We start from the raw sequence: 144,179 nt of genomic DNA, 5'->3' as shown, positions 1-144,179 counted from the left end.
GTCTTCGGACGGTAAGTTGGTGGTTGTAGATATCCCTCTAGTGGTGTGGGGGGCTGTGCTTTGGCAAAGTGGGTGGGGTTATATCCTGCCTGTTTGGCCCTGTCCGGGGGTATCATCGGATGGGGCCACAGTGTCTTCTGATCCCTCCTGTCTCAGCCTCCAGTATTTATGCTGCAGTAGTTTATGTGTCGGGGGGCTAGGGTCAGTCTGTTACATCTGGAGTATTCTCTTGTCTTATCCGGTGTCCTGTGTGAATGTAAATATGCTCTCTCTAATTCTCTCTTTCTTTCTTTCTTTCTTTCTTTCTTTCTCTCGGAGGACCTGAGCCCTAGGACTACCTGGCATGATGACTCCTTGCTGTCCCCAGTCCACCTGGCCATGCTGCTGCTCCAGTTTCAACTGTTCTGCCTGCGGCTACGGAACCCTGACCTGTTCACCGGACGTGCTTGTTGCACCCTCGACAATTACTATGATTATTATTATTTGACCATGCTGGTCATTTACGAACATTTTAACATCTTGACTATGTTCTGTTATAATATCCACCCGGCACAGCCAGAAGAGGACTGGCCACCCCTCATAGCCTGGTTCCTCTCTAGGTTTCTTCCTAGGTTTTTGGCCTTTCTCAGGAGTTTTTCCTAGGGAGTTTTTCCCAGCCACCGTGCTTCTTTCACATGCATTGCTTGCTGTTTGGGGTTTTAGGCTGGGTTTCTGTACAGCACTTTGAGATTTCAGCTGATGTACGAAGGGCTATATAAATAAATTTGATTTGATTTGATTTGATTTGATAACATGGTTAAAACTTCTTAGGGCTAGGGGGCAGTATTGAGAATTTAGAAAAAAATATGTGCCCATTTTTAACTGCCTCCTACACCAACTCAGAAGCTAGAATATGCATATTATTGTTCAGGTTTGGATAGAAAACACTCTGAATTTTCTAAAACTGTTTGAATGGTGTCTGTAAGTATAACAGAACTCATATGGCAGTCAGAACCCTGAGACAAATTCTGACAGGAAGTGGATACCTGATGTGTTGAATTACCTTTAAGCCTATGCCATTGAAACACACAGGGGCTTATTGAGCACTTCCTATTGCTTCCACTAGATGTCACCAGTCTTTACAAAGTGTTTTGAGTCTTCTACTGTGAGATCTGACCGAACAAGAGCCATGGAACGGTGGTGGCCGATTAGACTCTGGCGCGCGAGTTCATGTTGGGTACTCTCATTCCAATACGTTTTAAAAGAGAATGCAATCGTCCGCCTTGAATATTATTCATGTTCTGGTTAAAAAAGGCACTAATGATTTATGCTATACAACGTTTGACATGTTTGAACGAACGTAAATATTTTTTCCCCCCTCGTTCATGAAGTGAAGTCCGGCGGGCATAGATCATGTGCTAACAACACGGAGCTTTTTGGACATAAATGATGAGCTTTTTCGAACAAAACTACATTCGTTATGGACCTGGGATTTCTGGAAGTGACATCTGATGAAGAGAATCAAAGGTAATGGATTATTTACATAGTATTTTTTATTTTAGATCTCTCCAACATGGCGGTTAGTCTGTATCGCAAAGCGTATTTTTCTGGGCGCAGTGCTCAGATTATTGCAAAGTGTGATTTCCCAGTAAGGTTATTTTTAAATCTGGCAAGCCGGTTGCGTTCAAGAGATGTAAATCTATAATTCTTTGAATGACAATATAATATTTTACCAATGTTTTCGAATAGTAATTATTTAATTTGTTGTGCTGATTTGACTGGCGGTTATTGGAGGGAAACGATTTCCTGAACATCAACGCTATAGTAAAACGTTGTTTTTGGATATAAATATGAACTTGATAGAACTAAAAATGCATGTATTGTCTAACATAATGTCCTAGGAGTGTCATCTGATGGAGATTGACAAAGGTTAGTGCATAATTTTAGCTGGTTTTCTGCTTTTGGTGACGCCTGTCTTTGAATTGACAAAACATTACACACAGCTATTGTCAATGTACTCTCCTAACATAATCTAACTTTATGCTTTCGCCGTAAAGCCTTTTTGAAATCGGACAACGTGGTTAGATTAAGGAGATGTTTATCTTTCAAAGGGTGGAAGATAGTTGTATGTTTGAGAAATTTGAATTATGACATTTAATTGTTTTCAAATTTGGCGCTCTTGATATTTCACCTGTTGTTGATAGGGTGTCACAGGGGTGGCACGCTTGCGTCCCACATAGCCCCTAGACAATACTTTTGATATCATGGATGGTCAGTCCTTGCATCCATAGCTCTGTGTATTAATCTGAGAGTAGTTACATTTCTCCAGGCCCATCCCACAGCTTTTTACCCAAAACAGAGGCGGTGCGGCCGTTTTGTCATTGTTTCATCTGTGAACAACAGAGTAGGGCTGGCTAATAAGTCCTTAGTTTTGGGGTTATGCTCAGTCTATCCCCAAGCCATAAGACTCCTGAACATCCAGTCAAATGGCTACCCAGACTATTTGCATTGCCCCCCCCCCCTCGCATCTCCACACCACTGCCACTCTGTTGTCATCTATGCACAGTCACTTTCATTAACTCTACCTACATGTACATACTACCTCAACTAACCGGTACCCCTGCACATTGACTCTGTACCAGCACCCCCCCTATATATTGTAGTTTTTACTGCTGCTCTTTAATTACTTATTTATTTTCTCTTGTTCTTATCTGTATTTTTTTGAAACTGCATTGTTGGTTAGGGGCTCGTAAGTAAGCATTTCACTGTAAGGTCTACACCTGTTGTATTCGGCGCATGTGACTAATAAAATTTGATTTGATTTTATGCATATACACACACATGATAAGATATGCACTATACACACACATACACATTGATTTAGTACTGTAGATATGTGGTAGTGGTGGAGTAGGGGCCTGAGGGCACACAGAGTGTTGTGAAATCTGTGAATGTATTGTAATGGTTTTAAAATTGTATAAACTGCCTTAATTCTGCTGGACCCCAGGAAGAGTAACTGCTGCCTTGGCAGCAGCTAATGGGGATCCATAATACATACAAATACAAACTCAGTAACTCAGCTTTTTTAATGAAATCTTTGGAAATGTGTGGTGTTTCAAATCTACTATCCGAGGAAACAAATCTGATCTTAGTCTCGGTGTCATCTGTCTGGTGTAATTTCAGAAGCCAACTACTCAAAGTCCTAGGAGGATCTTAGCTTTGGCCCAATGAAAATGGATTACGCTGAGACAAACGAGTGGTGAGCTGACAGTAAACACCAATGCCAATAGAGGGAGTTGACATCAAGGAGGACATGGCTTATCCTTTCAGCCTGACTTCAAGGAGTGCATCTGAATAAATTGTATTTCCTTGATTCCTCTCGTCCTCTCTCCTTGCCTCCTTCTCAAGACGCAATGGAGAAGAAGAGATAGGGGAGGAACCTCAGATCTTCTGCACCAATGTGCTTTAAGGAGGAGACTAGGAGGGAGGATGGGAGGAATCAAGAAATTACAATTGACATTCAACCCCGGGGCTTTCTATCTCCTCAGTACTATGTGTATACTGACTAGCCTAGTACAAGTCACAGCTAGAAGAGTTTTCTCTCTCTGACTGTCATATCATCATTAGTGTGAGAATAAATGTACTGGAGTAGAACATGTGACTAGGAGGGCGATGTGGTAATCAATTAACAGGCCTAACAACCAAAATAAGCTTGGTTGTATTTATTAGTGCATAATGTAGCAAACATGTATTGCACCAGAGCAAAAGGTTTTACACCGTAGCAAAACGTTTTGCATCAGTCAGGCGCAAAATTTACTGAGAGTCATGTTGATGGAATGTGTTTACCAGACTAGGAGAGTATGTCCTCAGGTGCAGACAGAAAATAACTGGCTGGGAACCATTTCCAAGAACTGCTCTCATGTATAGAAATGTAGAACCGAAAGTCATGTTAATAGTTTCAGTTTCACAGTTCTGGATGTTCTGTGAATCACCTGGCCCTAAATCTCTCTTTGTTTCTTTATGTTCTTGCAGAACACTGGATAAGGACAGGATAACGCTGATCCCCTCCTCAGACACAACTAAAGACTCTGAACAAGTGAACTGCTACTGTATTCCTACAGTATTAATACTGTATTACAGTACATATCCCCCACTCCCCTGTATAACACCTCCCACCATGCCGTTGATAGCACTGCTCATCTCCCAGCTGCTGTGGGTATGTGTGGCTGCCCTGTTGTTCTCCTGCGTCATCTTCAGTGTGGCGGCCCATGGGGCCTCCCTCTCTGGGGTGGGAGACTGGTGTGTGTTCTGCTGGGCTTTCAGGTTTACTGGGACCCTGCTGGTGCTGCTGGTGGAGTACCTTGGCCTCCAAGCCCAGCACCCCGTCTCCTGGAATAACTTCCACATCACCATGGCCTGCTACGCCACCCTGCTCTGGCTCTCCGCCTCCATCATCTTCCCGTCTACTTCCTCGAGGGCCAGCAGAACCACAGGGAGACCCGGACAAATGCGTCTCCACCAAAGTCTTCTCCTGCCTGGCCACGTGGCCTACCTGTTGGAGGTGACCCTGACACGGGCGCAGCCGGGTGAGGTGGCGGGCTGCATGGCCACGGCTCCAGGCCTGCTCAAGGTGTAAAATACCTTCATGGCCTGCATCATCTTCATGCTGGTCAGTGACCTGGTGTCGTACGATCAACACGCAGCTCTCAAGTGGTGCATTGCAGTCTACTGTATCTGGTTCATCCTGTCGGAGGCTGTGGTGGTGCTGTGTGTTGGGGAGTGTTTCGGCTGCTTCCTACCAGAGAACCTGAGGCGGCCGAAACTGTGGACATATTTCAAAGGGATTTTAAAACACACCTTTTAAGCTTTGCTATTCCTTAGGGTGTTTCTAGTTTTTCAGTTTTAATAGTTATTTATTTTTATGTTTGTTGTGTATTAAATATTCCAGTTTATTTTGTCTTAATTTTTTCTGTGAATCGCATTGTGTTGCACTCATGTCTGAAATGTGCTATGTGTATATATATATATAGCTTGATTTGATTTGATTGTTGATCATGATATTTTATTGAACAAGTTGTCCTCAATCGGCCTGGGCTCTGACGCCTGCTCTTGGTTTCATAAGAAGGGGTCCGTGGGTAAAATCACTGGATAAGGCAAACCTGAAAAAAGCGATAGTTGCGTTGCTTTCTTTATAACCTGTTAGTTCATATGCCTTGCCACTGTGAAATACAGTGCATTCGGAAAGTATTCAGACTTTTTCCACTTTTTGTTACGTTACAGCCTTATTCTAAAATTGATTACATAATTTTTTTACCCTCATCAATCTACACACAATACTCCATAATGACAAAGCAAAAACAGATTTTTAGAAATGTGTGTAAATTTATACAAAAAAAACTGGATATATCAAATTGACGTAAGTATTCAGACTCTTTACTCAGTACTTTGTTGAAGCACAATTGGCAGCAATTACAACCTCGAGTCTTCTTGGGTATGATGCTACAAGCTCAACACACCTGTATTTGAGGAGTTTCTCCCATTCTTCTCTGCAGATCCTCTCAAGCTCTGTCAGGTTGGATGGGGAATGTCACTGCAAAGCTATTTCAGGTCTCTCCAGAGATATTAGATTGGGTTCAAGTCCAGGCTCTGGCTGGACCACTAAAGGACATTCAGAGACTTGACCCGAAGCCAGTTTTGCGTTGTCTTGGCTGTGTCCTTAGGGTCGTTGTCCTGTTGGAAGGTGAACCTTCACCCCAGTCGGAGTTCCGGAGTGCTCTTGAGCAGGTTTTCAAGGATCTCTCTGTAATTTGTTCCGTTCATCGTTTCCTTGATCCTGACTAGTCTCCCAGTCCCTGAAAAATATCCCCACAGCATAATGCTGCCATCACCATGCTTCACCGTAGGGATGGCGCCAGGTTTCCTCCATTGTTTCTCAGGGTCTGAGAGTCCTTTAGGTACCTTTTGGCAAACTCCAAGCAGGCTGTCATGTGCCTTTTACTGGGGAGTGGCTTCTGCCTGACCACTCTACCATAAAGGCCTCATTGGTGGAGTGCTGCAGAGATGGTTGTCTTTCTGGAAGGTTCTCCTATCTCTACAGAGGAACTCTGGAGCTCTGTCAGAGTGACCATCAGGTTCTTGGTCACCTCCCTGACCAAGACCCTTCTCCCCCGATTGCTCAGTTTTGCCCATTGATGTGCTTGTTTTTGTATTGTGCAGGGCTCATTTGTAAAAGAGACTTTAGTCTCAATATGACTTCCCTGTTGAAATAAAGGTAAATAAATATCCCACTGGTCTTGGAAAGTATCAGTGTTAAAAGGGCAACACTTTGAAAAGTGTAAATGTACTGATTTTCATATGTAAAAACCAAGTCCCTTTTTAATATTGACATCCTGAGGGGTAGTGAGGAGGACTTTATAGGTTTGGTTGAGGTCAGGGTCAGAGTTACTACTTTGAGGCTCCACTGTTGAGATTGAGGAACTGTATCTCTGTCATATACTTTTCCTGTTGAAAGAGAAAGTAAAATATAGAGTTTGTTAGTGTTTACTCTTTATAAACATTCAACTCAATAGGTTAATCTTCAGTACTTCATGAATGTAGATGTTTTTTTTCATACAACATCTTGCAGCATTTCAAATCAAGGGTATTTAATCTCAACACCTATAAACAATATTTCATCACACAACTCTAACCTTTCTGTTTGGTTTTATGGCTGTCATATAACCAAGTTCAGTATGACAAGCCTTTCTAATCTTGAAATCATGAGGGGTAGGGAGGGGTGCATTATAGGTTTGGGTGAGTTCAGGATCAGAGATAGGCTCCACTGTTGAGATTGAGGAACCTTTTAAAGAGATTGATAATTGGTTATTTAGAATGCCCTGGCTCTTTTCCAAGGTCCCTGGCCAACCAGGTGAGTGCAGAGAAGACTAGCATCTCCTGGATGTTTCTTAGGTGTCTGGATGCAGAAGGCTGGAGTGGGAGTTGGGCCTGCTGCTCTGTTGACGGCCTGTGTATAGCTTCTCTCTCTAACCCTTTACCCCTAACCCTAGCTCCATGTCCACGTCCTAGCTCAACCCCAACCTAACCTTTCTCCTAGCCCTTAACCATAACCCTAACACAACCCTAACCCTAACCCAACCCTTCTCCTAGCCCTTAACCATAACCCTAACCAAACCTAACCCAACTCTAACCCTAACTCTAACCAAACCCTTCTCGTAACTCTTAACCATAGCCCTATCCTTAACCATAACCATGACCTTAACTCCCCAGGACTTCCAGTTGTGGTGTGACCTGAGGGAGTTTGAGCAGAAGATGGGCTGCCAGTACCTGACCCATGAGGGAGATGAGGACCGCTGGAGACTCCACGCCCAGGAGAGGGGTCTGCTCTTCCCTTCTCACCTCCCCTGGACCCCCGGGCACGACAACAGCCTGTGACCCTAGGCCCAAAGGTCAAAGGTTCAAAGCTTAACTGTTGGACAAGATGGCTACTGGACTAGAAAACTGGTGTATTTCAGTGGTTATCAGCAAAAGCTAAATAAAACTACCGATGAACTGCTAAAGAAGCACACAGCAACCTATGCTTTCTTATGGACAAAAGTCTTTAACAAATATATATTTATTATGATTTTCTCTTCAAAGGATTCCTCAATTTTCAGACTGTGGATTGAGTATCCATATTCTGTTGATTTATCTATTTATAAAACAATAAGAGTGTATCACATTTGTCAGCAATGACTATGAATCTACACCACACAACAGCAGTAGAGACTCTTTCTCTTTCTGTCTGTATCTGGAAGAACACCTCCCACACTCTTCTGAGAAATCAAAACTGATCGGAATCTCATCTCTCTCTCTGATGCTACTGTTTGCTGGGTTAATACAATAGTTTAAAACGTTTCTATTTGTTCTTGTGTCTCTCTCTCTTACTCTCTCAATTGATTGTTATGAGGGTGTGTGTGTGTACATCTCACTGTGATTGGCTATAACATTGATTTAAGTACGTCTAGAATGTTTGTCAGTTTTATAAAGTTCACATTTCCCCTTTTCATCACACCTATTCATTTCCCTCTCTCTTTCCCAAATTCCCCCCGTCTCTCTCTCTCTCTTTCTTCTCTCTCTCTCTCTCTCTCTCTACTCCCTCTCTCTCTCTTTCTCTCTCTCTACTCTCTCTAAAGATTGTGAAACAGCCAGGCATGGGCTGGGCAAGTGTCTGACTCACCTGTTTTCACTCTGTGCGTGTGTGTGTGCGTGTGTGTGTGTGTGTGTGTGTGTGTGTGTGTGTGTGTGTGTGTGTGCATGGGTGGATGCGTCACCCTTATCTTTACGGCAAGGAGGGATCATTACACATGAATACTACATTATACATTATCTGAGGAATGCTGTGCTCCTAACATTCATATGTAGAAACCAAGTGTCTTTCTAATCTTGAAATCATGAGGGGTAGAGAGGAGGACTTTATTGGTTTGGTTGAGGTCAGGATGAGAGTTATTACTTTCAGGCTCCACTGTTGCGATTGAGGAACTGTATCTCTGTCATATTCTCCACCCTTTTCCTGTTGAAAGATAAAGTGAAATATAGAGTTTGCTAGTGTTTACTCTTTAAAACACTGAACTCAATGAGTTAATCTTCAGTAGTTCAAGAATGTAGATATTTTGAAATTTTCCATATAACATCTTGCGGCATTTCATCTCAACAGCTATAAAAAAAAAATGCATCACACAACTCAAAACAATGTGTCGGAAACTAGATGGAGCTACTGTTACACCTTACCAGTTGTCACAGATCTGTGAAGCGGAGTGAACAAAGGGAAGGGAGCATCTTCCTGTACCGAAACGTCCAGCCGAAAGTGGGGTGGGTAGAGAGAGAGATTTATATTTTTATTCAGGCACATTCGACATAACACGTGCAGGTTTCAACACTCCATCCCTTCCTCATAGCAGAAAACCTTTAGACACAGCTAATCAGATTGTTTAAGTTCACATTCTGTAATTTGAGAAGAGGATACTTGTCTTTATGAGAAGATGTCTTCATTGTCTGGTGAGTGTCTGTTAAATAGAACATATTTTATATTTTAGATGACATTATGGGGCGGTTTCCCGGTCAGAGCTTTAATTAAATCAGGACTAGGCTAATTCTGCTACTATTGTTTATCTTCAGACTACTGACTTCTGGACTATGGAGTCCTTGACAAGAGGAACTAGGTGCAGGTGGTTATGATGTGAGGTTGTTTAGAAGCCTGGGACGGACTACAAATATTTAAGTGTCAAAGGGCGGAAAAGTGTCAGGTTCTAGGTCTGGGTTGGACAGCCAGAGTGAAGCAGAAGCAAACAACTAAATACTTTCATTTAAACATTTATATGGTTTTTAATTATTACGTTTCAACACATTCCGGTTTCTTAATTCTGTTCAGTTGCTTTGTTTCCAGAAATATAACTGTCTTACTTTTTACTATAAAAACCACACTAGTTAAAATCAGACAAACATCCAAACCAATCCAAGAAAACAAAAAGGTGTACAAGGAAGTGATGCGTCCGTTTTCTTAAAAGTCTCACTTCAGCTCAAACAAACTCCATTAGCCATGTGCTCTCATCAATGAAGCCATTACATGCGCAGACAAAAACTGGGATCCACCATGAATGTAAACCTGGAAATGTTTACTCTTATAAACATTCAGTTCAGATGGTTAATCTTCAGTACTTAATGAATGTAGATTTCTTTTTTATATATTCCAATCTCATTAGTATTTCATCTAAACAATACATGCAGAAGTGTCACGTCCTGACCAGTGAAAGAGGTCATTTGCCATGGTAGTATGGTCAGGGCGTGGCAGGGGTGTTTTGTATGTATTTTGGGTTTTCTGTTTCTATGTGGGTTTGTTCTAGTTATCTATTTCTATGTGTTGGTGTTCATGTTCGGCCGGGTATGGTTTCCAATCAGAGGCAGGTGCCTTTCGTTGTCTCTGATTGGAAGCCATACTTAGGCAGCTTGTTTTTCCTTTGGGGTTGTGAGTAGTTGTTTTCCGTTTTAGTCTTAGTACCTGACGGGACTGTTGTTGGTCGTTTTCTTGTTTTGCTGTTGTAGTATTTTCATTAAAGAATTAAGAATGAGCACTATCCACGCTGTGCTCAGTACAAAAAAAAATAAAAAAATGTATGAAATGAAATGTATGTATGAAATGTATGCATTCACTACTGTAAGTCGCTCTGGATAAGAGCGTCTGCTAAATGACTAAAATGTAAATGTAAATGTGTCTTGGTCTCCATTCCACGACCCCTATGACAAGAAGGCAATTTAATCTCAACAGCTATAAAGATCATTTCATGTAAATTGTGCACCAATAATTTATTTTAAAGCCTGTTATGTTAAATTAAGTACCCTTTAACATAGACCACATAGAGAATTCCATAAATCTGAATTGTTTTATCACTAAAGAAATCCTGCATTTTGACATGTCCCTCCGTGCACCCTCTGTGACTTCTAGGAAGATTTTAATGCATTTAACCCCAACATTTCTCCAGGTTTTCACCATCATTAAAGCCTTAGTTATTTTCTTTCTTCGGCAAAGTAAACTCTGAAGATTATTTATTTTATGTGATTACTGATTCATATACGTCTGTCCCTCATTTTTAAAGAATAGATTGTGATTTTGGCAATAAGGCCCTTAAAACCTCTTGAGGACCCCTTCGAGATAGAATCCCGTTAACGGGATTGATTTGACAACAACCAGTGAAATAGCATGGCGTGAAATACAAAACAGCAAAAATCTCATAATTAAAATTCCTTAAACATACAAGTATAATACGCCATTTTAAAGATAAGATTCTCATTAATCCAACCACATTATCCCATTTCAAAAAGTCTTTACGGTGAAAGCAAAACATTAGATTATGTTAGGATAGCACCCCCAAAAAAAAATAAACAGCCATTTTCCAAGCAAGGATAGGCGTCACAAAACCAGATATACAGCTAAAATTAAGCACTAACCTTTGACAATCTTCATCAGATGACACTCATAGGACATCATGTTACACAATACATCTATGTTTTGTTCGATGAAGTTCATATTTATATCCAAAAAAACCATTTTACATTGGCGTGTGATGTTCAGAAAATGTTTTCCTCCCAAAAGTCTCGGTGAATGACCACATCAATTTACAGAAATACTCATCATAAACGTTGACAAAATAAACAACAGTTATTCAAATAATTATAGATAAACTACTCCTTAATGCAACCGCTGTGTCAAATTTCAAAATAACTTTACGGAGAAAGCATATTGTTCAATATTCTGAGTACAGAGCTCGGCCATCAATTCAAGCTATACAGTTACCCGCCAAGTCACGGCATCGTCAAAACTCTAAAATACTGTTATAAATATTTTCTTACCTTTGCTGATCTTCAGTGGAATGCACTCGGAAGGACTCCCACTTCCACAAGAAATGTTCATTTGTTCGATAAAGTCCATCATTTATGTCCAAATAAATCAGTTTTGTTCCCGTGTCCAGATCACTATTCCAAAAGGCATGATGCGCGAGCATCCAGCATAGACAAGTTTCCTTAGCGTTTGTAGAAACATGTCAAACCATGTTTAAAATCAATCCTTAGGGTGTTTTTAACATAAAACTTCAATAATATTCCAACCAGACAATAGCGTATTCATTACAGAAGAACAATAAGAAAGGCTAGCCCTCTGTGCGCGCGCATGAGGTAACTGAATGACCTCAGCCAGACCACTTCTTGTTCCAGGTGGTATTCCCTCAAAATTCTCCATAGAAGCCTCAAACAACATTCTAAAGACTGTTGACATCTAGTGGAAGCCTTAGGAAATGCAACATGACCCCTAAGTCACTGTAGTTTGGATAGGAAGAGACTTGAAAACTACAAGCCTCAAAATCTCCCACTTCCTGGTTGGATTTTCCTCAAGTTTTTGCCTGCCATATGAGTTCTGTTATACTCACAGTTAACAGTTTTGGAAACTTTAGAGTGTTTCCCATCTCAATCTACCAATTACATGCATATCCTAGTTTCTGGGGCTGAGGAACAGGCTATTAAGTTTGGGCAAGCTTTTCATCCGGACGTGCAAATAGTGCCCCCTATCCTAAAGAGGTTTTAATCTACTTCCCCAGAGTCAGATGAACTTGTTTTGCTAAGTAGCGTTAGTGCAATGACTGGAATTCTATGGGAACAACTAGCATGCTAGCTGGTCCTGTAGACTTCCAGTCATTTCACTAACACTTGTTAGCATTGGGTTGCAAAACTACCTATTAACTTCCTTCATATTTGACGCAGATACATAAAAAAGGTGTCCACGAGTTCATGACTCTGGGGAAGTCGATCAAATAATATGATGATGCCAGAAAGTCACATTAAAGTTTGATCCTGAGATTAACACTTATATTTATTCTGCTACAAATGAGAGGTGAACAGGAGGAGTCTCACCATAGAGATACTCTATAGAGAATCTAGGAGGATCCATTTAGTTAACAAAGTGGGACATTTTCTCTGAACTTAAACTTTAGATACAATGTAACAGAAAGACAGACAAGTTGCTTACAGATCTCCTATGTTCCTTCACTTTTGGATCAAACCAATAATCACGTTTCCTCATACAGAAAAACACTTGACGACAAGCATGGAGAGTATCTTATTCATTGCTTGTAGTTCTTCTAGCAATTGTGTCATGTAGTTTATTTGATTTACATAGTTAATCAACTTTTTACCCCACATTTTCATTTAAAGGGCAATCAGCAGTTAATACATACATTTTGGACTTTTAAGTTAATTATATGTACCCATTGATTCTTGAAGTATATATCTTATGTCTCATAAGCTTAATTCTCCTGTCATACCATACTCAATATATATAGTTATGCTTGTTTTACTCTGTTTGTAAACGATGTAATCATGAATAAATACTGTTTAGCCTCAAAACATTGTTAAAACTATCATTTTGGTCAGATAGTATCTCTGTCTATGAATTTGAAAGTGGTTACATTTCTCCAGGCTCATCCCTCAGCTGTTTACCAAAGTAGAGGTGGGGTGCCCACTTTGTTATTGTTTCAATAAAGGACTCTATCTTTAATGTATTACTGAAGAAACAATTATTTACAAGAAAGGAGTTACCAATTCAATGATTAATCAATGACACAGGGATCCTTTAGAGATCTTTGTGATTATACATGTATATTGCTATAAATAATATGTCCAGTGTGTCCATAAAAATACATTTAAGTCATAATGACACCCCCTCCTCCCTACAGGGTCAAACCCAATGAGGATTGTGCTGCTGGGAAAAACAGGAAGTGGCAAAATCAGTGCAGGAAACACCATCATTGGAGGAGGAGATGAGTTCAAGATAGACAGTTCAGCCAACTCCGGAACGCACAAGTGTGAAGCAAAGACCAAGATCATCAATGGAAGAAAACTCACTGTAGTAGACACACCGGGATTTTTTGACACAGTCGTCTCTGAAGAGGATCTGAAACCTGAACTAGTGAAATGTATTGTAGAGTGTGCTCCGGGGCCACATGCCTTTCTCATTGTGCTTAGAGTGGACAGGTCCACAGTCCACGAGGAACAAGTCATTACTTAAATTGAGGAATGTTTTTCACCAGAGGCCTTCAAATATGCCACAGTTCTCTTCACTTACGGTGACCAGCTTCCTAAAGGAAAAACTATTCAGGATTTTGTGAAAACAACTAAGAAACTGAACATGCTTGTGGAGAAATGTGGTGGCTGCTGTCACGTCATCGACAACAAATACTGGAACAACAGTCAGCAGGATGAGTACAGGAACAACCAGTACCAAGTAACAGAGCTACTCAACACCATAGAGGAGATGGTGAGAAAGGATGGAGGAGGATGCTACACCAACGAGTTGCTCCAAGAGGCAGAGAGATTAATACAAGTAGAGATAATGAGTCTTAGAGAGACAAACAGCCAGACGTCAGAGGAAGAGATCGAAAAACTAGCCAAGGAAAGAGCGAGAGAGAAACTCCTGATCAAATTGTCGGGGGTAACAACAGGTATAGTGGTAGGAGCTCTACTTGTAACAACAGGTATACAACAGGTATAGTGTTAGGAGCTCTACTTGTAACAACAGGTATACAACAGGTATAATGTTAGGAGCTCTACTTGTAACAACAGGTATAGTGTTAGGAGCTCTACTTGTAACAACAGGTATAGTGTTAGGAGCTCTACTTGTAACAACAGGTATACAACAGGTATAGTGTTAGGAGCTCTACTTGTAACAACAGGTATACAACAGGTATAGTGGTAGGAGCTCTACTTGTAACAACAGGTATACAACATGTATAGTGTTAGGAGCTCTACTTGTAACAACAGGTATACAGCAGGTATAGTGGTAGGAGCTCTACTTGTAACAACAGGTATAGTGTTAGGAGCTCTACTTGTAACAACAGGTATACAGCAGGTATAGTGTTAGGAGCTCTACTTGTAACAACAGGTATAGTGTTAGGAGCTCTACTTGTAACAACAGGTATACAACAGGTATAGTGTTAGGAGCTCTACTTGTAACAACTGGTATACAACAGGTATAGTGTTAGGAGCTCTACTTGTAACAACAGGTATACAGCAGGTATAGTGTTAGGAGCTCTACTTGTAACAACAGGTATAGTGTTAGGAGCTCTACTTGTAACAACAGGTATACAACAGGTATAGTGGTAGGAGCTCTACTTGTAACAACAGGTATACAACAGGTATAGTGGTAGGAGCTCTACTTGTAACAACAGGTATACAACAGGTATAGTGTTAGGAGCTCTACTTGTAACAACAGGTATACAACAGGTATAGTGTTAGGAGCTCTACTTGTAACAACAGGTATACAGCAGGTATAGTGTTAGGAGCTCTACTTGTAACAACAGGTATAGTGTTAGGAGCTCTACTTGTAACAACAGGTATACAACAGGTATAGTGGTAGGAGCTCTACTTGTAACAAGAGGTATACAACAGGTATAGTGGTAGGAGCTCTACTTGTAACAACAGGTATAGTGTTAGGAGCTCTACTTGTAACAACAGGTATACAGCAGGTATAGTGTTAGGAGCTCTACTTGTAACAACAGGTATAGTGTTAGGAGCTCTACTTGTAACAACAGGTATACAACAGGTATAGTGTTAGGAGCTCTACTTGTAACAACAGGTATACAACAGGTATAGTGTTAGGAGCTCTACTTGTAACAACAGGTATACAGCAGGTATAGTGTTAGGAGCTCTACTTGTAACAACAGGTATACAACAGGTATAGTGTTAGGAGCTCTACTTGTAACAACAGGTATACAACAGGTATAGTGTTAGGAGCTCTACTTGTAACAACAGGTATACAGCAGGTATAGTGTTAGGAGCTCTACTTGTAACAACAGGTATAGTGTTAGGAGCTCTACTTGTAACAACAGGTATACAACAGGTATAGTGGTAGGAGCTCTACTTGTAACAAGAGGTATACAACAGGTATAGTGGTAGGAGCTCTACTTGTAACAACAGGTATACAACAGGTATAGTGGTAGGAGCTCTACTTGTAACAACAGGTATACAACAGGTATAGTGGTAGGAGCTCTACTTGTAACAAGAGGTATACAACAGGTATAGTGGTAGGAGCTCTACTTGTAACAACAGGTATACAACAGGTATAGTGTTAGGAGCTCTACTTGTAACAACAGGTATACAACAGGTATAGTGTTAGGAGCTCTACTTGTAACAACAGGTATACAACAGGTATAGTGGTAGGAGCTCTACATGGGGTTGTAGGGTCATTAGCAGCAGTACTCTTACTTCTTGCAAAGCAACTGGGACAATTAAGTACAAAAGTAGCAGCAGGTGTAGTAGCAGGAGGAGTAGCAGGAGCAGGAGTAGCAGCAGGAGGAGCTGTAATTGCGGTGGAGACCGGAGCAACCATTGGAGTGGGTGCAGGGTTTGGCATAGCTGCAGTTGTTGCTGGGACAGCAGCATTAGTAGGAGCAATAGGAGGGGGGGTAGTTGGCGCTGCGGCAGCAGAAGATGCAGAGACACCAGGAGAGGCGGCAGAGAAAGCAGCTAAGGCAGTCCTTAAGAAGGGTAAGGGAATCTTGGTGGAGTGTAAAGCAGTCTTGGAGGAGAATCAAGGTAGTATGGTCGATGTAATATATATGTCAAAGGGGTACAGGAAACTGAGCTTAAGTAATGAAAAGATGTATCAGTAGCACTCTAGGTATACAAATATATAATTAAGGGTGATCACAACCTGTGTTTCAATAGTTTACTCCACACACCAGTCAGTACTGTACAGACCAGTCAGTACTATACACACCAGTCAGTACTATAAACACCAGTCAGTACTATAAACACCAGTCAGTCCTATACACACCAGTCAGTACTATACACACCAGTCAGTACTATACACACCAGTCAGTACTATACACACCAGTCAGTACTATACACACCAGTCAGTACTATAAACACCAGTCAGTACTGTACACACCAGTCAGTACTATACACACCAGTCAGTACTATAAACACCAGTCAGTACTGTACAGACCAGTCAGTACTATACACACCAGTCAGTACTATACACACCAGTCAGTACTATAAACACCAGTCAGTACTGTACACACCAGTCAGTACTATACACACCAGTCAGTACTATACACACCAGTCAGTACTGTACACACCAGTCAGTACTATACACACCAGTCAGTACTATACACACCAGTCAGTACTATACACACCAGTCAGTACTGTACACACCAGTCAGTACTATACACACCAGTCAGTACTATAAACACCAGTCAGTACTGTACACACCAGTCAGTACTATACACACCAGTCAGTACTATACACACCAGTCAGTTCTATAAACACCAGTCAGTACTGTACACACCAGTCAGTACTATACACACCAGTCAGTAGTGTACACACCAGTCAGTACTATACACACCAGTCAGTACTATAAACACCAGTCAGTACTGTACGCACCAGTCAGTACTATACACACCAGTCAGTACTATACACACCAGTCAGTACTGTACACACCAGTCAGTCCTATACACACCAGTCAGTACTATACACATCAGTCAGTACTCTACAGACCAGTCAGTACTATACACACCAGTCAGTACTGTACAGACCAGTCAGTACTATACACACCAGTCAGTACTATACACACCAGTCAGTACTATAAACACCAGTCAGTACTGTACACACCAGTCAGTACTATACAGACCAGTCAGTACTATACACACCAGTCAGTACTGTACACACCAGTCAGTACTATACAGACCAGTCAGTACTGTACACACCAGTCAGTACTATACACACCAGTCAGTAATATATACACCAGTCAGTACTATACAGACCAGTCAGTACTATACACACCAGTCAGTACTATAAACACCAGTCAGTACTGTACACACCAGTCAGTACTATACAGACCAGTCAGTACTATACACACCAGTCAGTACTATACACACCAGTCAGTACTATACAGACCAGTCAGTACTGTACACACCAGTCAGTACTATATAGACCAGTCAGTACTATACACACCAGTCAGTACTATACACACCAGTCAGTACTATACACACCAGTCAGTACTATACACACCAGTCAGTACTGTACAGACCAGTCAGTACTATACACACCAGTCAGTACTATACAGACCAGTCAGTACTATACACACCAGTCAGTACTATATACACCAGTCAGTACTATAAACACCAGTCAGTACTGTACACACCAGTCAGTACTATATACACCAGTCAGTACTATACCACAAAATAAGAAAAAAATAAAAACAATAAAAGTTATTGTGAAAATTAAGTGACCATTCAAACAAATCCAAAAAATGTCAGACAACTCAATTATAACATGTTATTGTTTAAACAGAATTACAGTAGAAAACATTTGATTTCAATGTTTTAACAGAATTAAAGGAGCAAATGTTTGATTGCTATTTTGAAATTATAAAAATATTTCCTTTCAATGTAAATGATGTAATGAATAAAATTAAAAATACCACACAAAAATACCACATTTTATGTAACATGCATGATTACATCATTGTCATTATAACGCTGTATGTTTTGAAAAAATTGGAGACAGAGAAGTGACTCATAAAATTGTATTTACCACAATGTAGATAGTTTATGTAAGTGTAGTCAGTGACGTCAGCTATTACCAGCATTGTGGTAATATTGCTTTTCACTTTTTATGATCACTGTGGTATTGTCTGTATTTACTATTTTTAATGATTAAGACTTTAGGACTGTGGACTGGCATGTTTTCTACACTCTGTTGATTGAATTACTTGCAAAAAAAATTAAATGGTTAATTGTTCACAATCTGTTGGATATTCTTGTGTACATTAAAACAATTTATCAAAAGCATAAGAGCTATTGAGGGCATTTTAGAGTTTTCCTTATTCAGTATCTTGATCAGGGCAGCTCTATCTCGAAGGCAGAAACTAATGTGAAAGTTTAAGTTTAGTGTCACGTCTGTTGGAAGGATCGGACCAAGGCGCACATTTTATTTAATCCATGAAACATAGCAATACACCAAAATACTTGAATAAACAAACAACAAAACCCATGACACAGAGAGAAACACACTTCTCAAAAATGAACAACCCACAAACACCCAGGAAGAAAACCCCTACTTAAATATGATCTCCAATTATAGACAACGAGGACCAGCTGCCTATAATTGGAGATCAACCTAAACAACCCCAACATAGCAATAGAAAAACTAGAACTAAAACATAGAAGAAGAAAACATAGAAAAACACAAAACACCCCCTGTCATGCTCTGACCTACTCTACTATAGAAAATAACATCTTACTAGGGTCAGGATGTGACATTTAGGCAAGAAATTTGATTGGTTAAGTTTAAGCAAGCAATTCCAATCATCCTGTTATAAGAGCAGATCTGCCTCAAGGGCAGAAAATGAATGTGATTGTTTAAGTTTAGGCACAAGGAACTTGCGTAGCCCATGTGTTACCCCCCTCACCCACCACCAACCTAGCCTGGTGCAGTTGTGTAAGGTACTTAAGTAAAAATACTTTAAAGTACTACTTAAGTTGTTTTTTGGGGGTATCTGTACTTTATTTTACAATATATATTTTGAACACCTTTTACTTTTACTTCACTACATTCCTAAGGAAAATCATGTACTTTTTACTCCATACATTTTCCCTGATACCCAAAAAGTACTCGTTACATTTTGAATGCTTAGCAGGCAGGATCCAATTCACTTATAAAGAGAACATCCCTGGTCATTCCTACTTTCTCTGGGGGACTCGTTAAACACACATGCTTCATTTGTAAATGATGTCTGAGTGTTGGAGTGTGCCCCTGGCTATCCATAAATAAATAAAAAACAAGAAAATGGTGCCGTCTGTTTTGCTTAAAGTAAGGAATTTGAAATTATTTATTCTTTTACTTTTCATACTTAAGTATCAAAAGTAAATGTAATTGCTAAAATATACTTAAGCATATTTAAAACCCAATACTTATAAACTTTTACTCAAGTATTATTTTACTGGGTGACTTTCACTTATACTTGAATAATTTTCTATTATGACAATTTGGTACTTTTTCCACCACTGGCCTGGTGGAATCAGCCTGATCGCTACGTTCACCATTCTATTTCACTTTACATACTGTATGAGTCTGGCATTACTCCTCATTGAAACAGTTTGAGCCTATTATTGTAATGAGGGGTATTATTCAAAACTAACTTGTCAGTGATTAGATCATCTTCAACCAATCAGAGGACAGCCCATTTCAAAGCACATTGTTTGATAACGTAGGATTTTGCCCACCCATTGTTTTTGAGAGGATTCTGATTGGACCGGCAATTTTCTAACTTATTCCCAACACCCGTCTATTGGAGAAAGGCCAAACTGATGTGTGAAGTGAAACATTTACATTTGCATTTATGTAATTTAGCTGACGCTCTTATCCAGAGCAACTTACAAATTGGTGCATTCACCTTATGATATCCAGTGGAACAACCACTTTACAATAGTACATCTATATATTTTTTGGGGGGGGTTAGAAGGATTACTTTATCCTATCTCAGGTATTCCTTAAAGAGGTGGGGTTTCAGGTGTCTCCGGAAGGTGGTGATTGACTCCTCTGTCCTGGCGTCGTGAGGGAGCTTGTTCCACCATTGGGGTGCCAGAGCAGCGAACAGTTTTGACTGGGCTGAGCGGGAACTGTGCTTCCGTAGAGGTAGGGGGGCCAGCAGGCCAGAGGTGGATGAACGCAGTGCCCTTGTTTGGGTGTAGGGACTGATCAGAGCCTGAAGGTACGGAGGTGCCGTTCCCCTCACAGCTCCGTAGGCAAGCACCATGGTCTTGTAGCAGATGCGAGCTTCAACTGGAAGCCAGTGGAGTGTGCGGAGGAGCGGGGTGATGTGAGAGAACTTGGGAAGGTTGAACACCAGACGGGCTGCGGCGTTCTGGATGAGTTGCAGGGGTTTAATGGCACAGGCAGGGAGCCCAGCCAACAGCGAGTTGCAGTAATCCAGACGGGAGACGACAAGTGCCTGGATTAGGACCTGCGCCGCTGTCACGTCCTGACCAGCAGAGGGAGGTATTGTATCAGTTGTGGTCAGGATATGGCAGGTTGTTTGTATGTTAAGGGTTTGTGTTGGGGATGGGACTCCCAATTGAAGGCAGGTGTGTTGAGTTGCCTTTGATTGGGAGTCCTATATAGAAGGGTGTGTTTTTCTTTGGGATTGTGGGTAGTTGTTTGTGTGCACTGCGTTTGTTTTAGCCTGCCACACTGTTGCCGTTGTGAGTATTGTTTTTTGGTTTTCCAGTGGATACTTTACTTGTTTTTTATCAATAAACATGAGTATCCACATTCCCGCTGCGCCTTGGTCCATTCCTAACGACGGTTGTTACAGAACTACCCACCACCAAAGGACCAAGCAGCGGACGAATGAGGAGGAAGGATGGACCTGGGAGGACAAGTTAAGGGAGCTAAGGGAACCCGAGAGGCAGCCCCAATAATTTTTTTGGGGGGGGGCACAAGGGCTGTTTGACGGGGCGAGAAGGGAGCCCCAGGCCAGCTCCCCTCACTAGCCCTGAGGTGCGTGTCTCCAGGCTGGCACGTCCAGTACCAGCCCCACGCATCAGGCGTCTAGTGCGTCAGCCCAGCCTCGCCAGTCAGGAGTCGCCAGAGCTGCCCGCCAGTCAAGAATCGCCAGAGCTGTCCGCCAGTCAAGAGTCAACAGAGCTGTCCGCCAGTCAAGAGTCGCCAGAGCTGTCCGCCAGTCAAGAGTCGCCAGAGCTGTCCGCCAGTCAAGAGTCGCCAGAGCTGTCCGCCAGTCAAGAGTCGCCAGAGCTGTCCGCCAGTCAAGAGTCGCCAGAGCTGTCCGCCAGTCATGAGCTGCCAGAGCCGCCCGCCAGTCAGGAACTGCCAGAGCCGCCCGCTAGTCAGGAGCTGCCAGAGTGGCCCGACTGTCCGGAGCTGCCAGAGTGGCCCGACTGCCCGGAGCTGCCAGAGTGGCCCGACTGCCCGGAGCTGCCAGAGTGGCCCGACTGCCCGGAGCTGCCAGAGTGGCCTGACTGACGGAGCTGCCAGAGTGGCCCGACTGCCCGGAGCTGCCAGAGTGGCCCGACTGCCCGGAGCTGCCAGGGTGGCCCGACTACCCGGAGCTGCCAGGGTGGCCCGACTACCCGGAGCTGCCAGGGTGGCCCGACTGCCCGGGTCTGCCAGGGTGGCCCGACTGCCCGGGTCTGCCAGAGTGGCCCGACTGCCCGGGTCTGCCAGAGTGGCCCGACTGCCCGGGTCTGCCAGAGTGGCCCGACTGCCCGGATCTGCCAGGGTGCCCTGCATGTCCTCCGGCCCAGCCCGACTGGCCCGCCTGTCCTCCGGCCCAGCCCGAGTGGCCCGCCTGTCCTCCGGCCCAGCCCGAGTGGCCAGCCTGTCCTCTGGCCCAGCCCGAGTGGCCCGCCTGTCCTCCGGCCCAGCCCGAGTGGCCCGCCTGTCCTCCGGCCCAGCCCGAGTGGCCCGCCTGTCCTCCGGCCCAGCCCGAGTGGCCCGCCTGTCCTCCGGCCCAGCCCGAGTGGCCCGCCTGTCCGCCGGCCCATCCCGAGTGGCCCGCCTGTCCTTCGGCCCAGCCCGAGTGGCCCGCCTGTCCTCCGGCCCAGCCCGAGTGGCCCGCATGTCTTCCGACCCAGCCAGAGTGGCCCGCATGTCTTCCGACCCAGCCAGAGTGGTCCGTCTGCCAGGGTCAGCCCGAGTGGCCCGTCTGCCCAGCGCAGCTATCGGCACCACCGAAGTGGGCGACGCCGAAGGTGGAGCGAGGTCCACGTCCTGCACCTGAGCCACCTCCAGGATAGGTGGGTTGGGGAGGGAGGGTGTAGCACAGTGCCGTCGGTGACGGCAGCCACCCTCCCTTCCCTCCCTTATTGTTTAGGGGTTAATGTTTATTAGTTTTGTTGGGGATTGTTTTTTTGTGTTTTCTTTTTTTTAGGTGCATTCCGGGGTCTGCACCTTGGGGGGGGGGGGTACCGTCACGTCCTGACCAGCAGAGGGAGGTATTGTATCAGTTGTGGTCAGGATGTGGCAGGTTGTTTGTATGTTAAGGGTTTGTGTTGGGATGGGACTCCCAATTGAAGGCAGGTGTGTTGAGTTGCCTTTGATTGGGAGTCCTATATAGAAGGGTGTGTTTTTCTTTGGGATTGTGGGTAGTTGTTTGTGTGCACTGCGTTTGTTTTAGCCTGCCACACTTTTGCTGTTGTGAGTATTGTTTTTTGGTTTTCCAGTGGATACTTTACTTGTTTTTTATCAATAAACATGAGTATCCACATTCCCGCTGCACCTTGGTCCATTCCTAACGACGGTTGTTACAGCCGCTTCCTGTGTAAGGCAGGGTCGTACTCTGCGAATGTTGTAGAGCATGAACCTACAGGATCGGGTCACCGCCTTGATGTTAGCAGAGAACGACAGGGTGTTGTCCAGGGTCAGGCCAAGGCTCTTAGCACTCTGGAACAGAATGGTGAACACAGCTACCTCCAACCTGTCTCCTAGCAGGGCCTTTTTTATTTATTTTTTTTACTCTGAGGTCGCTGTAAGGTCCACCCACTGACTGTTGAGTTTTCATCCAACCAATCACATTAATTCAGACCTTCCCTCAGAACAACATTGAATAAGGAAAACTGCACTGAGCTATTTAGAAGTCTAGAGTGTTGGTTTCCATGTCTGTCATGGCTATACAGTGCCACCTACTGTCATCATTGATATAATGTGATATCTACTGTCATTATTGATATATAGCGACATCTACTGTCATCATTGATATATATTGACATCTACTGTCATCATTGATATATAGTGATATCTACTGTCATCATTGATATATAGTGATATCTACTGTCATCATTGATCTACAGTGATATCTACTGTCATCATTGATCTACAGTGTTATCTACTGTCATCATTGATCTACAGTGATATCTACTGTCATCATTGATCTACAGTGTTATCTACTGTCATCATTGATATATAGCGACATCTACTGTCATCATTGATATATAGTGACATCAGGAGCTAGTCAGGAGCCGCCAGAGCCACCCGCTAGTCAGAAGCTGCCAGAGTGGCCCGACTGCCCGGAACTGCCAGAGTGGCCCGACTGCCCGGAACTGCCAGAGTGGCCCGACTGCCCGGTTCTGCCAGAGTGTCCCGACTGCCCGGTTCTGCCAGAGTGGCCAGACTGCCCGGTTCTGCCAGGGGTGCCCGCCTGCCCTGATCTGCCAGGGTGCCCTGCCTGTCAAGATCTGCCAGAGTGGTCCTCCTGTCCTCCGGCCCAGCCCGAGTGGCCCTCCTGCCCAGCCCGAGTGGCCCTCCTGCCCTCCGGTCCAGCCCGAGTGGCCCTCCTGCCCTCCGGTCCAGCCCGAGTGGCCCTCCTGCCCTCCGGTCCAGCCCGAGTGGCCCTCCTGCCCTCCGGTCCAGCCAGAGTGGCCCTCCTTCTCTCCGGTCCAGCCCGAGTGGCCCTCCTTCTCTCCGGTCCACCCTCCCTTCCCTCCCTTATTGTTTAGGGGTTATTGTTTATGGGTTTTTTGTTGGTGTTTTTCTGTTGGTAGGTGCATTCCGGGGTCTGCACCTTGAGGGGGGGTACTGTCACGTCCTGACCAGCAGATGGAGCTAGTGTTTTAGTTTTGGGGTCAGGATGTGGCATGTTTGTGTTGGGAATGTTTGTGTTGTTGATTGGGACTTCCAATTGAAGGCAGGTGTGTTGAGTTGCCTTTGATTGGAAGTCCTATATAGGTGTGTGTGTTTTTCTTTGGGGTTGTGGGTGGTTGTTTTTGCACTGCGTTTCTAGCCTGCAGAACTGTAGCTGTTGTCACCTTTATTGTATTGTTAAGTGGATGCTTTACTCCTTATTTGTAATTAAAGATGAGTATTCACATACCTGCTGCGCCTTGGTCCATTTATGAAGACAGCCGTACCAAATATAGTAAAATAGTTAGCCTACAATGCATTTAACACAATGGTTATGATGCAATTTATAATTTGGTCATGGTCATCTCATCCAAATAAATTCACCTTAAAGTTTGATCCTGTGATTAACACTTGTGTTTACAAATGAGAAGAGCCTCACAACAGAGATAAAGATCCATTCAGTTAACAAAGTCAGACATTTTTTTCAAACCACTTTCTCTGAACAATCATAAAGAAAGGCAGAAAAGTGACTTAGAAAGCTTTTAAGTTTCTCCACTTTTTTGGATCAAACGAATATTCACGTTTTCACACCTGTGCAGAAAAACATTGCACTTGACTTGTCGTCAAGCATGGAGAGTGAGTATTATTCATTGCTTGTAGTTCTTTTAGAAATTGTGTAATACAGTTTAGATGATTTATATAGCTTTTGTTAATCAACTTTTAAGCTCTAATTGTGATGAGTGTATTAATTAAAATAATGAAGTAATGACGCAGGGATCTTTTAGGCCACTCACATTTTATTAACATTTAATGGATTTCATTTTATGAAAAGTGAGTAGAGCAGCGAAGAAAAATATAACATGAAATGAAAGTTGAACCCCTTGGTAAAAAATACAAAACAAACTTAATAAAACACCTAGCAACCTTACCAAGAGATTTGAGCCTTTTGGTACTGTATAATGGTTCTGGAATGACTGTTACAAGGACCCGGGTTTGAGTCCAAGTCAGGATATCCCCATAATTAACTACACTGGTGTCAGGAGTTGGATAGCACCGTTGAAAGCATGTCCCGGCCAAGTCTTAGACAGTTCATTTTTCAGAGGCATACTTCTGCCATTTTTTATAATTTATGTGCTACCTGAAATACAGTGCATTCAGAAAGTATTCATACCCATTTACTTTTCCCACATTTTGTTGTGTTACAGTCTGATTTTTAAATTGAATAAATTCAGATTGTTGGTCACTGGCCTATACACAATATGCCATAATTTCAAAGTGGAATTATGCTTTTACATATTAATACAAAATGAAAAGCTGAAATGTATTGAATCAATAAGTATTCAACCCCTTTGTTATGGCAAGCCTATATAAGTTCAGGAGTAGAAATTTGCTTAACAAGTCAATGAATAAGTTGCATGGACTCACTCTGTGTTCAATAATAGTGTTTAACATGATTTTTTAATTACTTCTTCATCTTTGTACACCACACATACAATTATATGTAAGGTCTGTCAGTTGAGCAGTGAATTTCAAACACAGATTCAATCACCATGACCAGGGAGGTTTTCCAATGCCTCGACAAGAAGGGTACCTATTGGTAGATGGGTAAAAAAAAAGACATTGAATATCCCTTTGAGCATGGTGAAGTTATTACACTTTGGATGGTGCATCAATACATCCAGTCACTACAAAGATACAGGCCGGAGAGAGGGAGGAAACCGTTCAGTGATTTCACCATGAGGCCAATGGTGACTTTAAAACAGTTAAAGAGTTTAACGTCTGTGATAGGAGAAAACTGAGGATGGATCAACAATTACTCCACAATACTAACCTAATTGACAGAGTGAAAAGAAGGAAGCCTGTACAGAATAAAGAATATTCCAAAACATGCATCCTGTTTGCAACAAGGCACTAAAGTAATACTGCGAAAAATGTGGAAAGCAATTCACTTTTGTCCTGAATACGAAGTGTTATGTTTGGGGCAAATCGAGTACAACATATTACTGAGTACCACTGTCCACATTTTCAAGCATAGTGTGATGGCTGCATCATGTTGTGGTTATGCTTGTAATCATTAAAGACTGGGGAGTTTTTCAGGATAAAAGAAACAGAGTAGAGCTAAGCACAGGCAAAATCCTAGAGGAAAACCGGGAGACAAATTCAGCTTTTAGCAGGACAATAACCTAAATCACAAGGGGAAATATATACTGGAGTTGCTTACCAAGGTGACATTGAATGTCCCTGTTTCTAAGTTTTGACTTAAATCGGCTTGAAAATCTTTGGCAAGACCTGGAAATGGCTGTCTAGCAATGATCAACAACCAATTTGACAGCTTGAAGAATTTTAAAAAGAATCATGTGCAAATAGGGTATGTGCAAATCTCTTAGACTTACCCAGAAAGACACACAGCTGTAATTGCTACCAAAAGTGATTCTAACATTTATTGACTCAGGGGGTTGAATACTTATCTAATCAAGATATATTTATTTGTTTTTACAAATGTTCAAATTTTCTTCCACTTTGACATTAGAGTATTTTGAGTAGATCGTTGACAAAAAAAACGATGACGCTGTGAGTCGAGAAGCAGGTGCAGGTGAAACGTTTAATAAAACAACAAACAAGAAACAAGACAGCGTAACAGTGGCGAGATTGCATGAAAACAGGAACAATACCGACTGAGGAATGAACATAAGGGACATGTAAAGGGGAGGTAATGTGGAAGGCAATGGAGTCCAGGTGTGAATCATGATGATGCTCTGCAGGTGTGCGTAAGGAAGGATGCCAGGTGTTCGTAATGATGAACCCCAGGACAGGTATTAGTACTCCGGCAAAATCGTGCGTCGGAGAGGAGGAGCAGGAGTAGACGTGACACATTACAATGTTCTAGGTCACCTTGTCTGAGGCCAGGATCTTGAAGGAGGCCATGACCTGATAGGCTGTGTCTGTCTCGGCTGTCTAGCGGGTCATGAAATTGATAAAGGCCTTGAAGGTGACCACGCCCGTGTTTTTGGAATCCACCAGCGTCATGATGCGGGCAAACTGCACCTCACCCTATTGGACAACACGTTAAGAGTAGATTAGAACACCTCACCCTATTGGACAACACGTTAGAGTAGATTAGAACACCTCACCCTATTGGTCAGGACAACACGTTAGAGTAGATTAGAACGTCTCACCCTATTGGCCAGGACAACATGTTAGATTAAATTAGAACACCTCACCCTATTGGACAGGACAAGATGTTAGAGTAAATTAGAACACCTCACCGTATTAGACAACATGTTAGAGTAGATTAGAACACCTCACCCTATTGGACAACACGTTAGTGTAGATAAGAATGCCTCACCCTATTGGACAGGGCAACATGTTAAAGTAAATTAGAACACCTCACCCTATTGGACAACACGTTAGAGTAAAGTAGAAAACGTTATTATCATTAAAGCTGCAATATGTAACTTTTCGGGAGACCTAACCAAATTCACATAGAAATGTGAGTTATAGATCTGTCATTCTCATTGAATGCAAGTTTAAGAAGTGGTATATTTATTCTATGAGCAATATTTCTATGCTTCCGTTCTTTAGTTTTGTTTTTGCATCTTTTACTTTCGGATTTGAACACCAGTTTCAAACAGCTGCCAATACAATATTGTAGGTTATTGAAAATAGATGTCACAGCAGTTTATATGGTACAATGATTCTCTACACTTGCTTGTTTTGTCACAAACTGGAATTAGGCGCAGTATTAGAATTTTAGCAACCAGGAAATGGTGGAGCGATATCTGCATATTGCACCTTTAAATGATTTGTTATTAATTGAAGCATTACAAATATACAAAGGTCAATATACAGCAAACACCACCTCACCCTACTGGTCAACGAGCTAGAATACATTACACCTTCATATCATTGTTGAGGAGAACATGTTTTGAAACATGTCTTATATAGAAACTAATGCCATTTTATACTATAGCTGTATATAACCAGATAGACAAAAGTAATTTCATATAAAGTGACCAAAGGTGGCTAGTGGCACCTTAATTGGGGAGGACAGGTTCATAATAATATCTGGAGCAGAATAAATGGAATGGTATCAAATACATTAAACAAACCATTCCATTCACTCCATTCCAGCCATTATTAATAGCTGTCCTCCCCTCACCAGCCTCCTGTGAAAGGGACTGTTGTATGTGAGACTACTTCCTGTTGGTAGCTAGGCTACTCACCAGATCGCAACCCATGGAGATGAGACAGGCACGGAAGTCGTCTGGGTCCATCATGCCGTTTCTCTTCTGAGAGAGACAGAACACAACCATCAGTGTTTATGATTGGACGTTATGTCCAATCATTTATGATTGGACGTTGAGCTGCTCCTGACTGATGCCCTTGGCGTCGCGGGTCAAGATCTGGTTCTCCACCTCGTTGATGGTGCGGGCGATGGTGGTCAGGAGCTGCTCCCAGCCCACACGGATATGCTGCTGAGGTGAGAGTGGGACGAGGGAGGAGGAGAGGGAGAGAAGTAAATACAAAGAGAGAGAAGAAGAGGAAGGGAGATGAAGGGTTTGGATAGTTGGTAAGCATCATTGTTCCACTAAGTTAGTATGTGAGTGGCTGGGATGGTTGTAATGTCTAGACTAAAGTAGCAGCGTTATGTTTATTCATATGCATAGGTATCTTCTCTAGAGTAGTTTATATGGTGTCAAATAGTTATGTTACTTGGGTTGGGTACATTTACAGCAGGGCTCTCCAACCCTGTTTTTGGAAAGCTGCTGTCCAAACCCAATCTAGTGCACCTGATTCGAATTTTGTTTGTTGCAATTGTGTAATATAGTTTAGTTGATTTATATAGTTATTGTTAATCAACTTTTAAGCACACATTTTCATTAAAGGGGCAATCAGCAGTTAATACATACATTTTTTGGACATTAATGATAGGTATCCATTGATTATTGACGACTATAACGTATATATGCTTAATTAAACTGTCGTACCCCATCAAAACCAAAATATGTATAAAAATACACAGGTGAAATGAGTGATAACAACCTGTGTTTCAAAAGTGTTCTATACACACCAGTCAGTACTTGTGTACTATACACACCAGTCAGTACTTGTGTACTATACACACCAGTCAGTACTTATCTCCTATACACACCAGTCAGTACTTGTGTCCTATACACACCAGTCAGTACTTGTGTCCTATACACACCAGTCAGTACTTGTGTCCTATACACACCAGTCAGTACTTGTGTCCTATACACACCAGTCAGTCAGTCCTATACACACCAGTCAGTCAGTCCTATACACACCAGTCAGTCCTATACACACCAGTCAGTCCTATACACACCAGTCAGTCAGTCCTATACACACCAGTCAGTCCTATACACACCAGTCAGTCCTATACACACCAGTCAGTCCTATACACACCAGTCAGTACTTGTGTCCTATACACACCAGTCAGTACTTGTGTCCTATACACACCAGTCAGTCAGTCCTATACACACCAGTCAGTCAGTCCTATACACACCAGTCAGGCAGTCCTATACACACCAGTCAGTCAGTCCTATACACACCAGTCAGTCAGTCCAATACACACCAGTCAGTCCTATACACACCAGTCAGTACTATACACACCAGTCAGTCCTATACACACCAGTCAGTCCTATACACACCAGTCAGTCAGTCCTATACACACCAGTCAGTCCTATACACACCAGTCAGTCAGTCCTATACACACCAGTCAGTCAGTCCTATACACACCAGTCAGTCAGTCCTATACACACCAGTCAGTCCTATACACACCAGTCAGTCAGTCCTATACACACCAGTCAGTCAGTCCTATACACACCAGTCAGTCCTATACACACCAGTCAGTCCTATACACACCAGTCAGTCCTATACACACCAGTCAGTACTATACACACCAGTCAGTCCTATACACACCAGTCAGTCCTATACACACCAGTCAGTCCTATACACACCAGTCAGTCAGTCCTATACACACCAGTCAGTCAGTCCTATACACACCAGTCAGTCAGTCCTATACACACCAGTCAGTCAGTACTATACACACCAGTCAGTCCTATACACATCAGTCAGTCCTATACACACCAGTCAATCCTATACACACCAGTCAGTCAGTCCTATACACACCAGTCAGTCCTATACACACCAGTCAGTCAGTCCTATACACACCAGTCAGTCAGTCCGATACACACCAGTCAGTCCTATACACACCAGTCAGTCCTATACACACCAGTCAGTACTATACACACTAGTCAGTCCTATACACACCAGTCAGTCCTATACACACCAGTCAGTCCTATACACACCAGTCAGTCAGTCCTATACACACCAGTCAGTCAGTCCTATACACACCAGTCAGTCAGTACTATACACACCAGTCAGTCCTATACACACCAGTCAGTCCTATACACACCAGTCAATCCTATACACACCAGTCAGTCCTATACACACCAGTCAGTCCTATACACACCAGTCAGTCAGTCCTATACACACCAGTCAGTCAGTCCGATACACACCAGTCAGTCCTATACACACCAGTCAGTCCTATACCACAGAAGAAGAAAAACTGTTCAAACAAATATTAAACATTTCAGACAAATCAAACCTTATAACATGTCATTGTTTTCACAGAATTACAGTAGCAAATGTTTGATTTCAATGTTTTAACAGAATTACATTAGTAAATGCATGATTGCTAATTTCAAAAGATTAAAATAAACATTATTTCCTTTCAATGTAAATGATTTAATGAGTAAAATGAAAAAAAAGCACATACAAAAAGAACAGTGTATATAACATGAATGAATGATAATAACATGTCATTATATCACTGTATGAGTTGAAAGAACTGGAGACAGAGAAGTGGCTCATAAAACCATATTTCCCAAGGCATAGATTTGATATCATCGTTTCCCTTTTTACAGCCTAATAGCTTATAGTTCATGGAAATGTAGTCAGTGACATCACCTCAATTGTAGAACTATTGACTTTGTTTACTAAAACATCTTAATTACTTTTTATATGATTACTATGATAAATGTTGTATTTACTATTTTAAATGATGACAGAAGGATTGTGTTCTGGCTTGTATTCCACACTTGAATTGCTTGCAAAAACAAACAAAAAAAGCTACTTGTTCACAATCTGATGGATATTTCTGTGTACATTACAACACGCAATTATCGAAAGCATAAGAGATGAGAGAGCAGATTAGAGCTGATTTTAAATCTGCATATTTCAAGACATGGCATATGAGGGATACCCAATGGGGTGGACCATACTTTTCTCGCCAAAGATTTAGAAAAAACATCTACTTAAAAACTGGAAATCAAATGATCCTCCATCACTACAACAGTGAATGAATCAAATGTATTATTTAAACATTGAAAAGGTGTGGACGACAGAGAAAAATTGAGAAAGTGCTATTTGAGGGCATATGGCATAGAGTGCTACTGTACAAGAACTGAACAATTCCAGGGGATGAAGGATGGGGGGGGGTTGAGACATACGTGATGTATATGGTCACGGTGGGAACATGTGGGTCTGACCAGGTGTGATGTCATTGATGTTTGTTGAAATTTGTGTCTTTTTAGTGTCTTTTTGTTAATGAGATTGCGCCGACGAACATGGCTGATGTTTTACATTCTCCAACCACTTGTGCTATTCTGTTATTTTTTTTGCACTTTGTAAAACTTGTTTTTTAACTTATTGTGTACATAATGTTGCTGCTACCGTCTCTAATGACTGAAAATAACTTCTGGACATCAGAAAAGTGATTACTCAACGAGGACTGGAAGAAACGTTTTCCTTTAACGAGTCCGATGAGAAGGATATCCTGCTTTCACTGGAACAGGCCCAGATCCACGCCTTTTGCGTGAAGAAAAGACACCTGAAAAGGGGACGCAGTCAGATCTCTACAAGTACATAGGGTGTAGGGGTATTCAACTCTTACACTACAAGGTCCGGAGCCTGATGATTTTCTGTTCTACCGGATAATTCATTGAAGACACCTGGTGTCCCAGGTCTAAATCAGTCCCTGATTAGAGAGGAACAATGAAAAACTGCAGTGTAACTGGCGTCGAGATCCAGAGTTGAGATTGATGGACGTAGGGTTTAGGGGTCAATTTGGGATTAGTCCCTTATGTGTGGAGACCTATGTGTTATGCTCCTCACCCACCATCAACCTAGCCTAGTGATAAGTCTGGTTCCACCAGGCCACCACCAACATGTCTCCTAGCTAGGCCTTTTTTCCTTTTCACTCTCAGAGGTTGCTGTAAGCTCCACCCACTGACTGTTGAGCTTTCATTCAACCAATCACATTAATTCTGCCCTGGAGGCAGACCTGCCCTGAGAACAAGATTGAGTAAGGAAAACTGCACTGAGCTATTTAGAAGTCTGGAGTTTTGGTTGCCTTGTCTATCATGGCTATAGGGTGCCACCTACTGTCATCATTGATATATAGTGATATCTACTGTCATCATTGATATATAGTGATTTCTACTGTCTTCATTGATATACAGTGCATTCAGAAAGTATTCAGACCCCTTGACTTTTTCCACATTTTGTAATGCGACCCTTGTTGCGCCCGGCTGGCGGACGACCCTGGCTGCGCCCGGCTGGCGGGCGGCGATGGCTGCGCCCGGCTGGCGGGTGTCCTTTGCTGCGCCCGGCTGGCGGGTGGTGATGGCTGCGCCCGGCTGGCGGGCGACCCTTGCTGCGCCCGACTGGCGGATGATCCTGGCTGCGCCCGGCTGGCAGGCGGCGATGGCAGATCCGGACAGGCGGGCGACTCTGGCAGATCCGAACAGGCGGGCCGCTCTGGCAGCTCCGGACAGGCGGGCCGCTCTGGCAGCTCCGGACAGGCGGGCCGCTCTGGCAGCTCCGGACAGGCGGGCTCCGGACAGGCGGGCCGCTCTGGCAGCTCCGGACAGGCGGGCCGCTCTGGCAGCTCCGGACACGCGGGCCGCTCTGGCAGCTCCTGACTGGCGGCCGGCTCTGGCAGCTCCTGACTGGCGGGCGGCTCTGGCAGCTCCTGACTGGCGGGCGGCTCTGGCAGCTCCTGACAGGCGGGCCGCTCTGGCAGCTCCTGACAAGCGAGCCGCTCTGGCAGGTCCTGACAAGCGGGCCGCTCTGGCAGCTCCTGACAAGCGGGCCGCTCTGGCAGCTCCTGACAAGCGGTCCGCTCTGGCAGCTCCTGACAAGCGGGCAGCTCCGGGCAGACGAGACCCACTGGAGGCCTAGTCCTGGGAGGTGGCACAGGACGGACCAGGATGGGAAGACCCACTGGTGGCCTGGTCCTAGGAGGAGGCACAGGACGGACCAGGATGGGGAGACCCACTTGTGGCCTGGACCTAGGAGGAGGCACAGGACGGACCAGGATGGGGAGACCCACTTGTGGCCTGGACCTAGGAGGAGGCACAGGACGGACCAGGATGGGGAGACCCACTGGAGGCCTGGACCGAGGATAAACTGGGCTGTGGGGGAGCACTGGAGTTCTGGTATGTACGCTCGACATGCTTACTCCAGGCTGAATGCCCACTTTGGCCCGGCACGGGCAGAGAGCAGGCATTGGGTGAACTGGACCCTCCCAGCGCCCTGGAGACACAGTGTGCAGAGCCGGTGCAGGATACCCTGGCCCGAAAAGGCGCACTGGAAACCAGACACGCTGAGCTGGCACAATACGTCCTGGCTCGATGCCTGCACTCACATGGCACTTGCGGGGGGCTGGCCTATAGCGCACCAGGCTATGAACGCATACTGGGGACACCGTGCGCTTTACCGCATAACACGGTGCCTGACCAGTACTGCGCTGCCTGCCGTAAGCACTGGGAGTTGGCTCAGAATTCCTTCCTGGTTCCGCCACACTCCCCGTGTGCCCCACCCAATTTTTGGGGGGGGCTGCCTCTCGTGCCTGTTGCGCTCCCTCTCTTCACACCAGCGCCTCTCAGCTATCGCCGCCTTGATCTCCCACTGCGGGCGGCGATACTCCCCAGCCTGAGCCCATGGTCCACCTTCGTCCAGTAATTCCTCCCATCTCCAGGAATCCTGAACGATCCTCTCCATTTTCTCAAAAGTCCATGAGTCCTTCTCCTGGTGCCTCTCCTTCCTCCGCTGCTTGGTCCGTTTTTGGGGGGTAATTCTGTAAGGGCTGTCTGAAGAGAGAGTGGACCAAAACGCAGCAGAGTTAGTGTTCATCATTCAATATTTAATTGAACAACGTGAACACTATACAAAAACAAGAAAAGAGAAAACCGACAGCCAACAGTCCTGTCAGGTGCAAACACTAACAGAAACAATTACCCACAAACCCCCAACGGAAAACATGCACTTATGTGTGACTCCCAATCAACAACAACGAACTTCAGCTGTGCCTGATTGGGAGCCACACACGGCCCAAAACAAAGAAATACAAAAACATAGAAAAGAACATAGAACGCCCACCCAATGTAACACCCTGGCCTAACCAAAATAAAGAACAAAAAAACCCTCTCTATGGCCAGGGCGTTACAATTTTAGAATAAGGCTGTAATGTAACAGAATGTGGAAGTCAAGAATATTTTCAGAATGCACTGTATATTAATATAGTTTTACTATATTGTAATGTAATAATGTAGCAACATAGTAATATAGTAATGTAGTAAAATATACTGAAGAAAATATAAATGCAACATGCAACAATTTAAACTATTTTACTGAGTTAGAGTTCATATAAGGAAATCAGTCAATTTAAATAAATAAATGTGGCCCTAATCTATGGAATTCATATGACTGGGCAGGGTCGCAGCCATGGGTGGACCTGGGAGGTTATAGGCCCACCCACTTGGGAGCCAGGCCCAGCCAATCAGAATGAGTTTTTCCCCACAAAAGTGCTTTAATACAGATAGAAATACTCCTCAGTTTCATCAGTTGTCTTGGTGGCTGGTCTCAGACGATGAAGAAGCCTGATGTGGAAGGCCTGGGTAGGAGTGGTTACATGTGATCTTCTCTAAAATGAAGTTGGAGGTGGCTTATGGTAGAGAAATTAACATAACATTATCTGGCAAGAGCACTGGTGGACTTTCCTGCAGTCAGCATGCCAATTGCATGCTACCTCAAAATGTGAGACATCTGTGGCATTGTGTTGTGTGGCAAAACTGCACATTTAGAGTGACCTTTTATTGTCCCCAGCACAAGGTAAACCTGTGTAGTGATCATTCTGTTTAATCAGCTTCTTGATATGTCACATCTGTCAGGTGGATGGATTTTCTTGGAAAATAATAAATGCTCACTAACAGGGATGTAAACAAATGTGTGCACAACATTTAAGAGAAATAAGCTTTTTGTGCATGTGGAACATTTCTGGGATCTTTATTTCAGCTCATGACACATGGGACCAACACTTTACATGTTGTGTTTATATTGTTGTTCAGTATAATAATGTAGTAATGTAGAAATGTGGTATTATAGTTTTCCCTTTCCGAATGTGCCACGTTTACAACCGCTCGCTGGACATGTGGGTGGTGGTGGGTGTGGTCCTGTATGTCAGCCTGAGTGGAACATTCTCTCTCAACGAAGGCGAGGACATCGGACAGCAGATCACCAACGCTGCCTTCATGTACCCCCGTCTGCTCTGGTCTAACATCTCACTAGAAGGTAAGTATGTACCCTGCCTGCCCTGGGCTAAAATCTCACCAGAGGGTAAGTCTGTAACCATCCTGCCCTGGTCTAACATCTCACTAGAGGGTACGTCTGTAACCATCCTGCCCTGGTCTAACATCTCACTAGAGGGTAAGTCTGTAACCCTCCTGCCCTGGTCTAACATCTCATTAGAGGGTAAGTCTGTAACCCTCCTGCCCTGGTCTAACATCTCATTAGAGGGTACGTCTGTAACCATCCTGCCCTGGTCTAACATCTCATTAGAGGGTAAGTCTGTAACCCTCCTGCCCTGGTCTAACATCTCACTAGAGGATAAGTCTGTAACCATCCTGCCCTGGTCTAACATCTCACTAGAGGGTAAGTCTGTAACCATCCTGCCCTGGTCTAACATCTCATTAGAGGGTAAGTCTGTAACCCTCCTGCCCTGGTCTAACATCTCACTAGAGGGTACGTCTGTAAGCATCCTGCCCTGGTCTAACATCTCATTAGAGGCTACGTCTGTAACCCTACTGCCCTGGTCTAACATCTCACTAGAGGGTAAGTCTGTAACCATCTTACCCTGGTCTAACATCCCATTAGAGGGTAAGTCTGTAACCCTCCTGCCCTGGTCTAACATCTCACTAGAGGGTAAGTCTGTAACCATCCTGCCCTGGTCTAACATCTCATTAGAGGGTAAGTCTGTAACCCTCCTGCCCTGGTCTAATATCTCACTAGAGGGTAAGTCTGTAACCATCTTGCCCTGGTCTAACATCTCATTAGAGGGTAAGTCTGTATCCCTCCTGCCCTGGTCTAACATCTCACTAGAGGGTAAGTCTGTAAGCATCCTGCCCTGGTCTAACATCTCATTAGAGGGTAAGTCTGTAACCCTCCTGCCCTGGTCTAACATCTCACTAGAGGGTACGTCTGTAACCATCCTGCCCTGGTCTAACATCTCATTAGAGGCTACGTCTGTAACCCTACTGCCCTGGTCTAACATCTCACTAGAGGGTAAGTCTGTAACCATCTTACCCTGGTCTAACATCCCATTAGAGGGTAAGTCTGTAACCCTCCTGCCCTGGTCTAACATCTCACTAGAGGGTAAGTCTGTAACCCTCCTGCCCTGGTCTAACATCTCACTAGAGAGTGAGCAAAGTTTCCCCCTAGTGTTATGTCTAAGGAAGCCAATGAATCAGCATTCAGGGCTGACAAAAACAACAATTTATTTCCATAGTCCTGAGCTACTGATACCTTCAAACTAAAGTCCTTGCAGCCAAGATTATACTAAATAATTTCAAGTAGATGTTTGCGGTGCTAATTCCAAACAGAGTCAATGAAAAAATATATCCACAGGAAAAAGCACACACAGGATGTCAAAGTTAAAACCCTGGTCTAACATCATATCTGTCAGGGGGTAGGATCAACCTGCTCTAGGTGTCAGTGAGATGTAGGTTCAGTGTGGGGAAGGCCCTGGGACACCCCTGGTTACAGGTAAGAGACCTCAACCCCTCCTTGCAGAAATACTTCTCCAAGGCTTTTTTCAGGAGAGTTGAATCCTCTCTACTTACGTATTCCCACGCTTGTTTAGACAGTTAAGTACTGATACAGAAGTAGAGAGAAGAGAAAGTTGGAAGGGACGACACAGTGACTGGACCCCCCTCCCCATTATGAAAAATATTGCAGTTAGAGGGCAGTATAACTGCAGTATGTGGCAAATACTGAGTCCAAAATAGCCGTTTTTTTTACAGCAGTAATTTTGCAGTGTAACTGCAGTTAGAGTGCAGTATAACTGCAGTTAAACTGCAGCACACTGCAGTTATTCTGGAATTACTGCGTCCAAAATACCACAGTTGACTGCAGTTACTGCACTTTTACTGCAGTTTCAAAACAGGCAATCTTTTTTTGTAAAGGCCATCTTTCAGGAAGTTACATGGTAGAGAGCAGGGAGTGTTACCAATACACCATGGCTCTGGCACGGAAACACTTCTCTCTCTAACCCTAGCTCCATGTCCACATCCTAGCTCAACCCTAACCCTAACCCTTCACCCCTAACCCTAGCTCAATGTCCACGTCCTAGCTCAACCCTAACCTTTCACCCCTAACCCTAGCTCCATGTCCACATCCTAGCTCAACCCTAACCCTACCCTTCTTCTAGCTCTTAACCATAACCCTAACACAACCCTAACCCTAACACAACCCTAACCCTAACCCAACCCTTCTCTTAACTCTTAACCATAGCCCTAACCATAACCATGACCTTAACACCCCAGGACTTCCAGTTGTGGTGTGACCTGAGGGAGTTTGAGCAGAAGATGGGCTGCCAGTACCTGACCCATGAGGGAGACGAGGACCGCTGGAGACTCCACGCCCAGGAGAGGGGCCTGCTCTTCCCTTCTCACCTCCCCTGGACCCCCGGGCATGACGACAGCCTGTGACCCTAGGCCCAAACGTTCAAAGCTTAATGGTTGGCCAAGATGGCTACTGTATTTGTATTTGTATTTATTATGAATCCCCATTAGCTGCTGCCAAGGCAGCAACTACTCTTCCTGGGGTCCAGAAAAATTAAGGCAGTTTATTCCATTTTAAAAACATTACAGTACATTCACAGACCGTGTGCCCTCAGGCCCCTACTCCACCACTACCACATATATACAGTAGAAAATCCATGTGTACGTGTGTGTATAGTGTGTGTGTGTGTGTGTGTGTGTGTGTGTGTGTGTGTGTGTGTGTGTGTGTGTGTGTGTGTGTGTGTGTGTGTGTGTGTGTGTGTGTGTGCATGTGTCTGTGCCTATGTTTGTGTTGCTTCACAGTCCCTGAATCTGTTTTTTAAATCTAATTTTACTGCTTGCATGAGTTACTTGATGTGGAATAAAGTTCCATGTAGTCATGGCTCTATTTAGTACTGTGCACCTTCCATAGTCTGTTCTGGACTTGGGGACTGTGAAGAGACCTCTTGTGGCATGTCTTGTGGGGTATGCATGGGTGTCTGAGCTGTGTGCCAGTAGTTCAAACAGACAGCTCGGTGTATTCAACATGTCAATACCTCTCATAAATACAAGTAGTGATGAAGTCAATCTCTCCTCCACTGAGGCAGGAGAGATTGACATGCATATTATTAACATTAGCTCTCTGTGTACATCCAAGGGCCAGCTGTGCTGCCCTGTTCTGAACTAATTGCAATTTTCCTAAGTTCTTTTTTTGTGGCACCTGACCACAAGACTGGACAGTAGTCCAGGTGCGACAAAACTTGGGCCTGTAGGACCTGCCTTGTTGACAGTGCATGTCAGGAAGGTAGAGCAGCACCTTTGACCATGACAGTTTACAATCCAGGGTAACTCCAAGCAGTTTAGTCACCTCAACTTGCTCAATTTCCTCATAATTCTTTACAAGATTGAGTTGTGGTTTAGGGTTTAGTGAATTATTTGTCCCAAATATAATGCTTTTAGTTTTAGAAATATTAAGTACGAACTTATTCCTTGTCACCCACTCTGAAACTAACTGCAACTCTTTGTTAAGTGTTGCAGTCATTTCAGTCGCTGTAGTAGCTTACATGTATAGTGTTGAGTCATCCGCACACATAGACAATCTGGCTTTCCTCAAAGCCAGTGGCAATTCATTAGTAAAGATTGAAAAAAGTAAAGGGCCTAGACAGCTGCCTTGGGGAATTCCGGATTCTACCTGGATTATGTTGGAGAGGCTTCCATTAAAGAACACCCTCTGTGTTCTGTTAGACAGGTAACTCTTTATCCACAATATAGCAGAGGGTGTAAAGCCATGACACATAAGTTTTGCCAGCTGCAGACTATGATTGATAATGTCAAAGGCCGCACTGAAGTCTAACAAAACAGCCCCCACAATATGTATATTATCAATTTCTCTCAGCCAATCATCAGTCATTTGTGTAAGTGCTGTGCTTGTTGAATGTCCTTCTCTATAAGCATGCTGAAAGTTTGTTGTCAATTTCTTTTACTGTAAATAGCATTGTATCTGGTCAAAAACAATTATATCCAAAAGATTACTAAGGATTGGTAACAGGCTGATTGGTCGGCTATTTGAGCCAGTAAAGGGGGCTTTACTATTATTAGGTAGCGGAATTCCTTTTCCTTCCCTCCAAGCCTGAGGGCACATGCTTTCTAATAGGCTTAGATTGAAGATGTGGCAAATAGGAGCGACAATATTGTCTGCTGTTATCCTCAGTAATTTTCCATACAAGTTGTCATACCCCGGTGGCTGGACTAGAATACTGGTGTATTTCAGTGGTCATCAGCAAAAGCTAAATAAATTAAACTACTGTTGAACTGCTAAAGAAGCACACAGCAACCTATGTTTTTTTATGGACAAAGGTCTTCAGTCTTTAAAAAGTCTATGATTATTATGATTTTCTCCTCTAAAGGATTCCTCAATTTTCGGACTGTGGATTGAGTATTCCGTATTCTGTTGATTTATCTATTTATAAAACAATAAGAGTGTATCACATTTGTCAGCACTTATTATGAATCTACACCACACAACAGCAGTAGAGACTCTTTCTCTTTCTGTCTGTATCTGGAAGAACACCTCCCACACTCTTCTGAGAAATCAAAACTGATCCGGATCTCATCTCTCTCTCTGATTCTACTGTTTGCTGGGTTAATACAATATTTTAAAATGTTTATATTTGTTCTTGTGTCTCTCACTCATACTCTATCAATTGATTGTTATGAAGGTGTGTGTACATCTCACTGTGATTGGCTATACCATTCATTTAATTACTTCTAGAATGTTTGTCAGTTTTGTAAAGTTCCCATTTCCCCTTTTCATCATGCCTATTCATGTCCCTCTCTCTTTCCCTAATCCCCCCATGTCTCTCTCTCTCTCTTCATCTGTCTCTCTCTCTATCTCTGACTCTTTCTCTGTCTCTCCTCCTCTCTCTCTCTCTCTCTAGTCTCTCTCTCCACCCTCCTCCTCTCTCTCTCTCTACTCACTGTGTGTGTGTGTGTGTGTGTGTGTGTGTGTGTGTGTGTGTGTGTGTGTGTGTGTGTGTGTGTGTGTGTGTGTGTGTGTGTGTGTGTGTGTGTGTGTGTGTGTGTGTGTGTGTGTGCATGGGTGGATGCGTCACCCTTATCTTTACGGCAAGGAGGGATCATTACACATGAATACTACATTATACAAAGATACATTATCTCAGGAATGCTGTGCTCCTAGCATTCATATGTAGAAACCAAGTGTCTTTCAAATCTTGAAATCCTGAGGGGTAGTGAGGAGGACTTTATAGGTTTGGTTGAGGTCAGGATCAGAGTAACTACTTTCAGGCTCCACTGTTGAGATTGAGGAACTGTATCTCTGTCATATTCTCAACCCTTCTCCTGTTGAAAGAGAAAGTAAAATATAGAGTTTGCTAGTGTTTACTCTTTATAAACATTTAACTCAATAGGTTAATACTTTATGAATGTAGATATTTTTTAAATGTTCCATACATCATCTTGGAGCATTTCATCTCATTTCATCTCATTTCATCTCAAGGGTATTTAACAGCTATAAACAAAATGTAATCCCAAAACTCTAACCAATCTGTTTGGTTTTATGGCTGTCATATTATCAAGGTCAGCGGTACTGTATGACATGTCATCTAGTTATGGGGAACTACAGAGATAACAAGAGAGACAATGGCTGTGTGTCATTCCAGGAAGATGTTCACTCCCCTCTCCTCTCGTCTACTCCCCTTCACAGATCTGATAGGACTGGATATGTGAAAGCAATGTGGCGCAAACTAGATGGAGCTATTGCTTACACCTTACCAGTTGTCACAGATCGGCGAAGCGGAGTGAACGAAGGCAGAGGGAAGAAAACATCTTCCTGGAAAGACATAACACATGCAGGTTTCAACACTCCATTCCTTCCTCATAGAAGAAAACCTTCAGACACAGCTAATCAGATTGTTTAAGTTCACATTCTGTAATTTGAGAAGAGGATACTTGTCTTTATGAGAAGATGTCTTCATTGTCTGGTGAGTGTCTGTTAAATAGAACATATTTTATATTTTAGATGACATTATGGGGCGGTTTCCCGGTCAGAGCTTTAATTAAATCAGGACTAGGCTAATTCTGCTACTATTGCTTATCTTTAGATTACTGACTTCTAGACTATAGCGGCAAAAAACTCAATACTTTAATTTAAAGGGATAGTTCATGATTTTGGCAGTGAGGGCCTTTATACTGTTACGAGATGTCAAGTTAGGCATTACTTACTATGCACTGAATGGAGCTGTATGCATGCTACAGAGTGATGCTGAAGTAAAGAATAAACCACATACAAAACAATACTTCCCCGGAGTCACATGAACTCGTGGATAAAAATGTTTATGTCTCTGCGTCCAGTATGAAGGAAGTAGCTAACTGGTGTTAGCGCAATTGCTAACTAGCATTAGTGCAATGACTGGAAATCTATGGGAACAGCTAGCATGGTAGCTGTTCCTGTAGACTTCCAGTCACTGAGCTAACATTAGTTAGCATTGGCATGTGAAACTACCTATTAACTTTCTTCCTATTTGACGCAGACACAAAAAAAAGGTATCCACGAGTTCATATGACTCAGGGGAAGTAGATCAAAAAATGTGATGACGCCAGAAAGTCACATTAAAGTTTGATCCTGAGATTAACACATATATTCATTCTGCTACAAATGAGAAGTGTACAGGAGTCTTGCCATAGAGATACTCTATAGAGAATCTAGGAAGATCCATTTAGTTAACAAAGTGGGATATTTTCTTTGAACTTAAACTTTAGATACAATATAACAAAGTCAGAGAAGTTGCTTACAGATCTCCTATGTTCCTTCACTTTAGGATCAAACCAATAGACACGTTTCCTCATACAGAAAAACATTAGTCGACAAGCATGGAGAATATCTTCTTATTCATTGCTTGTAGTTCTTTTAGCAAGTGTGTCATGTAGTTTAGAAGATTAATATAGTTATTGTTAATCAACTTTTTACCACACATTTTCATTAAAGGGGCAATCAGCAGTTAATACATCCATTTTTTGAATTTTGTATTAATTATATGTACCCATTGATTCTTGAAGTACACAGACCCCTTGACTTTTTCGACATTTTGTTACGTTACAGCCTTTTTTTCAAATGTATTAAATATTTGTTTTTCCTCATCAATCTACACACAATACACCGTAATGAAAAGCGAAAACAGTTTTTTAGAAATGTTTGCAAATGTATAAAATATTAAAAACAGAAATACCTTATTTACATAAGTATTCAGACCCTTTTGTAAGGGGTGCGTACGGGCGGCAGAGAAGTCAGGCTCGGGGGGGGGGGGCAAAAACTGTGTTACCACGAAGCAGTTTAATAATAAAACCACCGGAATCAGAACAAACAATCAATGGGTACAAAACCCGTCGCACACCAGATAAACGTGCACATGCACTTACAATAAACAATTCCGGACAAGGACATGGGGGGAACAGAGAGTTAAATACACAACATGTAATGATGGAATTGAAACCAGGTGTGTGGGAAGACAAGACAAAACAAATAGAAAATGAAAAGTAGATCGATGATGGCTAGAAGACCGGCGACGCCGACCACCGAACGCTGCCCGAACAAGGAGAGGAACCAACTTCGACGGAAGTCGTGACACCTTTGCTATGAGACTAAACATTTTGCTGAGGTGCATCCTGTTACCATTGAGCATCTTTTAAATATTTCTACAACTTGATTGGAGTCCACCTGTGGTAAATTCAATTGACTGGACATGATTTGGAAAGGCACACACCTGTCTATATAAGGTCCCACAGTTGACAGTGCATGGCAGAGCAAAAAACAAGCCATGAGGTCAAAGGAATTATCCGTAGAGCTCCGAGACAGGATTGTGTCGAGGCACAGATCTGGGGAAGGGTACCAAAACATTTCTGCAGCATTGAAGATCCCCAAGAACACAGCGGCCTTCATCATTTTTTAATGGAAGAAGTTTGGAACCACCAAGACTCTTCCTAGATCTGGTCGCCCAGCCAAACTGAGCAATCGGGAGAAGGGCCTTGGTCAGGGAAAGATGAACAGAGCAAATTACAGAGATATCCTTGATGAAGCCTGCTCCAGAGTGCTCAGGACCACAGACTGGGGCGAAGGAGAGGCTTCTGGACAAGTCTCTGAATGTCCTTGAGATTCCCAGCCAGAGCCCGGACTTGAACCCGATCTGGAGAGATCTGAAAATAGCTGTGCAGCGACGCTCCTCATCCACCCTGACAGAGCTTGAGAGGCTCTGCAGAGAAGAATGGGAGAAACTTCCCAAATACAGATGTGCCAAGCTTGTAGCATCATACCCAAGAAGCTTGGAGTGTCATACCCAAGAAGACTCAAGGCTGTACTCTCTGCCAAAGTTGCTTCAACACATTTCTGAGTAAGGGTCTGAATTCTAATGTGAATGTGATTTTTCAGTTTGTTCTTTTTTATACATTTGCTAGAATTTCGAAAAACATATTTTTGCTTCATCATTATGGGCAATTGTGAATAGATTGATGAGGGGATTTTTTTTATATATATATAGTTGATTGTATTATGTATGTATGTATGTACAGTTGAAGTCGGAAGTTTACATACACTTAGGTTGGAGTCATTAAAACTCGTTTTTCAACCACTCCACAAATTTCTTGTTAACTAACTATAGTTTTGGCAAGTCGGTTAGGATATCTACGTTGAGCATGACACAAGTATTTTTCCAACAATTGTTTACAGACAGATTATTTCACTTACAATTTACTGTATCACAATTCCAGTAGATCAGAAGTTTACATACACTAAGTTGACTGTGCCTTTAAACAGCTTGGAAAATTACAGAAAATGATGTCATGGCTTTAGAAGCTTCTGATAGGCTAATTGACATCATTTGAGTAAATTGTATGTGTACCTGTGGATGTATTTCAAGGCCTACCTACAAACTCAGTGCCTCTTTGCTTGACATCATGGCAAAATCAAAAAAATCAGCCAAGACCTCAGAAGAAAAATTGTAGACCTCCACAAGTCTGGTTCATCCTTGGGAAGAATTTCCAAATGCCTGAAGGTACCACGTTCATATGTACAAACAGTAGTACGCAAGTATAAACAGCATGGGACCACGCAGCCGTCATACCGCTCAGGAAGGAGACGCATTCTGTCTCCTAGAGATGAACGTACTTTGGTGCGAAAAGTGCAAATCAATCCCAGAACAACAGCAAAGGACCTTGTGAAGATGCTGGAGGAAACAGGTACAAAAATATCTATTTCCACAGTAAAACGAGTCCTATATCAACATAACCTAAAAGGCCGTTCAGCAAGGAAGATGCCACTGCTCTAAAACCGCCATAAAAAAAGCCAGACTACGGTTTGCAACTGCACATGGGGACAAAGATTGTACTTTTTGGAGAAATGTCCTCTGGTCTGATGAAACAAAAATAGAATAGTTTGGCCATAATGATCATCGTTATGTTTGGAGGAAAAATGGGGAGGCTTACAAGCCGAAGAACACCATCCCAACCGTGAAGAACGGGGAGGAAGCATCATGTTGTGGGGGTGCTTTGCTGCAGGAGTGACTGGTGCACTTCACAAAATGGATGGCATCATGAGGGAGGAAAATTATGTGGATATATTGAAGCAACATCTCAAGACATCAGTCAGGAAGTTAAAGCTTGGTTGCAAATGGGTCTTCCAAATGGACAATGACCCCAAGCATACTTCCAAAGTTGTGGCAAAATGGCTTAAGGACAACAAAGTCAAGGTATTGGAGTGGCCATCACTTTGCCCTGACCTCAATCCCATAGAAAATTTGTGGGCAGAACTGAAAAAGCATGTGTGAGCAGGGAGGCCTAGAACCTAACTCAGTCACACCAGTTCTGTAAGGAGTAATGGGCCAAAATTCACCCAACTTATTGTTGGAAGCTTGTGGAAGTCTACCCGAAACATTTGACCCAAGTTAAACAATTTAAAGGCAATGCTACCAAATACTCATTCAGTGTATGTAAACCTCTGACCCACTGGGAATGTGATGAAATAAATAAAAGCTGAAATAAATTATTCTCTCTACTATTATTCTTACATTTCACATTATTAAAATAAAGTGGTGATCCTAACTTACCTAAGTATTAAATGTCAGGAATTGTGAAAAACTGAATTTAAATGTATTTGGCTAAGGTGTATGTAAACTTCCGACTTCAACTGTATAAGGCTGTAACGTAACAACATTTTGAAAATGTCAAGGGGTCTGAATACTTTCCCACTGCACATTATATATTATGCCTCATGAGATTAATTCACCTGTCATACCCCATCAGAACCCAAAATATATAGCTATGCTTGTTTTACTCTGTTTTTAAACAATGTAAATGTGAGCAAACATTGTTTAGCCTCAAAACATTGTTAGAACTATAATTTGTCAGATAGTAGCTCTATCTATGAATTTGAAAGTGGTTACATTTCTCCAGCCTCATCCCTCAGCTGTTTACCAAAGTAGAGGTGGGGTGACCACTTTGTTATTGTTTCAATAAAGGACTCTAGCTTTAATGTATTATTTAAGATACACTTATTTCCAAGAAATGTGTTACCAATGAATTAAGTAATGACACAGGGATCCTTTAGAGATCTTTGTGATTATACATGTATATTACTATAAATAATATCTCCAGTGTGTCAATGAAAATACATTTAAGTCATAATGACACCCCCTCCTCCCTACAGGGTCAAACCCAATGAGGATTGTGCTGCTGGGGAAAACAGGAAGTGGCAAAAGCAGTGCAGGAAACACCATCATTGGAGGAGGAGATGAGTTCAAGATAGACAGTTCAGCCAACTCCGGAACGCACAAGTGTGAAGCAAAGACCAAGATCATCAATGGAAGAAAACTCACTGTAGTAGACACACCTGGATTTTTTGACACAAACATCCCTGAAGAGGATCTGAAACCTGAACTAGTGAAATGTATTGTAGAGTGTGCTCCGGGGCCACATGCCTTTCTCATTGTACTTAAAGTGGAAAAGTACACAGTCCTCGAGGAAAGAGTCATCACAGAAATCGAGAACTTTTTTTCACGACAGATCTTCAATTATGCCACAGTTCTCTTCATTTACGGTGACCAGCTTCCTGAAGGAAAAACTATTCAGGATTTTGTGAAAACAAATAAGAAACTGAGTGAGCTTGTGGAGAAATGTGGTGGCCGCTGTCACGTCATTGACAACAAATACTGGAACACCAGTCAGCAGAGTCAGTACAGGAACAACCAGTACCAAGTAGCAGAGTTACTCAACACCATAGAGAGAGAGGACGGAGGAAGATGCTACACCAATGAGATGCTTCAAGCAGTGGAGGGAGTCATACAAGCAGAGATAGAGAGTCTTAGAGAGTCAAACAGCCAGATGTCAGAGGAAGAGATCGAAAAACTAGCCAAGGAAAGAGCGAGAGAGAAACTCCTGATCAAATTGTCAGGGGTAACAACAGGTATAGTGATAGGAGCTCTACTTGGGATTACAGGGTCATTGGCAGTAGTACTTTCTCTCTTAAGTAGTACAGCAGCAGCAGCAGCAGCAGCAGCAGCAAAAGCAGCAGCAGGAGCAGCAGGAGGAGTTGTAGGAGGAGTAGCAGGAGGAGTAGCAGGAGAAGTATCAGCAGCAGCAGGAGTAGCAGGAGTAGCAGCAGCAGCAGGAGGAGGAGTAGCAGGAGCAGTAGCAACAGCAGCAGGAGGAGGAGTAGCAGGAGGAGTAGCAACAGCAGCAGGAGTAGCAGGAGGACTAGTAGGAGGAGGAGTCGCAGGAGGAGTAGCAACAGCAGCAGGAGTAGCAGGAGGACTAGCAGGAGGAGGAGTAACGGCAGCAGGAGGGGTAGTAGGAGGAGCAGCAGCAGGAGGAGTAGCGGGAGCAACAGGAGTAGCAGGAGGAGTAGCAGCAGCAGGACTAGCAACAGCAGCAGGAGTAGCAGAAGGAGTAGTAGCAGCAGCAGCAGGAGGAGTAGCAGCAGCAGCAGAAGGAGTAGCAGGAGGAGTAGCAGCAGCAGGAGGATTAGCAGCAGCAGGAGGAGAAGCAGCTGCAGCAGGAGTAGCAGGAGCAGTAGCAGGAGGAGTGGCAGGAGGAGTAGCAGGAGGAAGCGCTGGAGGAGGAGCCGCAGCAGGAGCAGCAGTAGGAGGAGCTGGGGCAAACATTGGAGTGGGTACAGGGTTAGGCATAGCTGTTGGTTTGATAGCAGCATTAACAGGAGGAATAGGAGGGGGCATAGTTGGAGCTGCTGCAGCAGAGGGTGCAGAGACACCAGGAGAGGCAGCAGAGAAAGCAGCTGAGGCAGTATGGGAGGTGGGTAAGGCAATTTGGAAGAAGGGTCAAGGTATTGTGGACGATGTAAGATGTATGTCAGAGGGGTAGCCTACAGCAAAGTGAGTTTGAGTGATGAAAAGAAGTAGCAGGAGCACTCTAGGTATTCAGAAAACACAGGTGAAATGAGTGAATGAGTGTTAATAACCTGTGTTTCAATAGTTTACTAAACACACCAGTCAGTACTATACCACAGAAGAAGAAAAACTGTTCAAACAAATAATAAACATTTCCGACAAATCAAACCTTATAACATGACAGTGTTTTAGCAGAATTACAGTAGCACATTTTTTATTTCAATGTTTTAATTACAGTAGCACATTTTTTATTTCAGTGTTTTAACAGAATTACAGTAGGAAATGTTTGATTTCAATGTTATACAGAATTAGAGTAGCAAATGTTTGATTGCTATTTTCAAATGATTAAATGAAAAATGATTTCCTTTCAATGTAAATGATGTGATGAGTAAAATAAAAAATACCACCAAAAAAACATATTATACTGTATATAACATGCACGTCTACATCTCAAATCAAATCAAATCAAATGTATTTATATAGCCCTTCTTACATCAGCTGATATATCAAAGTGCTGTACAGAAACCCGCCTAAAACCCCAAACAGCAAGCAATGCAGGTGTAGAAGCATGGTGGCTAGGAAAACTCCCTAGAAAGGCCAAAACCTAGGAAGAAACCTAGAGAGGAACCAGGCTATGAGGGGTGGCCAGTCCTCTTCTGGCTGTGCCGGGTGGAGATTATAACAGAACATGGTCAAGATGTTAAAATGTTCATAAATGACCAGCATGGTCAAATAATAATAATCATAGTAGTTGTCGAGGGTGCAACAAGTCAGTAACACAAGAGTAAGTGTCAGTTGGCTTTTTCATAGCCGATCTTTGAGAGTATCTCTACCACATCTCTGTCATTATAATGTTGTATGAGCTGAGTACATTGGAGACAGAGAATTGGCTCATAAAATCGTATTTACCACAATGTAGATTTTATATCAGGGTTTCCCTTTTCACAGCTTACTAGATTTTAGTTTATGTAAGTGTAGTCAGTGACGTCAGCTATTACCAGCATTGTGGAAATATTAAGTTTATTCACTCAGAAATCTTCCTATTTTTTTATGATCACTATGGTATTGTCTGTATTTACTATTTTTAATGATTAAGACTTTAGGACTGTGGACTGGCATGTATTCTACACTCTGTTAATTGAATTACTTACAAAAACAATAAAATAGCTAATTGTTCACAATCTGTTGGATATTCATGTGTACATTAAAACAGTCATTTATTTAAAAGCATAAGAGCTATTTAGAGCATATTAGAGTTTTCCTTATTCAGTATCTTGTTCAGAGCAGCTCTATCTCGAAAGTAACGTGAAAGTTTAAGTTTAGGCAAGAAATGTGATTGGTTGAGTTCAAGCAAGCAATGCCATTCATCCTGTTGTAAAAGCAGATCTGCCTCAATGGCAGAAAATGAATGTGATCGGTTAAGTTTAGGCACAAGGAACCCACGTGTTACCCCCATCACCCACCACCAACCTAGCCTGGTGCAGTTGTGTAAAGTACCGCTGTAAAAATAATGTAGTACTACTGTGATGGAAATTATAATTATAATAACCAATTTCTGTGTTATATTTGTGCTTTTTGTATAAACCAGTTTCTGTGTTCATGCAAGTGACTGATTGAATGAATCCTCACTATCAGTATCTGCAATTTGGCAGTACACCCAGAACCTTGTTTAGAGAAACGGATGTAACAGTTTCAAGGCCTCAGCTCAGAGAACAGAAGCCTTGTGAGGTATTGGTCTGTCACATGCATGACCCACAATTTGTCGTCACATGAATGAAGCAAACTTTTATTCTGAATGGCGAATAAACTAAATCATGCAAATGGAACGTGTCAGTATCTAAGGGAACTAACTGGACTGACCCGTGAGAGCTCACTTCAGACCGGTACTTTATGCATCTAAGTTTGACGGTGACCTCTCCAGCTTGCTAACCATAAACAATGATTCATTTCAGATTGACTTTGAGTGTCCCTGTGTAAGAACTTCCACAGCACGGCTGAAGTCGTTTTTTGGGGGTATCTGTACTCTACTTTACTATATATATTTTGGACAACTTTTACGTTTTACTTCACTACATTCCTAAAGAAAATGATGTACTTTTTACTCCATACATTTTGATATGATAGTTTGGTCAGGGCGTGGCAGGGGGTGTTTGTTTTGTGTGTTTTGGGTTGATCTATGTTATTCTATTTCTATTTTTAAATATCTAGTTTTACTGTTTCTATGTTGGAATTGTTTGGGGTTGGTCTCTAATTGGAGGCAGCTGAATCTCATTGCCTCTGATTAGAGCCCATATTTATGTAGGGGTTTTCTCATTGTGTTTTGTGGGTGGTTAATTTCTGTTTTGTATTACTTACGTGACAGAACTGTTTGGCTGTTGTTATTGGTTTCTTTGTTTCAGTGTTCAGATCAAAATAAATACATGATGAGCACTAACCTTGCTGCACCTTGGTCTACTCCATTTGACAGCCGTTACAATGATGTAATGAGTAAAATGAAAAATAACCTTCCAGAAGGACAACCATTGCTGCAGTACTCCACCAATCATGCCAGATGGAAACCTCTCCTCAGTAAAAGGCACATGACAGCCTGCTTAGAGTTTGCCAAAAGGCAGCTAAAGGACTCTCAGACCATGAGAAACAAGGTTCTCTGGTCTGATGGAACCAAGATTGAACCCTGAATTCCAAGTGTCACGTCTGGAGGAAACCTGTCACCATCCCTACGGTGAAGCATGGTGGTGGCAGCATCATGCTATGGGGATGTTTTTCAGCGGCAGGGACTGGGAGACTAGTCAAGATTGAGGGAAAGACGAATGGAGCAATGTACAGAGATCCTTGATGAAAACCTGCTCCAGAGCATTTAGGACCTCAGACTGGAGCGAAGGTTCACCTTCCAAAAGAACAATGACCCAAAGCACACAACCAAGACAACGCAGGAGTGGCTTTGGGACAAGTCTCTGAATGTCATTGAGTGGCACAGCCAGAGCCCGGAATTGAACCCGATCTAACATCTCTGGAGAGACCTGAAAATAGCTGTGCAGTGACGCTCCCAATCCAACCTGATAGAGCTTGAGATGATCTGCAGAGAAGAATGGGAGAAAATCCCCAAATACAGGTGCGCCAATCTTTTTTGCAACAAGGCACTAAAGTAATAATTCAAAAAAAATGTGCCAAAGCAATTCACTTTTGTCCTGAATACAAAGTGTTATGTTTGGGGCAAATCTAGTACAACACATTACTGAGTACCACTGTCCATATTTTCAAGCATAGTGTTAGCTGCATTATGTTGTGGGTATGCTTGTAATCATTCAGGACTGGGAAGATTTTCAGTATAAAAATAAACAGAGTAGAGCTAAGCACAGGCAAGAAAGAAGAAAACCTGGTTCAGTCTGATTTCCAACAGACACTGGGAGACAAATTCACCTTTCAGCAGGACAATAACCTACAACATGAGGCCAAATATATACTGGAGTTGCTTACCAAGACGACATTGAATGTTTCCGAGTGGCCTAGTTACAGTTTTGACTTAAATCAGCTTCATAATCTATGGCAAGAATTAATAATGGCTGTCTATCAATGATCAACAACCAACTTGACAGAGCTTGAAAAATGTAAAAAACAATAATGCCGAAAGGCAGCTAAGACATACCCTGAAATAATCACAGCTGTAATCACTGCCAAAAGGGATTCTAACATTTATTGACTCAGGGGGTTGAATACTTATCTAATCAAGATATATTAACTTGTTTTACAAATGTTAAAAAATTCTCCCACTTTGACAATACAGAGAATTTTGTGTAGGTCGTTGACAAAAATATGACAATTATATACATTTTAATACTTTCTGAAGGCACTATAAGTCTTACTAATCTTACAGTCACATTACAGTGTTTACATTTATACAAGTCTTACTGTTCTAGTATTTATTTTTAATTAATTATTTACTCATTATTTAATGTCCAGGAACTATCCTGGAAATTGGTTGTACTTCTGAACAGTTGCAACTGGTCTAACTTCAACAGTATTGCCACTCCTTTTATGGTGAATGATGGGAAATAAAAACACAACACAAAACTTCACATAGTAATATAGTTTCCCTTTTTTCATTTATTCCAAGGTGTGTGTCTTTAACTTTGAAATGGATTCTGTGGAAGCAAGCTCTTGGAGTGGGTGAACAGAATAAAGTGAGGAGGAGAGGAGGAGAGGAGGGGCATAATAGAGAAGACAGATGAGGAAAATAAAGAATTCATACACATGGGAGTTACTGATGCTGTCTCTGTCCCAAATGACACCCTATTCCCTACGTAGTAAACTTGGTTACTTTGGATCAGGTCAAAAGTAGTGCACTACATAGGGAATAGGGTGCCATTTTGGCCTAACTATGGTTCACCATATCTCTTTACCTGATGTCCTGTCTCCCGCCCTCTCTCTCTCTCTCTCTTGCTCTCTCTCTCGTTCTCGCTCTCTCTCTCATTCTCGCTCTCTCTCTCTCTCGCTCTATTTAACACCTCTCTCTGTCTTTCTCTCCTCTCAAAACGCACAGCAAACAGACAACCGCAATACGAAGGGAGTGATGATAGAGGGTGACAGAGGAGAGAGGTGACGTCCTATCCTCCAAACAAAATGAGCTTTCCTGTCTGCAGGGTGACGGGTGACCAGTGGTTAACTAACTCTTATCCACAATGCATTACTCAGGTTGCTCTCTCTTGTTGGGCCTATGGGGGGGTCTCATCAGATCTACTGCATTCATTTAGGGTGCGTCCAAAATAATCCCTAAAATCACAGGCTAAATTTGATAATTGACAACTAATGTTAACATAACATTAATGGTTGACAACAGGTACTACGGTCTGTCTTCCTGTCTGTCTGTCTGAGTTGAAGGTGAGCTTGAGACTATGGCTTCTTACACATAATATAACTCAACATGTATATCTTGGACAGTTGGGATTCCTACTTAATGACAACGTTATGAAAACATTGGCACAACGTTACAAGTTTCTATGGAAAGGGAGGGGCATATCTTTTGGGATAAGGGGTGCTATAAAGAATTTGGGGTGTAAGGGGGGATTCAACCATTCAGATTGGACAGCATTTCCACTACAGTATAAACACAATACGCATCTGCATCAATACATAACCAACCAATCTTCTTCCACATTTTTGTAAGCCATTCTACCAAAACATATTTGAATATTCTGAGAGGAGGACAGGTGTGAATTCTTAGAAAAAAAGGTGCTATCTGGAACCTAAAAGGGTTATTCGGCTGTCCCTATAGGAGAGCCCTTTGAAGAACCCTTTTTGGTTCCAGGTAGAACCCTTTTGGAACCCTTTTTTCTAAGAGTGTAGGGCTGGGGGCTTTGCTCCAATACTCTGCTACTGTTCAACAATTGTAGTATTTTTCTTTATTTCCGTTGTTTCTTTGTGATCTCTCTGTCCTGTTGATCATACTAAAGGGCAGTTAATGTGAAGCGGATTATCGTGTGACTCCAGGTATTCTGGCTCATCAGGCACTTGGTGCAGTACAGATGACAGTGTGAATGAGAGAGGGATGACAGTTAAACATTAAGATATCCAGACAGAGCTAAACAGGACATGGTGAGTCTCTGAGTTTTGATCTGAGTAAAGCCTCCCACCCTCTCCTCCTCTCTGGGCAGTGTGGACAACATGGGGAAAGGTTTAATATGATGGAAACTTCAGATGACTGAGAGGAGAAGGATAGAGGGAGGACGAGGAAGGGGAAAGAGGAGGAGAGGAGAAGGGAGAGGGAAACAAGTCGCTCTCTCCATACAGGAGAGGGGGAAGATGAAGGGAGGAGAAAAGGAAGAGGAGGAGGAGGAGGAGAGGGGGTTTACAAGTCGCTCTCTCCGTAGAGAGCGCTGGAGAAGGAGATGTAGTCGAGGGCTCCGGCTGGGCCGTCAGCTCCAATGTACCTGGTAATAGATATACATTATATTACTAGAGAGGTCTACTGTACATGGTCATAGATATACATTATATTACTAGAGAGGTCTAATGTACCTGGTTATAGAGATACATTATATTACTAGAGAGGTCTAATGTACCTCGTTATAGAGATACATTATATTACTAGAGAGGTCTAATGTACCTGGTTATAGAGATACATTATATTACTAGAGAGCTCTAATGTACCTCGTTATAGAGATACATTATATTACTAGAGAGCTCTAATGTACCTCGTTATAGAGATACATTATATTACTAGAGAGCTCTAATGTACCTGGTTATAGAGATACATTATATTACTAGAGAGGTCTAATGTACCTGGTTATAGAGATAAAATATATTACTAGAGAGGTCTAAAGTACCTGGTTATAGAGATACATTATATTACTAGAGAGGTCTAATGTACCTGGTTATAGAGATACATTATATTACTAGAGAGGTCTAATGTACCTGGTCATAAAGATAAATGATATTACTAGAGAGGTCTAATGTACCTGATTATAGATATACATGATATTACTAGAGTGGCCTGTGTCATAGCTGATTATGTTTTACGTTATGATGCTAGGATGCCAATGTCCATTCTAGTGTTATATGTAATTCTGTGTACCTGGTCATGCGGCTGATGCAGTACTCTGCCTGCTCTGGGGGCAGCTCCCTGCGTAGCTCATCAACCGTGATGTAGGACTGGAAGAGAAGAGGCATATATTTATTTAATTTATTCCATTTGTATGTATTTATTTCATTTTACCAGGTTGTCCCACAGAAGTCCAAAGACCTCTTTCTCAAGGGAGACCGAGACCTGGCTACATTACAATGTTCTAGGTCACCTTGTCTGAGGCCAGGATCTTGAAGGAGGCCATGACCTGATCGGCTGTATCTGTCTCGGCTGTCTCGCGGGTCATGAAGTCGATAAAGGCCTGGAAGGTGACCACGCCCGTGTTGTTGGAATCCACCAGCGTCATGATGCGGGCAAACTCCACCTCACCCTATTGGACAGGACAACACATTAGAGTAAATTAGAACACCTCACCCTATTGGACGACACCTTAGAGTAGAGTAGAAAACGTTATTGTCATTAAAACTGCAATATGTAACTTCTTGGGCGACCCGACCAAATTCACATAGAAATGTGAGTTATAGATCTCATTCTCATTGAATGCAAATCTAAGGAGTGTCAGATCTGTTCTATGTGCACTATTTCTATGCTTCATGCTCTTAAATTTCGTTTTTGCATTTTTTACTTTCAGTTTTGTACACCAGTTTCAAACAGCTGCCAATACATTACTGTAGGTTATTGAAAATATATTTCACAGCGGTTTATTTGGTACAATGATTCTCTACACTTGTTTGTTTTGTCACATAAACTGAAATTAGGCACACTATTCGAATTTTATCAACCAGGAAATGGTGGAGCGATTTCTGCATATTGCACCTTTAAATGGTTTGTAATTAATTAAAGCATTCACTCCATTCCAGCCATTATTAATAGCTGTCCTCCCCTCACCAGCCTCCTGTGAAAGGGACTGTTGTATGGGAAGCTACTTCCTGTTGGCAGCTAGGCTACTCACCAGATCGTAACCCATGGAGATGAGACAGGCGCGGAAGTCGTCTGGGTCCATCATGCCGTTTCTCTTCTGAGAGAGACAGAACACAACCATCAGTGTTTATGATTGGACGTTATGACCAATGTAATGATCCATTATGTGAACGCTACACGCTAGTGATACAGTAACACTCTGTGAGGAGGAACCACTATGATGGGAAGAAACCACTAAATATTCCAACATTCACACTTAAAACAACCACATTTCACAGTCATTGCAAGTAAAAACTTCTTCAAATCGGCCGCTATCTGAAAAATCAGAGCCAGGACAAGAGAAAAGACAAGTGTGAGATCAAGAAAAGCAAGTCCAAGAACAATAAACTGTTTTAGTTTCATTACCCTGTCGAAGTGGTTGAAGGAGGCACGGAACTCGTTGAGCTGCTCCTGACTGATGCCCTTGGCGTCGCGGGTCAAGATCTGGTTCTCCACCTCGTTGATGGTGCGGGCGATGGTGGTCAGGAGCTGCTCCCAGCCCACACGGATATGCTGCCGAGGTGAGAGGAATGAGCGAGGAAGAGAGGGAGAGAAGAAGAGGAAGGGAGATGAAGGGTTTGGATAGTTGGTAAGCATCATAGGTCTACCAAGTTGGGGGTTAGTATGTGAGTGGCTGGGATGGTTGTAACATCTAGACTAAAGTAGCAGCGTTATGTTTATTCATATGCATAGGGATCTTCTCCGGAGTAGTTTATATGGTGTCAAATATTTATGTTACTTGGGTTGGGTACCTTTACAGCAGGGCTCTCCAAACCTGTTCCTGGAAAGCTGCTGTCCAGTAGGTTTTCACTTCAACCCTAATCTAGTGCACCTGATTTGAATAATTAGCTTCCTGAATCAAGTTAGTAATAACTGGGGTTGGAGCGGAAACCTAAAGGCCGGTAGCTCTCCAGGAATAATTTAGGAAGTATACAATACTTGATACGACCTCCATGGTGTATTTGGTTGTGTTGTGTAGTTGTCTAGTTGTGTGTTGTGTAGTTGTCTAGTTGTGTGTTGTCTAGTTGTGTGTTGTGTGTTGTGTAGTTGGTTGTGTTGTGTAGTTGTCTAGTTGTGTGTTGTGTAGTTGTGTGTTGTGTAGTTGGTTGTGCTGTGTAGTTATGCGTTCTGGTACCTCCATGGTGTAGTTGGTGTGCTTGTTATCGAAGATGAGGGACTCTTGGCTGAGCTGGTGGTCTCCCTCCAGCTTGTCAATGTTACACTTGTAGTTGATAATGTTTTGTTCATACTGCTTCAGGCTGTTCATCTGTTCCTCTAGAGACCCAGCAATGTCCACAGACACATGACCAATCTCCTATCGAGGGAGAGCGGAAGGAGGAGAGGGGAGAGGGGAAGGAGGAGAGGGGAGAGGGGAAGGAGGAGAGGGGAGAGGGGAAGGAGGAGAGGGGAGATGGGGTGGGGAGGAGAATGGGGAGGCAGTCGAGGGGGAGGGAGGGGGTGAGGAAGGAGGTTGAGGGGGAGAGGGAAGGGGGAAGGGGGAGAAGAGAATGGGGAGGAGGTAGAGGGGGAGAGGGAAGGGGGAAGGGGGAGGAGGTAGAGGGGGAGAGGAGGAAACAAAGGTGAGAAAGGAGAGGGAAACATGATGAGTGTTGAAGGTTTTGTGGTTGAGGTTTACAGTATGCAATAATACAACACAACTTTATTAATTTCTTTAGTGAAATTAGCTCAGTATCCATTAATTGCACATTTTGGAGGAGGTGGTGAACCCCTGCATGTTCGGGGTTCGAGTTCTAAGGACACCAGCAGTATGATCTCTATCATTGAATCTCTTGATCCTCTGCCTGAGAACACCTTGTTAGTTACTTTTGATGTTGAGTCGTTATATACAAATATTCCGCATGAGGGCGGTATTGAAGCCATGGAACATTTTCTTCTGCAACGTGACCCTAATGAGCTACCTTCCAGTGCCTGCATTGTAACATTGGCTGAAATAGTACTCACACATAACTATTTCATGTTTCTAAATGATTTCTTTATTCAGACGAAGGGTACTGCTATGGGATCCCCCATGGCTCCTAACTATGCTAATTTGTATGTGGGTTACATGGAGAAACAATCCATTTTCAACCCTCTCAAAAATGTTTTCTTGCCTAACATCATTATTTGGAAACGGTATATTGACGATATTTTTGTTCTATGGAGGGGTGATGCAGAACTGCTCCAGGCGTTTTATGCTTTTCTTAACTCCTGTTCTGAACATTTGAGATTTACTATGCAATCTGATACACGTCAAATCAGTTTTCTTGATCTTCTGATCTTGTGTGAAAATAGTGTTCTATACACTGATCTTTACAGGAAACCTACTGATCGTAACAGTTTGTTGAGGGCTGATAGTTGTCACCCACTTCCCTTGAAAAATTGTTTGCCCTACAGCCAATTCTGTCGAATCAAAAGAATTTGTATTAAACAATCAGATTTCGACAGAAATATGGCTGAGACTCAGGATAAGTTCAAGGAGAGGGGGTACAAAAATGATCAGATTAATATTGCCATTGAGAAAATTCAAAACAAAACGAGACATGACCTTTTTCAAGGTCAGTCTCGCAAAAAGACGCATTCTTGCGTTCTCACTACCCGCTATTCAAAGTGCTCTGAACAAATTAAAGGAATCGTTCACAAACATTGGCACATTCTGAAATATGATGATAGTCTCGGTAATGTGTTTTCTGATCTTCCCCTGGTCGTATTCTCGCGGGGCAGAAATCTCAGAGACCAATTGGTACACTCTGATTTACCACCCCAAGATATTCCTGAACAACGCCTATTTGCGCCCATACTGGATGGAAATTACAAGTGTAATGGCTGTGCTCAATGCAATGGCACTTATAAATGTCGATCCTTCAAACACCCCCAAACAGGGAAATCTATCCCAATTAAAGGTGTTATTACGTGTTCCACTAAGGCAGTTATTCATCTTATAACTTGTCCCTGTGGTAAAAATTATGTGGGTAAAACAAAGCGTGAATTAAAAGTACGTATCTCAGAGCACCGGAGCACCATTAGGTGCAAAAACTTGACTTACCCAGTTGCGGCCCACTTTTTGGAAGCAAACCATTCGATTTCGTCTCTGCGCTATATTGGCATCGAACATGTCACCCTTCCTAGGAGAGGGGGTGACCTTGATAATTTATTGTTAAAACGAGAGGCTGCCTGGATCTTTAATTTAAAGACCCTTGCTCCCTTCGGTCTCAACATAGACTTTGATCTGAAGCCATTCTTGTGATTATTGTGATTTGAAAACATTGTAATTGTTTGTTAGATACATTTTAGACTACAAATGCTATGATCGTATGTTATCCATTTGTTTGTCTTTTTGTATGTTCTTTGTATACCATTTTTTTAAATATTTGAGTTAACCAATGATATTAGGCCATACTTGGCCATGATTACAAACACCTGTGTGTCTCTTGACACTATATAAATGACTCATCTCCAGTGTTTGTGATGGGTTATTAAATTGTTGCATCTGAGCTCTTAGAGTGTGCGGCTTTCCTTTATTTTCCGGGGTTCGAGTTCTAGCTGTAATTGTACCTCCATCTTGGTCTGGATCCAGGGTCCAATAATGTTGGCCTGGGCAGCGAACTGGCGCCTCAGCCTCTCGTTGGCCTGCTGCCTGGCTACCTCCTCCTGCAGCATCTGGTCCCTGAGAGGAACAAGGTGCTTCACCTACGGAGGGAGACAGGGACATTGGTCGTCAAAACACTGGAAGAGATGAAATCGCGTTACTCTGTTACTCTAGAGACTAACCCTTTGCCATTAAGCAACTTATATCTTCAATGTGTGAGAAAAAATACCAGCATTATTGTCATTGTATTGTGACAGCAAATCTTGACTGCACAATCTGGAGTGCACAAACCTAGCTAGGGAAAAAGACATCCTTCTCTTTTGGCTTCTCAGTGTGTTATGGTCACCGCCTTAGTGTAGGGGTTCACTCCTGACAGATTAATACTACTACTACTACTACTACTACTACTACTACTACTACTACTACTACTACTACTACTACTACTACTACTACTACTACTACTACTACAACAATAACACTTGTCACGTCCTGACCAGTAAAGAGGTTGTTTGTTATTGTAGTTTGGTCAGGACGTGGCAGGGGGTGTTTGTTTAGAGTGTTTCGGGGTTTGTTGGGCTATGTTCTTTGTTAGTCTATTTCTATGTTAGTTCTAGTATGTCTATTTCTATGTGGTGTTTATTGGGTTGACCTTCAATTGGAAGCAGCTGCTCCTCGTTGCTTCTAATTGAAGGTCCTATTTAAGAGGGGTGTTTTTTCTATGGGATTTGTGGGTAGTTATTTCCTGTTTTGTGTTCGTGCACCTGACGGGACTGTTTAGTGTCATTTGTTGTTTTTTGTATACGTGTTTCTTTTGTTTTCCTTCTTCAATAAAAAAAGAAGAGGAGTTTACATATTCCCGCTGCGTTTTGGTCCAATGCCTACGACACCCGTGACAACACTACTACTACTACTACTATACTACTACTATTACTACCACCACCACTACTACTACTACTACTACTACACTACAATACCACTACTACTACTACTACTTCTGCTGCTACTACTACTACTACCACTATTACTACAACAATAACACTACTATGACTACTACTACCACTATTGCTACTACTACAACAATAACACTACTACGACTATTACTACCACTATTGCTACTACTACAACAATAACACTACTACGACTACTACTACCACTATTGCAACTACTACAACAATAACACTACTACGACTACTACTACCACTATTGCTACTACTACAACAATAACACTACTACGACTACTACTACCACTATTGCTACTACTACAACAATACCACTACTACTTCTGCTGCTACTACTACTACCACTATTACTACGACAATAACACTACTACTACTACTACTACTACTTCCACTATTACTACAACAATAACACTACTACGACTACTACTACCACTATCGCTACTACTACAACAATAACACTACTACGACTACTACTACTACTACTGCTACTACTATTATACTACTACAATACCACTACTACTACTATACTATGGTAGTGTTGTACTCACGGTCTCCCACTTGTTGGTGATATCCTGGGGTGAGAGGTTGGTGTAGGGGTTGACTCCTGACAGCTTGATGCCGTAGGTCTGAGCGATCTTTACGATCTCACTCTGGATGCCCATGGTGGCCATGCGCTCCTTATCAGCCTCTGGCAGGGTGGCCTTGAACTGGTCATGGGCTGTGATCAGAGACTGGAGAGGAGAGGGGGATGAGAGGAAGAGAGGAGGAGAAAAGGAGTGAGAATGGAGGGATACAGTGGGAAGTAGTGATAGAGAGAGAGAGGAGAGTCCATCACACAGTTAATGTTACAGTATGTATTGTACGCACACACACACGCACATGCAGACACAAACACAGACACACAGACCGACACACACGCACACACATACATGGATCTCCTCGGTGCTGTGGACGATGAACATGTCCTGCAGATCCTCCATGGCTCCATCCATCCAGTTGTTGAAGGGCGCCGCCCTCTTCGCGAACTCCAGGTAAAGCTGGTCGATGGTCTCCCACAGTTTCTCCACACGCTGGGAAACATAATATTACTACTACTCCTACTATAACTCCAGGTTTCTCCACACGCTGGGAAACATATAATATTACTACTACTCCTACTATAACTCCAGATTTCTCCACACGCTGGGAAACACATAATATTACTACTACTACTACTATAACGCCAGGTTTCTCCACACGCTGGGAAAGACATTTAACATCAGTACACAGTATGAAGCCATCACTACTACTACAACTGCTGCTAATACTAGTAACTTGACTAAGTAGTCCCTGTAATACATGTAATAGCTTGACATGACCCCAACTAGTTGTTACCACTAGTTGTTATCACTAGTTGTTACCACTAGTTGTTACCACTAGCTGTTACCACTAGTTGTTACCACTAGCTGTTACCACTAGTTGTTACCACCAGTTGTTACCACCAGTTGTTACCACCAGTTGTTACCACCAGTTGTTATCACCAGTTGTTACCACCAGTTGTTACCACCAGTTGTTACCACCAGTTGTTACCACTAGTTGTTACCACTAGTTGTTACCACTAGTTGTTACCTCTAGTTGTTACCTCTAGTTGTTACCTCTAGTTGTTACCACTAGTTGTTACCACTAGTTGTTACCTCTAGTTGTTACCACTAGTTGTTATCACTAGTTGTTACCTCTAGTTGTTACCACTAGTTGTTACCACTAGTTGTTACCACTAGTTGTTACCACTAGTTGTTACCGCTAGTTGTTATCGCTAGTTGTTACCGCTAGTTGTTACCGCTAGTTGTTATCGCTAGTTGTTACCACTCGTTGTTATCGCTAGTTGTTACCACTAGTTGTTACCACTAGTTGTTACCTCTAGTTGTTACCACTAGTTGTTACCACTAGTTGTTACCACCAGTTGTTACCACTAGTTGTTACCACTAGTTGTTACCACTAGTTGTTACCTCTAGTTGTTACCTCTAGTTGTTACCACTAGTTGTTACCACTAGTTGTTACCTCTAGTTGTTACCACTAGTTGTTACCTCTAGTTGTTACCACTAGTTGTTACCACTAGTTGTTACCACTAGTTGTTACCACTAGTTGTTACCACTAGTTGTTACCGCTAGTTGTTATCGCTAGTTGTTACCGCTAGTTGTTACCGCTAGTTGTTATCGCTAGTTGTTACCACTCGTTGTTATCGCTAGTTGTTACCACTAGTTGTTACCACTAGTTGTTACCTCTAGTTGTTACCACTAGTTGTTACCACTAGTTGTTATCACTAGTTGTTACCACTAGTTGTTACCTCTAGTTGTTACCACTAGTTGTTACCACTAGTTGTTACCTCTAGTTGTTATCAGAAGGGCCACATAGTCAGAAAAACTCCTGGCTCATGGTGGCTCAGTTGGTTGAGGGTTCAATTCCTGCTGGGATCACATTCTCCAACTAAAAGTGTATGTACCTGCTGTTCGGTAAGTTGGTTTTGATAAGAGTATCTGCTATGTGGCATACTAAATATGACTATAGTGTGTAGTGCAGAGAACCTCCTGTAGCCTCTTCTGGGTGAGGGTACCCAGGTTGTCCCACTGTGTGTGTGTGTGTGTGGAGTGAGTGAGTGAGTGAGTGAGTGAGTGAGTGAGTGAGTGAGTACCTCCAGAGAGTCTCTTCTCTTCTGGGTGAGGGTACCCAGGTTGTCCCACTGGTCACAGATGCCCTGGCAGCGGGTGTTCACTGAGGACGCATCATGGTAGTCCAGCTCACTGGGAGAGGAACACTCTGATCACTATCACTGATCACATCATGGTAGTTCATCTCACTGGGAGAGGAACACTCTGACCACTATCACTGATCACATCATGGTAGTTAATCTCACTGGGAGAGGAACACTCTGATCACTATCACTGATCACATCATGGTAGTCCAGCTCACTGTGAGAGGAACACTCTGATCACTATCACTGATCACATCATGGTAGTTCATCTCACTGGGAGAGGAACACTCTGATCACTATCACTGATCACATCATGGTAGTCCAGCTCACTGGGAGAGGAACACTCTGATCACTATCACTGATCACGTCATGGTAGTTCATCTCACTGGGAGAGGAACACTCTGATCAGGAATGCTCTCATCTTATCTACAAACATAGACAGGGCTCTAACTTCCCTAGCTCCACAATGAGATAGGGTGCAGGCCAGGCAGCAGGCTGTTAGCCAGCCTGCCAGCTTAGTAGAGTCTGTCACTAGCACAGTCAGCGTAGTCAGCTCAGCTATCCCCATTGAGACCGTGTCTGTGCCTCAACCTAGGTTGGGCAAAACTAAACATGGCGGTGTTCACCTTAGCAATCTCACTGGAATTAAGACCTCCTCCATTCCTGCCATTATTGAAAGAGATTGTGATTCCTCACATCTCAAAATAGGGCTACTTAATGTTAGATCCTTCACTTCCAAGGCAGTTATAGTCAATGAACTAATCACTGATCATAATCTTGATGTGATTGGCCTGACTGAAACATGGCTTAAGCCTGATGAATTTACTGTGTCAAATGAGGCCTCACCTCCTGGTTACACCAGTGACCATATCCACCGCGCATCACTCAAAGGCGGAGGTGTTGCTAACATTTATGATAGCGATTTTCAATTTTCTCCCAAAATATGACGTTTTCGTCTTTTGAGCTTCTAGTCATGAAATCTATGCAGCCTACTCAATCACTTTTTATAGCTACTGTTTACAGGCCTCCTCGGCCATATACAGAGTTCCTCACTGAGTTCCCTGAATTCCTATCGGACCTTGTAGTCATGGCAGATTTTTGGTGACTTTAATATTCACATGAAAAAGTCCACAGACCCACTCCAAAAGGCTTTCGGAGCCATCATCGACTCAGTGGGTTTTGTCCAACATGTCTCCGGACCTACTCACTGCCACAGTCATACTCTGGACCAAGTTTTGTACCGTGGAATAAATGTTGTGGGCCTTAATGTTTTTCCTCATAATCCTGGACTATCGGACCACCATTTTATTACGTTTACAATCGCAACAAATAATCTGCTCAGACCCCAACCAAGGGTCATCAAAAGTCGTGCTATAAATTCTCGGACAACCCAAAGATTCCTAGATGCCCTTCCAGACTCCCTCTGCCTACCCAAGGACGTCAGAGTACAACAATCAGTTAACCACCTAACTGAGGAACTCAATTTTACCTTGCGCAATACCCTAGATGCAGTCGCACCCCTAAAAATTAAAAACATCTGTCATAAGAAACTAGCTCCCTGGTATACAGAAAATACTCGAGCTCTGAAGCAAGGTTCCAGAAAATTGGAACGGAAATGGCGCTGGAAGTCTTCCGACTAGTTTGGAAAGACAGTACCGTGCAGTATCGAAGAGCCCTCACTGCTGCTCAATCATCCTATTTTTCCAACTTAATTGACGAAAATAAGAACAATCCAAAATGTATTTTTGATACTGTCGAAAAGCTAAGTAAAAAGCAGCATTCCCCAAGAGTGGATGGCTTTCACTTCAGTGATAAATTCATTAACTTCTTTGGGGAAAAGATCATGATCATTAGAAAGCAAATTACGGACTCCTCTTTAAATCTGCGTATTCCTCCAAACGCTCAGTTATCCTGAGTCTGCACAACTCTGTCAGGACCTAGGATCAAGGGAGACACTCAAGTGTTTTAGTACTATATCTCTTGACACAATGATGAAAATAATCATGGCCTCTAAACCTTCAAGCTGCATACTGGACCCTATTCCAACTACTGAAAGAGCTGCTTCCTGTGCTTGGCTCTCCTATGTTGAACATAATAAACGTCTCTCTATCCACCGGATGTGTACCTAACTCACTAAAAGGGGCAGTAATAAAGCCTCTCTTGAAAAAGCCAAACCTTGACCCAGAAAATATAAAAAACTATCGGCCTATATCGAATCTCCCATTCCTCTCCAAAAAAATTGAAAAAGCTGTTGGGCAGCAACTCACTGCCTTCCTGAAGACAAACAATGTATACGAAATGCTTCAGTCTGGTTTTAGACCCCATCAAAGCACTGAGATTGCACTTGTGAAGGTGGTAAATTACCTTTTAATGGCGTCAGACCGAGGCTCTGCATCTGTCCTCGTGCTCCTAGACCTTAGTGCTGCTTTTGATACCACGATCACCACATTCTTTTGGAGATTGGAAACCCAAATTGGTCTACACAGACAAGTTCTGGCCTGGTTTAGATCTTATCTATCAGAAAGATATCAGTTTGTCTCTGTGGATGGTTTTTCCTCAGACAAGTCAACTGTAAATTTACGTGTTCCTCAAGGTTCCATTTTAGGACCACTATTGTTTTCACTATATATTTTACCTCTTGGTGATGTCATTCGGAAACATAATGTTAACTTTCACTGCTATGCGGATGACACACCTCTGTACATTTCGATGAAACATGGTGAAGCCCCAAAATTGCCCTCGCTGGAAGCCTGTGTTTCAGACATAAGGAAGTGGATGGCTGCAAATGTTCTACTTTTAAACTCAGAAAAAACAGAGATGTTAGTTCTAGGTCCCAAGAAACAAAGAGATCTTCTGTTGAATCTGACGATTAATCTTGATGGTTGTACAGTCGTCTCAAATAAAACTGTGAAGGACCTTGGCGTTACTCTGGACCCTGATCTCTCTTTTGACGAACATATCAAGACTGTTTCAAGGACAGCTTTTTTCCATCTACGTAACATTGCAAAAATCTGAAACTTTCTGTCCAAAAATTATGCAGAAAAAATATTCCATGCTTTTGTCACTTCTAGGTTAGACTACTGCAATGCTCTACTTTCTGGCTACCCGGATAAAGCACTAAATAAACTTCAGTTAGTGCTAAAGACGGCTGCTAGAATCTTGACTAGAACCACAAAAATGTATCATATTACTCCAAAGCAATCCTCTCTACACTGGCTTCCTGTTAAGGCAAGGGCTGATTTCAAGGTTTTACTGCTAACCTACAAAGCATTACATGGGCTTGCTCCTACCTATCTTTCCGATTTGGTCCTGCCGTACATACCTACACATACACTACGGTCACAAGACGCAGGCCTCCTAACTGTCCCTAGAATTTCTAAGCAAACAGCTGGAGGCAGGGCTTTCTCCTATAGAGCTCCATTTTTATGGAATGGTCTGCCTACCCATGTGAGAGACGCAGACTTGGTCTCAACCTTTAAGTCTTTATTGAAGACTTATCTCTTCAGTCGGTCCTATGATTGAGTGTAGTCTGGCCCAGGAGTGTGAAGGTGAACGGAAAGGCTCTGGAGCAGCGAACAGCCCTTGCTGTCTCTGTCTGGCCGGTTCCCCTCTCCACTGTGATTCTCTGCCTCTAACCCTATTACAGGGGCTGAGTCACTGGCTTACTGGTGCTCTTCCATGCCGTCCCTAGGAAGGGTGCGTCACTTGAGTGGGTTGAGTCACTGACGGGATCTTCCTGTCTGGGTTGGCGCCCCCCCTTGGGTTGTGCCGTGGCGGAGATCTTTGTGGGCTATACTCGGCCTTGTCTCAGGATGGTAAGTTGGTGGTTGAAATTATCCCTCTAGTGGTGTGGGGGCTGTGCTTTGGCAAAGTGGGTGGGGTTATATCCTGCCTGTTTGGCCCTGTCCGGGGGTATCGTCGGATGGGTCACAGTGTCTCCCGACCCCTCCTGTCTCAGCCTCCAGTATTTATGCTGCAGTAGTTTATGTGTCGGGGGGCTAGGGTCAGTCTGTTATATCTTGAGTATTTCTCCTGTCTTATCCGGTGTCCTGTGTGAATTTAAGTATGCTCTCTCTAATTCTCTCTTTCTTTCTTTCTTTCTTTCTTTCTTTCTCTCACTCAGAGGACCTGAACCCTAGGACCATGCCTCAGGACTACCTGGCCTGAAGACTCCTTGCTGTCCCCAGTCCACCTGGCCATGCAACTGTTCTGCCTGCGGCTATGGAACCCTGACCTGTTCACCGGACGTGCTACCTGTCCCAGACCTGCTGTTTTCAACTCTCTAGAGACAGCAGGAGCGGTAGAGATACTCTGAATGATCGGCTATGAAAAGCCAACTGACATTTACTCCTGAGGTGCTGACCTGTTGCACCCTCTACAACCACTGTGGTTATTATTATTTGACCCTGCTGGTCATCTGTGAACATTTGAACATCTTGACCATGTTCTGTTATAATCTCCACCCAGCACAGCCAGAAGAGGACTGGCCACCCCTCATAGCCTGGTTCCTCTCTAGGTTTATTCCCAGGTTCTGGCCTCTCTAGGGAGTTATTCCTTGCCACCGTGCTTCTACACCTGCATTGCTTGCTGTTTGGGGTTTTAGGCTGGGTTTCTGTACAGCACTTTGAGATATCAGCTGATGTAAGAAGGGCTTTATAAATAAATTTGATTTGATTACTATTACTGATCACGTCATGGTAGTCCAGCTCACTGGGAGAGGAACACTCTGATCACTATCACTGATCACATCATGGTTGTTCATCTCACTGGGAGAGGAACACTCTGATCACTATCACTGATCTCATCATGGTAGTTCATCTCACTGGGAGAGGAACACTGATCACTATCACTGATCACATCATGGTAGTTCATCTCACTGGGAGAGGAACACTCGGATCACTATCACATCATGGTAGTTCATCTCACTGGGAGAGGAACACTCGGATCACTATCACATCATGGTAGTTCATCTCACTGGGAGAGGAACACTGATCACTGTCACGTCTTCTATTACACACTTCTATCCCTTTTTCTTTAACTTTACTACGTTTATCACTTCTTCATCCTCCGTTCTTCCACACCTCCCTCTCATCATCCCTCCCTCCTCCCCTCCTTACTTGAGCTCCTGTGCGATGGCAGCGATCTGCTCCACTCTGTCCTGGTGGGCGGCCAGGTCAGACTCAAAGGCCTCGTGTTTCCTCATCAGAGCCCTGATCTCCATCAGAGAGGCCGACTCATAGTCCTTCATGGACAGCAGCTCCTCCTTACCTGGACACACACACGGACGTACACACACACACACACAGTTTATACTCCATCACAGAGGAAGACGCAGTTGTTCTCCCCTTCTCTCTTTCTCTCTCTATTCCCCTTCTATCTCACTCCCTCTCTCTTTCTCTCCATCTCTCTACCTCTCCTCTCCCCGTCCCCTCTCCATCTCTCTCTCTCCCTCTCTCTGTTATTACCTGAGGTCCAGGACTGGTGCAGGGAACACTTCTGTTTGAACTTCTCAGCCAGGTGGTCCAGTCTCTCCAGACGTCTGATCTCAGTAAGAAGCCATTCCTCATATCCCTTCTCCACCTGCTCCAGACCCTTCCAGGCATTGGCTATGTCCTGGGGGAGGAGAGTGGAGGAGAGGAGAGGTAGAACATGGGTGGTTAGTTGGCTGATAAGGTGTCATAACTAATGTCCACTTTGTATTGATATTGTATTTATATTCAAGTTGAAGTTTTTACCGATATCCACATGTGAGTCAAACACACAAATAAATACATACATAATAAAACATTTAAGTTCAAATCAATGCAATTCATGACAATATGTAAATTTACAGGACTTGTTTTGTTGATTGATTTGCATAGGTAGGGCATGGTCAAATCTTTATCTCTCTTAGTCCTGGCCTGTATAATGAAGAGCGGTTCAACCATAAGTGGTTGACTATACCTGGTGTTGTGAGGTTGGTGGAACAGTCAGATATCTGGGAGGTTATTCTCAAAACTCCACCACCACTGTATATTAGCTGTGGTTTCCTGAATAACCTGGGCTGAATATGACGGGGCTACAGTACCACGTGGACGTGATGTGTGACGTCACCTACCGAGACCATCTTCCCCTCGGAGGGCATGAAGGCGGGCCTGTTGCTCAGCCTCAGCTTGGTCTGCAGGGTGTTGAAGTTGATCTCCAGCTGACACTTCTCCTGGACGCGGGGCGGCTTGTGGATGCGGCGGTAGTCCCTGAAGTCCTCCAGCTTCTGCTGCATGGCTCTCATGTGATGCTCCGCCGTGCGGTTCTCCAGCCACGGGATGGTTTTGCGGATCCACTCCAGCAGCTAGGGAGAGGTCAGAGGTCAAGTGGTTAAAGGTCAGAGGTGTGGTTAAAGAAGAGTTGGTTTGTTGGTTGGTTGAGTTTTTACTTCAGATCACCTAGTTCACACAGGTTGTACAGCTTATATATAACACTTTTAACACAACAGATATTTTGGATGAGTTTTTCTGCAGTGTGAACTAGGCCTTTGAGAGGTTACATCTCATACTGTTTATCATAAGAAGGTGCATAGCGATGCTTCTTTGGATGGGCTTTGGAATGTAACATTAACACTCACCTCACTGGCCAGCTTCTCATACTCCTCCATGAGTTTCTCATTCTCCTGGTTCACAGCCAGCACTTTACAGATCCTGTTAGCTGCTGTCTCAGCCTGAGACAGAGACAGAGAGACAGAGAAACAGAGACAAAGAGAGAGAGCGAGAGAGAGAGAGAGAGACAAAGAGAGAGAGACAAAGAGACAAAGAGAGACAAAGAGACAAAGAAAGAGAGAGAGACAAAGAGAGACAAAGAGACAAAGAGAGACAAAGAGACAGAGAGAGAAACAAAGAGAGAAAGAGAGAGAGAGAGGGACAAAGAGACAGAGAGAGAGACAAAGAGAGACAAAGAGACAAAGAGAGAGACAAAGAGAGAGAGAGACAAAGATAGAGACAAAGAGAGACAAAGAGACAAAGATAGAGAGAGAGACAAAGAGAGAGAGAAGACAGAGAGAGAGACAAAGAGAGCACGAGAGAAAAAGAGAGAGAGAGAGAGAGAGACAAAGAGAGAGAGAGAGAGAGAGACAAAGAGAGAGAGAGACAAAGAGAGAGAGAGACAAAGAGAGAGAGACAAAGAGAGAGAGACAAAGAGAGAGAGACAAAGAGAGAGAGAGAAAAAGAGAGAGAGACAAAGAGAGAGAGAGACAAAGAGAGAGAGACAAAGGGAGAGAGAGAGAAAAAGAGAGAGAGAGAGACAAAGAGAGAGAGGGCGAGAGAGAGTGAGAGAGAGACAGAGAGAGAGAGCGAGCAAGAGAGACAGAGAGAGAGAGAGTAATGGGGGTGAGAGACCGAGACAAGTTTAGACAGAGTCAGTAGTGGATCTTAGATCTTGCTGAATAAAATGCAGGTGCTGTTACTTGTTTCTCCCATGAGACCAGCAGAGACAGTGGAAGGTGTGAGTTACCTGCTCAGCGCCAGCGAAGGCGTGGTAGAAGCAGGACACGTAGGTCATGATGGCCTTCTCATCAGGCTTGGGGGTGTTCACAATGTCTGAGGGGTGACAGACAGGGAGAAGAGCTCAGAGACATGAAATTAACTAAGACAATACAACTCCAGCGAAATCACTGGGGAGCAGAGGAGGCTGGTGAAGGGAGGACGGCTCATAATAATGGCTGGAATAGACTTAATGGAATGGTATCAAATCAAATCACATTTTATTTGTCACATGCGCTGAATACAACAGGTGTAGACCTTACCGTGAAATGCTTACTTACAAGCCCTTAACCAACAATGCAGTTCAAGAAATAGAGTTAAGAAAATATTTACTAAATAAATTAAAGTAAAAAATAACAATAAAAAGTAACACGAAATAACAATAAAGAGGCTATATACAGGGGGTACCGGTACCAAGTCAATGTGCGGGGGTACAGGTTAGTCGAGGTAATGTGTACATGTAGGTAGGGGTAAAGTGACTATGCATAGATAATAAACAGAGAGTAGCAGCAGTGTAAAAACGGGGATGTCAATGTAAATACTCCAGGTGACATGGAAACCAGGTGTTTGATGTGTTTGAGACAATTCCATTAATTCCGTTCCAGCCATTACTGTGAGACCGTCCTCCCCAGTTTAAGTGCCACCAGCCACCACTGCTGCAGAGAGTCGGCAGAGACGAATGCTAGGGTTGAACATTTCCTGAAACATTCCCAAAATTCCCTGGTTTGACATAAAAAATGTACTCACCTTCAGCGTCGAGCATCTTGGGGATGTCCAGGTACTTCTCAGCCACCTCGAAGGCAGTGTTGAGGTTACCAATGGGGTCATCCTGTTAGGAACAGACACACAAACAGAGAGGGAGGTTTACACATAGAGAGAAAGATATAGGCCAGGGGGTGTTGGTTTAATTCCCACTGGGGCCACCCATACAAAACATATGCAAGAAAGCGCCCGCTAAATGTCATATATTATATACATATATATATACTGCTCAAAAAAATAAAGGGAACACTAAAATAACACATCCTAGATCTGAATGAATGAAATAATCTTATTAAAATACTTTTTTCTTTACATAGTTGAATGTGCTGACAACAAAATCACACAAAAATAATCAATGGAAATCCAATTTATCAACCCATGGAGGTCTGGATTTGGAGTCACACTCAAAATTAAAGTGGAAAACCACACTACAGGCTGATCCAACTTTGATGTAATGTCCTTAAAACAAGTCAAAATGAGGCTCAGTAGTGTGTGTGGCCTCCACGTGCCTGTATGACCTCCCTACAATGCCTGGGCATGCTCCTGATGAGGTGGCGGATGGTCTCCTGAGGGATCTCCTCCCAGACCTGGACTAAAGCATCCGCCAACTCCTGGACAGTCTGTGGTGCAACGTGGCGTTGGTGGATGGAGCGAGACATGATGTTCCAGAAGTGCTCAATTGGATTCAGGTCTGGGGAACGGGCGGGCCAGTCCATAGCATCAATGCCTTCCTCTTGCAGGAAATGCTGACACACTCCAGCCACATGAGATCTAGCATTGTCTTGCATTAGGAGGAACCCAGGGCCAAGCGCACCAGCATATGGTCTCACAAGGGGTCTGAGGATCTCATCTCGGTACCTAATGGCAGTCAGGCTACCTCTGGCGAGCACATGGAGGGCTGTGCGGCCCCCCAAAGAAATGCCACCCCACACCATGACTGACCCACCGCCAAACCGGTCATGCTGGAGGATGTTGCAGGCAGCAGAACGTTCTCCACGGCGTCTCCAGACTCTGTCACGTCTGTCACATGCTCAGTGTGAACCTGCTTTCATCTGTGAAGAGCACAGGGCGCCAGTGGCGAATTTGCCAATCTTGGTGTTCTCTGGCAAATGCCAAATGTCCTGCACGGTGTTGGGCTGTAAGCACAACCCCCACCTGTGGACGTCGGGCCCTCATACCACCCTCATGGAGTCTGTTTCTGACCGTTTGAGCAGACACATGCACATTTGTGGCCTGCTGGAGGTCATTTTGCAGGGCTCTGGCAGTGCTCCTCCTGCTCCTCCTTGCACAAAGGCGGAGGTAGCGGTCCTGCTGCTGGGTTGTTGCCCTCCTACGGCCTCCTCCATGTCTCCTGATGTACTGGCCTGTCTCCTGGTAGCGCCTCCATGCTCTGGACACTACGATGACAGACACAGCAAACCTTCTTGCCACAGCTCGCATTGATGTGCCATCCTGGATGAGCTGCACTACCTGAGCCACTTGTGTGGGTTGTAGACTCCGTCTCATGCTAACACTAGAGTGAAAGCACCGCCAGCATTCAAAAGTGACCAAAACATCAGCCAGGAAGCATAGGAACTGAGAAATGGTCTGTGGTCCCCACCTGCAGAACCACTCCTTTATTGGGGGTGTCTTGCCAATTGCCTATAATTTCCACCTGTTGTCTATTCCATTTGCACAACAGCATGTGAAATTTATTGTCAATCAGTGTTGCTTCCTAAGTGGACAGTTTGATTTCACAGAAGTGTGATTGACTTGGAGTTACATTGTGTTGTTTAAGTGTTCCCTTTATTTTTTTGAGCAGTGTATATATATATATATATATATATATATATGACTTATAGATAATAAGAGTTCTACAGAAAACAAGATAAAGGGTAATAGAGGTATAGAGAAATGATAGAAAATAGTAAGAGGCTATGACTGGTGTTGACCCTAGTGGACTCTAAGAGGGGAAGGGACTGGTGTTGACCCTAGTGGACTCTAAGAGGGGAAGGGACTGGTGTTGACCCTAGTGGACTCTAAGAGGGGAAGGGACTGGTGTTGACCCTAGTGGACTCTAAGAGGGGGGGGGCACCTTTTTCAGTTTGGAGTAGTCAATGAGGTCAGGTCTGTGTCTGTGGATCAGGGCACACAGTGCCAGGCCATCCTTCCAACTGAATCAGTCACCCAATGGAGGACAGGAGAGGAGGTGAGGAGGACCCAAAGGGAGGGAGGGAAGAAGGAGGGATGATGAGGAAAATATAGATGAGAGAGAGATGAGAGGAGAACAAAGAGCAAGAGGAGAAGACAGAATACAAGAGAGGAGAGGAAAAGCATTAGGACAAGGAAAATGTTGGAGGTAAGTTTAAAGCAAGTGAAAGATCAAAGTAAGACGGAGATGACCACAGGGTGGCGCCCAGTGCTCACCTGATGTGGAAGTTCTGAACGTTAACGTTCCTGTAGGGGGCAGTCTTCCTCTGGCACCACAGAAGAAGACCCTCCTTAGCAGAGGTCTCTGCATGGGGGGTGAAATAGGAGAGATAGGGGGGAGAGGGGGGGAAGGCAGGGGAGGCAGGGGGAGAGAGTGTTATCCTAAAGGAGGAGGCTAAATATGCTCCGGTAACCCTGTGCTGTGAAGGTGTCGAGCTTAGTGACCTGTGTGCGTTTGTGTGCGTGTGCGCGTGTGTGTGTGTGTGTGGAGCATATGCAAAGTGTGTATGTAACTGAGGCTTGAGTAATATTTGAGTAATATGACTGTGTTAACAGTCTGTATTAGACTGAGCGTAGGCTATACAGTAGCAAAGTGGTTCTGCTATAAGAGTCATAGTATTTTGAGTGTGCCACATGTAGAATGTGTCTACACCGTGAGCCTATGACACCTTTATGAATGTGTGTGGAATTCATGTGTTATTTTGATATGTTTGATATGTTAGTGGCAGGCATATGTATAATGTTGTATAGTGCATGCACTCAAAAACAAAATGCTATGTTAAAAACAACCCAGCTCTGGGTAAAGAATGGACAGAACACCCGTTGGGTTATTTTGGACCCGGCCAGTTGGGTTACTGTGCTACGATCCACCGGGTCAGATAAAAAAAACTGGAGGTGTGGCTTAGTAGGGGCGTGTCTTTCAGATAGTTATTTTTGACCACCCTTTAGAGTAAATGTCATTCCGGTTCATCTGTTCTGTCTCTGTACTGCCAACATATGTTGAAAGCCATAATCTGAAAACCATGTCCCTACTAAACCACACCTCCAGTCTTCTGATTTGACCCGGTGGATCATAGTTCAATAACCCAGCATTAACAACCCAACTTGAAGAAAGCAACAACTGACTGGGTCAAAATAACCGAACGCGTGTTCTGTCCAATATTTACCCAAATTGGGTTGCTTTTAACCCAGCATTTTTAAAGTGTGTATAGTCACAATGTTAATGTATAATGTATGAATAGACAGTGCTACTGTGCGTCTGATAGCTCTGTAAGTCTATGTAGACTTAGTGTACGTACAGTTCAACTGTGTTTATGTTCAGTGTGTGCATTGGTTTGGAGTTAGTGTTTATGAGTTTATGACGGGTGGAACTGAGGAGAAATGTTTGGTAACAAAGTTGCAAAAAACTATTTTTTAAGATGAATTGAAGGACCATGTTTCAGATCCAAGAGTAACCTTTTCCAAGTCCATGCCTGCATATACACGCACGCCGACCCATCCACACACACACACACACACACACACACACACACACACACACACACACACACACACACACACACACACACACACACACACACACACACACACACACACACACACACACACTGACCTTCCACGGAGATGTCCTGGATGGCGAAGCGCAGGATGATGGTCCAGATCATTCCCAGGGTCATCTTCGTGTTACCGTCGACGATCTCTGCAATTCAATCACAGAGCCCCATCAGAAACCATGGCAACATGGAGCACAGGCCAAAACTCAGTCTATGCTGGCCTACTGATCAGTTGTCTCTGATACAATACCTCACTCTATGCTTTAACAAGTATATAAACTCCTTTGGTAAATGGGACTCTAGAACTACAAATAAAGGATAAATAAAAAATTAAGTGTCACCCTCAGCTCCGATGGACACCAGCTTGACTCCCTTGCTGCAGATGAAGTCCAGGGCTTTGTTCACGTTGGCGATCTTGTGGAAACGCATCTTGCCTTTGTCAGGTTTGGGCAGTCTCTCACCTGTATACAATAAAAAATCACTTTAAACTTCTCTCTGCAACACAAAACGATTGGTGAAGTATTACTCAATTAAGAGAGGTCTGTGCCATTCTCCATTCATTTCAGCTCAGATGCTGCTGTATTTGACCCGATACCATCTTAAAGTGACTCAACGGTGGCTTAGCAGTGACTTACAGTGACTTTAAGTGGCTTAAGAGTGACTTAAGAGTGACTCCACTCCACTGTGACTTAAATGACTTGCCAGAGACTTAATAGTGACTTAAATGACTTAACAGTGACATAATGTGACTTTTTAGAGTGACTTTGCAGTGACTTAAAGTGACTTAAGAGTCAGACCCACCTGAGATGACCTCCAGCAGCAGCATGAGCTTGAGGCCATTCCTGAAGTCATCCTCTATGTTCTCGATCTGTGTCCCTGCCTTCCTCAAGTGGGAGTTACACCAAGCTGTGAAAGTCTGGGAGGGAGGGAGGTAGAGGGAAAGGTAGAGAGAGAGGGGGAGAGGGGAAGATAGTGGGAGAAAGAGATAAAAAGAGAAAGAGAGGGAGACAAAAAAGGGATTAATTAATATTCTCTCTCAAACAAACAGACAGAGAGAGACTGAGCTTCAATGACAATGCCCGATCGCACCAACAAACCCCAACTTGAACCCCGTCCCACACTGATAAAGAACCTCTTAATAAACATAAACAAACATAAACAAACAAACAAATGCTCTAATCTAAAGTGAAGCCTTAAGCACTCCCTTCAAAAGTGCAGACTGGTCAGTGTTTTCTTTCCCCGGCCGCTCTGACAGGTCAGAATGACTGGCAACACCCGAAGTGACCCATCACATCTATAACCTTGTTACAGCATCTGTGCTGCTCTGTGTCTGTGCCTGTATCTGTTGTAATAAATACATGGGGAGGGGTGGCTATTTATGTAAGATCTTCTCTTATGGCATCATGCTCTCTTAGCATCTCTGTCCCCAAAATGTGTGAGCTGTTGGTTATAAAAGTGGCCATAAGCCAAATATGCATATATTTATTGCTGCGGTCTACCTCCCCCCAAGTCGCTTCGGCGGAGGCTGTTGGTATTATTTCTGATTATTTAAAACCCTTTCTGCTATCTGAACTGGCTGTGTTAGGAGATCTAAATCTTGATTGGCTTATGCCTCAGATCAGTTTAACAATATCTGTCTTGAGTTCAACTAGGCTCAGCTGATAACGAAACCCACTCGGATGAATGTAAAAAACGTAGCAAACTCCTCATAGATTGACCTTATCTTAACTAACCGTCCCCATAAGTATTTGGCTAGTGGTGTTTTTGTAAATTATATCAGGGACCACTGTCCTATTGCTTGAATTAGAGATACCAAATAGAAAAACTCTGACCCCTCGTATAATTGTGAAGAGAAATGTAAAAATAAATATTGCCCCATGCATTCCTTCATGATTTATATTGTTCAGAGCTTTTTTATACTAGCTGCACACCAGACCCTGTTTTGGCACTTCAATTTTTATCAACCATTTTTACCTCTCTGGCCGATAAACATGCCCCTTTCAAGCAACTCAGAGTCAAAAACTGAACTAATCCATGGTATTCTCCTGTACTCTCAGACCTCTACTTGATAAGAAATCAAGCCTGGGCCAAGGCTAGAAAAACTGTCTCGTTAGCTGATTGGCAGCTATTTAAGCAATTGAGAAATAGGCGCACCGCATCGGTTAAACAGGCCAGATCAAACTACTTCCTTAGCCCTATGGCAGACTCTGTTAGTGATCCCTCTAAATTCTGGAAACCCGTTAATTCACCAAGGCGGGGTAATTCCTCTACTTCCCTGCCTAAGCAAGTCATTTTAGACTCCTGCATCATTACTGAAAAAGTTACGATTTGTGAGGCTTTTACTCAGCATTTTATCTCAGCAGGTTTCCTATTTGAAAGAAATGGTGCTCTACTGGTCTTGGCCATTCAGTTGACTGTTCATCCCACATATAGCCTCCCGTTGTCTCGATGAATGATCAGTCAACCTCACGTGACTTGGGAAATGTTATTCAGGGTTTTTAACTCACAGAAACTAAAGTTCTTGCCGCATTATTAGCTATTGACACCAAGAAGTCATTAGGGGCTGACAATTTGGACCCGTCTTTGCTTAATTATGCAGAGCCCCTCACTGCTGCCTCTCTAACACACATTTCTATTTTAACTTCAGTATCAGGAAATATTCCAGAAGTGTGGAAAGCAGCTTTTGTGCTACCACTCCATAAGGGCGGGGATAGTAGTGATCTTGACAATTACCAAACAATTTTCAGACTCCCCTGTCTTGCGAAAATCCTAGAATCGTTGGTCAACAAACAGCTACATTATTTTTTATCTGTAAATGGTATTCTTAATGTTAATCAATCCAGATTCAGACCTAAACATACCACTACGGTTGCCATGCTTGTTGTAAATGGTATTGCAAAATGCCTTAGATGATAGAAAGGATTGTGCTGCCATGTTTGTAGACTTGTCAAAAGCTTCTGATACTGTAGACCATGTTATTCTGCTGAATAAGCTGTCCCCCATAGGGTTGGGTACTGATGCTTTCAGATGGTTTCATATTTATCTTAATGACACAATTCATGCCATTAAGGTAGATGGGTCAAATCTGAGTTCCTTGAGTTACGTAAAGGGGTGCCCCAAGGTTCCATACTCGGCCCACTACTGTTTACAATCTATATAAATAACATTGGTAATGCTGTACAAAAAAAAAATATTCATTTCTATGCAGATCATACAGTGTTGTATTCCATTACTCCATCCGTTGGCTAAGCCTTTTCACATTTGATTCAACCACTGCAGAGGTTGCTGTTGGATCTGAAGTTAGCACTAAATGCAAACAAAACAAAATGCATGTTTTTTTCTAGGTCCCATAACTCAGATATAAATTAATTTGTAATGACTAGTTTGAACAGTACATAAATTGAGCGGGTTCCTTCCTACAAATATGTTGGTATCTGGCTTGATGAACAACGGTCATTTAAAAAACCTGTCACTGAGCTGGTGAAGAAGTTGAAGTTCAATGTCGGTTTATTTTACAGAAACACAACTTGTCTGACTTTTGATAACAGGAAGGATATTGTCCAGGACACTTTTATGTATATTTTAGATTCTGGGGATATTATTTACATTTAAGTCATTTAGCAGACGCTAGAGTGACTTACAGTAGTGAATGCATACATTTCATATATATATATATTTTTTTTTTCATTCCGTACTGGTCCCCCATGGGAATCAAACCCACAACCCTGGCGTTGCAAACACCATGCTTTACCAACTGAGCCACACGGGACTGAACAGCAGTATCTACATGTACACTTAAACCGTTAGATGCTGTTTTCCATTGAGCCCTTAGGTTTATTACTGGTGATGGTTCTAGAACTCACTATTGTGTTTGGTAAAAAAAAGTGGGTGTGGCCTCATTGTATTTAAGGAGAGAGACGCATTTTCTTGTGTTTATCTACAAAGCACTCATGCAAGAAACGTCTTATGTTTCAATCATCATTAATTCAATATATATTTACAAATAACCAAAACCGGTCTCAGGCTCGGATATCACTGGAGGCCACTTCCGTCTCCACATAGTTGGGTAAAGCAGATTTAATTTTTTTTGTGGCCTTTGTGTGGAACAACTTCCAGAGATCTCTGAAATGAGATGTTCTGGTCCCCCTTGGTCAGTTCGGAGTAATGATCAGAGATCTCTATGTTGATAAATGTGTCTTTTCTTAATATGTTTTGTAAGTTATGTTTTGTAAGTTTGTATATTGGATGTGTTGGATGTATTTATATAGGGCTCACCCTCGTCTCAGTATGACTTTCCTGTCAAAATAATACATCTTATTCTAATAATATACACAGTGACACTGATGCCACTAATATACTGGGCTAGAACACTCATCCTGACCTCAGATAGTCATTCTGCCTTGACAACTTTGATAGATTCAATCATTGACGGATTGATCTGAACGTCAGTCCGCGGTGAGGGGGCAGAAAGAAAGAAAACCAGCAGCATCGGAACCACCAACTACAGAGGAGTGTGTGGGAGAGAGAGAGAGAGAGAGAGAAAAAAGATTCCATTAATCAGTAATGAAGCACGATGTGGGGTTTGAGACAGAACACAAAGGCAGGGTTCTCCATTAATGCAGTGTGTGTGTGTGTGTGTGTGTGTGTGTGTGTGTGTGTGTGTGTGTGTGTGTGTGTGTGTGTGTGTGTGTGTGTGTGTGTGTGTGTGTGTGTGTGTGTGGGTGGTCACTGGGCAGAGCTGAGAGCCATTTAGCATGACAGAAAGGGAGAGAAGAGGAAGAAAGAGACATTCAGAAAGACAGAGAGAGAGAGAGAGATAGCGAGACAGGGAGAGCGAGAGAGAGACAATGCTTGCCAGGGGGCGAAGGCAGAACAGACAAGCAGCCAGATGGAGGCCCTGGTCTGCATCCCAAATGTTATCCTATTCCCTACATAGTGCACTACTTTTGACAAGAGCCCTACGGTCCTGTCCCAGCAGGTGTCCCCCCCCCCCCCACCTAGTCTCTACAGACCAAAACTGACACTACCCTCCTCACATCTACGCATTACCAAATTTAGACAGGCTCCACATACAGACCACACAGCCTGCTAGTCTATCTAGACCACCAGACCAGAGTCTGCTGAAGAACAGGGGAGGAGAAGGAGGTAGGGAGGGAGGGGTAAAGGGAAGAAAGGGGAGGGGAGGTAAAAGGGAAGAGGAGGGGTTGAAGGAGGGGGGGAAAGTGGGGAAGAGAGGAGAGGGAGGCTAAATCGGGTAGCTAAGGGACACCAGTAGGGACAGCTGAGAAGGCAGGATTCCTAAGGTTATCAGAGTCAAAGAGAGAGAGAAGGAGAGAGAGAGTAAATTACGAGATAATGAGTAATGTCAAAACAACCTTGGTTTTTGGTGACCTCAGTTCAACATTTGTCATACGCTCTCATCCAGAGTGATATGCCTTTCTTCATACTGGACCCCCGTGGGTATCAAACCCACAACCCTGGCGATGCAAGCATGATCTACCCAGTGAGCCACACAGGACATTCAGATGCATGTTTTTAAAGGATTCACAGAAATGGTGTTAGAACAAAATAACACATTGCCTTTAAACAGGAGACATTGGGATATCCGGCCTCTCAAATATAAGAAATCGTTAGAAAGATGCCCGACTTAAATCAAGTGAAGGCCTATTAAGAACAATTGAGTACAAAACGCTATTAATTGGACTGAAGAGGTTATGCAGCAGAGTCCATGGTTACACCAATATCCATTCTAACCCATTATCTCAACTCTTAACATTGACTGGAGATGCCTGTAGTCAACTAGAGTGCTATGACTATGAAGTCCCCCCTCTTATCCTCTATTTCCCCCTTCTCCCCTGTCTGTTCTGTTGTGTGTGTCCCCCCCTTTACTCAGTATCCCCCCTATTCCTCTCCCCCTTCTCCTCTCTGTCCCACTGACTCCCGCTCTCCTCTGTCCCAATGTCTCCCCACCTCCTCTGTCCCACTGTCTCCCCCTCTCCTCTGTCCCACCTCCTCCCTCCCTCTCTTCTGACTCCTCTCTTCTCCCTGTCCCCCCCACCCCCTTTCCCCTCATCTCCACCTGTTGAACTGCCCCTGAACACACAAACACGCGCACGCACCCACACACACACACACACACACACACACACACACACACACACACACACACACACACACACACATCCTGCTAAATGCCTGTCATTACTAAAGGAGGGGGGGCAGTGGAGTGGGGGTGCCTTATGACCCTCAGCACAGCTGGGAGGACAAACATACACACCTCTCCTCCCATCCCAGACGTAGCCCCTGACACCACCTGTCCGTCAAGAATGTGATGCAACCACTCTAAGAGCCAATTTATGTTTGATCCCAAAATGTGGTCGGAGGCTCCACTCCGTACCGGATCACTGTGGGCCTCCCAAATGTTGTAGTAAAAACAGTCTGTGGGAACGAGTGCAGTAGGTCTAATACATTATCACAGCACATTGGCTATATGCCTGGCCTGCCAATACTGTTCTTCTCAGACCATACTATATTTCAAAACTTGAGCTATGATAACAAAATAAAAAAAAGTTTTTATTTTACTTGACTGATGGTACTTGCATCAGATGGTCATGGTGCTTTCAAGACAACTGGGAACTCGGGGGGGACGGGAGACAGGGGGACGAGGTCAAATCCTAACATATCAGTGATCTTCAGGTCGGTAAGTCAGAGCTCTGGGAAGAATTCCGACTTGGAATTCCGAGTTAGTCCAAACCAAACGAACCCTGATTATAGCTGTAAATCCAAACCAAACGAACCCTGATTATAGCTGTCAGTCCAAACCAATCTAACCCTAATTATAGCTGTCAGTCCAAACCAATCTAACCCTGATTAAAGCTGTCAGTCCAAACCAAACGAACCCTGATTATAGCTGTCAGTCCAAACCAAACGAACCCTGATTATAGCTGTCAGTCCAAACCAGACGAACCCTGATTATAGCTGTCAGTCCAAACCAAACAAACCCTGATTATAGCTGTCAGTCCAAACCAATCTAACCCTGATTATAGCTGTCAGTCCAAACCAATCTAACCCTGATTAAAGCTGTCAGTCCAAACCAAACGAACCCTGATTATAGCTGTCAGTCCAAACCAAACGAACCCTGATTATCGCTGTCAGTCCAAACCAATCTAACCCTGATTATAGCTGTCAGTCCAAACCAATCTATCCCTGATTATAGCTGTCAGTCCAAACCAAACGAACCCTGATTATAGCTGTCAGTCCAAACCAATCTAACCCTGATTATAGCTGTCAGTCCAAACCAAACGAACCCTGATTATCGCTGTCAGTCCAAACCAAACAAACCCTGATTATAGCTATCAGTCCAAACCAAACGAACCCTGATTATAGCTGTAAATCCAAACCAAACGAACCCTGATTATAGCTGTCAGTCCAAACCAATCTAACCCTGATTATAGCTGTAAATCCAAACCAAACAAACCCTGATTATAGCTGTCAGTCCAAACCAAACAAACCCTAATCCACCTGGTTGCTAATGCTAACATCCCATCCCAGATTCCATATCTGCTGTTTATAACCTCTTATTAATAACAGGAAAGACGTATTCCTGTATCAGCTAAACTCAACAGCAGGGTAAAAATAGTCTGGCAATAATGTCTGCAGGGCTAGCTGCTGCTGCGTCTGTGTGTGTGTGTGTGTGTGTGTGTGTGTGTGTGTGTGTGTGTGTGTGTGTGTGTGTGTGTGTGTGTGTGTGTGTCTGTCTGTCTGTCTGTCTGTCTGTCTGTCTGTCTGTGTGTAATGTGCTACCCCACCAGCTCAACAGTAATGTGCTGTCCTGTCCTGTCTCACCTGTTCTATAGTAATGTACTGTCCTGTCGTACCTGTCCTACAGTAATGTCCTGTCCTGTCCCACCTGTTCTATAGTAATGTCCTGTCCTGTCCCACCTGTTCTATAGTAATGTACTGTCCTGTCCCACCTGTTCTATAGTAATGTACTGTCCTGTCGTACCTGTCCTACAGTAATGTCCTGTCCTGTCCCACCTGTTCTATAGTAATGTCCTGTCCTGTCCCACCTGTTCTATAGTAATGTACTGTCCTGTCCCACCTGTTCTATAGTAATGTACTGTCCTGTCCCACCTGTTCTATAGTAATGTACTGTCCTGTCCCACCTGTTCTATAGTAATGTACTGTCCTGTCCCACCTGTTCTATAGTAATGTACTGTCCTGTCTCACCTGTTCTATAGTAATGTACTGTCCTGTCCCACCTGTTCTATAGTAATGTACTGTCCTGTCCTGTCCCACCTGTTCTATAGTAATGTACTGTCCTGTCCTGTCCCACCTGTTCTATAGTAAAGTACTGTCCTGTCCTGTCCCACCTGTTTTATAGTAATGTACTGTCCTGTCCCACCTGTTCTATAGTAATGTACTGTCCTGTCCTGTCCCACCTGTTCTATAGTAATGTCCTGTCCTGTCCTGTCCCACCTGTTCTATAGTAATGTACTGTCCTGTCCCACCTGTTCTATAGTAATGTACTGTCCTGTCCTGTCTCACCTGGTCTATAGTAATGTACTGTACTGTCCCACCTGTTCTATAGTAATGTACTGTCCTGTCCCACCTGTTCTATAGTAATGTACTGTCCTGTCCCACCTGTTCTATAGTAATGTCCTGTCCTGTCCCACCTGTTCTATAGTAATGTACTGTCCTGTCCCACCTGTTCTATAGTAATGTACTGTCCTGTCCCACCTGTTCTATAGTAATGTACTGTCCTGTCCCCACCTGTTCTATAGTAATGTACTGTCCTGTCCCACCTGTTCTATAGTAATGTACTGTCCTGTCCTGTCCCACCTGATCTATAGTAATGTCCTGTCCTGTCCCACCTGTTCTATAGTAATGTCCTGTCCTGTCCCACCTGTTCTATAGTAATGTACTGTCCTGTCCTGTCCCACCTGTTCTATAGTAATGTCCTGTCCTGTCCCACCTGTTCTATAGTAATGTACTGTCCTGTCCCTGGTCCCACCCTGTTCTATAGTAATGTCCTGTCCTGTCCCACCTGTTCTATAGTAATGTACTGTCCTGTCCCACCTGTTCTATAGTAATGTACTGTCCTGTCCCACCTGTTCTATAGTAATGTACTGTCCTGTCCCACCTGTTCTATAGTAATGTCCTGTCCCACCTGTTCTATAGCAATGTACTGTCCTGTCCCACCTGATCTATAGTAATGTACTGTCCTGTCCCACCTGATCTATAGTAATGTACTGTCCTGTCCCACCTGTTCTATAGTATTGTACTGTCCTGTCCCACCTGTTCTATAGTAATGTCCTGTCCTGTCCCACCTGTTCTATAGTAATGTACTGTCCTGTCCCACCTTTCTATAGTATGTCCTGTCCTGTCCCACCTGTTTCTATAGTAATGTACTGGTCCTGTCCCACCTGTTCTATAGTAATGTACTGTCCTGTCCCACCTGTTCTATAGTATGTACTGTCCCTGTCCCACCTGTTCTATAGTAAATGTACTGTCCTGTCCCACCTGTTCTATAGTAATGTACTGTCCTGTCCTGTCCCACCTGATCTATATAATGTCCTGTCCTGTCCCACCTGTTCTATAGTATGTCCTGTCCTGTCCCACCTGTTCTATAGTAATGTACTGTCCTGTCCTGTCCCACCTGTTCTATAGTAATGTCCTGTCCTGTCCCACCTGTTCTATAGTAATGTACTGTCCTGTCCTGTCCCACCTGTTCTATAGTAATGTCCTGTCCTGTCCCACCTGTTCTATAGTAATGTACTGTCCTGTCCCACCTGTTCTATAGTAATGTACTGTCCTGTCCCACCTGTTCTATAGTAATGTACTGTCCTGTCCTGTCCCACCTGTTCTATAGTAATGTCCTGTCCCACCTGTTCTATAGCAATGTACTGTCCTGTCCCACCTGATCTATAGTAATGTACTGTCCTGTCCCACCTGATCTATAGTAATGTACTGTCCTGTCCCACCTGTTCTATAGTAATGTACTGTCCTGTCCCACCTGTTCTATAGTAATGTCCTGTCCTGTCCCACCTGTTCTATAGTAATGTACTGTCCTGTCCCACCTGTTCTATAGTAATGTCCTGTCCTGTCCCACCTGTTCTATAGTAATGTACTGTCCCTGTCCCACCTGTTCTATAGTAATGTACTGTCCTTTCCCACCTGTTCTATAGTAATGTACTGTCCTGTCCCACCTGTTCTATAGTAATGTACTGTCCTGTCCCACCTGTTCTATAGTAATGTACTGTCCTGTCCCACCTGTTCTATAGTAATGTACTGTCCTGTCCCACCTGTTCTATAGTAATGTACTGTCCTGTCCTGTCCCACCTGTTCTATAGTAATGTACTGTCCTGTCTCACCTGTTCTATAGTAATGTACTGTCCTGTCCCACCTGTTCTATAGTAATGTACTGTCCTGTCCCACCTGTTCTATAGTAATGTACTATCCTGTCCCACCTGTTCTATAGTAATGTACTGTCCTGTCCCCACCTGTTCTATAGTAATGTACTGTCCTGTCCTGTCCCACCTGTTCTATAGTAATGTACTGTCCTGTCCTGTCCCACCTGTTCTATAGTAATGTACTGTCCTGTCCCACCTGGTCTATAGTAATGTACTGTCCTGTCCCACCTGTTCTATAGTAATGTACTGTCCTGTCCCACCTGTTCTATAGTAATGTACTGTCCTGTCCCACCTGTTCTAATAGTAATGTACTGTCCTGATCCCACCTGTTCTATAGTAATGTACTGTCCTGTCCCACCTGTTTCTATAGTAATGTACTGTCCTGTCCCACCTGTTCTATATAATGTTACTGTCGCTGTCCCACCTGTTCTATAGTAATGTACGGTCCTGTCCCACCTGTTCTATAGTAATGTACTGTCCTGTCCCACCTGTTCTATAGTAATGTACTGCCGTCTCACCTGTTCTATAGTAAGTACTGTCCTGTCCTGTCCCCCTGTTCTATAGTAATGTACTGTCCTGTCCCACCTGTTCTATAGTAAGGTACTGTCCTGTCCCAACTGTTCTATAGTAATGTACTGTCCTGTCCCACCTGTTCTATAGTATGTACTGTCCTGTCCCACCTGTTCTAATAGTAATGTACGGGCCTGTCCCACCTGTTCTATAGTAATGTTACTGTCCTTCCCACCTGTTTCTATAGTAATGTACTGTCCTGGTCCCACCTGTTCTATAGTAATGTACTGTCCTTGTCCCACCTGTTCTATAGTAATAGTACTGTCCTGTCCTGTCCACCTGTTCTATAGTAATGTACTGTCCTGTCCCACCTGTTCTATAGTAATGTACTGTCCTGTCCTGTCCCACCTGTTCTATAGTAATGTACTGTCCTGTCCGTCCCACCTGTTCTATAGTAATGTACTGTCCTGTCCCACCTGTTCTATAGTAATGTACTGTCCTGTCCCACCTGTTCTATAGTAATGTCCTGGTCCTGTCCTCACCTGTTCTATAGTAATGTCCCTGTCCTGTCCCACCTGTTCTATAGTAATGTACTGTCCTGTCCCACCTGATCTATAGTAATGTACTGTCCTGTCCACCTGATCTATAGTAATGTACGGTCCTGTCCCACCTGTTCTATAGTAATGTACTGTCCTGTCCCACCTGTTCTATAGTAATGTACTGTCCTGTCCCCACCTGTTCTCATAGTAATTGTAGCTGTCCTGTCCCACCTGTTCTATAGTAATGTACTGTCCTGTCCCACCTGTTCTATAGTAATGTACTGTCCTGTCCCACCTGTTTTCTATAGTAATGTACTGTCCTGTCCCAACCTGTTCTATAGTAAGTGTACTGTCCTGTCCCACCTGTTCTATAGTAATGTACTGTCCTGTCCCACCTGTTCTATGGTAATGTACTGTCCCTGTCCCACCTGTTCTATGAGTAATGTATACTGGTCCTGAATGTCTCTGTCCCTTGATCCACCTGGGGTCTAATAGTAATGTACTGTCCTGTCCCACCTGTTCTATAGTAATGTACTGTCCTGTCCCACCTGTTCTATAGTAATGTACTGTCCTGTCCTGTCCCACCTGTTCTATAGTAATGTACTGTCCTGTCCCACCTGGTCTATAGTAATGTACTGTCCTGTCCCACCTGTTCTATAGTAATGTACTGTCCTGTCCCACCTGTTCTATAGTAATGTACTGTCCTGTCCCACCTGTTCTATAGTAATGTACTGTCCTGTCCCACCTGTTCTATAGTAATGTACTGTCTGTCCCACCTGTTCTATAGTAATGTACTGTCCTGTCCCACCTGTTCTATAGTAATGTACTGTCCTGTCCCACCTGTTCTAGTAGTAATGTACTGTCCTGTCCCACCTGTCTATAGAATGTACTGTCCCTGTCCCACCTGTTCTATAGTAATGTAGTGTCCTGTCTCACCTGTTCTATAGTAATGTACTGTCCTGTCCTGTCCCACCTGTTCTATAGTAATGTACTGTCCTGTCCCACCTGTTCTATAGTAATGTACTGTCCTGTCCCACCTGTTCTATAGTAATGTACTGTCCTGTCCCACCTGTTCTATAGTAATGTACTGTCCTGTCCCACCTGTTCTATAGTAATGTACTGTCCTGTCCCACCTGTTCTATAGTAATGTACTGTCCTGTCCCACCTGTTCTATAGTAATGTACTGTCCTGTCCCACCTGTTCTATAGTAATGTCCTGTCCTGTCCCACCTGTTCTATAGTAATGTACTGTCCTGTCCTGTCCCACCTGTTCTATAGTAATGTACTGTCCTGTCCTGTCCCACCTGTTCTATAGTAATGTACTGTCCTGTCCCACCTGTTCTATAGTAATGTACTGTCCTGTCCTGTCCCACCTGTTCTATAGTAATGTACTGTCCTGTCCTGTCCCACCTGTTCTATAGTAATGTACTGTCCTGTCCCACCTGTTCTATAGTAATGTACTAATGTACTGTCCTGTCCCACCTGTTCTATAGTAATGTACTGGCCTGCCCACCTGTTCTATAGTAATGTCCGTGTCCTGTCCCACCTGGTTCTATAGTATGTACTGTCCTGTCCCAACCTGTTTGCTATAGTAATGTCTGTCCTGTCCCACCTGATCTATAGTAATGTACTGTCCTGTCCCACCTGATCTATAGTATGTACGGTCCTGTCCCACCTGTTTCTATAGTAATGTACTGTCCTGTCCCACCTGTTCTATAGAATGTACTGTCCTGTCCCACCTGTTCTATAGTAATGTACTGTCCTGTCCCCACCTGTTCTATGTAATGTACTGTCCTGTCCCACCTGTTCTATAGTAATGTACTGTCCTGTCCTGTCCCATCCCACCTGTTCTATAGTAATGTACTGTCCTGTCCCACCTGTTCTATAGTAATGTACTGTCCTGTCCCACCTGTTCTATAGTAATGTACTGTCCTGTCCCACCTGTTTCTATAGTAATGTACTGTCCTGTCCCACCTGTTCTATAGTAATGTACCTGTCCTGTTACCCACACTGTTCTATGGTAATGTACTGTCCTGTACCCACCTGTTCTATAGTAATGTACTGTCCTGTCCTGTCCCACCTGTTCTATAGTAATTACTGTCCTGTCCCCCTGTTCTATAGTAATGTACTGTCCTGTCCACCTGGTCTATAGTAAGGTCTGTCCTGTCCCAACTGTTCTATAGTAATGTACTGTTCCTGTCCCACCTGTTTCTATAGTAATGTACTGTCCTGTCCCACCTGTTTCTCTAGTAATGTACTGTCCTGTCCCACCTGTTCTATAGTAATGTACTGTCCTGTCCTGTCCCACCTGATCTATAGTAAGGTACTGTCCTGTCCACCTGGTCTATAGTAAGTACTGTCCTGTCCCAACTGTTCTATATTAATGTACTGTCCTGTCCCACCTGTTCTATAGTAATGTACTGTCCTGTCCCACCTGTTCTATAGTAATGTAACTGTCCTGTCCACCTGGTCTATAGTAATGTACTGTCCTGTCCCACCTGTTCTATAGTAATGTCCTGTCCTGTCCCAACCTGTTCTATAGTAATGTACTGTCCTGTCCCACCTGTTCTATAGTAATGTACTGTCCTGTCCCACCTGTTCTATAGTAATGTACTGTCCTGTCCTGTCCCACCTGTTCTATAGTAATGTCCCTGCCCACCTGTTTCTATAGCAATGTACTGTCCTGTCCCACCTGATCTATAGTAATGTACTGTCCTGTCCCACCTGATCTATAGTAATGTACTGTCCTGTCCCACCTGTTCTAGTAGTAATGTACTGTCCTGTCCCACCTGTTCTATAGTAATGTCCTGTCCTGTCCACCTGTTCTATAGGATGGTACTGTCCTGTTCCACCCTGTTCTATAGTAATGTCCTGTCCTGTCCCACCTGTTTCTATAGTAATGTACTGTCCCTGTCCCCCCTGTTCTAGAGTAATGTACTGATCCTGTCCCAACTGTTCTATAGTAATGTACTGTCCTGTGCCCACCTGTTCTATAGTAATGTACTGTCCTGTCCACCCTGTTCTATAGTAATGTACTGTCCTGGTCCTGTCCCACCTGTTCTATAGTAATGTACTGTCCTGTCTCAACCTGTTCTATAGTAATGTAGTAATGTACTATCCTGTCCCACCTGTTCTATAGTAATGTACTGTCCTGTCCCACCTGTTCTATAGTAATGTACTGTCCTTCCCACCTGTTCTATAGTAATGTACTGTCCTGTCCCACCTGTTCTATAGTAATGTACTGTCCTGTCCTGTCCCACCTGTTCTATAGTAATGTACTGTCCTGTCCTGTCCCACCTGTTCTATAGTAATGTACTGTCCTGTCCCACCTGGTCTATAGTAATGTACTGTCCTGTCCCACCTGTTCTATAGTAATGTACTGTCCTGTCCCACCTGTTCTATAGTAATGTACTGTCCTGTCCCACCTGTTCTATAGTAATGTACTGTCCCTGTCCCACCTGTTCTATAGTAATGTACTGTCCTGTCCCACCTGTTCTATAGTAATTACTGTCCTGTCCTGTCCCAACCTGTTCTATAGTAATGTACTGTCCTGTCCTGTCCCACCTGTTCTATAGTAATGGTACTGTCCTGTCCTGTCACACCTGTTCTATAGTAATGTACTGTCCTGTCCACCTGTTCTATAGTAATGTACTGTCCCTGTCCCACCTGTTCTATAGTAATGTACTGTCCTGTCCCACCTGTTCTATAGTAATGTACTGTCCTGTCCCACCTGTTCTATAGTAATGTACTGTCCTGTCTCACCTGTTCTATAGTAATGTACTGTCCTGTCCTGTCCCACCTGTTCTATAGTAATGTACTGTCCTGTCCCACCTGTTCTATAGTAATGTACTGTCCTGTCCCACCTGTTCTATAGTAATGTACTGTCCTGTCCCACCTGTTCTATAGTAATGTAATGTCCTGTCCCACCTGTTCTATAGTAATGTAATGTCCTGTCCCACCTGTTCTATAGTAATGTACTGTCCTGTCCCACCTGTTCTATAGTAATGTCCTGTCCTGTCTCACCTGTTCTATAGTAATGTCCTGTCCTGTCCCACCTGTTCTATAGTAATGTACTGTCCTGTCCCACCTGATCTATAGTAATGTACTGTCCTGTCCCACCTGATCTATAGTAATGTACTGTCCTGTCCCACCTGTTCTATAGTAATGTACTGTCCTGTCCCACCTGTTCTATAGTAATGTACTGTCCTGTCCCACCTGTTCTATAGTAATGTACTGTCCTGTCCCACCTGTTCTATAGTAATGTACTGTCCTGTCCTGTCCCACCTGTTCTATAGTAATGTACTGTCCTGTCCTGTCCCACCTGTTCTATAGTAATGTACTGTCCTGTCCCACCTGTTCTATAGTAATGTACTGTCCTGTCCCACCTGTTCTATAGTAATGTACTGTCCTGTCCCACCTGTTCTATAGTAATGTACTGTCCTGTCCCACCTGTTCTATAGTAATGTACTGTCCTGTCCCACCTGTTCTATAGTAATGTACTGTCCTGTCCCACCTGTTCTATGGTAATGTACTGTCCTGTCCCACCTGTTCTATAGTAATGTACTGTCCTGTCCTGTCCCACCTGTTCTATAGTAATGTACTGTCCTGTCCCACCTGTTCTATAGTAATGTACTGTCCTGTCCACCTGGTCTATAGTACTGTCCTGTCCTGTCCCACCTGTTCTATAGTAATGTACTGTCCTGTCCCACCTGTTTCTATGTATGTACGGGTCCTGTCCCACCTGTTCTATAGTAATGTACTGTCCTGTCCCACCTGTTCTATAGTAATGTACTGTCCTGGTCCTGTCCCACCTGATCTATAGTATGTAACTGTCCTGTCCCACCTGGTCCTATAGTAATGTACTGTCCTGTCCCAACTGTTCTATATTAATGTACTGTCCTGTCCCACCTGTTCTATAGTAATGTACTGTCCTGTCCCACCTGTTCTATAGTAATGTACTGTCCTGTCCACCTGGTCTAATAGTAATGTACTGGCCTGTCCCACCTGTTCTATAGTAATGTACTTGGTCCTGTCCCACCCTGTTCTTATAGTAATGTACTGTCCTGTCCCACCTGTTCTATAGTAAATGTACTGTCCTGTCCCACCTGTTCTATAGTAATGACTGTCCTGTCCCACCTGTTCTATAGTAATGTAGCTGTCCTGTCCCACCTGGTTCTATATAATGTAATGTCCTGTCCCACCTGTTCTATAGTAATGTACTGTCCGTCCCACCTGTTCTATAGTAATGTAACGTCCTGTCCTCACCTGTTCTATAGTAATGTCCTTCCTGTCCCACCTGTTTCTATAGTAATGTACTGTCCTGTCCACCTGTTCTATAGTAAATGTACTGTCCTGTCCCACCTGTTCTATAGTAATGTACTGTCCTGTCCCACCTGTTCATAGTAATGTCCTGTCCTGTCCCACCTGTTCTATAGTAATGTACTGTCCCTGTCCCACCTGTTCTATAGTAATGTACTGTCCTGTCCCACCTGTTCTATAGTAATGTACTGTCCCTGTCCCACCTGTTCTATAGTAATGTACTGTCCTGTCCTGTCCCACCTGTTCTATAGTAATGTACTGTCCTGTCTCCACCTGTTCTATAGTAATGTACTGTCCTGTCCCCACCTGTTCTATAGTAATGTACTGTCCTGTTCCCACCTGTTCTATAGTAATGTACTGTCCTGTCCCACCTGTTCTATAGTAATGTACTGTCCTGTCCCACCTGTTCTATAGTAATGTACTGGCCTGTCCCCTGTCTATAGTATGTACTGTCCTGTCCCACCTGTTCTATAGTAATGTACTGTCCTTCCTGTCCCACCTGTTCTATAGTAAGGTACTGTCCTGTCCTTCACCTGGTCTATAGTAATGTACTGTCCTGTCCCACCTGTTCTATAGTAATGTACTGTCCTGTCCCACCTGTTCTATAGTAATGTACTGTCCTGTCCCACCTGTTTCTATAGTAATGTACTGTCCCTGTCCCACCTGTTCTATAGTAATGTACTGTCCTGTCCACCTGTTCTATAGTAATGTACTGTCCTGTCCCACCTGTTCTATAGTAATGTACTGTCCTGTCCTGTCCCACCTGTTCTATAGTAATGTACTGTCCTGTCCTGTCACACCTGTTCTATAGTAATGTACTGTCCTGTCCCACCTGTTCTATAGTAATGTACTGTCCTGTCCCACCTGTTCTATAAGGTACTGTACTGTCCACCTTAGTAATGTACTGCTGTCCACCTGTTCTATAGTAATGTACTGTCCTGTCTCACCTATTCTATAGTAATGTACTGTCCTGTCCTCACCTGTTCTATAGTATGTACTGTCCTGTCCTGTCCCACCTGTTCTATAGTAATGTACTGTCCTGTCCCACCTGTTCTATAGTAATGTACTGTCCTGTCCCACCTGTTCTATAGTAATGTACTGTCCTGTTCCACCTGTTCTATAGTAATGTACTGTCCTGTCCCACCTGTTCTATAGTAATGTACTGTCCTGTCCCACCTTTTCTATAGTAATGTACTGTCCTGTCCCACCTGTTTCTATAGTAATGTACTGTCCTGTCCCACCTGTTCTATAGTAATGTCCTGTTCCTGTCCCACCTGTTCTATAGTAATGTACTGTCCTGTCCTGTCCCACCTGTTCTATAGTAATGTACTGTCCTGTCCTGTCCCACCTGTTTCTATAGTAATGTACTGTCCTGTCCCACCTGTTCTATAGTAATGTACTGTCCTGTCCCACCTGTTCTATAGTAATGTAATGTCCTGTCCACACCTGTTCTATAGTAATGTAATGTCCTGTCCCCACCTGTTCTATAGTAATGTACTGTCCTGTCCCACCTGTTCTATAGTAATGTCCTGTCCTGTCTCACCTGTTCTATAGTAATGTCCTGTCCTGTCCCACCTGTTCTATAGTAAATGTACTGTCCCTGTCCCACCTGATCTATAGTAATGTACTGTCCTGTCCCACCTGATCTATAGTAATGTACTTCCTGTCCCACCTGTTCTATAGTAATGTACTGTCCTGTCCCACCTGTTCTATAGTAATGTACTGTCCTGTCCCACCTGTTCTATAGTAGATGTACTGTCCCCTGTCCCCACCTGTTCTATAGTAATGTACTGTCCTGTCCCCACCTGTTCTATAGTAATGTACTGTCCTGTCCCCACCTGTTCTCTAGTAATGTACTGTCCTGTCCCCCACCTGTTCTATAGTAATGTACTGTCCTGTCCCACCTGTTCTATAGTAATGTACTGTCCTGTCCCCACCTGTTCTATAGTAATGTACTGTGTCCTGTCCCACCTGTTCTATAGTAATGTACTGTCCTGTTCCACCTGTTCTATAGTAATGTACTGTCCTGTCCCACCTGTTCTATAGTAATGTACTGTCCTGTCCCACCTGTTCTATAGTAATGTACTGTCCTGTCCCACCTGTTCTATAGGTAATGACTGTCCTGTCCCACATGTTCTATAGTAATGGTACTGTTCCTGTCCCACCTGTTCTATATTAATGTACTGTCCTGTCCCACCTGTTCTATAGTAAGTACTGTCCTGTCCCACCTGTTCTATAGTAATGTACTGTCCTGTCCCACCTGTTCTATAGTAATGTACTGTCCTGTCCCACCTGTTCTATAGTAATGTACTGTCCTGTCCCACCTGTTCTATAGTAATGTACTGTCCTGTCCCACCTGTTCTATAGTAATGTACTGTCCTGTCCCACCTGTTCTATAGTAATGTCCTGTCCTGTCCCACCTGTTCTATAGTAATGTACTGTCCTGTCCTGTCCCACCTGTTCTATAGTAATGTACTGTCCTGTCCTGTCCCACCTGTTCTATAGTAATGTACTGTCCTGTCCCACCTTTCTATAGTAATGTACTGTCCTGTCCCACCTGTTCTATAGTAATGTAATGTCCTGTCCCACCTGTTCTATAGTAATGTACTGTCCTGTCCCACCTGTTCTATAGTAATGTACTGTCCTGTCCCACCTGTTCTATAGTAATGTCCTGTCCTGTCTCACCTGTTCTATAGTAATGTCCTGTCCTGTCCCACCTGTTCTATAGTAATGTACTGTCCTGTCCCACCTGATCTATAGTAATGTACTGTCCTGTCCCACCTGATCTATAGTAATGTACTGTCCTGTCCCACCTGTTCTATAGTAATGTACTGTCCTGTCCCACCTGTTCTATAGTAATGTACTGTCCTGTCCCACCTGTTCTATAGTAATGTACTGTCCTGTCCCACCTGTTCTATAGTAATGTACTGTCCTGTCCCACCCTGTTCTATAGTAATGTACTGTCCTGTCCTGTCCCACCTGTTCTATAGTAATGTACTGTCCTGTCCCACCTGTTCTATAGTAATGTACTGTCCTGTCCCACCTGTTCTATAGTATGTACTGTCCTGTCCCACCTGTTCTATAGTAATGTACTGTCCTGTCCCACCTGTTCTATAGTAATGTACTGTCCTGTCCCACCTGTTCTATAGTAATGTACTGTCCCTGTCCCACCTGTTCTATGGTAATGTACTGTCCTGTCCCACCTGTTCTATAGTAATGTACTGTCCTGTCCTGTCCCACCTGTTCTATAGTAATGTACTGTCCTGTCCCACCTGTTCTATAGTAATGTACTGTCCTGTCCACCTGGTCTATAGTACTGTCCTGTCCTGTCCCACCTGTTCTATAGTAATGTACTGTCCTGTCCCACCTGTTCTATAGTAATGTACTGTCCTGTCCCACCTGTTCTATAGTAATGTACTGTCCTGTCCTGTCCCACCTGATCTATAGTAATGTACTGTCCTGTCCTGTCCCACCTGATCTATAGTAATGTACTGTCCTGTCCACCTGGTCTATAGTAATGTACTGTCCTGTCCCAACTGTTCTATATTAATGTACTGTCCTGTCCCACCTGTTCTATAGTAATGTACTGTCCTGTCCCACCTGTTCTATAGTAATGTACTGTCCTGTCCACCTGGTCTATAGTAATGTACTGTCCTGTCCCACCTGTTCTATAGTAATGTACTGTCCTGTCCCACCTGTTCTATAGTAATGTACTGTCCTGTCCCACCTGTTCTATAGTAATGTACTGTCCTGTCCCACCTGTTCTATAGTAATGTACTGTCCTGTCCCACCTGTTCTATAGTAATGTACTGTCCTGTCCCACCTGTTCTATAGTAATGTACTGTCCTGTCCCACCTGTTCTATAGTAATGTACTGTCCTGTCCCACCTGTTCTATAGTAATGTACTGTCCTGTCTCACCTGTTCTATGGTAATGTACTGTCCTGTCCTGTCCCACCTGTTCTATAGTAATGTACTGTCCTGTCCTGTCCCACCTGTTCTATAGTAATGTACTGTCCTGTCCTGTCCCACCTGTTCTATAGTAATGTACTGTCCTGTCCCACCTGTTCTATAGTAATGTACTGTCCTGTCCCACCTGTTCTATAGTAATGTACTGTCCTGTCCCACCTGTTCTATAGTAATGTACTGTCCTGTCCCACCTGTTCTATAGTAATGTACTGTCCTGTCCTGTCCCACCTGTTCTATAGTAATGTACTGTCCTGTCTCACCTGTTCTATAGTAATGTACTGTCCTGTCCCACCTGTTCTATAGTAATGTACTGTCCTGTCCCACCTGTTCTATAGTAATGTACTGTCCTGTCCCACCTGTTCTATAGTAATGTACTGTCCTGTCCCACCTGTTCTATAGTAATGTACTGTCCTGTCCTTTCCCCACCTGTTCTATAGTAATGTACTGTCCTGTCCTGTCCCACTGTTCTATAGTATGTACTGTCCTGTCCCACCTGTTCTATAGTAATTTACTGTCCGTCCCACCTGTTCTATAGTAATGTACTGTCCTGTCCCACCTGTTCTATAGTAATGTACTGTCCTGTCCCACCTGTTCTATAGTAATGTACTGTCCTGTCCCACCTGTTCTATAGTAATGTACTGTCCTGTCCCACCTGTTCTATAGTAATGTACTGTCCTGTCCCACCTGTTCTATAGTAATGTACTGTCCTGTCCCACCTGTTCTATAGTAATGTACTGTCCTGTCCCCACCTGTTTCTATAGTACTGTCCTGTCCTGTCCCACCTGTTTCTATAGTAATGTACTGTCCTGTCCTGCACCACCTGTTCTATAGTAATGTACTGTCCTGTCCCACCTGTTCTATAGTAATGTACTGTCCTGTCCCACCTGTTCTATAGTAATGTACTGTCCTGTCCCACCTGTTCTATAGTAATGTACTGTCCTGTCCCACCTGTTCTATAGTAATGTACTGTCCTGTCTCACCTGTTCTATAGTAATGTACTGTCCTGTCCTTCCACCTGTTCTATAGTAATGTACTGTCCTGTCCCACCTGTTCTATAGTAATGTACTGTCCTGTCTCCACCTGTTCTATAGTAATGTACTGTCCTGTCCCACCTGTTCTATAGTAATGTACTGTCCTGTCCCACCTGTTCTATAGTAATGTACTGTCCTGTCCCACCTGTTCTATAGTAATGTACTGTCCTGTCCCACCTGTTCTATAGTAATGTCCTGTCCTGTCCCACCTGTTCTATAGTAATGTACTGTCCTGTCCTGTCCCACCTGTTCTATAGTAATGTACTGTCCTGTCCCTGCCCACCTGTTCTATAGTAATGTACTGTCCTGTCCTGTCCCACCTGTTCTATAGTAATGTACTGTCCTGTCCCACCTGTTCTATAGTAATGTACTGTCCTGTCCCACCTGTTCTATAGTAATGTAATGTCCTGTCCCACCTGTTCTATAGTAATGTAATGTCCTGTCCCACCTGTTCTATAGTAATGTACTGTCCTGTCCCACCTGTTCTATAGTAATGTCCTGTCCTGTCTCACCTGTTCTATAGTAATGTCCTGTCCTGTCCCACCTGTTTCTATAGTAATGTACTGTCCTGTCCCACCTGATCTATAGTAATGTACTGTCCTGTCCCACCTGATCTATAGTAATGTACTGTCCTGTCCCACCTGTTCTATAGTAATGTACTGTCCTGTCCCACCTGTTCTATAGTAATGTACTGTCCTGTCCCACCTGTTCTATAGTATGTACTGTCCTGTCCCACCTGTTCTATAGTATGTACTGTCCTTCCCCCTGTTCTATAGTAATGTACTGTCCTGTCCCACCTGTTCTATAGTAATGTACTGTCCTGTCCTGTCCCACCTGTTCTATAGTAATGTACTGTCCTGTCCCACCTGTTCTATAGTAATGTACTGTCCTGTCCCACCTGTTCTATAGTAATGTACTGTCCTGTCCCACCTGTTCTATAGTAATGTACTGTCCTGTCCCACCTGTTCTATAGTAATGTACTGTCCTGTCCCACCTGTTCTATAGTAATGTACTGTCCTGTCCCACCTGTTCTATGGTAATGTACTGTCCTGTCCCACCTGTTCTATAGTAATGTACTGTCCTGTCCTGTCCCACCTGTTCTATAGTAATGTACTGTCCTGTCCCACCTGTTCTATAGTAATGTACTGTCCTGTCCACCTGGTCTATAGTACTGTCCTGTCCTGTCCCACCTGTTCTATAGTAATGTACTGTCCTGTCCCACCTGTTCTATAGTAATGTACTGTCCTGTCCCACCTGTTCTATAGTAATGTACTGTCCTGTCCCACCTGTTCTATAGTAATGTACTGTCCTGTCCTGTCCCACCTGATCTATAGTAATGTACTGTCCTGTCCACCTGGTCTATAGTAATGTACTGTCCTGTCCCAACTGTTCTATATTAATGTACTGTCCTGTCCCACCTGTTCTATAGTAATGTACTGTCCTGTCCCACCTGTTCTATAGTAATGTACTGTCCTGTCCACCTGGTCTATAGTAATGTACTGTCCTGTCCCACCTGTTCTATAGTAATGTACTGTCCTGTCCCACCTGTTCTATAGTAATGTACTGTCCTGTCCCACCTGTTCTATAGTAATGTACTGTCCTGTCCCACCTGTTCTATAGTAATGTACTGTCCTGTCCCACCTGTTCTATAGTAATGTACTGTCCTGTACCCACCTGTTCTATAGTAATGTACTGTCCTGTCCCACCTGTTCTATAGTAATGTACTGTCCTGTCTCACCTGTTCTATAGTAATGTACTGTCCTGTCCTGTCCCACCTGTTCTATAGTAATGTACTGTCCTGTCCTGTCCCACCTGTTCTATAGTAATGTACTGTCCTGTCCTGTCCCACCTGTTCTATAGTAATGTACTGTCCTGTCCCACCTGTTCTATAGTAATGTACTGTCCTGTCCCACCTGTTCTATAGTAATGTACTGTCCTGTCCCACCTGTCCTACTGTAATGTACTGTCCTGTCCCACCTGTCCTACTGTAATGTACTGTCCTGTCTACCTGTTCTACTGTAATGTGCTGGACTTGACACAGGCTGCTGATGGTGTGTTTAGAAGGTCAACATCCTCACACTTGGCTCACACACAGGTATGGAGACACACACACCTTTACTATGGGGTCACAAACTACAAAGGAACACTCAACTATGCAAAATACAGTGTGTTTCTAATCCTCAGACACTGCTATCCTGATGAGGTCTGATGCTGTGTAGAAAAATAGATGCAGCCTTTATCATTAGAAATAGAGAAGCCACACAGACAGACAAACGGACACACACACACACACACACACACACACACACGTCTACACCTACACACACTCACCTACAAAAACACACCTACACACACACATCCCCCTACACACACACACGCCTACACTCAACCACCCACACACACCCACACACCCACACACACACACACAGACATACACATATATATATACACACACACACACACACACACACACGCCTACACCTACACACACTCACCTACAAAAACACACCTACACACACACATCCCCCTACACACACACACGCCTACACTCAACCACCCACACCTACACACACCCACACACACACACACACACACACAGACATACACATACACACACACATATATATACACACAGACACACACATATATACACACAGACACACACACACATTGACACACACTGGAGAGCAGCCACCGTCTGAGGCCTGTTTGTTAGAGGAGTCTGAGAAACGTGTGGCCTGCAAACCTTCACACAGTGAAAAGGCAACAGTTCCCCTTTGGCCGCAGTACATTGCTGTTCTCCCAAACGCACAGGTGGGGGGACAATGAGAGAGAGAGAGAACAATCACTGTATGTACTCACACACACACACTTACACATATTCACAATGCATTGTTATACGCCCCCACGGTGACCCCACCTGACCCCTAGTACATCCTAATATACTACTGAAACTCACCCTGTAAAGTGTCCTTTTGTAGACATTTTGCCTTTATAGCAGAGTCAGATTATTAATACTGTTTTGGCCACGTAAGTCTGTAGATTTTGTAAAAACTCAAGTCCTGATCCAGTCTTCTTCATCACTGCCTGCACTGTAAATAAATACCACATTTTACATTTAAGTCATTTAGCAGACGCTCTTATCCAGAGCGACTTACAAATTGGTGCATTCACGTTATGATATCCAGTGGAACAACCACTTTACAATAGTGTATCTAAATCTTTTAAGGGGGGGGGGGGTTAGAAGGATTACTTCATCCTATCCCAGGTATTCCTTAAAGAGGTGGGGTTTCAGGTGTCTCCGGAAGGTGGTGATTGACTCCGCTGTCCGCTGTGTGGCACCTGATCTACAGACTCCGTCTCAACTGTTGCTGCTCCACACCAACCAAATAAGATGCTGACTTTCTTGACAGAGTGACTATAGCCATACAGTAACGTTTTATTTTTTATTTTTTTTACAGCTGACAGAAAGAGTTGTCAATGCTTAAATTAGGGGGGTTTAAATATCCCTGAGGCCTGAACTTGTTTGCCTGAGGCCTGAACTTGGTTGCCACCCCACCAGGACGCTTTGGGACGATGATATAAGAGTAGAACTGAGACCCCTAGCCCCTCTGCTCGTCCCACCCCACCCCACCTTCCAACCTCCAATTCCAGCAATTCCACTTCCCACGAATCCCAAACAACCATTACCTCAAACATAATGGGACAAGAATAACACACATTATCAAATATATTCTATTTTTTAAATAGCTCTTCAAAATAGATCTTCAAAATACATTTCAATTCAAAAGATGTTCAATGGTGCTGTATATCAGCAAATACAATTCGATTTTTGAAGCCAGTTCCCAATGCATTAGGAATGGTTTAGATTCTCTAGACTTTTACCAGTGCCGCTTCTTCAAGTCACCAGATTTTCAGATTCCTACAGATCCCCATAGCAACAGGGGTTGAGAAAAGTCTTTATTCATCTCTTGTCATTTACCACACAAACATACCATGTATAAGTGCTACCAAGTGCACTGACAAAGACTGCAGAGGAAATCAAAAAGAGACAGAACACTCCTCTCCTCTCTCTTTAGCCACTCTCCTCTCCCTCACCCCCTCATCCAACAGAGTGCCACTAAGAGGAGACCAGGGGCCACTTACTGGCCTGTTAGAGCAGAGAGGCTGTGTCCCAAATGGCACCCTATTCCCTACTGCAGAGCCCGGGTCCTGGTCAGAAGTAGTGCACTATACCAGGGCCCGGCTCTGGTCAAAGGTATGCACTATTAAGGGAATAGGGTGCCAGTTGGGATGCAGCCAGAGCCTCTGGGGGCCAGCATCCTAAACCCCAGGCCTAAAATTTCTACATTTAGAGGATCAGGGGCTTTGGCTTGCCTTCGCTGCCATGCTGAATGAGTGCTTGGAGGGCAGCGGGCACACCTCCTCTGCCAGCCCAACTCTGTCTCAGCTGCCAGCCAACCCCTGGACACGAGGGCTGCCAACGCCAGACAACAGGTGGCACACCTGGTGGCAGCACAGAGCCCTCCTCATCACAGCCCCCCCTCACACTCTCACGTCTGATTACATTTGATTGAATCTTTTTTTTTTACCAGGTAGGTTGACTGAGTGAGAACATGTTCTCGTTGAAGCCAACAGCCGTGCAGGGACAGAGATGGAAGAAAACAGAGATGGGCCTATAGCTACAACACGCTACTGATACATCACAATGAAGAACGCTGCACTTTGTCTTTAACTCTGATCTGAAAGCAATTATTAGACAGGAAATCTGAAATGGACAAAATGCTCCAGGTTTACAATGTGATTTTATGTTCGTGTGCTGCTTATTTATGAGGCTGACCGTTCCAAGCCTTAGTACTGGCTGCTATTAAACACACTCACAGTGTTCAATCAAAGTCACAATACGTATGACAATGGCCAACACATGGACCAGCACTTGCAGAGAGTCATACCAACAGTTACACATTACTATTTGACATATTAATCAGCAGTTATTTCCATTCGTTTGCATCAGCGGTTTTATTAAAGGGCAACAGATGAAACACATTCCATTCCATTGTTCTATTCCAATCTATTAAACATAATTCCATGATATATCATTCTGTTCTGTTCCATTCCAGTGTTTCACTGTTCTATTCTCTGCCTGCGGCTTGACTGAGTGATCCTAAGGTTAAATGTCAAACCCACCGGGCCATCCACTGGTCACTAAAGAACATGGACAGGGCATCTAGAGCAGAGCAGGGCACAGCCTTCAGATTGCTTCAAATTGTGTGTGTGTGTGTATGAGAGAGAGAGGGGGGGGGCTTTGCAAGTACAGCAGTGAAGGGAGGTTCATTAATGTTCCGTGGGCTCTGTGATTAATGATTGCAGAGGGGATAAATTGGTTAAATAGGGGAGTAGGATTTACAGCTGAGCGCCTGTCTTATATGAGGGGGCGAGTGGGGGGGGGGGGGTCTAATTTCAGCAGGCGTGTCTCCTTAACTGCTTGGACCTGTCTAGAATCAGTTCATCCAGGGTAAATGCTAACCTTGACCATTAGGAAGTAAACACAATACTGATCTTAGATCAGATCATGACCTTCCTTTTGTCTTTTACTTCCTGATGTCATGGGCCCCAATATCCTGAGTTGTGACTTGTGACCAATGATGAATCTCTCATAAACTACAGCCTATCACTGGGACTATACCCAGGCACTGGTTACTGTGACAACACCCAATCACAGCTCTTGTAACTGCCAGACTGAGGATTACCATGTTGTCAAATGTGAATAATACCAAACTCAATCTAAGATATACACTTTCAGTGTGAATATTACCAAACCCTATGTAAGAGATGTGCCATTTATTTTTTCAGTGTCAACAGTACCGAACGCAATGTAAGAGATGTGCTGTATATATATTTTCAGTGTGATGTGCCATGTCATTGAATTTGTATTTAACCTAAGACAAGTCAGTTAAGAACGAATTCTTATTTACAATGACAACCTACACTGGCCAAACCCGGACGACGCTGGGCCAATTGTGCGCAGCCCTATAGGACTCCCAATCACATCCAGTTGTGATACAGCCTGGATTCGAACCAGGGTGTCTGTAGTGACACCTCTAGCACTGAGATGTAGTGCCTTAGACTGCTGTGCCACTCGGAGCCCTGAGTAATACAGTATTCCAATTGTTAGAGATTGAACGGGATCTTAAGCACTTACAAATTCATAACATATTGTATGAATTGGAATCCATAACATACTGTATCATACAAATGTTTTTTTGCAGGATGCAACATATCATATGAAATGGATGACATTGTACACAATAGCGCACAATTTTCAAGGGACCAGTTTTGGCTCGTGAATGCTACTTTCAAAACTACTGTCTGAAATTATACAAAACCTCTTTAAAGGGAGGTATGACTATAAAGTGTCAGTGTAAGTGTTGTTGCTGAGTCAGAATCACCAAACTCCTCTGAGCTAGCAGTTCTGTTCTGTTCTGACCTCATAAAACAGGATTCTGATATCAGATTATATACACACAGAAAGGTTTTTACTGCTGAAAGTGGCTTCACTAACAAGAGTGAGACATACTAAGTATCAGTAGTAAGACTATTTATCTTAACATCCACAATGAATAATACAGCCTTAGATACACAGAGTAAAGCATGGCAGAACTTCCATCCATCCCTCCCTCCATCTCTCCCTCCCTCGCTTCTTCCCTCCCTCCCTCCCTCCACCCCTCCCTTGCTTCCTCCCTCCCTTACTTCCTGCATCTCTTCCTCCCTTTCTCCATCCCTCCCTCTCTCCCTCCATCTCTTCCTCCATCACTTCTTTCTCCCTGTGGATTGTGACACCTCAGTGTATCCCATTACCAGACCATGGAATACCTGTGTGACCTCACATCTTACCACCCCCATGGAGGATGACCCATAGAACCCACACACTCACAAATACACACACACATGCTGACACACACACATGCTGACACACGTACAAATACTCAGAATGACACACAAACGGATGCAGTTTCTCACACACACACACACACACAGTACACACACAGTACACACACACACACACACAGTACACACACACTCCTCAGCCCTTCCTACTGCCTCCCAGGACTCATAGCTCCACTAAGGTAGTTTATAGAAGCCTCCCTACATGGACACAGCTTCTGGAATAGCAACTGCCATCTGATCTCACTACAAGCTCTCTATCTCTCTCTCACCTCGCCTACACACACACTCTCTGTTCCGTTGGCCAGTTCAGTTCTGTCTTGCATTCACTTGCAGTGCGGGCAGTGTCAGACAGACAACTTATATCAGTGAACAACGTATTCTCAAGCAAGTACCATTGAACTCTGGTCCCACATCTGTTTGTGCTGCCTTTAGTCCAGTGGTCGAAACACTCATTGTCAAATACTCAAAAATATTTCTTGACTCTCATAGACACATTGTATAAGCTTGTCATAAGAGATAGATGGGACTGTGATGTTAAAGGACAGACCATTGGTGGACATCTGGATTAAGAAAACAATACCACATCTCCCCTAATCTCATTCAGTGTATCCTATTGGCTACATTCTGTATTTGCCCCTTTTTTTGCACTAACTCTCTTTCACTGACACATAACATGCACACATATGCATACAGACGCCATACACACACACTTTCACACTCCTCACATACGCTGCTGCTAGTCCCTTTACCCCTATCTATATGTACACTACATACAGTACCTTCAGAAACCCCTTGACTTAATTACACATTTTGTTGTGTTACCGCCTGAATTTAATAAATACAAAATCTCACCCATCTACACACAATACCCCATAATGACAAAGTGAAAACATGTTTTTAGAAATGTTTGCAAATTTATTGAAAATGAAATACAGAAATATCTAATTTACATAAGTATTCACACCCCTGAGTTAATACATGTTAGAATCACTTTGGCAGCGAATACAGCTGCGAGCCTCAGCAAAAAAAGAAACGTCCCTTTCTCAGGACCCTGTCTTTCAAAGATAATTCGTACAAATCAAAATAACTTCACAGATCTTCATTGTAAAGGGTTTAAACACTGTTTCCCATGCTTGTTCAATGAACCATAAACAATTAATGAACATGTACCTGTGGAACGGTCGTTAAGACACTAACAGCTTACAGACGGTAGGCAATTAAGGTCATAGTTATGAAACTTAGGAGACTAAAGAGGCCTTTCTACAGACTCTGAAAAACACCAAAAGAAATATGCCCAGGGTCCCTGCTCATCTGCGTGAACGTGCCTTAGGCATGCTGCAAGGAGGCATGAGGATTGCAGATGTGGGCAGGGTAGTAAATTGCAATGTCCGTACTGTGAGACGCCTAAGACAGCACTACAGGGAGACATGACAGACATCTGATGGTCCTCGCAGTGGCAGACCACGTGTAACAACACCTGCACAGGATCGGTACATCCGAACATCACACCTGGGGGACAGATACAGGATGGCAACAACAACTGCCCGAGTTACGCCAGGAACGCACAATCCCTCCATCAGTGCTCAGACTGTCTGCAATAGGCTGAGAGAGGCTGGACTGAAGGAATGAGCGTTAAACCGAGGCCTGTACTCTGGAGCGGGATCGATTTGGAGGTGGAGGGTCCGTCATGGTCTGGGGCGGTGTGTCACAGCATCATCGGACTGAGCTTGTTGTCATTGCAGGCAATCTCAACGCTGTGCGTTACAGGGAAGACATCATCCTCCCTCATATGGTACCCTTCCTGCAGGCTCATCCTGACATGACCCTCCAGCATGACAATGCCACCAGCCATACTGCTCGTTCTGTGCGTGATTTCCTGCAAGACAGGAATGTCAGTGTTTTGCCCTGGCCAGCGAAGAGCCCGGATCTCAATCCCATTGAGCACGTCTGGGACCTGTTGGATCGGAGGGTGAGGGCTAGGGCTATTCCCCCCGGAAATGTCCGGGAACTTGCAGGTGCCTTGGTGGAAGAGTGGGGTAACATCTCACACAAGAACTGCCAAATCTGGTGCAGTCCATTAAGGAGGAGATGCACTGCAGTACTTAATGCAGCTGGTGGCCGCACCAGATACTGACTGTTACTTTTGATTTTGATGTGTTCGGGGACAAATTATTCCATTGATGTTAGTCACATGTCTGTGAAACTTGTTCAGTTTATGTCTCAGTTGTGGAATCTTATGTTCATACAAATATTTACACGTTAAGTTTGCTGAAAATAATCGCAGTTGACAATGAGGACATTTCTTATTTTGCTGAGTTTATATACATCTGTGAGCCTTTATATATACAGCTGTGAGCCTTTATATATACAGCTGTGAGCCTTTATATATACAGCTGTGAGCCTTTATATATACAGCTGTGAGCCTTTATATATACAGCTGTGAGCCTTTATATATACAGCTGTGAGCCTTTATATATACAGACTTGTGCCTTTATATATACAGCTGTGAGCCTTTATATATACAGCTGTGAGCCTTTATATATACAGCTGTGAGCCTTTATATATACATCTGTGAGCCTTTATATATACATCTGTGAGCCTTTATATATACAGCTGTGAGCCTTTATATATACAGCTGTGAGCCTTTATATATACAGCTGAGAGCCTTTATATATACAGCTGTGAGCCTTTATATATACAGCTGTGAGCCTTTATATATACAGCTGTGAGCCTTTATATATACAGCTGTGGGCCTTTATATATACAGCTGTGGGCCTTTATATATACAGCTGTGAGCCTTTATATATACAGCTGTGAGTCTTTATATATACAGCTGTGAGCCTTTATATAAGTCTCTAAGAGCTTTGCACGCCTGGATTGTACAATATTTGCACATTCTTTTTTAAATTCTTCAAGCTCTGTCAAGTTGGTGATCATTGCTAAACAGTCATTTTCAAGTCTTGCCATGATTTACATCAAAACTGTAACTAGGCCACTCAGGACTTTCAATGTCATCTTGGTAAGCAACTCCAGTGTTTTAGGTTATTATCCTGCTGAAAGGTGAATTTGTCTCCTAGTATCTGTTGGAAAGCAGACTGAACCAGGTTTTCCTCTAGGATTTTCCCTGTGCTTAGCTCTATACTGTTTCTTTTATCCCAAAAAACTCCCTAGTCCTTGTCAATGACAAGCATATTCATAACATCATGCAGCCACCACCATGCTTGAAAATATGAAGAGTGGTACTCAGTGATGTGTTGTATTGGATTTGCCCTAACATAACGCTTTGTATTCAGGACATAGAGTTCATTTCTTTGCCACATTTTTTGCAGTTTTAATTTAGTGCCTTGTGCAAACAGGATGCATGTTTTGGAATATTTTTTATCTGTACAGGCTTCCTTTTTCACTCTGTCATTTATGTTAGTATTGCAGAGTAACTACAATGTTGTTGAGCCATCCTCAGTTTTCTCCTATCACAGCCATTAAACTCTGTAAGTGTTTTAATGTCATCATTGACCTCATGCTGAAATCCCTGAGCAGTTTCCTTCCTCTCCGGCAACTGAGTTAGGAAGGACGCCTGTATTTTTGTAGTGACTGGTTGCATTGATACACCATCCAAAGTGTAATTAATAACTTCACCATGCTCAAAGGGATATTAAATGTGTGCTTATTTTTACTCCTGAACTTATTTAGGCTTGCCATAACAAAGGGGGTTGAATACTTATTGAGTCAAGAAATGTCAGCTTTTCATTTGTAATGACTTAGTAAACATTTCTAAAAACATCATTCCACTTTACATTATTTGGGTATTGTGTGTAGGCCAGTGACACAAAATGTCAATTTAATCTTTTTTAAATTCAGGCTGTAACACAACAACATGTGGAAAAAGTCAAGGGGTTTGAATACTTTCTGAAGGCACTGTCGATACCTCAATTACCTTGTATCCCTGCACGTCGACTCGGTACTGGTACTCCCTGTATATAGCCATGTTATTTTCTACTCACTATATATAGCCATGTTATTTTCTACTCACTATATATAGCCATGTTATTTTTAGTTGTTATTATTATTCGTTATTCACTTTGCCAATATTCCAATTTTTATCTTTAACTTATCTTTAGCTCTGCATTGTTGGAAAAGGACCCGTAAGTAAGCATTTCACTGTTAGTCTACACCTGTTGTATACAAAGCATGTGACAAATAAAATTGGATTTGATTTAAATGTATATCTATTTCTCGACCAACGCACACAGACACACACAGACACACACACACCATCAAAGCCTACTTCCCTTGGCTCCCTGAGCAGCTTACAGGCCTTACAGAAAGACAGTATCCACAACAACAACCAGTGATCGTTTTCTTGATGGATCAATATCTACTACTCAAAGATAAGCTCTCAAAGCGTCCAAGCCAAGCCCTTGAACACTGACTGAGGTTGCACCCATAGTGCACTACAGGCCCATAGGGCTCTGAATCTGAATCTGGTCAAAAGTAGTGCACTATATAGGGAAAAGGGTGCCATTTTGGACACAGCCTATGAGAGTGATCCTCTTCCTAAGAGAATAAGTCCAATGCGGAGTGGTTCACATTACATAGGCCCCTATAAAATCCGTTTTATTTTTAGCCTGATTCCATTTCGTTTTTCAACAATTTATTTTTCTCCGTTTGTGTTTCCAGCTTTCCGTTTCCCCCAGTTTTTTCAGGTTTTCACGCTCAAAATCACACTTAAAAAAAGAAAACCAACAAAATTGGATGTTCTCAGTCCACAACAATGCTTAAACTGCATCAGGAGACCACTTTTGAGGTCTGGGATAAATGTTTTTTTTGGGGGGGGGTGTAGTTACCCTTTAATGGGAGTGCCCACCAGCAAGAGAGTGTTGTTCGGTGTTTCTGTAACGCTCATATGATTGCAGAGTTTGCAAAACAAACGGCCACTGGATTGATGCAAATAATCATGATATCATTCTGCCAGGTACACATAAGCTACTTTGTAGTTAACATTTAATTGAGCGCAGATTTTATAGAGCCCCAATTGCATACTCTGGGTTTTCAGCTACTAACTGGCTAGCAGGCTGAATAACTGCTTGGCATCTCAGTAGCTCATCCTAACACTATGCTAACCTATATATAACCTATTACATATAACGGCAGCAGCCTCAGCCTCACATTCTGGGTTTCTTAGAAGAGGAAGGTGTAAGTTTACCATCCACAGGGGAATGGCCTCCCTGATCATATTAAGTTGACGTCTGTTGTTTCTGAGTGTGAAACTGTGAATAGTCCACATCCTGTCATCACTGTGGTGATGAGGGCCCTCCTTGGCGAACTTAGCACTCTGTGGTGTAAATTTAAGTTCATTTTTGTTTCGTTAGGGAGTAAGTTCTTAAAGAAGTGTTTATTAGGCTAATATGTGTTTCAACTTAAAGCTAAAGTGTTGCGTTATATAATATAGTCTGTAAACTGTGTCTATTTTATGTTTTGCCTTGGGGCTTGAGTGCCTCCCGAGTGGCGCAGTTGCCTAAGGCACTGCATTGCAGTGCTAGAAGTGTCACTATAGACCCTGGTTTGTTCCCAGGCTGTGTCACAACTGGCCGTGATCGGGAGTCCTATAGGGCGGCGCACAATTGGCCCAGCGACGTCCGGGTTAGGAGAGGGTTTGGACGGGTAGGCTGTCATTGTAAATAAATATTAGTTCTTAACTGACTTTGCCTAGTTAAGTAAAGGTTAAATAAGATGCTTAATAACGTTATAGTAACCTTTTTTTATTGCATCAGTTACACAGAACTTTAAATAAAGTAGAAACGTACAATAGACTATGCCTTCTTAGGCTTACGGCACTTTCACATAAAAGTATTGGATCAAATCATATAAAATAGCTCCCTAGCTCTCTATTTGCAGAAAAGAATGGCTGTGACAGAGGTAAGGCCAGAGACAGGACAGGGTGTGTGAAAAGGAACTGTTTACACCTTCCTCTCATCCATCATCCTTTCATTCTGAAATGGTTAGGCGGCCAACGTTCAGATACAATATATCACACCACTGTAACGTGCTAATGACACTAGTGGCTAGTAAACTTAGTGACAAAAAACCTTGCCTTGAGACCTGAAGACTTGTGTTAGCGCCTCGTGTTAGGCTATTACCTAGGCTTTAGCTCAACGGGCTAACACAGTCTTGCGGCACTGGTTCGAACCTTGGTCAATCGCACTACCTCACCACTTAGGACCAAGTGAAATATCAAAATCCGACCCTATACATGAAGGTTATATAGATAAATATACACCCAAAGTCAAAATGTACAAGTCACTGGCAGTGGCAATAAACTAAAATGAGTGTGTCGTCCATTTCTGAGGCCGTATCATATTCAACAGAGTCACAGTGTGTTGACAAACACTTTATTACTGAGCCTGCCTGCAGCCAAGGGTTTTTCCACTGAAATCTGGAGTATGGGGCTAGAACAGGTGCTGAGAGCCTCTTTCAGATCCATTTCACCACGGAATGATGCAGCTTTCTATATTTATGATATCAGCTTCTTGAGCTGTTCCTTAAAGTGTGTGTGTGTGGGGGGGGGGGGTAAGCGGGGGTGAGTGTGTGTGTATTCTTGTGTGTGTGTGCACGGCTGACAGGCACATATCGACTTACGCTCTATGAAGATAAAAAGCTAAACAACAACTTGTTGAGAAACAGAGAAGGTGTGAGAAAGACTGTTGGAGAGGGAACTGGCCAGGAGGTAGAAGAGAGAGAGAGAGAAAGAGGGGGAGAGGGAGAGGAAGAAGAAGGGAGTAGAAAAGAGAGCGAGAAATGGGGGAGGAACAGAAAGTGTTCAGGAGTATTTTTAGGACATGTTTATTCGTGGGTCTGAAACGAACCGTTGGTGTACTTCTATACGAGCCCTGTCTCTCCTCTCCTCCATTCCTCCTCTCCTCCATTCCTCCTCTCCTCCATTCCTCCTCTCCTCCCGAGTGGCCATCTGTTGACGTCTCTCACCCTTAAGGCCCTGTGGGCTCCTGTACAGTCACTGTGTGAAGGAAACTGTCCCATCATAGCGAGACTGGGGAGTTCCATAGACTCAAAGTAAGAAATAGAATATAGAATGACTGACTTCTATGGACTCAAGACCTCCTATGACTCCCTACATTTCCTAATGAATGGTTGTATGCATATACACAGTGATCTTTTCTTCTGGTAAATGAATGGTAATTAAGTATACATAGGCCTAACCACAGGCCAAAGCTATGGGTGCCCAAATATAGAAATATAAGCCTATGACAGCTTAGCTGACGAACGGTCATGTATGGCCAGTAGAAGTTTGGTCATATGCTCAATGAATTCCCTATTGTAGTATGGTTGTCCCCATCCAAGTTTAGACCAGACCATAGAGCACATGCAGGCGAGGCGGACGTCATCGCTAACTGTCACATCAGACCATTTGACTTTTAGGTTTGAGAGCTAGAGCTCATTAAATGCACCTGTCAACCCCTTCGGCGAGTAGGGCAAGGCCAACTGATCGCTAAGACAACGGGCGGGCCCAGGTCCCTTCACAACTCTCTACTCTAGGCTACACGACACTTCCCAACACTGTTTCCACCTCAAGCACAAAATAATAATGGACACTCTCCCTCAGAGAGACAACTTGTAGTTTTGAGAGATAGAGTTTAAAAAGCATTCCGTTTCTAATATATAAACGTATTTCTCTATGTGTATAGGCCTGTTTTTATTGTGTAGGCCTAACTATTGACTGGTAGGCAGAAACATAGCTTAGGATTTCTGTAATTGGTCAAGTTGTGCCTATAGTGCATGTTGACCTGTTGGAAAAGTCGTGCGTAAAAGTCCCTATTTGTTGTATTGGTTAGCTTAAATATATGTGTGGGGGGGGGGGGGGGGGGGGGGGATATATAAGTGCCCCTGGCAGGTAAATAAGTGAAAGACAACAAATATCTAACTGTTCTGCTCATAGCTTCCAGAACTGAGAGGGGGCAGGTCCTTAGCTCAGCAGCTAAGGAGTTGGCAACCACACACTCTCTCTCTCGGTGGTTTATGCTGGTTTCATTTGACAACTTTAATAATTTTTAAAGGGGCTTTAGTAGCCTACGTGACATCAAGTTGGTTCTGCCCGTGGGTACTTGTTGAAATCATAAAACACGCGCAACGTGTGGGCTGGACTCAAGCCAGACACACAAGCGCCCGTAACGCACAACGGCCGCTCCAGCCAACACTCAACCGCCACAGTGACTTCACTCACCCACCGCCCGATCCCAAACGTGGCCTACCTTTCGCTGCTGTTTCTCCCAGGCGGGGTCCAGCAGTAGGTCCCTGTCCCACTCATCCTCTGGCGTCATGTACTGGTGTTCCTCGTTCATCATATAAGAGGTGCTGTATTGCGCTTGGGTTTCGACAGCCATCATCACACCTTGTTGGGGTTTCTAGTACCCCCCTCTGATTATGTAGAAAATAAACGAGAAGGAACCCTCCTTGGGCTTGAAGACTCGCTGTCTGTCAGGTGTGCTGGTCAGGAGAAAGAAGAGAGGCGGAGGCAGAGTACAGACTGCGGCGGAGGTGCAGCTCCCACTACCAGAAGCTCTGCTTGGCGGGTGCTTCTTTCCAAAAGTAGCACACGTGATGCACCCCAAAAAGTGAGAACCCGGGCGCACAGGTATCGGATTCACCCTAAAAAGGTGCAATGGGCGGGGTTGTGGTTGGGGAGATGACCTATCCTGGGGCAGGGAGGACTGAGCGGGATGGAGACGTCAATCGCACCGCTTACTGAGATAATTTATAAGCAAAAGCTTGTGGAGTGCACCTGTTGCCTCTGGTAGGCAGCAGTATCCGGGATCCTTGGTACATCTGTCCCCTACACAGTAAGCTTAACCTCTACCCTTACCCTAACCTTAAAGGGCAATAACACCATTTTTCAACCTCATATTCATCATCATCTCATCATATTAATCATCTCCAGCACCACATCAACATACACTACATGATCAGAAGTATGTGGACAACTGCTCCTTGAACATCTAATTCTAAAATCATGGGCATTAATATGGAGTTTGTCCCCCCTTTGCTGCTATAACAGCCTCTACTCTTCTGGGAATGCTTTCCACTAGATATTGGAACATTGCTGCGGGAACTTGCTTCCATTCAGCCACAAGAGCATTAGTGAGGCCGGGCATTGATGGTGGGTGATTTGGCCTGGCACGCAGTCGGCGTTCTAATTTATCCCAAAATGTGTTCTATGGGGTTGAGGTCAGGGCTCTGTGCAGGCCAGTCAAGTTCTTCCACACTAATCTCAACAAACCATTTCTGTATGGACCTCGCTTTGTGCACTGGGGCATTGTCATGCTGAAACAGGAAAGGGCCTTCCCCAAACTGTTGCCACAAAGTTGGAAGCACAGAATCATCTAGAATGTCATTGTATGCTGAGTGTAGTGTTAACATTTCCCTTCACTGGAACTAAGGGGCCTAGCCCGAAACATGAAAAACAGCACCAGACCATTATTTCTCCTCCACCAAACTTTACAGTTGGCACTATGCATTGGGGCAGGTAGCGTTCACCTGGCATCCGCAAAACCCAGATTTGTCCGTAAAACTGCCAGATGGTGAAGCGTGATTCATCACTCCAGAGAATGCATTTCCACTGCTCCAGAGTCCAACAGCGGTGAGCTTTACACCACTCCAGCTGATGCTTGGCATTGCGCATGGTGATCTTAGGCTTGTGTGCGGCTGCTCGGCCATGGAAACCCCTTTCATGAAGCTCCCGACGAACAGTTCTTGTGTTGACATTGCTTCCAGAGGCAGTTTGGAACTCGGTGAGTGTTGCAACCGAGGACAGACCATTTTTACACGCTATGCGCTTCAGCACTCAGCAGTCCTGTTCTGTGAGCTTGTGTGGCCTACCACTTCGCGGCTGTATGTGTATGTGAAAATGTTGCATTTCTATCTTTTGTAGTTAAAAAGATTGGAAATACTTTTCTGTCATCAACCAATTAGTGGACAATCAGGAGGCAATTAGTAATTACTGCCGACTCATAATTGTTTAAAATCACGATGCATACCGCTGACTTAAAATCTTCCTCTATCTTTTTTATTACAAAACATAGAAATGCGCCATTTTCCCATAACGTTGATGTTGGGGTGGTGCTCAAGATGATGAATATGAAGTTGAAAAATTGTGAAATGTCCCTTTAATCATTTAAAATTTCAACTGCAGTGAACTGACTTCTGAGTTGGGACATCCCAAGGATTCCGTTTAGACTTTCGCTGTCTCTCAGGCTCTATACCCTTCACACCGACTGCAATGATAAATACAGACCTCAGATAACTTAATGTCTCCGTACAGCTACATCTTGTCCTGAAGATACAGATGTGTCATTATAAATCATACAGACGCAATGTATCTTATCATTTTGAATCGAGCGAACTGACTGGGATACGCTTATTCCATCCATTTTCACACCTGTCCTCTGGGACCCCCAGCCGTGCTATGTATTTTCCATGTATACATTCCATATGAATGTCAGAAGGCTAAACAGCATAATACATTCAAACAAAGTGATTTAGGCCTACAGTATAACATATACCTCAAATGTTTTCTCACAAAAATATAATTAAATGGCACATATCACTGCTTATTAAAAAAGTGGCTACAAGTTTTTTGCTAAAAGCTTTTAAAATTAGCCTTATTGTGTTTAAAAAGAGAATAAAACATGACGTTTATTTTAAAAACTCATTTATTTGGGAATGCCATGCAGACGGTACAGTGCCTCAAGACATAAGCAATGCAAGGAGAAAGGGAAGTATACATTATAGTAAATTGGGTTATTCATTAGTCATAATACATTATGGGCAACATTTTCATGGTGAAAAATCCTTTAAAACTCATCACCTGGCAGTGTGATTTAATTGGACACTTATTCAGCAATGTGTATTATAAAAAGGCCACTGTTCATGCCTTGCTTAGCATAGTAAACTAGTTTAGGCACTTTCTGATAATGCACACTGAAGAAAAATGTCAAATTAAAATCACACCGCCAGATTATAATTCTAGGGTTTTTCTAAGGTTTTTCTGTGAACAATTTTGCACCGTGGAAATGTCCCCCTTCATTTCCGTCAAGCATGCTGATTCTTTGTTTAAGTTTTTCCTATAGATGTGCTTAAAGTAACAAATGACTCAACATCGATCCATTGCAAAACATCACCGCAACAATCCAGTTTGGTGTACAAAGATGCTCTTTCTCCCTAAAAATGTCTCCTCCAACACCAAGAGAAATGAAATCCCTCAGAGTAAGATCATAGGTATTAGATAACAATAAGAGCTAGCACTACATCAAGCTGCCTTTATACTGTAGTAAGTCTATATATAGCTTCTTCCCTAACCAAATGTAATCACACACCATTACACTGTAACTACTCTTGACTGGGCCCAGATTCTCAATAAAGTCAACTTAGTTACAGCGTAGTTACAAGTAAGTTCTTGCTTGTGAGAATGTAATATTTGATGTGACTAGTAAGCATTTGGGCAACAACGTTATTAAGTGTGACCGACAGTAGACTTGGTGTCGACCCAGGGGTGCAAAACTGTGGCCCAATTCCAATTCTGTCCCCTCTTTGAAATGTGCACTCATTCACTCGGTGAGGATTTAAAACCATGGGGTTGGTATTGGAGACATGGTATACTTTGCCCCCCCCCCCCCCCCCCCCCCCCACGTCCTTGAGGGGGAGTGAACAAGTGCACACTTCAGGGAACGGGGTGAGCATCGGAATTGAGCCTCTATGTGTAAGGCAGCCTTGATGGCTTCCCTGTCCTGTGCTGTGAAGAGAGGGAGCAGCCATGAGGTTGTCAGTCAGTGTGAGCCAATAGGGAGCAGACCAGAACTTCATGGCTGGCTACATTTACTCAAACACCAGAGAGAGTCAGACTCCTCCACACATCCAGGTCAGAGTGAGAGGGGACTGTGTGGGAAAGAGCATCACATCCTGATCATGGAGATTTAAGAATCAGTTCTATTTCTGTGAACCTTAAGGGGGGGATTTGTATCGATTACCCTCATATCGAATGTATTAAAATGGGCTTACAAGTTATTTTGGGAAACGAACACAGGCATAACATTAACCGTTTTTTAAGAGGGATATTGGCCAAAACGCATCAAAAACCATCTAGTGCAGTGGTAGACTACTCAGTTTATTTTGTGCAGCACCAGTGTTTATGACTTTCGTGTAGGGCCCCCCATGGTCAGGATAGAAGAGTTAGGGAACAGGGATGGATCAGAGCTGGAGATCCCTACATTACCAACTCACCTTCCTTCCATCCATCTATCCTTTCCTTAACTTCATTCATTCATAAGACAGAAGTGGAGACCAAACCCTCTCCCCGTCTCGTCTCTGCCCCCCACCGGCAACGCACTACTCAGCTGTTCAGACCACATGGCGGACAACTCAGATGAGTGGGTGTGTGTATTCAATCATCTCAACAGAAGGAGGAGATTCAGATATACACATTGCAACCCACAGGTACAGCGGGTTGGTGTAGGGACAGCAGCTACCTCGAGGAGAGAAATAGTCCCCATACCAAAGAAGTCCTATAGGAGTCCTGAGATTACAGTGAATCTGCAGGTAGTTGGGCCCTTACTGGGCCGGTCTGTCTTATAGGACGTTTTTGATAGGGCGAGAGGGCCATAGGGAACTCGCTGTTAAAAAAACCTATTCCAAATGTTATCCTCCAGAGCAAGGTGAGTTTATCGGATTTAATTAGATAAGTTTGACTTGAGTCATTCAACTGCAAGGAGGTGGTGAATAGTGATTAAACTCCCATACACAGCCATGGCAAACCCAGCATCACAGTTTTAGCAAAGCAAAAAAAACTCTCGCCCTACAAAGTCTCTGATGAGTTTATACTCTGTCCAGCCGTGTGACGCCACTAGGCCACCATACACGGTGTCCGTTGTCATTCACTAGGTCTCTATGGTTACAGCCATAGCCAGGGGTGGGTGTGGCAAGTTGGGGGCTGCTGATCCACAGAGCCCAGCCTAGATCCAAGATGGCGGCAGGCGGCGGCGGCAGCAAGCTGTGTACGGCGGACAGGCGCAGAGGGGGATGGGTTGGGGGGGAGAGGCGGCGAATACGGCGGTGTAGGAGTCACTAGCGGGGGCGGGGGATCCACATGTACCAAGCCTCAAAACACCAACGACATCACACACACACACACACACACACTCTCTCAGACACGTAGATTCAGTGAGACACTCACTCTTTCACCTACACGGTCTCTGGCTCTCAAACATGTACAGTCACACACACACACACAGTCTCTCTCAGACACACATCAGCACGACAGAGAGACTGACAGCCCAGTCACTGTAGGTGCTGCATGGTGAGAGACAGGACAAGTCACTGGAAGTCTGGTAGAAGACATCACAGCGTGAGCAGTGACCCCCAAAAGAAGCCCCCCGGGCAATGTCAACGCAGGTGAGAGGGGGAGCTACGGAGGGGGGGTGGGGGGTGGTGATGGCGGACGAGGAGGAGGGGGGGAGAGGGGGGTTTCGGTCAAGGCACAGTCAGAGAGGGGGACAGTGCTGTTTCATTACCTTGGTGGAGAAGATTGAGTTCCCACTTCCCATTTGCCTGCGCGACGTTTATTGTCTTCCCCCTCTCACCTCACACCTGCTGGGTGGTGTCTGGGCGGCCGGTACCTATTTCAGTTGGAATAGTAGGTCAGTATGTATGGGGCTTTGGACAGAGAGCAGAGTGACATGCACATCTAACACAGACAGACACATGTTGTTGGTGGTGAGGTTGTTGGGTAGGAGCAGACATTTGCACCCCCCCACAGTCATTCTATCTGTGTGCCTCTCCCCAGGTCTCTGATGTGTGTGTTTGTCCACCCATTGTTAAAACAAGGAGTCATCTGCAAGCAAGTAATGCGCTCCACTCTACTCAACATTGGATCTGCAATTAAAATGGCATGAAATCGACACTAGTTTGGCACAAAGTGGAAATCAAAAAGATCAGAGGTAACGGAAGCTGTTTCCAGACATGAGCGCATGGTAACAGCATGGTAACACAGTAGATGCCTTGTTGATGTACCAGCGAGGGGTTATTTCCCAGTTATCTCTTTCCTCCTGAAGTATACACTTGTTCACAACTTCCCACATATCTTAAAAACATAGGATTAGCAGAGGCATGGCCTAGAACCCTCAAACTCAACTCCGGACGTCAAAGCCTGATTTACACCTGGGACACCAGGTGGGTGCAATTAATGATCAGGTAGAACAGAACACCAGCAGGATCCGGATCCCTCGTAGGGTCAGAGTTGAATACACCTGGCCTAGGAGTTGGCACCATAAAAACATCCTCATTTCAGTCATTTCCTCTCGCAGCAGTAAAGGGAAGTGAACAAGTGCACAGTTGAGGAGAAAATGTATATTATTGTCACGCACCCTGGGTCTGTCTGACTGTGCTATAGGCCTAGAGTTTGGGTGAGGCTGGAGAGAGGAGCGCTGACCCCAGACCAGACTTACCCCATCCACGAGGCAGACTAGGGGGGGGGGGCACACAGACGCTACTCCTCCTTTTCTCTGCCACCCTGGTCCCCAGTCATATGGGTCTGGTCATTACAACAAGGAAGGAGAGACGGGAAGGAGTAAAAAAAGACGAAAAAAGACATAAAAACAAGAACGGGGGAAATACATCCGAAACTGAGTTTTTTCTTTTCTTCACAGTAGTCAGAAACATTCTTTATTTTTTTTTTTAAATGGTGGGTATGTGTAGTATACATATTAAAAAGCATGCCTTTTTTCTTTTTGTTAAAAAAAAGAAGAAATATTTTAAATAGTTCTAAAAAATATGGTCAGAAACAAGGCAAGCAACAAGCATAACAAGAAAGGGTGTTTTTTTTCCTGATCGTCGAGATCCCACAGATGAAACTGTGTGTGTGTGTGAGAGAGAGATTATATGCAAGATAAAATACTAAATCACTAAAATCACAGGGGAAAGAGGAAGGACACAGCGGGGTACGGGGGTGGTGAGTCGTCTTACAGCGGGGTGCAAGGATACGTCGGAGCAGGGCGACTGAAAGATACTGCTCCATCTCTCATCATCGTATCATCGGTGTGAACGTTACCGCACCACAGAAAAAATCATCACGTCACATTATCCTAACCCTTTTCCCTCCATCGCAGATTAAAAAGATTGACTTGGAAGAAAAAAAGCACTTCAAAAAGGAGATCTTCCCTCCACTATATGCACTTCACACAAAGCTTAGGCACAATGTTAAAGGACAATTCCACCCAAAAACAATATTTTGGTGTTTGCTTCATTAGTCCATTGTTGACATAGTCCCAAAATGTTTTGCTTGTCAGCAATCACGTTTTCAAGATGTGTAACTTTCAAAACGCTGCATCATATGATGCAACATGGATCATACAGGGATGATCTGTATTTTGAAAGTTACATATCGTTGAAAGTCCCAAAATGTTTTTGTCAACTTATGTCAACAATGGATTAATGAAACAAACACCAAAATATAGTATTTGGGTGGAGTTTTCCTTTAACCTCATTGAAATTCTCTAGCAAGTCTAAAAAGTTAACTTACTTATAAATCCATAAAATAATTCATACTTGATCTGAGGGGTTAGAAAGTACTCTTCATCGACCCAACAACCACTTACATTACAAAAAAACAAAACTAAAATAATTCATACTTTAAAAGGCCTCTCAAAATGCACTGATGCAGTAAGACTCTAGTAGTACAGTACATAGAAAACTTTGTCCCTAAAACGTGTCAGTCTTCTCCAAACTATTGACCAGGGATGGGGTCAATTCCATTTTAAATTCACTGAATTTAATTGAAATGGACCCCAACCCCGCAACTGACACTGACTGATAAACTGTATGGATAGACTGTATGGATAGAAGGCAGACCATTCATATTCTAACCAGCTAATCTCAGTGCTCCCTCTCGTTGTCAGAGGTAGGTAGATAGACTGAATATTAAACCCTCTATTGTTTCAGTGGTGATCCCGGCATTTAATTTGGTTTACCCAGGCTAAGGTATAGACAGAGTAAATCAGGTCAGAAATGCAGCAGTGTCTTTCAGTGTTGTGGTTACAGCGGCGTGGGGGAAGGAGGGAGGGGGTCGGAGAGGGAGAGGGTACTTTCATATAGTACAGTGTGCCTATGTTCCTCCAATCTCCCAGGGGTGAGCTAATGAGGGAACGTGGCAGCACGCGTGGGGGTGTGTGCGTTACATCGTAACAACAGAAAGCCAACATCACACACACACACACACACACACACACACACACACACTCGCACCACAGTCCCGACGCGTACAAGACACACAGACCCCTCCAACCCTGGAGCTACGTAACACACCACAGCGCAGACAGTACAAGAATCGGTTGTGATATTTTTGACCTCATCTCTATGTTGAAGGAATGGACTGTCTGCTACTGGCACCTGTCTACCATTGAGAGTCAATAGATAAACACTGTGTGGTGGTAAGGTGACAGAATGTCTTCCCTTCTTTAACTGCACTGTTAGTGTGGTACCAGGACCAAGTTGGGGTTGGGATCTTACTGTAGTCAAGGGACAACTCCTAAACTCCAAACACACTCTCACACACACACATCCCCACCGCCACAGTACACACAGATATACACAGACACACACAGCCGCTGAGAGTGAGGAGGGGTACGAGGGTGGTATACAGTGGTAGGCGGGGGGGAAACAGAGGAGGGGTACGAGGGAGGTGACTATCTGAAGGGGGGCTCAGGCGTGTGAAGGGAGAGTTCGGGGGCTCGGCGGAGGACGGCCTCCTTGCGGTTCGGTGGCGGCGGCAGCGGCGGTTCATACACTCTGGGCGCTGCCACCATGGCGGCGGCCACGGCGGGCACCACTGGCCTGAGGGCGGCGTCCAGCGCCGTGACGTGGGCCGGTTGGCCGTGGTGGTGGGCGTGGCCCGCCATGGCGTGGGCAGGGATGGCAGCCATGGCGTGGTGGTTGGGAGGCGGGTAGGCGTACTGGAGCTGTTGGAGTTGCTGGTACTGTTGGAGTTGCTGGTACTGCTGGAGTTGCTGGTACTGCTGGTACTGCTGGTAGTACTCCGCATAGTACCTGGGGGAGAGAGGGAATGAGAAGGAGAGAAGGGGGAGGGAGAAACCGAGTGAGACGGGAAGAGCGAGAGAAAAGAGGGTAGGGAGACAGACAGACAAGAGGGTTTGGGATTATCTACTAGGGATTGTATATTACAGTCTTTTACACACAAAAATTCGAGTGGGGGTGCAGAGAGCCATTATTCGGGGGGCGGTAGGTAGGGTAGGTAGCGTACTGTAACTGCTGGAGCTGCTGGTGCTGTTGGTGCTGCTGGTGGTAGTACTCAGCATACTGTTGGTACTGCTCTCTAAGATACACACGGAGGGAGGGGGAAAGATAGAGCGATTTAGATCATGTACCAGTAGGGAATTGTAGTCTTTTAACACCAAGGCATTGACTAGTAGGAAACTGTAGTCTTTTTATACAAACAGCCTTTCAGAAAGAGCGTTTTTAGATCATCTACTGGGGAATTGTAGTCTTTGCACACAAAGAACAGGCTTTCAGGAAATGTACATGGGGTTAAGAGTCTCTGATGGCATTGAAAGATAATGTCTTGAGCAATTCAGTTCCAGGAAGTATGTCCACTACCACTCCTGAAGTCTGAACATCAGACAGAGGGCCACGTAGTGAAAAGGAGGAGAGGGTGTAGTGCATTGGGGAGGGTCAGAGAGGATTCAAAACGGGTTAAGTGCTCCTAAAACCACTGGGGCGAACTCTAACTTCCACTGAAGTCAAAGTTTCACTTAGCCTTGCACTGACGTAAATGGAAGACTAAGTCGAAATTCGACTTAAAGTGGACTTTCTTGACTTAAAGAAGTTTTGACTGGAAATTAGGATTCTCCTAATTACTGTAACTGCTGGAGCTGCTGGTACTGTTGCTGGGAGTATTCAGCGTACTGTTGGCACTGCTCTCTAAGATCCACACGGAGGGAGGAAGGGAGGGAGAAAGGGAGGGGGACAGATAGAGCATTTAGATCATCTACCAGTAGGGAATTGTAGTCTTTTCACACAAACAGGTTTTCAGAAAATGTACAAGGGGTCAAGCAAGTCTTTGATGGAAATTAAGGATAATGTACTGAGCAATTCAGTTCCTATAAGTATGTCCACTACCACTACTGAAGTCTGAACACTGAGGAAGGTTTGTAGTGAGACAGAGTAATGTAGTGAGAAGATAGTGTGTAGGGTGTAGTGCATTGGGGAGGGTAGAAGAGGCTTCAATAAAGAGATCAGGGTTAAGGGCTCCTAAAAGCATTGGGGCGAATACTAACTTCTACTTTAGTCCAGCACTGATGATGTCAATGGGAGACTAAGTCAAAATTCGACTTAGTGGACTTTCTCGACTGGTAATTAGGTGTAAAGTTAACTAAATCGTGAAGGGTCAAAGCGGGTTGGATAAGAAGAGAAGGAAGTGGTAGTACCTAGCCATGGGGTCCTCTCCAGCCTCCGCTGCTTCCTCTGCAGCTCGCCCGGCGGGGGTGGGGAGCAGCGGCCGGCGCTGCTTGGGGGCTCTCTGGTACATGAAGGGCTTCATGACGGGATCGGGCAGCAGGGACCCCGCAGAGCGCCTCAGGGGACTCCGGTCCCTCTCTCCAGACTTTGCCGCTTGTGCCGCCGCCACTGCTGCCGCGTTCTGCTGCTCAGCCAGAACCTGCTGTCCCTGGGCGAAGTAGTGCTGCACCCTCGCCGCTTCAAAGATGGCCGCCGACGGGTCTGCCGATGCGCTCATGGCGGCACCCATCCCCAAGTGGCCGTAGGCATGCTGGGCGCCCCCATAGAGCGCCGGCGCCATGGCGTAGGCCTGGTTGACTGCTGCGGCGGCCGTAGGCATCTCTACGCCAGGTGCTGCCAGGTAGATGGCCCCCGGGTGGTGGTGGTTAGCCATGGCATGCGCATAAACTGGTGTGGAGTAGGCGGCGGCAGCGGACGCTGCAGCGGGGCTGGCGGCAATCTGACTGAGCTGACCGTAGAGAGCGGCGTGGCTGGGGTTCATGGAGCTGGCGTACACCTGCGTGGCGCCCGCCTGCGTCAACGCTGCCGCCTGATTGGCTGCCTGGACCCCATAGAGCTGATTGGCCACGTTAGCGCCGTAGACCTGCGTCGCCAGGGCACCATACACCGCCTGGTTGACGGGGTTGCCTTCCGCTCGCGTGCCGGTGGTGAGACCTGTCAACGCCGCGTAGGTGGGGTCAAAGGTCGAGGTGTTGTAGACAGAGTTGTGGACGCTTTGCTGGACCTGGAGGGGCAGGCCGGCTGCGGCGGCGGCGGCTGCAGCTAGCACAGCTGCCTGGCTCTGGTACTGTTCCAGAGAGGACTTCCCTACAGGGCACTCCCCGGCGTAGTGGCCCTGCTTCCCACAGCTCACACAGGGGATCTTCCCCGTCGGGGTCTGCTTGGAGGGCTGCACCTGCACGGACACGGACACCATTTGTTAGCGAGCTTCCGGAACTGTCTTTATTCAGAGACAACCGGATCTAGCCGACAACTCAGAGCATTATAGGTACTGTAGTGGTTCTCAAACCTCTCCTTGGGGGACCCCCAAATATTTCGAAATTTTGTTGTAGTCCTAGACTAACTCACCTGATTCCCCAAGTCAAGGCCTTGATGATTAGTTGACAAGTTGAATCAGGTGTCCTAGCTGTGGAATAATTAAAATACATGGAATGGCTGGGGGTCTGCGAGGAGTGGTTTGAGAACCACTGCAGTTGTAGACCATGCTAAACCTTCAGGAACACCTTCACCATCATAGAATTGGATATACAAGACAGGGCAGTATGGGTAATGTAATACACAAAAATAGAATCACTAGAAAAGGCATCACCCCTCAGACCACAGCAATTTGGCTGCACCCTCATGGGTACACTCAAAATGGTCACCGGTCCTCCATTAACAAGGCCAATTGACTTGAATGGGGGGGGGGGTGCCAGTCAAGGGATTCTATTTCCATGTCAGTGCATCGTGCTACAGCACCTTGGAGAGCTCCACGGAGAGCGGGCGTCCCTTGAAGGAGGTGCCGTGGAGGGCCTCGATGGCCTGAAGAGCCTCCTCCTTGTTCTCCATGTGCACGAAGGCGTAGCCTGCAGAAGAGGAGAGCCTGGCTGTCATTGAGCACAGGGACACCAGTTAGAACCACACCGGGCATGCCACACACACACACCTTACCGATCTATACACACACGTTTCTTACTGCTCTATACAACTACACACAAACCTTACCTGATTGTCAAGTTGCACAATGAAAAAGCCCCAAACAACTTAGAATACCTTGGATCTTTACACTTTCAACTAGCCATCACCGGTATGCAGTGCAATGAAATAGGTGAAGGTACTCATTTTGGGTGCTGGTACCCGTCATATATTAAAGCCAATAGCCTGTTCTATAAGAGGTGTAGTACTTCAGCAGTAGAGAATTAGGTGTCTGTACTCCGTACTGGACAACACCGGCCGGCCTACTTCAAGCACTGGTACGCCATAATGTACTGTAAGCTCCGCGGTGAGATTTCCTCTAGGTACAGATCTAGGATCAGTTTCCCTTCCCCCAATCCTAACCATTAAAACACACAAATATGTTTTATTGTCACATTCACCAGATTGGTGGAGTGAAATGTGTTGTTTTACAGGGTCAGCCAAATTAGTGTTAAGTGCCTTGCTCAAGGACACAGACTCTTCACCTTGTCGGCTTGAGTATATACGAACCAGTGACCTTTCGGTTACTGGCCCAACACTCTGACCACTAGGCTAGCTGCCGCCCTAGTAGTGGGGGAAATGCAAACTGACCCAAGATCAACATCTAGGGTCAACTTCCCCCTTCGCCACACTGAGCAATCTCTCCCTTCACCCTCATGAGTACCATTATAATAACGTTACAATTTGGTGGGTGCTTATATTTGTCATATTTCACACATGTACAAGTGTGTATTATATACATGTGTGAAGTGGAAATGTGTTCACTGCATATCCCAAATCCCCCCGAGACACCCTCGTAGGGATACTCCCTTCTCGTGGAGTACCCCTCAATGAGAAGGGGCGTGGCTCACCTTTGACTTTGTCGCACTCCAGCACTTTACCAAAGGTCTGGAAGAGCTCCTGGAGGTCCTCGGTGGTGCACATGCCCGACAGGTTCCCCACAAACACCTTGGTGGAGTGGAGAGGTCTGCCCCGGGACTCCTCCACCACCAGGTTCCTCCCCCGGAACTCCCTGCCGTTCAGCTCCCTGATGGCCCGCTCCGCAGCACCCTCACCCTGGGAGTAGATTTGATTAGAAAACAAAGTAAACATACAAATAATAAGACATTCATTTAGATTAGGAAACTTGAACGTGAGGAAAACTCAATGAGGAAATACATTTTGTACCATATCAACTCAATGTAGCCTACGTACACACAAAAACAATCACCATTTAAAAATGACAGACACACAGTTCTGTGGTGCACTCGCCGTCGGGGATTTAAAAGAATAGGATTGGTTGGTGTAAACTTTGGCTGGAAGGCGTTTAGATCATTGTTAAATCCATGACGAAGAGTGTGCAAGTGTACACTTTAGAAGAACTGAAGAGAATTGGGACATATCCCATAGGGAGGACTAAGGTCTATCTATAGCCTACCTGTAGGTGTACGAAGGCGAACTGTCGGAGAACGCTGCAGCTGACCACCTGGCCGTACGACTCAAAGATGGCCGACAGCTCCTCCTGGGTGGTGTCCAGAGCCAGGTTGCCCACGAAGAGCTTCACCGTGTTGCTCTTGTCCATGGTGGAGCTGTGGTGGGACATGCACAGATACGGACAGACACAGACAGATAGATACAGGCAGACAAGGGACACAAGGGAGAGAGAAAGACAAGTGAACATACTGTAAAAGACAAAACATTCTGAACTTGTACTTGTCCACGATGCTGGAAACACCAAAAACCAACCAGTCCAAGAGACACCTATACGGGAGAAAGCAAGAGCTGACAAAATGAATGACGAGACCATAGGGGAAAAGGAAGTATGTGTCAAGAAAATATTTCACAATGCAGAATAACAACATTGAAGACACCATAGAGTTCTAATATGTAATTATATGGAAGACACCATAGAAACTTGGTTATGTAGCCTTACTAGCCTATCATGCAACATGTTGACCTCTGACCTTATTTCTTACAGGTCAAGAAGCACTGGGCTACCCTGCAGGTTTATCACAACAGTTTAGGGCAGTTGCTATGCTAGCTGTAAATCGAAAAGCACAAAAATGTACTTTTCTGTGCCAAGCACATGTATAGAACACTGAAAATGCTATACATAGTAGCCTTTCCACTGAGATCAGATCCATTTTCAAGTTGTATTAGTCGTATATACACATGGTATACGCCGTCCAACGAAAAGCTTATATTTACATCACTAAACCGACTTCAGTTGAGGCATCACTGGAGAGGGAAAAACTATTTTTTTGTAATGGCGCAGCACGAGACAAAGTAAACATTTTTTTTTTAAATGCTTGAACCATTGGGCAGTGTTGTCATGTTCACGATTGAATTCCGGTAAATTGGGCTACTTTAAAAACGATGAACTGGACGACATATACAACGATATAGCACAGGGTGCCTTCATCCGTTCAAAGGCCAAATGGATTAAGTAAGGTGGAAAAACCACATATTATTTCTTTCATTTGGAGAAAAGTAGGCAGACTAGGAATAGTATTTCATTCATTTATGTAAACCACACTATATCTGATGATCTTGAAGTGATTATTAAGGAAATACACTCTTTCTACAGTACACTGTACCAATCTCATCTTTCGGAAGGCGACTTGGATTCCTTTTTTGATTCTGCTAATAACTCTGTTAACCCTATAGAAGAAAGGTTTAAGCAACTGGCCAGGTCGCAATTGTAAATGAGAACTTGTTCTCAACTTGCCTACCTGGTTAAATAAAGGTGAAATAAAAATAAATTTAAAAACTCTGTGATTCCGATATAGGTATTACTGAGTTGGACCAAGCCATTAAACAAATTCCTATAGGTAAATCCCCTGGACCGAATGTCCTGACAGCTGAATTCTATCGAGATTTTTGGCCTGATATTAGAGAGTTATTGCTTTCGGTCAACAAAGAGGTTATTGACAATGCTTTCTTACCTCCTTCTTTGACAGGGACAAATAGTTCTAATACCCAAACCAAAGAAGGACTCTCTTTACTTAGACAACTGGAGAACAATCACGTTGTTGGTACCTGACTATAAGTTACTATAAGTTACTAGCCCATGTCTATGCCAATAGGCTGAATAGGCTGAAAAGCCCTTGATGATATACAGTTGAAGTCAGAAGTTTACATACATCTTAGCCAAATACATTTAAACTCAGCTTTTCACAATTCCTGACATTTAATCCTAGTAGAAATTCCCTGTCTTAGGTCAGTTAAAATCACCACTTTTTTTAAGAATGTAAAATGTCAGAATAATTGTCATGGCCGTCGTAGTGAGAAGACCAAAATGCAGCGGGTATGTGAATGCTCATATTTACTTTTATTGGAACACTACACAAAACAAGAAAACAAAAAAAAACTAACGACAGCTAAACAGTTTTGCAGGCTAAAATACAGCAGTGCAAAAACAACTTCCCACAAAAGACAGGTGGAAAAAGGGCTACCTAAGTATGGCTCCCAATCAGCAACAACGATGTACAGCTGTCCCTGATTGAGAGCCATACCAGGACTACACAAAAAAATACACAACACAGAAAAAACATAGAAATACAAAACAGAACAATACCCAAAAACCCCGACAACACGAAACAAACACACCCCTGCCACGCCCTGACCAAACTACAATAACAAATAACCCCTTATACTGGTCAGGACATGACAATAATAGTAGAGAGAATGATTTATTTCAGCTTTAATTTCTTTCATCATATTCCCAGTGTGTCAGAAGTTTACATACGCTCAATTAGTATTTGGTAGCATTGCCTTTAAATTGTTTAACTTGGTTCAAATGTTTCAGGTAGCCTTCCACAAGCATCCCACAATAAGTTGGGTGAATTTTGGCCCATTCCTCCTGACAGAGCTGGTGTAACTGAGTCAGGTTTGTTGGCCTCCTTGCTCGCACACGCTTTTTCAGTTCTGCCCACAAATGTTCTATAGGACTGAGGTCAGAGCTTTGTGATGGCCAATCTAATACCTTGACTTTGTTGTTCTTAAGCCATTTTGCCTCAACTTTGGAAGTATGCTTGGGGTCATTGTCCATTTGGAAGACCCTTTTGCGACCAAGCTTTAACTTCCTGCCTGAGGTCTTCAGATGTTGCTTCAATATATCCACATAATTGTCCTCCCTCATGATGCCATCTATTTTGTGAAGTGCACCAGTCACTCCTGCAGCAAAGCACCCCCACAACATGATGCTGCCACCCCCGTGCTTCACAGTTGGGATGGTGTTCTTCGGGTTGCAAGCCTCCCCCTTTTTCCTCCAAACATAACGATGGTCATTATGGCCAAACAGTTCTATCAGACCAGAGCACATTTCTCCAAAAAGTACGATCTTTGTCCCCATGTGCAGTTGCAAACAGTAGTCAGGCTTTTTTATGGCGGTTTTGGAGCAGTGGCTTCTTCCTTGCTGAGCGGCCTTTCAGGTTATGTCGATATAGGACTCGTTTTACTGTGGATATAGATACTTTTGTACCTGTTTCCTCCAGCATCTTCACAAGGTCCTTTGCTGTTGTTCTGGGATTGATTTGCACTTTTCGCACCAAAGTACGTTCATCTCTAGGAGACAGAACGCGTCTCCTTCCTGAGCGGTATGACGGCTGCGTGGTCCCATGGTGTTTATACTTGCGTACTATTGCTTGTACAGATGAACGTGGTACCTTCAGGCGTATGGAAATTACTCTCAAGGATTAACCAGACTTGTGGAGGTCTACAATTTATTTTCTGAGGTCTTGGCTGATTTCTTTTGATTTTCCCATAATGTCAAGCAAAGAGGCACTGAGTTTGAAGGTAGGCCTTGAAATACATCCACAGGTACACCTCCAATTGACTCAAATTATGTCAATTAGCCTATCAGAAGCTTCTAAAGCTATGACATCATTTTCTGGAATTTTCCAAGCTGTTTAAAGAGAGAGTCAACTTAGTGTATGTGGACTTCTGACCCACTGGAATTGTGATACAGTGAATTATAAGTGAAATAATCTGTCTGTAAACAATTGTTGGAAAAATGACTTGTGTCATGCACAAAGTAGATGTCCTAACCGACTTGCAAAACTATAGTTTTTTAACAAGAAATTTGTGGAGTGGTTGAAAAACGAGTTTTAATGACTCCAACCTAAGTGTCTGTAAACTTCCGTATTTTTGGTTAAGATACATTTCAGTCAATTTGCTGATGATACTGCCCTTTTCCTAAATTAAACGGTTGAAATTACATCTGTCTAATCCAACCTCTATGTGGTATCATATCCCTAACAGTGTGTTTAACACACTCTAACTTGAATTCCAAAAGAAATGTGATTTTGACCCTCCAAAATTAAAGTTACACCAGAATAAAAAATATTCTGGAAAAGAATATCCAAGCACAATTTCCCCCCCATAAAACAGTGATTTGAATAATAGCGCTATTAAAATGAATAGGAAATCCATTTTCAAAGGCCTTTGGTTGACAAGGGTATTAAGTTTGTATGTGATTTGTTAGACAACATTGGGGAGTTTCTGCCGTTTGATGAGTTCATTAGGAAATTTCAGGTTAATATTACTCAGAGAGAACATGCAAAGCGTTTTCACTTCCTTTACTTGGACTTATTAAGAACATTATGAATATTATGAGGTTGTTTCCACTTTACCAAGTTTACAAATGAATGACTTGAACCTTTTGGATGAAAAATTCAATGATAAGTGGATACGATTGGCAGTTAATGAAGTAATTTTTTGTGATTATAATTCAATATATTGCTTTGGAAGTGACCAACCCATGCTATGGTCAAAAGCCATGACCTTTTACCTTAATTGTCCAGTTATCCCAACATTTAAAGAAACACATTTTTTAATATTTTCTCACATCTACCCTGTTAATTACTTATTGCACAAAATGTTACATTTTGACAAAACACCTTGTGTTTTTTGCTCCTTTGATTCAGAATCTTTAGAACATGTATTTTTTTCATTCTAGTAAACTATGGATTGAAATTCATGAATGGTTGTGTATAAAATTTCCAAAATGACCTTTGATGACATAAAATGGCATTATGCTTATCCTTGTAAATTCCGATCATAACTATTTTACTAACGTTATTATTCTCTTGGCCAAATATTATATTTACAAAATGTAAATAGGGTGGGAAAATTCCTTATTTATTTTTTTATTTTTTCATTGAACTTTACAATTTTACAAATCCCTCAAACTTGTGAAAGTTAAAAAGTAGGGAAAAAATATTAGAAGGCTTGTCTCTGGATGTTTGTTAATGTCTCATTGCCTTGTCACATCTAAAATGTCCTGAATTATTTAATTTTTTTATGGTCCCTTGGTATTTTATTATTTCATTTTATTCACAGGAATGTCCCTGTATTGATGTGTAATATTGTTATTATTGTTGCAATAAAAATAAAACAATCTGCGGGGGAAATGTATGGGTCGCGGGTGGCAGGTTTTTGGTCTACTTCTAAATTGCACCGCGGCCTCTATGGCATTTCTAAAAATTATATATATATATATTTCACTGTGACCTGCTGCTGCTGACTATCAGGCAGTGGCAGACTGTTACTGTGCATGTGAATGAATGGTGGAGAGGAGGAGGGCCGGAGGGGTGTGTGTGCGTTGAGATCGCTGGTTGAAGAGAGTGCTGCAGCAGAGGAAGCTGAGTCACCGCGACAGAGTAGCACGCGTGCACGTCGTGATAACTTTTGACCAGTTGTCGGTGGGCTATTTAGAATCCGCATTATGGAAACACCCTTTTTCAACAAAACATATTAACGTGCTAGAACTGATACAACGGCGACAACGCATTGGAAAACGACTTACTGCGCACTAGAGCTCTTTAGATAAATTCGCTCAGAGGTGGCTTAAAGTAAACTGCATTCTGATGTAGACTTTTCTTATGGATAACAGTATCAAGCGAAGGGTTTTACGCATGCTCAGTTCAAGGGTCTGCAGGACTGCGCGAGTGGAAATGGTTATGTAGCTTGTGTTATGGAAAAAAGTCCACATTGAAAATTCCATTAATTGTGGAGGATGATTGTCTGCATTTGCATATGTTGGCCATCAAGTAGGCTATTGACTTATATGCCATTGCAGGCTACTGTAGCCTACCATTTCAAATCAAATTGTATTTGTCACATGTAGACCTTACCGTGAAACGCTTACTTACAAGCCCTTAACCATCAATGCAGTTCAAGAACTAGAGTTAAGAAAATACTTTCAAGTCATTGCAAATAAATTTGTGCCACTTGTGTAGCCTACCTGGAGCTGGCAACCAGATGTAATACTTTGCCTAGAATTCAGTTTGTTGTTGTAGCCTTGTGTTATTATGCAATTTTTAATGGCCATGTTTAGTTAATTAAATTGGAAGTTATCAATTGTGATCATGGTCACAGCTCTATTGTAAATGTATCATTCTCCACATTTAATGTCAGTTTCATTGTGGATTTTTACCTGAAATTAGATGTTGGTATATCAGGGGCTATAGGCTACCTGCATCTAGCTCAGCAAACCATGGCAAAGTTGAATTGCAATTATAACCCCTGATTTTAGTCAGTAGCCTATCAAATAACAAGTAAATCTTGCAAATAGGCCATTTATAACGGTTCGTAGTCTTAACATCTGGCACATAATAACGGCACAATTGCCAGAAAATAACATTAAATAACATGAACATTAAAAAAATGACATTCATCCAAGTGTTTCTTGCAGAGATTTCGAGATCCTCTGTCCCACTTTCATCACTCAAACTCTCCTGTCTGATTTATCTATAGTTATGCACATTCTGCAAACTGGATTTATTTACAATTATAAACTGGCTGGTTTGAGCCCTGAATGCTGATTGGTTGAAAGCCATGGTATATCAGATGTGTGTCAGGGGAATTACAAAAACATACTTTTTACTGTTCTAACTAAGTTGGTAACCAGTTTATAATAGCAATAAGGCACCTCAGGGGTTTGTGGTATATGGCCAATATACCACGGCTAAAGGCTATGTCCTAGGAACAGCCCTTAGCTGTGGTATATTGGGCAAATACCACACATCCTCGGGCCTTATTGCTCAATCATAGCAGTCAAAAGAAGTTAAATAACGTCAATTTATGGAAAATTATCAGGAGAGTTTAATAAGGGTGATTTATCTTTTCTCTTGCGACATATTCTTAAACTGGCAAGAATTATTATTTTTGATGGAAAACCGGATTTTCTTCTTAGCCTACGTCGTTTAAAAAAAAATACGTCGATATTCCTTCTTAATTCGCTCAATAACGTTATGGAAAAAGGTTTTTGGGATAAATGTTGCAACTCCTCCCTTGCAGCAGAAAAACATTTTGAGCTAGTTTTCAGGCCTTGTGGGCGGGTTTTCAGAGGTCACTGGGCTACAAATTTCAGCTTCACCTGGCAACCCTGCCATTGGGAATTTCCTGATCGACGTTACAGATATGTATCAAAAACGTGGTTCGGGTTTACATTACTTTCCAATTCGCTGCTAAGACTGTGAAAACAATTGATAGACGACATATGTTTTCTTTAAAATTACCCATATGGACTGGAGAGGATGTTTAGGTTTTGGTTGGTGTGACCGAAACTGAACAAACCTCGCGGCGAAAATGTGAGACGATTTGCCTAAGTAGCTGGAAATGGGGTTTCGATGCCTTTGTTTTGTTATCATTAATCCAATCTACAAAAACAGTACACGAACTGTATCGGATGAATGGTGGACATATAACAAAACAATGTTACATTGGAAATGTTAGTCACAGCATTTTTCCGCACTGGAACGGATACATTGCACGATAGCGAAAATGTCTTCAATGGAACGACAATACGCTTTCGTGTTTCGTGTCATTGGTTCTTCCGCAGACAACGAATAAAACCTCATATTTCTACGAAACGTTACTTATATTTTTCATCTTTAGTAAATAAATCGAATAAAAGAGGTACATAAATCTACCATCTTACTTACCTAAGCAATGCCGTGTTTCAAAATGGTAGCGCCTACTTCCGTTTTTTAGAAGGCTTCACCAATGGGGAAGTCAGGGGGTTGGGGGGCTGCCACCAGAATGCTGATTCTTCACAATCGCCGTATTACATTTTCTAACAGATAGGCTATTAAAAGAAGTGGCTTTACAGCATGCTTCGACATAACAAAAGTCAGTCATTCATCAATTCATAGACAGGTTTCACCATAGTCCAAAGGGCAACTGGTGCCTTTTATTGCAAATTTCATTTCACTGAGAAAAGTTGATGAATAACTTTCCTTAACTTGAGAAAGAAAAACAAAATCACTTACAACACTAGCTACAAAGATTTTGATATAATCATGATTCAAGTCATGAAAACTGCTCAATTTGCTTGTATCCAGAACGACCCACAGGAGCAACAAGGGTCAAGCGCCCCACTCAAAGGGCACATCAGACTCTTCACTTAGTCAGCTTGTGGACCCGAACCATCGACCCCTCAGTTAGTGGCCCAACACCCAGCTACCTGCTGCCCTAAAGTATTTAATCGCTTCCTCGCTCCTCGAATCCCCCAAACTCATCGGAGGACAAAATCTGAGGTGATCTTCACCTTCAATGCGACTGGAGAAGGTACAGAGAGAGGATGCGAGGAAAGACCTGAGATTCACCCTAGTAGAATGGCATTCTACCAACCAGTAATTAAACCACTAAAACAGTCACCATCAAGTCAATCAACCCCCACAGTTTCAAAAACACACAATGACACAATGAGCACATCCAGAGATCAAGAGACAGATATTTAGACAGTAAAGCAGTTGAGATAAGTATGGAATTGTAATCAAACAGAATTACAACATTGACTGCTTAACAGTACAAAACTGTTAAACTTAGTTGACAACAGAATAGTCAACATGGGATATTTGGGCTTGGAATAGTGATCTTGCCTATATGGGAGATGACTAAGTATCTAGAAACCTATATCATATTATTTTGCTGTCGTTTCTATATGGCAATTCAATAATTATTACAGCTGAATAGACAATACTTTGGTTTCGGTTTCTCCTCTTCTTTTCTCCTACCCACCCTCGCTCTCAGTGTAACTTCAGTAAGTGTGACATCATCAGCGACAGCAAGTGAGGTAGGCCGTTCATGGGTGTATTCTGTGTTACGAAACGTTCTGAACGTTGCAGATAGAAATATAATTCATAGTGCTGACAGGGTTCCGTGTTCCAGCTGACACACATATCCATTCTACACAATACATGTATTTTTTTATGTGCTGTAACATCACATCCTCCTGAACAGGTCACAGGTGAGCAGCAGGTGTCTCTGTAGTGGTCTTGCTGCGACCCGTCCCGGCCAGCGGTCTGTCCCTCTCCTCCCACAGAGTAACCCCGTCACACGCACAGATCTGCTTGGCGTTCTCGAACAGTCCAGCGGAGCGAGCGATGATCCCACAGGCCAGCCTGTACCCAACGAGCAATAGATAGACAAAGAAGGGGGATAGAGAGCGAGAGAAAAGAAAGAGAAACAAATAGAAAAGATCAGCACTTTTCACTATAAAATGTATTAATTCAACTTTGACCTACAGTAAGTCCTTCCAAACGCTACCCACGTCTCTCCTCTACCATGAGCTCACCTCTGGCCGGAGTTCCCGGTTAGTTTGGAGAGGGGGTGAGCCCCCCTTCCCAGGTCATCCTCCCCAGCATCCACCACCAGAGACCGACCAATCACGTCCCACACCTGCAGAAAGTAAAGCAGGAAGTGACAGAGGGGTAAGAGTGGCTACCGTCAATGGTTGGTACCGCTGACCAGTGTGCTGTGCTCAGTATTCATTTGTGCATTCCCCAAGCTGGTACAACACCATGTACTCAATGTCTTTACTGTAATTACACTGTACCTACCTATGTCACTACCCATGTAAATACATAGGTTTTAGACCAAAAGGGGTAGGGGTGTGTGTGTGTGTGTTACCTTCAGCTCAGGGTCCTCTAGTCTGAATGAGGCTCGACCGTCTGGTCCGGCCACAATATTCCCCAGATCACCTACATGCTAAAAGAAAACACATTTAACTGAATATCACAACCAATACCATGAATATCACAACCATTACTTATGTAAATAAGGTATTTCTGTTTGTTATTTTTAATAAATCTGTTACATTTTCTAAAACCTGTTTTTGCTTTGTCATTATGGGGTATTGTGTGTAGATTGATGAGCTGTTTTATTTGCTTAATATATTTCTAAATAATTCTGTAACATAAAATGTGAAACAATGAAAGGGGTCTGAATACTTTCGAATGCATTGTATATCGTCTCTGAGACAGTTAAAAGGTACTTCCTGAAAGCATAACATCTCAGAAAGAATGTACCCCAGTTTCACAAGGAACTAAACAGAACTATACAGTATAGCCCTACTCTAGAAGAAGAAGGCAAGGAAACTGTACCCTGTCTGGGTCCTGCGGGGCACCATGTTGTCTCCCATAGGGGTTATAGTGTTCTCCACAGCTGTACAAACACACAGGCAGAGAAACATGAGTCATCCACTCCCATGATCCTCTGGGGCAAGCAGGTGCAACTGTGACCTTATGAGCTACAGTGATGGAATCATAAAGCGACTGATCTATTCAAGGGTTATTTTAAAATTGACTGAGGAAACTCTGAAGGCTGTAGAAAATTGTGGGCAAAACAATGCATACAGTACAATGACATTTTTACATATTATTAAAAATACCTCTGCACTAATAATGAATATGATTTGCATTTGGGTTGATAATATATCATGTTTCGCGCACACACACACACACACACACACACAAAGATCACCTCTGGCAGTCCTGTGTGAGGTCTCCCAGCGTGTGGACGTGGAGTCCGTGGGTGCCAGGTTCCAGACCATCAATGGTCCCGTCAATCAGACAGCGCTCCTCAGACAGCTGGAGGAACCGCACCACCCCCTGGACAGGACCACTACCGCCCATCATGGCCACCGCTGCACCCAGGTCTGATACACAGACACAAACGTTGCATATACAGTAGAGTACACATACAGATGCACATATGCTGCCAAATACACTTGTGACAACATCCATGCCAAAACAGTTTTTTATCCATCTAGAGTCCTCTATCTAACTCTATGGGCCGTGGCCACATTGGGATTTTGTGTCTGAGTATTTCGGATGGAGCCAATGCTTTTGCAATGGGAGTCATCCATTGCCGGTTGAATGACAACGGAGATCATTGTCCAACCCCAAAAAATTCACATATTCAATTAGTCTGAAAAACAAGTAGAGATGAGTTGTACTTTTGACAGACAAAAGCGGACAATGATGTACATCATATACAATTTCATCCGTGTTAATGCATCTCAGTGTGCCCGTACCCAATTCTGTTCCTCCGATGCCCTTTAGTACTGCCCTGCGCCCAGTGCTCTCTATGAGATCCTGCACCTCATGGGACGTCAGAGCAGACTCCACCAGAACCTCCTCCTTCCCAACATCTATCTTCACCGACTGCACGCCTGCACACAGGATAAAAGGAGAGGAGAGAGGGATGTAGAGAGATGGAATGAATGATGAGGAGGACAAAACAGAAAGAAAGGATGAGGAGCGCAAGAGAGAAAGAAGAGATGAGGAGGAGAAAACACAGGGGACAAATGAGTAAAATAAAAGGAGATCTGTCACTGTGACAAATACTGCTGTGTGTTAAATGCTTTAGATGGCTTTAGGTTGATACATATCTTGGAATGCATGGAGAGGCCCAGTGGTTTCATTCCAGCATAAATTGTTTACCAAAAGCAAGAGCGGCCCCTGTATCATTCTACTGAATGGCAATACAATAATAATAGCTAAGTAAACAACAACATTCATAACTTGTTCTAATGTGTAACTATTGATATTAAGCCTAGGAGCAATACACAACTAAGTTAACGAGTATTCTGTTGTGCACACTAGCAAAAGTGTAGTTACTAGCCTACTACACTAATAACTAATTTGAGTGCTGGAATGGAAAGGTAAAAATGTACCTGGTTTTCCTTCCAGTGCAGCTCTGACTTTCTCTGCACAACTGTCACATGTCATCTGCACTGCAAACTCCAGCTGTACGTAATAGAGAAATAGTGAGCATTTAACTAGCTAGCTAAGTCCTCAAAGTACAGTCAGTATAGCTATCAATCAATCTCTGGATGTAAATGATGCTTTGATATAGCAAGCCAACATCCCAGCTTGCACATTTGGTTCCTTGGAAGTTGTGGGAACATACGTTTTTGGTTTCCCATAGGTTCTGGAAACGAAGCCATACATTTCCTGACTGGTAAAATGGAATGTTTTTTTAAACGTTCTGTGAACAGAAGTGGAACTTTTAGGTTGCAGGGAGGTTCTGAGAACATTTTACTATGGTTCCCTGAAAGTTTTATTAATGTTCTAAGAACAGAAATTATAGGTTATTTGAAGGTAATTAAATAATGTTCTGAGAACATGTTTCAATAAGACATATAATAATAGTGCTGGCTTAGATTGGGATAACTGTTTTGAACTTTAAGCACAAATAGGACACGTTAATTAATTTGCTTAGACACAGTGTCAGTGATATTTGAACCTATGATGTCCTGTTTTCTATCCATGGAATTAGTCCACAGTGCCACCAGGATGGAGCTAGCATGCCATGTTGTTTTTACTCATACAAAGCTGTTCATTTTAGTCTATTCAAAATAAACAAAATAAACAAGCAATCATTAAGATCAAGTGTCCAATTAGTGGTTGCGGCCAACACACTTAACGTGATGGAGGATAGCGACAGTTTATGACGCTATGCTGAAGTACTGAAGTTCCCACAGAATAACGTTGTTTCTTAACGTTCTCTGAATGTTCTGAGAACATGACTTTAAACAGAACAAGGTAAAAAAAAAAATATGCTGAAGTAGTGAAATTTCCACCTAAGAACACGTTTCTCAGAACATTATGTGCTAGCTGGGTATGCTGTACCATTTCCAAAACGTTGTGGGAAGGTTGTATGCAAAATAACAATAGGACAACCAATCTCTAAGAAACATTTGCGTCTAAAAGTTATGTGCAGGCTAGGGTTACTTTAGTTACTCAACAATGCTGCTTTCAACATCAATTGTTGATGAAACAATAGTTACCAGGCACGATTTGTATTTATTATGGATCCCCATTAGTGGCTGCCACTCTTCCTGGGGTCCAGCAAAATTAAGGCAGTTATACAAAAGAAATTACAATACATTCACAACAGATTTCACAACACATTAGGTGTGTGCCCTCAGGCCCCTCCTCTACTACCACATATCTATAACACAAAATCCATGTGTATGTGTGTATAGTGTGGACATTATTGTGTGTTTGTATGCATGCGTCTGTGCCTATGTTTGTGTTGCTTCACAGTCCCCGCTGTTCCATAAGGTGTATTTTTATCTGTTAAAAGAACATATGTTACTGCTTGCATCAGTTTCTTGATGTGGAATAGAGTTCCATGTAGTCATGGCTCTATGTAGTACTGTGCGCCTCCCATAGTCTGTTCTGGACTTGAGGACTGATGAGACCTCTGGTGGCATGTCTTGTGGGGTATGCATGGGTGTCTGAGCTGTGTGCCAGTAGTTCAAACAGACAGCTCAGTAGACTCAACACCTCTCACAAAACCAAGTAGTGATGAAGTCAATCTCTCCTCCACTTTTAGCCAGGAGAGATAGATCTAAAGTTAGATCTAAGGGCCAGCCATGCAGCCCTGTTTTGAGCCAATTGCAATTTTCCTAAGTCCCTCTGTGGCACCTGACCACACGACTGAATATTAGTCCAGGTGGGTAGAATGTTCCAACAGGAATCTGTTCCAAAGACTTCGTAAAGTACAAGGATGCCAACATACACCACGAACAAAGTAGCATGATCAATTCACCTAGTTAACTAGCTGTCGAATAGTCATCAACTCACCACGTAGCTTATTCTTAATGTCAGTCCATAGGCTACCAGAGTGAGAACAGACATTTAGGAACTGCCTTGTTGATAATGCTGTTAAGATGGCAGAGGAACGCTTTATTATGCGTTGACCATGACCGTTTACAATCCAGGGTTACTCCAAGCAGTTTAGTCACCTCAACTTGCTCAATTTCTGCATTATTCATTACAAGATTTAGTTGAGGTTTAGTGAATGATTTGTCCCAAATAAAAATATTTTAATGACGATACATTTGAATACTAATGATTGATAGCTAGCTACTGTATTACAGTCAATATCCGGTTGTTGTGTAAACAGTCTTACTAAATAAGCGCTTGTTAACGTTCAGTATTGACACGCAGTGTTTCCAATAAGACAAGGAAAGCAACATGTACAACTTGTCATTTGAAGAAAGAATGTTAACAGGTTCAAACCTTCGTAATTCTGTCTGTATCCATTTTTGTGCAGCACGTCGTTGTCTGACCTACGATAACAGAATTTACTAGGAAACGTCCTACTTTACCCCAAACAGGCACAAACCGGGAGAAGGTAGCCGCCATCTTTATGAGGTCGGTAAACTGTATTTAGACCGTCATCGCCACCTATTGTCAATTGTCAGTCACTGAGTAGAACGGGACAACTGCAAGTAAATGTATGAGAGGGGAGTTGACTCACTGAGAATAGGTTTCTGTCCCAAATGGCACCCTATTCCCTATATGCTGTAAATGTAGTGCAATAATTCATATTTTAAAAGCCTTTCTGTCTGCATCTGATGTTTACATTTACATTTTGATTATTTATCAGATAGATGCTCATGTCAAGAGTGACTTAAGTCAGTTCATTCAACTAAGGTAGGTAAGAAGACAACCGCATCACAGTCATTTCAAGTAAAAACTTTCCTAAATAAAGGAGCTATATCAGCAAAATCAGTGCTATTTTTTTTTGTGGGGTTGCTACAGATTCAACTAATGTTTAACCAATGTTATGTTGAGATTATATGACATTCTCTCTCTATGGACATGTATGCTAGCCTACAGACATTTTAATCAAAACATTTCTGTAAAACCCAGATAGTTATAAACTGGTTAAATCAACCACACCATTTCAACCAAAAAAATCCAATGTGATGACGTTGAATCAACGTGGAAAACTGATTGGATTTGAAAAAAATCATAAATGTACATTTTGTGAATTTTCACCCAACTTTTAACCAAAATCCAATGACATGGTGAAATGTTTTGTTGATTTCAGGTTCAATACAGGTTAGTTGACAACTCAATTAAATGTAAATCAAAACTAGATGTTGAACTGACATCTGTGCCCAGTGGGAAGTAGATAATCTCACAGAAGCATTATGGTAAAAAAATCTATATGGAATACAATTCCTATATGCTATACAGAGGCCTATCTGAAATGCTGGCAGTAATATGATTCACAGTAAAGTAGGACACATCAACATAACCACTAAGATTGAGATTGAGTATATGTTGTACTGTATTGTATGATTAAACATTGACCTACATATGTTAGTGAGATGTACAGTGGATCTCTAGGATTGCATCCCAAATTACACCCTATTCCATATGTAGTGCAGTACTTTTGACCAGGGTAGAGCCCTATATAGGGAATAGGGAGCAATTTGGGACACAACCCTAGCTCTATACAGAAGAGGATCACTATGAAGATTGCAGTTGAGTTATTAACGGTGATTGCTTTCCCTGCCCTGCATGTGTAGTATATAGATGTATGTGTCTCAAATGACATCCTATTCGTTATATAGTGCACTACTTTCCACCAGAGCCCTATGGGCCCTGGTCAATAGTAGTGCACTGTAAAGTGAATAGGGTGCTATTTTGGACTCTGCCATGGAGCCTGGTCACCAATCTCAATATGAATACCCGTCCGGCAGAATAAAGGCTGTTATATTCCCGCTATAGGGAACGCACCGCTAAGATGGTCACTACTGAGATTTCAACACGCCCCGGGGTCAGAGGGGAGTGGGTTTGATGTAGTGTATGTTTGTGTGTGTGTGTGTGTGTGTGTGTGTGTGTGTGTGTGTGTGTGTGTGTGTGTGTGTGTGTGTGTGTGTGTGTGTGTGTGTGTGTGTGTGTGTGTGTGCGTGTGTGTGTGTTTGTGTGCATGTGTGGCTGTGTGTGTATGTTTTCATGAGGTTGGGTGACAGGTATATCCATTGGTATGAAAAAGGTGTTAAAGTTCCGGCCAAGAAACAGTGATTGTTCTTCACTATACTTGGTATTGTAGACCTGTCCTCAGCCAGCTGTCTACTTAACTCCAAGCACCATACAGATCTTGATTTGATCTCTCTTTTATTGTTAGGAATTGTCCAGCACAGCAGGAAATACAAACTTGTAGTGTATTTGAGTTTTAAAAACACTTCTAAAGTTTGTGATTTCCACTTAGAAATGTCAGACTTGATTTGCCTTAACAAAAAATGTACCAACCCCTACAAAAATGTCCATTAGTTGTAATCCCATAATAATTCACATTACCTGTTGCTGCAGGATTATTTTCCTGCTGTAGCAAACTGGCTCAAATGAAGATCCTACATCTATACGTACACTAGGTTAAATGCTCCAACACTAATACTATATTTATGACACACATGATACCAATACACTCGCTTCTTAAAGGGAAACAGAGCACTCAGAATACCCCTTTTAACATATAGTCTGCATACCAAATAGTACCCTATTCCCTATATAGTGCACTACTTTTGACTAGAGCCCATGGGGCATTACAAGGGGATTTGGTGCCATTTGGGACACAGGCATATCCTCCTTTCCTTGTCGGCTCATCTGTTTTGACCTTTGACCCATTCTTGGTTAATGGCCAATTCTGGTGGCGGTTGGAGTGTTGTGTGTGTGTGTGTGTGTGTGTGTGTGTGTGTGTGTGTGTTTGTGCATGCGTGCGTGCGTGCGTGTGTGTGTGTGTGCGTGTGTGTGTCACTTTAACTGGCATCTCTGGCACTCCCTCAGCTCTTCCTGGTGAACTGCTCCAGTTGCTGACTGGGCAAACACACACACGCACGCACACATACATACAAACACACACAGACACACACAGACACATGTACCCACATCAACAGACTTTGATATCATGCAGTGGATGAGAGGATGGACCCTCTGTAGTGCAATCAGATAGGGAAATAATGAAAGAGCAGCTTTATCATAGAAAAGATGTAGGGAGCGTAAAAGGCTATAACATGTAAACGCAATCATCACAGAAGATTAAGCAACCCCTCACACACATAAACACACACACACACACACACACACACACACACACACACACACACACACACACACACACACACACACACACACACACACACACACACACACACTACACCCCAACCGCTAGCTCAGTGCATGTACACACACCAACAGAGCACCCATTAATTCGTTCAGTGCTCAGCCAGGCCCTCCACCTCTCCCCAGGACTGAGCTGAGCTCTCTGGGTAAAGGTGGCTCTTGAGAGAGCGAGAGAGAGAGAGTGTGAGAAAGAGAGAGAGAGAGAGAGAGAGAGAGAGAGAGAGAGAGAGAGAGAGAGAGAGAGAAAGGGAGAGAGAGAGAGAGAGAGAAAAAGAGAGGAAGAAGGAGGGGGAGAGGGAGAGATTAACCCCATACAGAATTAGTGATCATAGCCTGGCAATTGAAACCGGAGGGTCAGGAGAGATAGAAGGTGAAGAACACTTTCTAATCACCTGCCTCAAATATATATTCATTAGAGATTCCTTATTTCCCAAATTCTAAATAAAAAGTTCCACATTCACTGAACAATCAAACAAAGATAAACTTTGTATACTTTTGGGAGACAGGTCTGATGTTATAGAGTTGGCAGCACAGTAAATCACAGCTTACCACAAGCCAAGGGAGGAAACACAAAGTGTACTATTTTCTCCATGTATTATAAGTAATTGACAATATAAGTACCATTAGTCATTAAAAAGTATCTACTATTTTTATTGCTGTCGCTGTTGTTTTCATAATTTTGATATGTATCACTTGACCTTGTCATTCATGTCTTTAAAGCATATTGAATGTGAGAGAGTGAGAAAGAGAGAGAGAGCGAGAGGGGGAGAGAGAGACTGGTCTGGTGGTACGGGACACCTGATCCTGGAGCAGTTGGGTTTCTCCTCCCTTCGAGAGGCAAGCTAACACACAGACATGCACAGACACACATAGACACACACACAGACACACATAGACACTCTCTCTCTCTCTCTCTCTCTCTCTCTCTCTCTCTCTGGAGTTGAAACCCAAGCAGCACTACATTAGCCCTGGCCGTACAACAGGGGCAGTGGAGTGGGGGATGGGGAGGAGGGGAGAGGGAGGGTAGGTGGAGGAGGAAGGGAGGTGGGGGAGGAGGGGAGGTGGAGGAGGAAGGGAGGTAGAGGACGAGGAGGGGTGGAGGAGAAGGGGAGGTGGTGGAGGAGGGGAGGTATGGGGGAGGAGGAGGCGGGAAGGTGGGGGAGGAGGAGAGGTGGAGGAGTGGTGGGGAAGGAGGAGAGGGGGAAGGTGGGAGATGAGGGGGAAGGGGAGGGGAGGTGGGGAAGGAGTTCTACCTGAAACCAAAAAGGGTCATCCAATTTTTTTCTAAGAGTGTAGGGGGCTTATCTCTCCTAGATGGTGTGTGTGTGTGTGTGTGTGTGTGTGTGTGTGTGTGTGTGTGTGTGTGTGTGTGTGTGTGTGTGTGTGTGTCTGCATGCTTGCGTAAGGTGAATTATTCAACTCTTCCATGTAGGAAGATAAGAGGGCTTTTAGTGGCAGAGGGTCCCCTCAGTGGTCACAACAATGTCACAGGCAGCACCAAAGACACACACACACACACACACACACACACACACACACACACACACACACACACACACACACACACACACACACACACACACACACACACACACATACACACACACACACACACACACACCACACACCACACACACACACACACACACACACACACACACACACACACACTGTCATTTCTTCACACTTCACATGGTAAACATATCAAACATGTTATTTGAATTTGGTTCTATACGTTGTTTCATATTCCGTAAAGTACATGGACAATGAAGGTGCAATGATGAAGCAATGACATAAGTATACACACTAATGGGTTCATGCATGATTAATATGAACCAGATGTACGAGGTTCTGTAGACCATTGTTTCTCTCATGATAAAATGTATCTATCTATATTGCATACCAAGGTTGCTTACTTATATTGTTGTCTAAAATGTTGATTTGTAATTATTATTTCATTATAGGAGGACAATCTTTTTCATAACTGAAACTCATCA

The 144,179-nt window shown here is 43.5% G+C and overlaps 4 protein-coding genes, 2 long non-coding RNA genes and 1 pseudogene across 11 annotated transcripts; 3 read left to right on the top strand and 4 right to left on the bottom strand.

Moving 5' to 3' along the window:
• The first annotated feature begins 4,058 nt into the window (after positions 1–4,058).
• On the top strand, positions 4,059–4,931 carry LOC115194472 (myeloid-associated differentiation marker homolog; annotated as a pseudogene).
• Positions 4,932–8,844: 3,913 nt separating this feature from the next.
• LOC115194473 (uncharacterized) lies at positions 8,845–15,655 on the top strand. The gene is made up of 3 exons (XR_003878369.1): positions 8,845–9,012; positions 13,236–14,902; positions 14,980–15,655. It is a non-coding gene; the product is annotated as an uncharacterized LOC115194473 (long non-coding RNA).
• A 25,909-nt stretch (positions 15,656–41,564) lies between these two features.
• On the top strand, positions 41,565–53,692 carry LOC115194969 (GTPase IMAP family member 4-like). Its single transcript, XM_029754871.1, has 3 exons — positions 41,565–41,758; positions 46,471–47,387; positions 53,654–53,692. Exons 1-3 carry the CDS (start codon positions 41,743–41,745, stop codon positions 53,690–53,692), a joined length of 972 nt encoding a protein of 323 aa, XP_029610731.1. The 5' UTR covers positions 41,565–41,742.
• Positions 52,239–112,308, bottom strand: actn3b (actinin alpha 3b). Its single transcript, XM_029754182.1, has 22 exons — positions 111,985–112,308; positions 75,797–75,911; positions 75,337–75,456; positions 75,055–75,141; positions 73,659–73,746; positions 73,327–73,405; positions 71,238–71,319; positions 70,462–70,547; positions 69,581–69,673; positions 69,077–69,307; positions 68,445–68,592; positions 68,097–68,247; positions 62,920–63,028; positions 61,181–61,321; positions 60,800–60,982; positions 59,259–59,393; positions 56,842–57,021; positions 56,073–56,219; positions 55,699–55,764; positions 54,958–55,116; positions 54,738–54,814; positions 52,239–54,093 (listed from the first exon to the last, which is right to left on the bottom strand). Exons 1-22 carry the CDS (start codon positions 112,117–112,119, stop codon positions 54,012–54,014), a joined length of 2,694 nt encoding a protein of 897 aa, XP_029610042.1. The 5' UTR covers positions 112,120–112,308; the 3' UTR covers positions 52,239–54,011.
• A 2,115-nt stretch (positions 112,309–114,423) lies between these two features.
• Positions 114,424–120,310, bottom strand: LOC115194470 (uncharacterized). The gene is made up of 2 exons (XR_003878368.1): positions 118,228–120,310; positions 114,424–117,399 (listed from the first exon to the last, which is right to left on the bottom strand). It is a non-coding gene; the product is annotated as an uncharacterized LOC115194470 (long non-coding RNA).
• Position 120,311: 1 nt separating this feature from the next.
• On the bottom strand, positions 120,312–133,000 carry rbm14b (RNA binding motif protein 14b). Of its 5 annotated transcripts, none has more exons than XM_029754183.1 (8): positions 132,913–133,000; positions 125,403–125,553; positions 124,837–125,041; positions 123,770–123,897; positions 122,221–123,206; positions 121,652–121,714; positions 121,038–121,109; positions 120,312–120,823 (listed from the first exon to the last, which is right to left on the bottom strand). In XM_029754183.1, the coding sequence occupies exons 2-8, from the start codon at positions 125,544–125,546 to the stop codon at positions 120,463–120,465; spliced, it is 1,959 nt and encodes a 652-aa protein (XP_029610043.1). In that variant the 5' UTR covers positions 125,547–125,553; positions 132,913–133,000; the 3' UTR covers positions 120,312–120,462. The 5 variants fall into 5 exon arrangements, with proteins under 5 accessions (XP_029610043.1, XP_029610044.1, XP_029610045.1 ...); XM_029754184.1 differs by having other exon boundaries at positions 123,770–123,876; XM_029754185.1 differs by lacking the exon at positions 121,652–121,714.
• A 131-nt stretch (positions 133,001–133,131) lies between these two features.
• ccs (copper chaperone for superoxide dismutase) lies at positions 133,132–139,441 on the bottom strand. Of its 2 annotated transcripts, none has more exons than XM_029754188.1 (8): positions 139,285–139,441; positions 136,929–137,001; positions 136,287–136,424; positions 135,734–135,908; positions 135,355–135,415; positions 134,882–134,959; positions 134,547–134,650; positions 133,132–134,373 (listed from the first exon to the last, which is right to left on the bottom strand). In XM_029754188.1, exons 1-8 carry the CDS (start codon positions 139,408–139,410, stop codon positions 134,214–134,216), a joined length of 915 nt encoding a protein of 304 aa, XP_029610048.1. In that variant the 5' UTR covers positions 139,411–139,441; the 3' UTR covers positions 133,132–134,213. The 2 variants fall into 2 exon arrangements, with proteins under 2 accessions (XP_029610048.1, XP_029610050.1); XM_029754190.1 differs by lacking the exon at positions 139,285–139,441 and adding an exon at positions 138,847–138,992.
• Between the last annotated feature and the right edge of the window lie 4,738 nt (positions 139,442–144,179).

The sequence above is a fragment of the Salmo trutta genome, chromosome 5, assembly GCF_901001165.1.
Source record: "Salmo trutta chromosome 5, fSalTru1.1, whole genome shotgun sequence".
Taxonomy (NCBI): Eukaryota; Metazoa; Chordata; class Actinopteri; order Salmoniformes; family Salmonidae; genus Salmo; species Salmo trutta.
This window is presented reverse-complemented; position numbering and strand designations above follow the sequence as displayed.

What these genes read in the sequence shown, in the direction of transcription:
- ccs (XM_029754188.1), bottom strand. Translation starts at nt 139,410, where the DNA reads ATGGCGGCTACCTTCTCCCGGTTTGTGCCTGTTTGGGGTAAAGTAGGA. An exon ending in TAGAGGACCCTGAGCTGAAG is followed by an intron (nt 134,651 to 134,881) that starts GTAACACACACA and finishes TACTTTCTGCAG; the next exon opens with GTGTGGGACGTGATTGGTCG. An exon ending in ACCGGGAACTCCGGCCAGAG is followed by an intron (nt 134,374 to 134,546) that starts GTGAGCTCATGG and finishes CGTTGGGTACAG; the next exon opens with GCTGGCCTGTGGGATCATCG.
- actn3b (XM_029754182.1), bottom strand. Translation starts at nt 112,119, where the DNA reads ATGATGGCTGTCGAAACCCAAGCGCAATACAGCACCTCTTATATGATG. An exon ending in GGTGTCCATCGGAGCTGAGG is followed by an intron (nt 75,142 to 75,336) that starts GTGACACTTAAT and finishes ATTGAATTGCAG; the next exon opens with AGATCGTCGACGGTAACACG. An exon ending in GCCATCGCACAGGAGCTCAA is followed by an intron (nt 63,029 to 68,096) that starts GTAAGGAGGGGA and finishes TTCCTCTCCCAG; the next exon opens with TGAGCTGGACTACCATGATG.
- rbm14b (XM_029754183.1), bottom strand. Translation starts at nt 125,546, where the DNA reads ATGGACAAGAGCAACACGGTGAAGCTCTTCGTGGGCAACCTGGCTCTG. An exon ending in TCGCCTTCGTACACCTACAG is followed by an intron (nt 125,042 to 125,402) that starts GTAGGCTATAGA and finishes ATCTACTCCCAG; the next exon opens with GGTGAGGGTGCTGCGGAGCG. An exon ending in CAGCAGCTCCAGCAGTTACA is followed by an intron (nt 121,110 to 121,651) that starts GTAATTAGGAGA and finishes TGTGTATCTTAG; the next exon opens with AGAGCAGTACCAACAGTATG.
- LOC115194969 (XM_029754871.1), top strand. An exon ending in CAGGAGGAGTAGCAGGAGAA is followed by an intron (nt 47,388 to 53,653) that starts GTATCAGCAGCA and finishes GTGTGACTCCAG; the next exon opens with GTATTCTGGCTCATCAGGCA.